General features: G+C 37.8%; 3 protein-coding genes across 5 annotated transcripts in view; 1 reads left to right on the top strand and 2 right to left on the bottom strand.

Moving 5' to 3' along the window:
- The window catches only part of scaf11 (SR-related CTD-associated factor 11), an 18,390-nt gene extending 14,509 nt beyond the window's left edge, over positions 1 to 3,881 (top strand). For both annotated transcript variants that reach the window (XM_084710847.1, XM_084710846.1), the window contains exons 11-15: positions 1 to 822; positions 1,229 to 1,557; positions 1,723 to 1,896; positions 2,008 to 2,127; positions 2,680 to 3,881. The exon at positions 1 to 822 is cut by the window's left edge and continues 1,467 nt beyond it. In XM_084710847.1, the coding sequence (XP_084566973.1) occupies positions 1 to 822; positions 1,229 to 1,557; positions 1,723 to 1,896; positions 2,008 to 2,127; positions 2,680 to 2,775 (1,541 nt within the window). In that variant the 3' untranslated portion in view covers positions 2,776 to 3,881. The remainder of the gene's footprint in view (positions 823 to 1,228; positions 1,558 to 1,722; positions 1,897 to 2,007; positions 2,128 to 2,679) is intronic.
- A 2,860-nt stretch (positions 3,882 to 6,741) lies between these two features.
- Positions 6,742 to 20,042, bottom strand: slc38a2 (solute carrier family 38 member 2). Its single transcript, XM_084710552.1, has 16 exons — positions 19,777 to 20,042; positions 18,451 to 18,570; positions 17,993 to 18,074; positions 17,795 to 17,910; positions 15,375 to 15,448; positions 15,176 to 15,268; positions 14,743 to 14,818; positions 12,283 to 12,365; positions 11,966 to 12,024; positions 11,346 to 11,507; positions 11,156 to 11,235; positions 10,928 to 11,028; positions 9,392 to 9,516; positions 9,151 to 9,295; positions 8,844 to 8,941; positions 6,742 to 8,731 (listed from the first exon to the last, which is right to left on the bottom strand). Exons 2-16 carry the CDS (start codon positions 18,567 to 18,569, stop codon positions 8,615 to 8,617), a joined length of 1,530 nt encoding a protein of 509 aa, XP_084566678.1. The 5' UTR covers position 18,570; positions 19,777 to 20,042; the 3' UTR covers positions 6,742 to 8,614.
- Positions 20,043 to 88,786: 68,744 nt separating this feature from the next.
- slc38a4 (solute carrier family 38 member 4) lies at positions 88,787 to 136,020 on the bottom strand. 2 transcript variants are annotated; one of them, XM_084710571.1, is made up of 16 exons: positions 135,883 to 136,020; positions 114,340 to 114,570; positions 112,400 to 112,496; positions 111,216 to 111,331; positions 109,079 to 109,152; positions 107,660 to 107,752; positions 107,355 to 107,436; positions 107,189 to 107,271; positions 106,300 to 106,358; positions 104,856 to 105,116; positions 103,691 to 103,770; positions 102,323 to 102,423; positions 101,839 to 101,963; positions 91,248 to 91,392; positions 89,157 to 89,254; positions 88,787 to 88,973 (listed from the first exon to the last, which is right to left on the bottom strand). In XM_084710571.1, the coding sequence occupies exons 2-16, from the start codon at positions 114,462 to 114,464 to the stop codon at positions 88,869 to 88,871; spliced, it is 1,644 nt and encodes a 547-aa protein (XP_084566697.1). In that variant the 5' UTR covers positions 114,465 to 114,570; positions 135,883 to 136,020; the 3' UTR covers positions 88,787 to 88,868. The 2 variants fall into 2 exon arrangements, with proteins under 2 accessions (XP_084566697.1, XP_084566696.1); XM_084710570.1 differs by lacking the exon at positions 135,883 to 136,020 and adding an exon at positions 119,854 to 119,980.
- Positions 136,021 to 144,179: the final 8,159 nt, after the last annotated feature.

Genomic DNA, 144,179 nt, shown 5'->3' with positions numbered 1-144,179 from the left:
GAGACCGGGACAGTGAGAGAGACCATTCTAGGAGGGAGCGTAGTCGTGAAAGGAGGAGACGCCGATCCAGGAGTCGCTCAAGATCCAGGTCACGATCTCGGTCCAGGTCACGATCTAGGACAAGGTCCTACAGACGAGGGCCCAGCCCTGAACGGGCACCCTCCAGAGAGCAGTCTCCCCAGAGGAAGGACCGTCGGGGTGGCTGGCGGTCTGGCCCGAGCGGCGGCTCTGGTGGTGAGGGACAGAGGTACCACGGAGGCGCTGGGCGCTTTGAAAATGGTGTACCTACAGAAAGTTCCCCTGATCGCCAGGGCTGGGCAGAGAATCCCGACTGGGTTAAAGAAAAGAGTCGCAGCGATGCTGACAGCAGGAGCCGGGACCCCAGTGGTGGCCCACGCTGGGAAGACCACCGCAACAGTGGTGGGAACAGAGGAGAGCCGCGGGGCCGGGGCGGGCGCGGAGGGTTTGAACGTGGTCGGGGCACTGGGCGAGGTGGCGGCAACCGTAGCTTCTACAACCAGCAGGAGGAACCAGCTGAGAACCGCTGGCAGCCCAGAAACAACTTCTCAGGTACAGGAAACAATTCAGGGAATGACGCGTACAGCCGCTTCAATGAAAACCGGGGTGGCGGTGGTGGCTGGAGGAAAGAGTCGGAGCAAGGAGAGTCTATGCTTGACCGGTCAGGCTGGTCATCGGCCTCCAGCTGGGCTGTCAGGAGGACACTTCCAGCAGATGTTCAGGACTATTACTCCAAGAGGGAGAGAGGAGGACCTGGAGGCTGGAACCGACAAGAAGAGGAGCAGCCGCCAGCAGCAGCAGCAGGTCAAACCTCTCCTCAGTTCTGCCACATGTCTGTACAGTTATTTATCACCACTCCAAATACACTAATACTGCTGCTTAAGAAAAAGCAAATGATTAAAAAAAGCAAAGAATAACTCCTTTCCCTCTGAAATAGCAGAAGCAGTTATGATGTCTGGGATTAACTGGCTGCAGAACCTCAACTGTGTTTTTGAGTCAAAGCTAATTGTTTGAGTTGTGCAGTTATTATGTAAACCAATAACACTTTTGGTGACGTATCTTAACACCCATGTCACTTATGAATTAATTAATACTGCTACACATAAATATACAATACTCTAAATCAACTACACATTTGTGACTGTTTTAGTTTTCATAATGGATGTTGAGTTCTTCTTGTCAGATTATTAATTTAGTTTTTCTTCTACAGATCCTCCCAAAAGCGAGCCTCCTCCCCAGGCGGTCCCGGGTAACGCTCCGGTGCCTGTGATGAACGTGATGCCTCCTCCTCCTCAGCTGAATGTTCTCCACCATCACTACCCCATGCAGGGCCCGCGAGGACCCCTGCCCGTCAGCTTGCAGCCCGCTGCACCGTACGCCATGCCACCTCCGGTCCCTGTGCATCTCCACCCTGCCGTACCACTGCTTCAGGTCCCCGCTGTCGGCGCTCAGGGCCTCCCACCACCTCCTCCACCGCCTCCACCCATGCAGCAAGGCAGCCAGACAGCAGCAGCTCAGCCTGATGGCTACCTGCCACAGGTATCGTTTACTATTATTATGGATGTGATGAGATTAAATTCCAAACTCTGTACATCCATTAGCCTTAAAACTGCTCAAGTTAAAAATAATAAGGTGATAAATACACAAATACTGTTCTTAAGCAAACCTTCCACAATGTTTTTTTCATTGTCTGGTTTGCCCTAGATGGCGAGTACAATGGTGAACTATGGGAAACCAGCCCTTCTTCCCACCCCAACCAAAGCTGGTATTGCTGCTGTGCCCCAGGCCCAGCTGGCGCCCAGTCAGGTGCTACCATCTTCTACAACTCAGCCAGGCCACCATAACAGGGCTCAGGCTGACAGCTCCAAAAAAGAAAAGGTAATCTGCTGCCACCACCACTCCATCTCAACCATCTTTCAAGACAGTGTTGTGTTTCTCTGTCAAGTTTTTTTTCTCCCAAAGCAATCTGATTCTTTCCCTCTGCTTTAGAAACAACAGATTCAAGAGAAAGCGATAAATGAAGTGAAGACAGCCATCAAACCCTTTTACCAAAGGAAGGAAATCACAAAAGAAGAGTACAAGGAGATTGTCCGCAAAGCGGTAGAGAAGGTAAACGCTTCACACTTTGGTCAACTTGTGCAAGAAATCCTTGTTCTCCCCTTTAGTTACGGTTGCAGCATTGTCATGCTTTTGTTTCTCAGCTAGAAAATGTGCACTTCAAATTCATAAGTGTCGCACAGTTGCCATAGAAATACTTAGTAACTTTTGGTGGTAGACAAAAGTGACAAAAGTTTCAGTTCTAGCCAGTTACCCTTGATTTTGTTGGCTGAAATGCCGCTATTAGATATTAGCAGCTGTAGTTGGCTAGCTAATTATGCATGAGTTTAGTTTAAATGTGGTCTCTAGTTCATGTAGCCATTCTAGGATAGATTTGAATCCATTACATCCTTGTCAACACCCACACACTTTGCATAAAAAGCTGATGTAAATTTCAGCGTTTACTAGTTGCACCTAATTTGTACTTTGAAGAAATTTGAGATGCGCAAGTAACCCTTTTTTTTAAAATAAGCCTTTTCCTCCACTGCCAGTTAAGTTGCCCACCAGTATTTGCTGTAAATACGAGTTTGTTTGACCTCAGCTTTATTTTTTTTTTTCACTCAGGTGTGTCACAGCAAGAGTGGTGAGGTGAACTCCAGTAAGGTGGCCAACCTGGTGAAGGCCTATGTGGACAAATACAAGCACGCTCGCAAGAAATGAGATCCCACCCTGCGGCGTGGCGATGCCCTCACAGACCCATTCAGCTGCTCAAGTGCAATTTCCTCTAGCTGGAATTTGGCCTCCGAACTGAAAGACAACGGAGAGCCAACGTTTTCTTTTTTGATATCTCTACCTTTTATTGAATGATGAAGATTTTTTTCTATAGATTTTCATATTTTGTTAGAAAAAAGAATTACCCAATCAGAAATTGTAATGCAAGAGCCCTTTATTTTGCATAGCTCATGTGACATGGGAACTACTGTAAGGAGCGCAGGGTAGCGTGGGGGGGGGGTGGGATGGTTGATACTAAAGATGCAACGCTCAGTGAACGACCACAGCTCACGTAGTGGAGAGCCTCTCCCAGGGTGCCGGCTGGTACGTTGAATTTCTCCTCTATGGCATCCTGATCGCATAGCTTATTAATTGAATATTGTTAATGTTCTTTTTTTAAGATATTATATAATATTTCAGATGAAAGCCTAGTTTAAAAAACAGTGCATTGCCTTTATTATTAATCTCTGTGGCCCAATGATGGGCCGGAATCTGAGTGTGATTGTAATCAGGGCCTTGATTGGTTGAGGAGACGCTAAGTTGGATAGCCAATCAGCAGTGAGTGTGTAATGTAAAGGCACAGGTCCCGGGGGGCTGGGGGTCGGGGTGGGGGGGGCAGATCAAGTGGAATGAACTCCGCCCCCTGCCTGAATGTGTAATAAATGTCAATGAGTGAACATGAACGTTGCAAAGTTTCCAGAGAGTAGTGAAATAAATTAGCTGCTTCCTGATCTGCTCTGTGTGTTTGTCAAGGAAACGCCATATTTTAGATTTTTTTTTTTTAGATTTTTAAAGATGGCAGTGTTTCATTTTCATCTCCATCTTTGTTGCTGTGGCATTTCTTTTCTGTACTTCCTAGAAATCACCTTTAAAATGATCTGGTTTTGCAAAGTTGTCTTTGTTTAAGCACAATGACTTGCCCCTACTTTTTCCAAGGAAAGAACTTCATCAACTAAGAAGAACTGGATGTACAGGAGGGTTGTGCACTGTTCACTGCATAATACTGCTCTTAGATACAGACAAGTAAAAAAATAAACCCACATCCACTATAGTCTTCTAAACATGTCATTTAGAGTCTTAGTAATTAAAAATAAGCATATAAAAAGTATTAGAAATCAGATTTAATCCACATTTTAAATAGTCTGTTTTTGTGCACAAAATGAGGTGTTTTTGAACCAGGTTTTCTAATAGACTCATTTATTTTCATTCAGGTCTTTGTGGATGCTTAATGTGAAACTAAACTTTGATATCATATATGCATTTTTACTGTTTCAAACCACGTTTCCAGAGGCTTCAAACCTGGAAAAACAAAAAAGTTAGAGTAGGTCATGAACATAATGACTCAATGTGTTTAAAGTTGATATAATGAACTTGTTAGCAAACAATTTCTTATTTACACACTCCTCAGTATCACTCATTTGGAGTCATTTTTCTGACCACCTAATGAAGGTAAGGGTGCTTTCACACTTCCCCTGTTTGATTCAGACTTTAATGTTTGAGCCAGATATTAACCTAAAGTAAAGTGGACTACGGTGCAGACCAAACACTCGGACCTTGGTCTGACGGAAAGATGTGATCTTGGTCTAGAACAACTTAAACCATGTTTCAGTTCATTTCTAGTGTGAAAATATATTTGTGTGTATCAGGAGAAACAGATGAGACTGAAGTAAACTGAAAAGCTTGCGTAAGTGATGTCAGCATGTAGGTGTATCGTATAGATTTTCATTGTACCCACACAATTGCAAAGTAAAACTAAAACTAACCAGATCAAACATAAACAATGTAATAAAAACTGTTTTTTATAACAATGTGAAAAAAAAAACTCTTCACAGGTCCAATATTCACTGGCTTTTAGCTCCGTTTTTGATCTCACCCAACTCCTGAAGGCTGCTGAATCCTCCACTCTATCAGGTAATCACTGCGTGTCAGTGGGATTTTTAAAACTTTCTCTGCTGAAAACCTTTACATGTGCAGCTAATAATGACTGTATAAGAGTGTGACAGTGATGCAAAGCAGTTAAGTTATGGACTGGACGGCTAAATGATTAGCTGAAACTCACTATAAAACAAAAATGTCAGCTGTGACTGCTTTCAATCTACATTTTCAAGAAACACTGTTAGTGAAGAATGCATTCATGTGTGAGTCACAGCAAACTGCTGACAGTGGTGATTAAAGGTTCTGCATGCAGGTGTTTTCAATTAATCTGACTAATTAGACCTCAGCTTCTGATGGTGGGTGAATTACATCATCAGCCTCAATGAACCAATAAGAATTAGCCCTTTTCACTGAAGACATCTTGACATGTCCTGTCAGAATTATAAAATGAATGATGCCATTTACCTGCTTCTATTTTAGCGTTCTAGTATTGTGTATGTTGGCAAAAATATATCAATATAAAATATGAATAAAAAAAAAATAGAGCCAAATTAAAAAGAATAACAGGTATGTTTAAAAAAAAAAGAAGCTTTGAATAAGATTATTTTGTCACCTGTTCTTATGAGGGTTAACTCTTAGGCCAATGTAGGCGAGAATTTCTTAAAATCAAAAGTGGACATTTGAACATACAGTTCTGTGCAAATAAAAGCTTTATGAAATTGACACGAAATAGTGACAATCTCCAGAACTGCTACTCAATTGATCGTGCGTTGAGAAACATTTGCCAGCTGTTGCCAAGGTCAGTCATGATTTTTTTAACTCAACAGACCTTTTCCATATCAGCCATATTGATATGAATTAATAAGGCAGACACATGTGTTACCAGTGATACTAATTAAGGTTCCGTTCCATTTAGTGCGATCGAGCCTTTCTAGTCTCTTTGGTACCACCTGTGATTACCCTTCTATTTCATGTTAGAATGGCTGGCATGAAAAAAGATCTGTCCTGGTGAGAAAAATGTCATCTCTATGGGACAGAAAGGGCAACATGTTCTTCTCTCCAGCTGTGGAGTGTCCTGTGTTGATCACTAGGGAGCAGTGTTGTCAAGAAAATGATGTTCATCTCAGAGGAAATCACTTCATTTGACTTCAACACTGCAGTCATGCTCGGTGGGATTCCCTGTCAGTGTGCACTTAATAATTATAGAATAGTTACAATCCCACAATTATTAAGGTGCCTTTGTTTTTGTGTGGAAGGCAGAGTAACTGCATGAATATTTGTTTTAAATACTCAGACAGAACAACCTAGAAGTTATTACTCTGAACAAAGAGAAAAGGGAGAAAAACATATTTTCTTAAACATTTAGCTTTTTGAACAGTACTGATGTTCCCCGATCAGTTTGTCTTTAGTCTATTAATATTGCTCACACTTGCTGTGATATTAGTTATTATTAAGGCCACCTAATGGCCCTGTTGAGATGGATTATTATTCTGAAATTCAGTGTTCTTGTTAACTGCATGATCATCAGTGGGACAAATCCAGATCAGTTTTAACTCCTTGTTCTCATAAACCACATGCTTGGACAAAAAAAAGAAGAGGAACTCTGATGCCATGTTGTAGTTTGATTTTAAGTGGACATGAATCATGTTTGGGGACCAGTAAAGAAATAAATAAGATTAGGTGTTGTATGATCAGAGTTTGTCCTCATCCTATGTGGGTTTTTTAAGGATTTTGTTATGTATGTGTTAAGTAAGAAATTACAAACTGCACAGAATACATGGGAAAGATGTGGTATTTTACTCTTCCCTATTCTTTGTGTAAGAAGAATTCAAAAGGATTTTCCACTAAAAACTTTTGAAAATAAAATTTGTTTGTCATTAAAAGGCCTCCTCGTGGCCTCTATTGTGGTCGACTGGCATGTCTGACCAGACATTCCCTTTTAACAAACTTCAGGACTCACAGACAAGTTTTAACTCCTTTGGTCCCCATAAACCAAAATAACAAACTATTCAGGACACAAATAAAACCCAACAGTCCATGTTATAGATTATCTTTGATTTTAATTGGACATTATGTACAGGATATACATAGTGTTTCATTGAAACAAGAGTGTAACACTGGCGGGCGTAGCCCTCTTTGCTCCTGAGGTCAAGAGATGGCTGACGTACTCTCCAACCAAGATGTGCGTAAAGAACGTTTTGCTGATCAAGGTTCGTGTTCAGGGGCGAAAAAGGAGACAAGACTGCTGCCGCTGTATCAGTGGCTTGCACATGTAACAGTTTCACAGAGTCAACACAGTAGGATAATTAAGTCAGTCTTAACAGAGATGAACAGCTGTAGCTCCAGTGTAGTGGAGCCAATTCAGTATCACAAATTCACCAGCTTGGGGTTTTTCGGTTTTGTAGTACAGCTCCAATGCATTATTGTAAAAAAAAAAAAGAAAAAAAAAAAAGTTCAAACAAAACAAAGCGTATATACACTTGAACTCAATAGATATATATACATATATATATACATACAATATTATATAAATATAGTAAAATAGATTAAATTACATTGATTTCACGGTCTTCCATAAATAGATGTTGGACAATAACAGTTTGGTGATGTGTTAAGTTAGTGTTGGAAGCACAGTGCACCGTCAGATGACAGGTTCACGACTCGGAGGGAAACAAGTCCGCACCGAGCTATCAAGTTCTTCATTGTGAAACAAAGCAGAAAACTGCGCAACCATACATAAAAACACTCAAAACGTTGTGACAGACGCTCTCCTTAGCTTTCTTTGTTCTTGCTTGGTTGTCTTTGTTTAAGAGCACACCTGACTCCTGACTGTTTCATCTTGTTTTTGCAAGTTTTACAGGTACATTACAACCACTGCATGTGGTCAAATTCAAAGTATTCTCCCATAAAGAAAAAAATTTTAAGTTTCCCCCCACCCCTGAGTGGGGAGGTGGAACTGGAGGCTCGGTGGCCTCCAGGTCTTGAAGCAGTAGTGTCGTCGCTGCACACGCTATTCCAACAAGATCTTCAGCAGGTTATAAGAGTAAATACAGTTTCGAAAGAGTCCTCATTTGAGGTACTCTGCAGCTCCCAGTGTTGGGCTTGAGAAGGCAGGTTCTGTTGACTTATACTATGTTTTACAAGGAAAAGCTGACACTATAAGCAAGGTCACAAAACCTTCATACGAATACTGAATAGTCGGTGTAGTAGGCCTCGCCTGTGAAAACTGACAAGTCTGTTTTTTTTTCTCCACAAGTGTGCTGAACAGTAAGTGCTTTTCAATATACAAAGATGCTTTACAAATACATTTTTTGGCAAAGTAAAAAAGGAAAAAAAAAAAAAAACGACAACAAATGTTGGAAGGAACTTAATCGTCCTTGAGAAGGATAAAACTTTCAAGTCTGTTGCCTCTTGTCAATCTTCGGGAGATTCACGTACTGTTCTCAGCAGGATTTGTTGATGCCGAGCACTGAGGTCACAGCCACACTCACACAGACATTAACACCGTACCTGAGTGTAAGCTGCAGTTTGAACTCTATGACTATTTCATCTTTGATTTGAGGCACCTTCAAATATTTGTTTTCAGCTGTACCATAACTACAAAAGAACATTAAAAAATAAAAACGAGCAAAAACGACAATGAAAAAAGTTGCAATAAAAAGAGAAAAAAAAAAGTAAAACACCATCTTTGTGGTCTATAACAGCATACTGTACAAAGTTCGGATACATTCTCTTGGAATGGCATGGTTTGTTGCTCAGGAAGTCAAAGCCGAGCATCACGTGAGTTCTTGTGTGTTTCGTTTTTTTTTTTTTTTACAATACATTTTGATCTTTGTTGGTTTGCGGAGTCGTGGCGATCCAGCGCTGAGAGCCTTTTCTCTCCCTGGCTGGACGCAGCAGGAGAGGCGAAGCTTTAGTGTCCGTCGGCGTGTGCGTCCGGGCTGGCTGAGGCGTTGTGGATCCAGTCCAGGATGATGAGGCTCATGCTGCCAATCATGACGATGAAGCCGCATATCAGGAAGGCGGTGGCCTGGAGAGGAGAATGGATTCACATTAACTTCGAGCAAGGAAGTAAATTATTTTTAAAACATGTTGATATTTTTAAAGTGATGTGCCTATAGATGTAACAACTAGCTCCTTACCCCGATCTTTTGCACAGACTTCATGGACTCCTTCTTGACCAGTTTGATGTAGAAAGCCGAGGGCAGGATGAAGATGAGCATGGCAGCAGCAGAAGCGCCTGTGAGCGAGGAAAATTTAGTCACATTTTCTGTTTGCGACGCTTTTTATGCAACTGTCAGATACATTAACACACACATAAACCAGTTTTCCATGAACTATATTGCACATTTTAACCAAATTTTGAGTAAATTGGCAAAAGAAAAGGACAAAACTTGTTCAGCTTTTTCTACACACAGACTTGATGAAAACGTGGCTATTGACACTCACCAATGAAGCCAAAAATGTCCCTGATGGTGGGGACAAAGATGACCAAGGCGTTGGTTCCGGCCAGCAGGGCCACAGTGATGACGGTGTGGCGGACCCAGCTGAAGTCCTTAGAGGCGCACAGGAGCTGGTTGACGGAGGTGCGGATCTACACAGAGGGAGACAAAAAACAGAGGTAAATCCGACAAGAACAACTTGTGACAGTAGTGTTCTAAGATTGGCTCTCCATCTCTATGACACTTACAGGGAAGAGCACCACGGGGACGGTGAGAGTGACGGCGGTCAGCACGGCCAGACGAACGATCAGCAGGATCACATCGGCCTTGTAGATCTTGGAGTAGGTGTGCAGCAGCTCAGGCTCCACATGCACTGTAAAGGAAGACAGCAGAGACCCTTTAGACCTGAAGACAGCTCAATTCACAAACACAACACTTCTAGCTAACATGGATGTTAGCTCTGCGCCACTGAAAGTCGAAAACTGATTGGTGGGTAAACAGGTGTTTTTCATTTCCTCTTGACGTTAGAACTTTTCATTGTGTCTATTATGAAAACAAAACATTTTTGCGAATCTGTTTGGTCTAAATATGTGAAAACACCGAAACTACTCAGACTAAGAACTTTTGTTTAGTGGTATCTGTGATATTTCCCTCTACGCATTTTTTGTTCTTATATTTGTTGCCTTTTAAACTTCTCTGTAGCGATGTACTTCACTCCCAAACCTCTGCTGCAGCAGAGAGCGAACCGTCTGTTTGCACCAAGCAGGTTAGAACAAACGTTGAGGATTTCTCAATCTGTACTGGCTGTGACTCAAACCGCGCACCACCCCACATCAGGTTTTGGCCGGTCCTGGCTGTTGAGGAAATACTGGCACGCTGTCATGCTCTTGTATAACCATTCTGATGCTCCGAGAAAAAAAAAGTTATTTGTGCACATCCGCTCAGATGTTCTTGCCATGACAAACAGAAACAGAAATTTAGTGGCACACTGGCCTCCAGCATCAGGTGGGTTTTTTCACAGTATTGCATAACAGGCCTTGAGCATTTTGTTCCAGCGATACGCACTATTTAATTTGGACTCACAAGTGTATTCCCTTAACTCTGAATGGTTGCTACAGTAGTCAAGGACAATGAACGCTTGTCAACCCAGACACACTCACTTTGATTAACTCTTTGTTGCTTATCATTTCCTGAGGAATTTTGGCACATTTTTAGATTCCATACAGGTTTGTGCTTCCCATAAAAAAATAAACTGCAATCAGGCCAGATTCCATTTGAAAAAATTTATAATTAGATTACAGTTACTTTGTCAAGGATTCCTTGATTAGAATTTTGATTAAATCTGGCAATTTTCAATTTATGCAACCAATGTTCATAAAAAATTAAATTAAATCTATTTATAATTAGAGTAAAATGTTCATAAAAGTCCATAAAAACTCATAAAAGCGCGTCTGATTCAGGAGTTTTTAGACAAAGGCTTCACAAAAAAAGAATCTGATTTAAAAAAAAATGCCTTTAATTTGCATTAAAATGTTTTGAGATGTTTTTAAAAAAAATGTTCATATAAGGTTAAATATTTTCAAAGTGATTTTGAAGTAATCTGAAAGTAATCCAAAGGTATTCAGATTAGATTACATTTTTGTAATCCAATAAATTTCTTTACTATTTACAAGAATCACCATGTAATTTGTATTCAGTTACTGATTACTGACTGAACTCTGTATAATGTTTATATGTGTGCACATTCAATGCTTTTGTTTTTTTTTCCTGTCAAAGAGACTCACCGTTGAAGGTCAGATATCCGAAGAGTGCAGCCAGCAGGTACATGATGAACATGGCCAGGAAGGACACATTGGCGACACCCTGCATCTTTCTGCGGGAGCGGCTGTTTGTGGAGGGAGAAGAGGTGAGGTTTCATTTAGACACCAGAGTACAGTTTCTTTTAAATGTAAATATGAGATAAACTCTTGACTTTAAAGCTGTGGTTTGAAATGAAAGCAGTGCACACTTACTCTTTGAGCTCCTCGTACATGGGCAGGATGGCGGGGTGGCACACGAAGGCGAAGGTCAGGATGGGAACGGCGTAGACAGTCTAGAAAACAGACCAAATTTTCAAAATCACACCATGAATATTACAGAATCTTTTTTTTTGATTCTGTACAAATTTAAACTCTCCACGTTTCGTCTTTTGAAGAGCTTTACCTGAGAGTTAAAGACAAAGTATTTCGGCGTGCAAGCGTCCTCGTAGTCCACAGCGGTGTTGTTCAGGTGGGACAAGGAGGTGTTCAGCACTTTAAGGGTTTCATTTATAGCGTTGATGTCCTCAGGTAAAGGGCACGGGATCTGGAACTTCTTGATGATCACCTGAAGGACAGGACAGCAGATTTTAGTTGAAATAGGCAAACATTTTGAGTTAATATTCAGTAAAGCTTTTTAAAAATGTGGTTTTCCTGGTTGAAAAGATTTTGAAAGTGTGTGTCACTCATTGTGAGAAACAAAAAACACCACTGACACCAGACTACTGTGAGAAAAACACAGTAAATATCTCAAAAAGACACCAAAGTTGCAGCCAACTTTCAGTTTCACTAGAATTTTATTATGTTCCAGTGTTTTATGACTTAGGCTTTTTGTATGTTCCAGTGAATAAATCCTGCTTTTCCACTGTGTGGGAAGCCACAGATTTCACGGAAAAACTGAAATTTGTTCTCTGACTAAGAGTCATCTGGCACAACAAGCTGCCTCGTGTGCCAAAAGGGGGTGTGTCGGAAATACGTGTGTGTGTGAGACAGTGGAATGAGGAAATGGGGTGGGTTTTTACTCACCACAATCAGAAAGAACACCATGCAGAGCAGGGACAGACCACTGGTGTAACCAAGGTAACCTGAGGAGGTGAGAAAAACACAAACATGAGCTCCTGTGTTTTTATGAAAGGGTTCTGTTTTAAAGTTGCGCAATGCCCCTTTTTATCACCTCACTCTGAGCTGTGAATATTTTAAGACTTGTTTTCAAGTCTTGCACACATGCGTCACTGACTCTTAACTGACCTGATATAGAAACACTTCCGATTGTACAACACACACACACACACACACACACACACACACACACACACACACACACACACACGCACAATGCTTACCCAAGTTCCTGAGCAGTGACAGAGGCAGGATGATGACAACTGTCACCAGCAGCACCAGGTAGTCACCGTTAGTGTACCATTCACTGAAACACAGCAACACAACAACGTTAATTAAACAATTTTAAACATCAGGTTCAATTCTGTACCAAACAATTTCTTGGAACAACTTCAAAATATCATTTTTATCCTGCATAGAAAGTAAAAGGCAGATATATATATATATATAAAATGCATTTATATTTAATTGTGGGTATTATCATCAGTTGAAGAAATTTTAACATTTGTTTTTTATTTAGATACTTTTTTTTTTATCTTTTTCAGGACATACTGATGTTTTTTATTTATATATTTAGTCTTTGAGGCTCAGATCAGCTTTTACAACATGTTTATATATCAAGGGTGTAGAAGTGTGAAGTGATGGTAGGGACATGTCGTCCCACTCAATTGTTCCAAGCAATAAGTAAACATTTAGTCTAACTGTTTCCAACATAATTACAAAACGTCTGTGCTAATTAAAGATGCAGAACAAAGCGTTTTCAAGTTTTTAAAGATGACTATAATTATCTGTTATTTTGTAATTAGCATGCTGTAATCTCAGTCAGCCGTCCTCTGGCAGCAGTGCAGTGTCTCTCAGTGTTTCTTCATAATTGTTTACATGTTTATTGTCCCTTATCTTTGATTAAACACGATTATCTTTCCAAAGGCTGCTGTACAACCAGCAGACTAATCAGCAGTGACTGCTGTGACAGAAGACATCACATTAAATCCACTGTGCGGTCAGAATTTTCTTGCACATGTCGTGATTATCTGCAGCAGATCAAACCCCTGCGCTGCCGCTAAGACACGTCTCGTCAAGTCCAGGCTTTGCAGACATCTGCATGTCAGCTGACGCAGGCCGGCCTGCGCAGAATGACTGCATCGCTCACACAAGTACATCGAACAAAGCCGCACTGAGGAGCCCCGAACCGCATCAATTTTTTAAAGTTGAGGCGAGGTCGGGGTGAGCTCATCCCCCCCGCGCTCTGTCTCGATGCGGCACCGGCTGCGTCTTCTAAAAGGGCTCTTTGAAGGGCCGCTCGGAGACACTGCGCACTGTCCGTCCCTTTCCAAGGTCCAGACCCCTCCTCCCCTCCACTCCACTCCACTCCCCCCCCGTCTCTCCTCCAACAGAAAGGCAAAGACGCAGCTTCCCCACTTCACCGACACTTGAAAAACAACCGGCAGCCATTTTGCTTGATGTGCCACTTCACCTCAAGTGCCTCTGCCTCTCTTTTACACCTCATTTCAAATTCCTTATTCTTTGGGAAATATTTTTTAGTACCAGAACACACCTGTCCGTCAATTACAATCACCAAAATCTCACATCATTAAATTCCCTGACCCTGCAAACATACTTTGTAAATATATTTACTCGTCTATATTGACATTTGCTTCACAGTTGCACAACTGCAAGTTTTAACTGGTTGTCAGATCTGAATTGCGACCAAAAATCTAATAAACTGCTTCTAGGCCAGACAGCGATCTGGTCAATCTCATCCATTTCTTGGAAATCTGGTCAGACGTGTTGACTTTGTCAGAACATCTATTTTACGCTCTACATCATTCATTCCCAGAGAGAGAGAGAGAGAGAGGCCGAGAGATTTTATTTGGCTCTTTGGTTCTATATTGTTTTCCTGGTGACAGTAAATGAAAAGAATTAGATGGCCTGTTAACGCCGCCTAAATGCATTTATAAAGTGGGTCCCCAGAAAAAAAGAAACACTCCTCTCAAAGCTGCAAAAGTTACATGTTTATATGCTTAGTACCTATTTCTGCCAACTTAAATACATAAGTATGAAATAGAAAACCAAAGAAACACCTAGCTTTGATTACTGCAACCTAAAAAGATAAAAAAAATTAAAGGGTCTTTCACCACTACTATGTAGCATTGTTTGTATATCTGTGTTGTAAATATAACGTTTGTTCATTTACAAGAAAAACTCAAAAGGGCACCTTTAAAGGGACAGTTCACCCCAAAATCAAAACTACAATTTTCTCTCCTGGCCGGACGTAGAGATGTCTGCTTTCTCTTCAAAATGATGGGACTAAATGGCACTCGGTTTGTGGTATTCAAAGCACAAAAAAAATATACATGTCTCTTCTCTTTCTTTCCTAGAAATCATGACCCGGTTACTCAAGATAACCCACAGACCTTGTTGTCAGCAGTTTCATGTAGGAACTATTTTCTTTCTAAAAGAAAGAAAGTAGTTTCGGTCGACTCTACTACATAAAACTGCTGATAACAAGGTCTGTGGCCAGGGGAAAAATCTGTATTTTTAATTCTGACTTGAAGTGTCCCTTTAAAGTCAAATCATCCACCACCAGTCAAGTTAAAGCTACTTTGACTGTTGGACGTGTGCAGAGACACCTCTGTTTCAACTTTTCAAAAGTTTGCAAGATAATAAAACGTGTGGTCACTCACCCGTTGCTGTGTCCCATAAAGGATTGAATGACGATGGGCAGCTCGTATTTGACGATGTAGAGGTAGCTTGACATGGCTGTGAAGACAAAAATTCCCAGTTATTAGTAGCCTGTATTTCCATAGAAATTAACCAAGTCATGTCCTAAAGGGAACTCCACTACAAAAATAGCCATGTCTAATATTTGTTGAGGGGCTGATGGAGGAAATAAAAAGCTGAACACATGCTTGTAAAATGACTCAGGTTTTTACTGGAAGCTTCCCACATTCCAAAACACACACTGCTTTCCATCTGCCAAGAGTCCTGTTTTCCTCCTTCTTTTTTTCCCCACCACACAGACACAGGCAGACAGTGTTTTAGCTTGTGGAATAAACACATGGTTGTGGAAGTTCAATTATAGTTGTGTAACTGTTATAAAAAGATGCTTTCTCTCACCTCCGATGTTCTGCATGGTGATGGAGCAGGAGGCGGCGAGTTTCCCCGGCAACCCGAAGGCTTTGTAACCCAGCTGCTCGTACACCAGCGCACCTGAGAGGAAGAAGAAATACACAAAGAAAAGAAGATTTTTAATGCTCAGAAGGACTTCAGGAAGCCATCAGGGGGGTTGGACACGGGACTCTTCTGATGGACTCACCTCCTTCGTTGGCCGTCTTCAGCAGCAAGTGGACAGAATACAACGAGAAGATGGCGACGGCTGCGAGGAGAATCCTGTAAACAGAGGAGACGAATCTTTAGCTGGATGTTCACTTGTGACCAAGACGGAAATTACAAAGAGAAACAGAGAAATCAGCCACACTGTCTATTGATTATGGGACCTTAAATGACAAATGTCTCATCTTGACTGCAGAAAACAAACACCCTGACTCACTTCTTCTGTCGTTTGGATGAAAGACAAGATGATTTCATACATTTCTACTTGTTTATTTTGAGCCTATTCATTCTTGAGACCTTAGAGTCTACAGATTTTCACTGTTGAGCAGGGCCGTGTCTAGCTTTTTGGTGGCCTTAACATTTAAATGCATCAATCTGTTATGAAATTCAAACATCTCATCTGTCAGTGGCTTTGGGGCCACTATGCATCTGCATAGTCTGCATATAGCAAGGAGCTGCCCTGCTTCTGAGTAATAAAACTTGTCAGATGTGACGAAAACCTGCACTTTCCTACATTTTGTCAGCCTTGTCAGCAAAGACCTTGAAGGCAGCATCGCTCTGCAGGTTCTTTCGAGTCACGGGCGGCATCAGCAGGGCTGCAAAGGACGAAAGGTTTCCCTGTGTGGGGATCCTCTTAGCACCCTTGGGCTGCTGCTGCTGCTGCAGAGCCGGCGTTATGTGCCTGCCTGGATATTAATAGTCCAGGTGAAAATTAATCTGCAGGACATTTGAGAGCTGTGCTGTAAGGGTGCAGCCGGCATGTGACCCTCTGGCTGCTTCTGACTGGCTGCTCTGCCTCTGACATCACAGTCATTCATATCTAATCGCCGCAGCTCACCAAATATATGGTTTGGACGACCTCTTATGGGGAGTCAGTTTGTTCTGCAGGAGATTAGTTGGCTTTTTGTACTGGTCATAGTGTCAAGACAGCCATATTGACATGGAATAGTAGGGTAAACACGGGTGTTACCAATGATAATTATGGTCCTGTTCCATTTAGTGTAGCAGTGAGCAGCACTCTGAATGGAACCGAACCTTAACTAGTATCCTTTGTACACAGCAACACCTTTGTTTACTCTACTATTTCATGTCAAAATGGCTGCCGTTAAAAAGGTCTATTACTGATGAGAAGACTTTCGAAATGCAAACAGACGCACACTGTAGTCGCTGTCAGGCTTTTGTAATCCCCTGCTCCTTCCTGCAGATGTAGGGCTGGGATTGGTCAGCGAGCAATGCTGTCTGTCTGCGTTCCATTCATGATCTCCCGCGAGCGTACGGTCGCTTTACGTAACTCAAATGGCCCAAATGCGGCGGGATTAGCTCAGCTAAGCTGCTTCTGCCTGCCACTCCCTGTGTTTGTAAACTGACATACAACTGCCGTTTAGTGGCACCCAGAGGATCCTGGAGCCTACAGTGAGTCATGTTCTTATAGTGTGACTTTACTGGTCTTTCTTTAGCTGGTTTCTGGCTCCTAAGGTGCCACCAGGTGTATCTTTCACATTAAAACAACAAAAGACGTTTGTTTAATGTTGTTTGATCACATCTGAAGTAGTGTGGATTCATGGGAGTTGCTGTCTTCATTATTAAAAAAAACACTATTGCCAAAAAAATCTATCTGAAATGTCTTTTCCCAAAAAACAGCAACTAGCAGCTGGAAGGAAAGACATTATTACCTTGAATAAACTGTGTATTTCTATGTGTTTGCCCGTTGTTGGAAACATTTGGGATAACGGACATACGTCTAACGTTTGTAGACATTTTCATGTGGAAATTTTATGTCATGTAAGGAACAAAAATGAAGAATTAAGGAATTCAGAGAACAACTGATGTAAAAATGGTTTAAAACTGTGAACATAAGCTAGAAAAGAGACACCAAAATTGAAGACACTGTGATCTGAAATTGCGCAGGATAACCAATCATTTTCCCTGAAGAAAACTTATCTTCTTTCCGTTTTTCCCACTGCCAGTGAACACTCTGTGGTTTTATCTACAGCAAACATGATAGCGAGTACTTCAACTGCAGCGATGAGCATTTGTAAACTTTCGACCTCGGTGTAATCTGTCGCTGCTCAGGGTCAAGCGGCTGCAGAGTGAACACGCACACACACTGCTGGCGGGAAAAAAAAAATCAACCCCAGTGAAGCTCAGAACATCCTGACCTCACGCTCTTCACAGACAAAACCACACCTGCCTCTGCTGAATTCAGTGTAATATTGTTTCACTGCAGCCTCGTTTGTTTCTTTTTCCACTGAACCTCACCCTCTTGTATGACATAAATGCCACATCAAGGTTCCTGAAGGTGCTTTGTGGGTTGTTTTTGCCTTGGCGTCACCACCGAAACATCACTTTCTACCTCTACAGACCTGCATTTTACTAAAATGCAACAATACTTAAAAAACTTACACAAACAGGGCGATGCCGGTGTTGGCCATGGCGTAGGACAGACCCAGGATGCCACTGCCCATGATGGCGTTGCCCAGGTTGAATACAGACATGCCGAAGGAGGCATTGCCCTGGTGCTGTGGAGAAACTAAAGGTTAGGAAAAAATACACAGGAGAATAAAAGAGATAAAAGAGGAAGAAGAGAAGAGAAGCTCTTACATATTCAGTCTCATACTTCTTCTTGCCCAGGTTGTGTTCAGGGAGGAAGTTTTGACTCTCTGCATCGATGTCAGAGTATTGACTAAAAGACAAAAAAGAAGAAATCAAAGAGATGTAGGTGTACATGATGAAAATCTAATCATTTTTTATCATCAATTAATCAATCATTCATTTTCTTGATTAATCAGTTATTGGTCTCCTCCATAAAATGTCAGAAAATAGTGAAAAATGTTGAATCACTGCTTCTCAAAGCCCAAAATGACGTCCTAAAATGTCTTGTTTTGTTCACAACCCAAAGATATTCAGTTTACTGTCATGAATTATGGATTTAAAAAAAAAAAAAAATATGGCTCAAAAAAGATGAATTGATAATCAAGAGAGCTGACTAGTAATTTAATAGTTAAAAAATAATTGATTAATCATTTCAGCACTTTATTTTAATATTTTGTTTGTCTCACCCGTTCAGTGGGACCTTCTTGTCCTGGTAGGTGTACTCATTGCTGTTGGAGCTGCTGCTGTCTTCTTCAGGAGAGATGTTGAAACGGCTCATCTCCGTTTTAGCAGTGGGCTGTTTCATACTGTAAAAAAAACACCACATTTATTCTCTAATGTCCACTTTTACGCATTCCTGCTGCGTGCGTCACGCCGTTTCTTTTTATTTCTAGCTGTGCGCGTTCACGTAGCGGTTAGAATAATCAATATTATAGGCGGCGCGCGCTTCTCCTCGTCACGTGACTTTTCGTTAGAAGGGGGAGGGGGGAGTGGGGTGACGCACCGGCAGTGGAAAAATACCAGACCTGGATGTTCGTCCACCCGACATCACCTCAGCCTCGCTGCTGCTGCTGTAGTCGCTGAATGACAAAAAAAAAAAAAGCCGCAGTACGCGGCGCTGACTTTTGCGCACATTTCCCTCCGAAATCACGACAAAAAAGGTTGAAAACAGGGCGTGTCACTGCCTTTTTCCTGACACGGAACATTTATTAGATAAATATCAACCAGAATGAAACGACATTAAGGCAAATCTTAATTTAGACATTCAGTGTTTTATTAAAATGTCATATTTATCTCTTGGCTGAACAGTGCGCACACGCAGATCCACACAGAGCGCAAAAGTCGCAGTCCTGGACGCTTTTAATTACATTAATTCCACAACCGGCACCGATGGAAACAATGGCACGTGTTGTGTCTTATATGGGCATGGCTCTCCATTTTGCGCAGAGGCTCTGCGCTCTGATTCATAGCCGGGTTATGATGGTTAGAGCCTCTTCAAATTACACACACAAAGACAGACACACGTTTACATTTCATCATTTTCACTCAGCCTGTCTTTATTTATCTGTGAGGCAGCAGTGGTGCCACATCCAGACACGAGTCCAGTCCGATCCAGCACTGCAGCATCACTGTCACACTGCTTTATTATTTATTTATTTGGACCAGGGCTGACCTGGTAAGAAATAAAGCGCCCTGGTTCCTCTTGGAAACGGCATCCTTCCCTTTTTCGAAGAAAATCTCCACAGCCAATAAGACAGGAAATACTCATAATAGTGACTAATTAACCCAAAAGAGCCCGTAAGACACCTACTTTTAATTACATGAGATTCTAAATACAAACTGACGAAATTATGAGGTGATTCTGTACAAAAAGAATCCAAAAAAAAATGTATGATGTTGGCATCTGAAAGCTTTAAAAGATTGATCTTTCATTAACTGCCGCCTACACCCGCTCATTTTCTGACAGCAGACAGTCGGTGCCTCTAATGGCGATAAGATACCGGCATTCTTACCTTGTGAAGATGTGGCAGGATGCGTGTAAAATCCTTTCAGTGAAAAACAGAAACAGCAAATGTCCGGACGATTTCTTCACAAAAGATGTCTGATTCCTTGAGTGTATTTAGGCTGAATATCAATGAATTGAAAGATGAATGAGGATAGGCCTAATTCACCAGACAGGATCTAATTCAAAAAACTGAAACAGTTCAAGTAAAGAAGAAATAAGAAAAAGATACTCTTAAGATAAACCGACGCGAAAAATCAAAAAGAATTTAATTTCTAATGCAATCAAATTCCCAGAGATGCGGTGCGCTCGGAGAGAAGACCCTGTTCTGCTGGAGGAGGGGTGGGGACTCACCCTTTATAAAGATGAGCATTGCATCAGCCCAGACCACAGGGAGGAAGAGGAGGGAGGAGGGAGAGGGGGGAGAGAGAGTGTAACAGCAGCAGGAGCAGGAGGGGTTTGGGTAGGAGGAAGGAGGTGGAGACTTTTTACGCACACCAGTGACGGCGGGTTTGTATACAAACACAGCACTGACCTAGAGACTCTCCTCAGGAAAGCCAGCCCAGGATTTCCAGTGTATTTTTACAATAGCTGTTATAATGAAGCACTATAAAAATACTATCATAATACCACAACCATTCATCATTACCACAGACAGTGAGACAGTTAATTCACTTCAGTTAATTCATAGTTTTGCAAATCCAGGTTTAAAATGAGTAAATCCAGATTCAAAATTAAGCAAGACTCTTGCACAGTTAAAAAAACAATATATGTGTTGTAAATTCAAGTTTATGTGAACCAAAATCAGTTTAATCAATCAATCAATCAAATTGGTGGATGTTGGGACTGTAGTACACTGCAGCTAACAAGCGTTAGGCGACTTTGTTTGTTGGCTACTCATAAAGTTAACAAAATGTCTTCTAGCTGAAAAGTTAACATATTTTGTTTGCTAACTAGTTAAATAGTTAACAAAATGTTACAAAGTTTTCTAGTTGGCTAAAAAGTTGACCCAACATTTTGTTTGCTAGTTACTTAAATAGTTAACACAATGCTGCATTGTTTGCTCGCATATGAAATAGTAGATTAAAATGCCTTGATTAAATCTTTGCCAACATGAGCCAACATGAACAATAGCTGCACTTTTACAGAACTCTATTATCATTGGTCACACCTTTGTTTTACTTTACTATTTTGTGTCAATATGGCTGCTCTGAAAAAAGTCACTACAGGATAATACTACCTAACAGTACAAGAGTTTTTCTATCATTTGAATAGATTTTCAGTTAATTAATTTATACAGAAAGTGATGAGTGTTACAGTGATGTTTTCTGTCTTTAACTCCACAGGAACACTGTACTGTAGAGCCACTCGAGACTGTTTGAAGGTGAAGTGCACTCAAAGTGTCCTGGACGTCTGTCGCTCCTCATCAGGGTGTAAGTGGAGCTTCAAAGCAGACCTCCACGTCTGAAGGAGATTACACACAAACGCTGTCATGTGACAGCAGTGGTCATCCTGATCCTCCTTCACACAGTTGGCCCTCCTCGCCGGGTCAGATGAGTGTGGGTGTGTGTGGTGGTGAAATATTCCACAGCTCCGGTTTCCAGTTTATTATTAATGCTGAGATGATTCAGTCTTGTACATCCTGTTACCTATTAGGCAGGTTTATAGACTGACCTTTGTCCTCATGCATAAATATCACACAGTCTAATATCACATAGTACTATTACTGTTATTACTTATTACCTTTAAGCAACACTGTAAAAAACTCAGAAGTTTAAGGCAACAGGCCGCAACAGACTTTTAAATTCTGAGCCCAAATCAAACTCAAGTTTTGAAATAAACTTTAAAAAGTTTTGCTGACCTATAATTTTAGTTGAGACAATACTTTTTTTCTTTAGATAAACTTGAATCCTTGAGTTTTAGAGATTAAAACAAACTTTTTCAAAAGTTGGTCAGTTTTAGTTTAGTTTATAGTTTTAGTTTAGTTTATTTGCACATTATATATATATACAAAGACAAAAAAATAACAAAAGATTAAAACATTGTGCAGGAGAGGTTGGAAGCCAAAAAGGCTTATTAAGATACCTCCCCTATATAATTAATATTGACAACTTCAAGGTGTCAAGACTAAATATATATAAAACGTTGTATGCTCCAGTGAGTTGCAAACTTGATTTGTCTTTTTTTAGTGTCTGAAAAATTAAATAGTTTTAATTGAAAAAAAAAAAAAAATTAACTTTCACATCAATGAATTTACTCATTTTTTAAAATACAATGTTTTGAGTCTATAAAGTTCAAAGCTTTAAGTTTAAGATAAGATAAGATAAGATAAGATGAACTTTATTGATCCCACACCGGGGAAATTCACTTGTCACAGCAGCTCAGCAGTACAGACAGAAAGTGACAATAAGTACTTAAAAATATTAAGATAAAAAAGAAGGAAGAAATGTATGTACATATCAGTTTAAAAATATAAAATCTAAGAAATATAAAATTTAAGTAATAAGTACAGGACTGTACACACAGACTATTTACAATATATACACCTTCCACAAGTTTATCTAAAGAAGAAAAATAAATTATCTCAACAAAAGATCAGTAGTTGGGAAAACTTTTTCAGAACTGAAGAATTTGAGTTGGGCTTAAAACTCAAAAATCTATTGTAGTCTGTTGATTTGAAATTTTGAGTTTTCTCAACTTTTTAATCTGTAGTGTATCAATTGAAATAACCCAGTACCAAGTAGGGCTGTTTATATGGTTTTGCTCGCAGCCAATCACAGCAAGTGTTCTTCATAAAGAAAAACCTTTAAAAAAAATATCGAATGAAGTACTCCACTGGTAACCGTATCACTGTCAGGGTACTGATATTGTAATTTTATATTAAAAAAAATATGCCACCTTAACTATTACTGATAAAATAGAGTTACTACTACTTGTACTGATACTAGCTACTATTGCAACAGTATTACTATATACTACCAATTCATTCAGTGTTCAAATTGTTAAACTTTATTGTTTTTGTAAATATACACTGAACAGAACATACTGGGTACACACAGGTTTTGGAGCGACACATGATGCCATCCATCCTGCTCACTTCAGCAAGACAATGCAAAGACACATTGTGTGTGTTACAACTGCATGGTTTTGTAGTTAAAAAGTTTGGGTCCTAGACTGCAGTCCAGACCTGCCTCCCATTGAAAACATGCAGCACATTATGAAACAAAATATGACAACAAAGACCAGATTGTTGTGTAACTTAAGTCCTGTATCAGAAACTTCTGAAAATGGAGGTCAGGGGTCAGAGGTACATAGTTCAGCTGCTCAGCATTCATGAACAAACCTGACTCACCTGAGTCCAGTCAGTCTGGAAGATAGTGTCACTTCAGGATGACAACAAAGCAAAAATTACCCATGATGCATATTCAAAACTAAAAGAGGAGCACAACATTCGCTGTGATGTGGAGCCAGAATTCTAATTATCAGCTAACCATTGAGAAATTTCTTCTCTGACACATTATGCAGCGTCATTATGTCGTTACGCCCTGAACTGCTCCACTCAATGTTCATGGCCTGACAGTCATTTTGACTTCATGATCTTGTGACACAAAGTTAATATTACACCCATTCCTCAGCAACTTTCCTTCATTACTGAGGAGGAAACAAACCACAACAGGAAAAGCGGGTTACTCTTCTTTGAAAGCCATGGTGCTATTGTCATATGTGTATTGTCATACACTTTTCTTTGTCTTGCTCTTGAAAGGTGCACACGATTTTCACTGCAGTAAATAAAATCAAAATTTTAGCCAAATACAAATAAGATGTTTACTTCGAATTACAATATTTTGAGACCATATTGCTCCATTAATTGGGCCAACAAGTTTTTTCTCAAAGGAGGAGAAATTAGAGCTTCTCTACCAAGTCATCATGTATACGCTAACTGTTTAGCTATCTACCAAATAATGAAAATGTCAACTTTCTAACAAGCTACCAAATAATGTAATGCTTTGTTAACTTTTTATTTAGCTAATAAAAAATATCTTTTACTTTCTAGCTAGTCACCAAACCTTTTTTAAACTTTCTTGCTAGCTATCAAACAATTTAACATTTAAATTTTTTCACTAGTGACCAAACAATAACATTTTTTAAAAAAACTATCTTGCTAGCTTGCCAACAGTGTCATGCTTTGTTAATTTTTTAAGCAAGCCACCAAACAAATTATGTTTTAAACTTTCTAGCTAGCTACCAACCAATGCAACATTTTAAAATTTTCACTAGCTACCAAAGGATGACATTTTTAAAACCGTTCTAGCTAAGAAGTGAAGAATGTCGTGCTTTGTTAACTTTTTAGAAAGCTACCAAACAAATACATTTTTAAACTTGCTAGCTAGCTACCAAACTGTATAAAGTTTGATAACATTTTAGCTTGCTTGCAAAATACTTACTATAACCTGACAGCTCTCAAATTTTTATTTATTTATTTTAATTTGGGTAAGCAAACACCTCTACACTGATTAAACCCTAATTTCATTTTACAGCAATGAACTTGGATTTGCTAAACTTCATTTGCTTTTAATTGTGCTGCTTAATTTTGAATCTGGATTTTTTTCTTTTTAAACCTAGCTTTGCCAAACTCTAATGTGACATGGCAACTAATCTTAGATTAAATGCATCCTTGTTGGTGTAACCCAGTCTATATATATCCAAACACACATGCATCTCATTTCATCCATGAACTCATGTCCATTCTCCCCAAGACAATGTGCAAGTCACTGCAGGTATCATTGATTCAGTTGTGTACACATGTGATCTGTGATCTAATGAGGGAAAAAGACACACACATAAACACACACACACACACGGGCACATGGACACACACAGATATCAACACTTGGCGTAAAGGAATGAATTGAAATGGCGACACGCTCATGAGTGAAAGGGCACTTCTGTTGATTCTCTCACTCACTATTCCTCATGATCTCACACACACACACACACACAAACACACACATTGTACATTCCTCTGCCCTCAGTCACACATGAGTAAGTTTGTGTGGCGCTCTCTGTGTACGAGCCTTTGTTTGGGGCTTTAGCTCGACCCAGCAGATCTAAGACGGATCAGGAAACTGGAGCGGGGGCAAGGGGTACATGAGGGGACACGGTCTGAACACTGGTGGCTTGTTGCCTGCACATGCAAAAATACGCGTATAGGTACAACATTTGCTGTGATGTGGGTGAAGCCAGTGGTTAGAAAGGTGAGAGAGGGCGTGTCTAAAGGTGGCAAACGGTCAATAGAAGCCAAAACTACTCCTCCTGCTCGTGCTACTGAACTCCCACTCCTTTCATTGTTACAACTGCACTTTCTATTAGGCCGAGTGTTGCTACTTATACTGCTACATATATGACTGCAACAGCTGCAGCTGCGGATAGTACCGACTTTGTCATGTGGTGGCTCACAAGTACATTGAGAGCCAATTCTGAGAAGTTTAAGAAACAAGGCTCTCACTGTAACAAAGTCTGTGCTGTAGCATTAATGAGCTGCCTCTGTCTGCAAGCTCACAACAATGCCGCTCAGCACACTTGTTTGGGTGTGTGCATGTGTGCGTAGAGAAGCTGGCATTCAAATCGATAAAAGCAGAATTTGTCTGCACACACCTTTGCAGAACATGTTTGAGTGAAGCGTGTAGATGTTGGGCCATATTCTCAGGCTTTTTTTTTTTTTTGGTTTCGTCTGTAGCAAATAAGACGCATCCTGTTCTATAAAAGGAAACCACAGAGATTGAATGAAATGCAAGATTAGAAGCGCTGTCACAGAACACACAGAACAGAAAAAACTACTCCTTTGCTTTTATACATTGAAATGTCCTTACTACATGGAGCAGTTGGTTGAGACGCTGGCTGTTTTTGTGTTCAAGTGAGAACAAAGTTATGTAAACTCCAGTGTCTGCCTCCAGATATCCTAACTGAAAGTCCAAGTCCTCTTCCATGAAATGCCCTATCCTTTCAGAAAAAGTGAAAAGGTCGCCTCACTCCAGGAAACAGCAAGCACAACAGGTTGGTCATAATGAGGACACAGATGATATTTCATAGCCATAATGTTTTGCAAAAGGAACTGAGGCTCAGAACTTGACAAGAGTTTGACATTTCCTTTACGAGAATAAGAGGAGGATTAGAAAGATTGACGCCACTCTCGTGACTATGTTATGAATAGGGAGCTAAAGCTGGGAGATGCCAATCATCATCCTAGGAGGGACGACTGGCAGCTACGGGTGTGGTTTTACATGTGAGAACAGTGAGAAGTGTCCATGGAAACAACTTGCCTCGAACAAACAATAGTGACTCTTGAAGAGTTTAGTGTAAATACTGTGATAGCACCAGTTATATCAGAACTGGTGAGTATGTCCTCAGTGAGAGAAGAGCAAAGAACGGCACTGAAGGCTTTTCTTGATGGAAAAAATGTTGTTGCTCTTCTCCTGGCTTCGGCAAGAGTTTGATCTGATCGGTTGAATTTAGCCCATGTTAGGTGTGACATGGTGGCTCATCCACTCACCTGCCAAGTGTTTTTTTTAACGTGCCTGCCCTTTTCTAAACAGTTTTTAAAGATGACGTCCCAGATGTTTCTGCGTAACAGACCATCTGTGTGTGTAATGTTTCCAACTTGCAACCTGGAACCTTAGGACATTATTCTTTTGATAACAGTGTTTGAGCTTCAAACCCTGAGCAGACTCATTTCACTGATAAAGTAAAAGTTTACATGTATCCATCGCATGCCACTTGTATCTTTGGACGTAACTTGCCTGCACCCACTCACCCCGACCCCAAAGCTAATAAACCTTCTCGGCAGCCATCCCATTTTCTTATGTAAATCCATTGCCCATTGACCAAATGAATACCTCTCAGGACATCATATTTAACTGTGCCAATCTCCCACCAAGCCCCCCGCCTGCGTCCGGACGAGATCGCTAACACTACTGCTCCCCACCTGCCCACCTCCCCCCTGCCCATACTTATTAACTTTTCATTTTTCCTGACTTTAGACCGGGGATTTTCTTCCTCCTCAACCCTACTCACCCCGTTCCCACTGTGAGTGTTCTTGGAACAGTTAACCTCTAAGGAGGATCTTTATTACAATATAGACGGACAACTTTTTGTTCCCCAAGGAGGAGATCTCATGATCAGCCATGCTTTATTAGGAAAATAAAGGTCATTGGGTTTTTCTCCCCTGGCTCTAGGTGTGAACAGAAAGTTAATGCAAAGATCTGTAGGGGTCAAATGTGTGAGGGGTAACTGGGTTATTTCCACTATGAGAGAAGAGTACAAGACACTGCTGGAGTCTGATTCACGATGAGCCACGAGAGAAGAAATTACATATTTTTCACATATTTTTGTACAGCCAAGTAGTGCTCCTTTTCAGTTGTTAGTTTACTATAATAAGAAAAAAAAATCAATTTCAAGTTGGATTTTGGCAAACGAAAATTCAGTTGGAAACAAGAAGATTCATGCTGTTACAGAAGACCTTGCGCTTTTTTCCCCAAAGGCTGTCGAATGTTCTTTGATTGCTGTCGCTTTCATCTTACATTGCCTGTGTTTGCACATGTCTCAGTGTGTGTGTGTCTTTTTGTGATGGGCATCGAGTGCGTGAATGCAACCGCCATTTGACGCTGGCGACACAAAGGAGGCTGGTGGCCATCAGACTGAAAAGAAAACAAGTCGCCAAAGAGGAAGTGAGTTATCTTTTGGAAACCTTGTCATGTCGCTCACACAGGCACACACTCACACAGAGGCATAGTTGATCCTGATCGGACGTGAGGCCTGCGACAGGATCAGGGACACTACGTAAACACTCCTTAGCTAAACACGACCCCCTGCCACAGTGGGAAAACCCACAGAGTCCAACATCCATCACTGGATTCTCTGCACAGTTTGGACTGAGCCTGAGCAGGTTTGCCTTAAATGTCACAACCACATATTTCCATCCCATCCCCTCCCAGTGTTAACTTAAATATTACTGCAAGCATATTCAGAAGAAAATGGTCACTAGGGTGGTTTTACTCTAATTTTTTCTTATCATAATCTCTGGTCATATGCACAAACCTGGTGCCATTTTCATTTTTAATATCCTGCTAAACTTTCGACTTGTGCATCAAAAACTAAACTCAAGAACTGATCAGAAAGTTCCCCCTCATGCACTGTTATTTTAATTTTCACACCATCTGAAGAACTGTGAAGTCCTTGTCTACAGTTTGGAGGGAATTCTGGGTCACCAATATCTGGTGCTGAAAGCTTCCCAATCATCTGAAAGCACTGCCTTGGGTGGTGACTTCGCAAACTAATAATTTTTGAATGACCAATGCACTTCCCCATGCCTCACTCTTCTTCCTGGTTTAGGGAGTTTTGATTTAATTAAAGTATCCATCACCTGACAAGCAAAATAAAGAGCAGACAAATGCTCACGATTGTGAAAAGCAGTTGTAAAACACTTCCCTGGCAGACACCAGACACCATGTGAAATTCTTGGCACAAGACGCAGTTTGTGCATTGTCATAGATACTAGGAGTACTTGATATAGCGTGGAGGCGGGCCTCCTTTCATTCCAATGAGAGCTACTCAGTGGCGAAGCCAACTTGCACGTATGATCTTCTGCATACATTTGTGTGGTGCGGCTCTTAAAGCAAGTGCACTAAAGACATCCTTCAGCTGAGCAGCTAACTTTCATTTTAGCCCTCCACTAGCTAACTCTAAATGTTTTTCTGCTGACTGGATCATATCCCGATATTGAGTCATTTTACGGCAGGTGTGGCACTCCACCATTTTTGGCCACTATGTCAAATTGAGTTCAAAGCCCAGTGCTTTATCCGAGGGTTTGTGCATTCCAGCAAACCCCTCCTAAGCCCCGCCTGTTTTTGCTCTGTGCTCCAATAACAGTTGAGTAAGCTCGGCAGACCTCTGGTCAACTTTCTCCTTTCCTGTTTCCTGTACTTTGATACGCTGTGCACTGGGCCCGCCTATGCGGATAGACTGACAGTGGCTAAAAGATTTTTCTGGGTGAGCTGTAAAAGTGACAACATTTTAAATGCTACCTAACTAGCTGGCTTATGTCTGATGTAGATGAGATAACTAGTTAGCTAGTGTTTGGCTACATAACAAAATCATAGCTAATGACTAATATTGATTATCTAGCTAGTTAGAACTGTTATTGGAGGAGTGGGACTTAGGAAGGCTGAATTGGCGGTGTTCACAAATGGCAAGTCATGTCCTTGTTACTGCACTAGTAACTCTTGCTAGTTGCTAGCAAGGCCAAAATCTTGATGGAATAATGAGGACTTATATATTTTACACCCTCTTGCCAGGTAAAAAGATATGACTGCCGACTCCATTTCCACTTTTCCATACTAGCTTAGCTTGATTTGGTTTTACTCAGCACATCAGCTCAGCAAACCACATGAAGGTGGATCGGTTGTGCAGCAGGTCTACACCAGAGATGGTTCATTTTGAGTGATCTTGAGTGACTTGGCACAGCTTTACATGTTATAAAAGGTAATGAAAATGCAAATCAACACAGTTTGGTTCTGTGTGGCCAAAAATGCCAATGTCAAAATACCAGAGCCACACATGTAGCTGTTAATATTAATATATGTTAATATATATTAATATAATATTAAGACCACAACTCAACTGACTGCGAGGCTGGAATCACTACCAATTTTAAATGTTTCCTTCCCTTTTGTTTGATTCAAAACCTACCTAGAAGACTAGCTAGCATCTCTAAGCCCAATTTCCAGGTAAGGCGCCCAGTCTGACCCACAGGCTAAAATCTCACTCCGGCTTTCTACATAAATTATTAAATTCAGCTTTCAACGTCTAGATGTGCCGGAGTATCTCTTGATTCAGGAGCATTACCTTAGTAATCCTCTTAGTGGTGGGAAAGTGGTTTAGCGAGCGCATTCTTTATGACAGGAGTACAAATGGGGGATCACGTTAGTCTTAGGGGCCCCGGAGGGGAGGGGAGGCCGCTCGTCTCGCTCTCCAAAAACTTTCCACCCAGGATGGACCTCGGTCAGTCCTGTGAACCCACTGACTCCCTGTTCGCCTCTGCTGGGCTGCTGTGGGATATGCGATGTGCACTCTTTCAAAAAAATGGGAGGCAAAGAATGAAAATCAGACAGATAAAGGGGAGGGAAGTGTGTCAGAGGTCATGCCGCAATGCTAACCATCATGCATATTTCTTTACTTGCCAGCAAAGAAATTCAATTTGGAGAATTTCCACAACATTGTAGACATAAAAATATAATTTTCTTTCATAAGTGGTGTGTATCTCACAAGTAATTGATAAGTTACACAAGTATTTCAATTTCAAAGCTGACATTTTTTAGAGGTCTTGATAACTTGATTTAAATTCCACTGCAATAACGACAGATCATAGTGTGCACCTGTTTATTAGTTGATAAATGCCTTGCAAGAATGTCTGGAGGTGTATGATTCAACTTTTTCCCATGTTCTAAAAAAGCAAACAGAAATCGTAATAAATCCTAATATTTTGAATCACAAAGTAGGACACTGAGGACGACTGTCAGAGAGAAAAGCTTGGGTCCATGTCCAGTCTGCGCACCCTGAGCTGGCCGAATCTGCTCTGAAAGTGTTGATGCTGTTTCCAACCACCTACAGCTGTGAAGTTGGATTTTCCATGCCAAACATTGTTTCACTAATGTCTCGGCACAAACAGCACCATTCCTCCTGTCAAGATGGTAACAGAGACAATGAGTGAGTAATAATTCTATTAATAAAGCTGTCATTAATAGACTGTAATTTATAGAGAGTTTGGTGGTCCAAGAGTTTATTTTTGAAGTAGTCATTTGTCTGAAAAAGTTTAAGAAACGCTGCTCCAAACCGATCACGATTCTCTCGGGAAGTGCTAAGCCCTTGACACAACAGTGGTGCCCCTGCAAAATAGTCTCAATATAGAACTTGTTTTTGTGGGACACTTGGAGGCGAGTCCTAGCATTAAAATATCTAAATACCTGCAGAGGAAAAGGCAGCAGCTGCTAGCTTGTTTATGCTCATACTATTAGCAACCCAGGTGCTAATTTGCCTGTTTTAGTGCGTAAGCTGCTAGCTTGGAGTTTGTTGTTGTTACCTGAGAACTTTGAAAATGCAGATCGTGGATGCTGCCTTAAAAAAGTGACCAATGTCAGGCAACAAATAAAGCCTAATTCGCTTTAGCTTATTTAGTACTAATCCTTTCTACCCATGTTTATTGTTCATAGCTCCTTAAGCATTATTGCAAAAAAAATAAAATAATAAATAACAATGTAGGCCTGTGTATCACAATCCCTCTTTTTCTGCTCCTGTAAAACAAAAATATTTTTCATGACTTATTTTCAACTTGAGGGTGTAATCATTCATTTATCTGATCTAATAGGATATAAAACCACAGTCAACCACAAGCTTGCAGTTTGTGGTATTAGACAGGACAGAGGAGGAGGAGGTGTGTGTTCGACTGTTAAATGGAAAAACCTTTGCTTACATTTCCAGAGAAATGTGGTTCAGGTGTAATTTATTTATTTTTTACTTGATTTATTGTGCAATTGCAGACTTGTTTGCAAGGCTGCTATTCTACAGAAAACTAAGTAACACCATCTGCGTCCTATGTAAACAGAACCACTACGAGTCTGCAACTGTCCATGTGTGTATCTGTTTGTGAGCGCATTCAGGTCTTTACAGGACTTTAGACACCAACACAGAAACCTGACAATTTCAGCTTTGTAATTTAAAAATAATGTAATAATAAGACAAAGACATTGATCTTTTATGTTAAATGAATTTTAATGAGTTCTGCTCCATTCCATTTATATTTCTACATGTTCTTGCGTTTACATTTGAACTGAAGCCTGGTTATTCCCTTGCAGAATCGTGAGTACTTTTGACCTGATAGGGGTAAAACTGTGAAGTTAGGAATCTCAGTTTCACTACTCACACGGCTCCAGCTGTTTGGCTTTGTGCGGCAGTGCGTGTGTGTTTGTGTATTTGTGAGTGATAGCGTAGCTCTTAAAACACCAATCGAGTCTGAACATTTCACACTACCAGCGGGGAGAACAAAAAAGAAAAAAAAAAGAAGAAACGAACAGAAAGGGCAGATGGAGGTAATTCGGTTCACAGTGCAGGGTAAAGTTAGGGCACCATTATGGCACAGGAATTAGTGGCGCTGCAGTGACTGAGAGGATTAGCAGGATATCCCTCCACACACACACACACACACACACACACACACACACTATATAGCTTCACTCCAGAGTGAGGGTCGTTTTTGTCTTCGTTTTGTCTTTGCAGACCAGAATCTGCAAGACTGATTTGTGACTGATGAAACAGGACTCCAGCGCATCTTCCAGCAGAATGCAGCTGAATCAAGGGCTTCTCAGTTCGAGGACAGCAAATCTGGGGGGAAAAAATAGACCGGAGCACACTGATTGATTTGCAGCCTTTAATAGTGCAAACAGCCTAATTTTTCGACACGGCTGCGTCTTCATCAGAGTCCAACTGGACAAAGACAAGAGGCAAAAACATGTAGCTTATACTCAACCGTGCAGGGGTGTACAATTTAATGGATTATCCATTGAAGAGGATTTTAAATCTATTGGAAAATGGATCCAAGGTTGGGAATTGCCATAATGTCCTATAATCACATCAGAAACAAAACACAGACATTGAGGCCTTTATTTAGACCAAAAGGCTCAACTGCAGTAGGTGTACCCGTTTTGAAGTATTCAATGGTATGATATATGAAAATTAGCACAGATATTCTGATAAAAGTTTTTCCTGACCAATACCAATACCTAATCTTTGTGTATCAGCTGTTACAGAGCACCGATACAATATCAGTGCTTTTAAAATATATACATTATTTTTTAACAGGTGTATAGAGAGGCAGAGTCAGTGGACCACCATGGGACAACCTTTTGAAAAAATATGAACAGTAGTCTAAGGCAAGAGACAAATTACTTTAGGTCCTGTTTGAATTGTGCCATCAATCACACATATGATGTTTGTTAATTTAAGTCAATAAAGATGCCGTTTGTCATAAAACTGTTAAAGACGTCGAAAATATGTAATTAGAAAGACCCCACACCTAAAAGTCACATACATGAAATCACTACATTCACCCTTCAAAAGCTAACATTAGCCGCTGATGCTATGCTAGCTGCTTGTGCGCATTTGAATTGTTTGTTTCTTGTCTCTGCTAGTTGATGACTAGTTTGTTGCTAGCTAGCAAACATTACTTGTCAGTGTTAGCCATGATTCCTGATGTTATCATTTCAAAATTTTGTCCCTGACTTGTGTGTCTGTCCCAATTTTGTGTCCCAGGGAGACATCAAATTTCTCTCTTGGATCTCAAGCTGAAAAAGTTGGGAACCCCTGGCTTAGATTTTGATATGAAACTTAAAAGATGCCCATCCAATCAGATCAGTGTACATCAGAGACGAAATTTAACCCTGATTAAAGTACTTGGTCTTACAAAAGACTGATTTCTAAGTATCTAAAGTTTCCACAGTGCTGAAGTCCTCAAACAAATACCACATTGTTGAAGATACACATTTCAAATAGTTGCTGAATGAAGAACAATCAGTCTGGTCAAGTCTTGATAACCTCTAAGCTGCTGTCTGGTCCGCATGTCTCTGCTTGCCTCAGTATGGTAATGTCCCCTCAACACAGGAAGCATAATGAAATGCCTTTGCAGTGACAGTTTCCCCTCTGCGTTGGAGGTGAACAGGATGTAAACAGAGGCCTGATGCCGGGAAGAGGCGGTACTGAAAGCCAGACTATATTTACTAATGTCAAAGCACCATGTCTTAGTTGTCTGCCACACATAACTGAAGACAAGCTGCTCTAATTTTTGAACTGTTACTGTCTGAAAAATCTTAAATTTTGGATGTGCTGCTGTTTTGGGTGGTATAAAATAAATTATTTTGAGGTTTAATAAAACAATGCTTAAAACTGCCTGGTTGCATTAGCTACTTAAGTTTTTAGATAAAGAAATAAAATAAGTCAAATATTTGCTGAGCCAGATTATACAGGAAGTTAATGATTAATTATAGATCCATTATTTTCCAATTAAAACTTTAACTGATTGATAATTAATCAGCAGTCTAGAAATGGCATTAATTGTGCCTCATTTGATATTGATTTGTCTGGCAGAGCCTTTCAAGGTATAAAGAAACTTAAAATTAAACTTTAAAAAAGGAAAAAGCAAACAAACAAACAAACAAAAAATGTAAATTTTATATCTTAATTATTAATGATTCATCAATTAATTAATCGTTAGGAAAATGCACAAAATGTATAACCCTAATAGGAAACACAATAACGTCTGATTAAATGTGCTGAAGAGGTGAAATGAAGACTGAAAATGCCTGAAAAGTCTTTGAATTTGATTTTGGAAAAGGTGCATGAACCCTGAAATTGTGATTTTAGTTGACATGTGCAAATCTGACCTCAGAACAGACAAAGTCTTGGGGACCCCCTGTGATTTCTGGCACCCCACCTAAGGAGGGCCTGGACCCTAGGTTGGGAACCAATGTAATAAAGGACAGCACTGATTCAGGTAGTCTGTATGGGAAATCTATATTTTACCACAAAAGTAAGAACAGAGAGGTATGACAGTAATTAAAAATGACTAGAAATAGGATCAGACATAAAGGCCTACTCCCAGTCCACTCATAAGTCTAAAATAAACATCACAGTCTTACCAGAGAAAATTGCACCCTGTTGTCACGAAAAGTTACTCAAGTTCCGGGGAGTTCATGATGAGCACAACACGCAAGTAAGACTAAGTAAGACTTCCCTGTAGAGGTGAAAAGGCTAACTGCTGTTGTTAAAGGGCTGCATCTGAAGAAATAAATTATTGAATGGTGTCACATCAAAACAGTGTGTTTGAGTCAGAGGTGACAGGATTCATGGACATGATAAATAAAAATGACAAGATGTATTCACGCACGTATTCATCAGGAAGTCGTTCTTATAAAACAACATGGACGTTACAAAGGGTTAGGGTTGTTGTTGCAGTTGTTGTTGTGATGAGTTGGCTGAGACCAGATTTCCAGTGAAAATTCATGTTGCTACATAAGTATGCTGAAACAGTTTGAGGTGATTTTGTCCTAGACTTGTTGCTGCACCTATACATTAACTAAAACCGCAGAAATATCGCTTTAACGACTTGTTAACGGATTAATGCTAATAAATAACTTTTCTAACAAATCTTGGTCACTGTGTGTGGACAGCAACTCATGTTTACAACCTAATACCATATTAGAAATTACACGTGTGCAAAAATGGATATACAAACGTGAAGTTGTCAACCAAACATCACTCAAGAATGAGTGAGAATGAGTACACAGTCATCTTCAGTGATCATCTGGTCATTTCTCAACTGGTCTGACCTGGTTTCAGTGTTTCATGTGTGCATAAACATCCTGTACCACTGATCCTCTGTGACTCATATCTGACATCCATGCCACTTATCAGACCCTTCTCACACTAACCAGAGACTCCCTCACAAATGAGGCCAGTGAGGTGTTGATACTGACCCTGACAATTGTGGTGATTTTGTGGCCTTTTCCCTAATGGGACAGCACAAAACCAACTTTACCTGTGCAGCCAGCCTTTACGCGAGTAAACCTCACATCACGTACTTAACTTGTGTCAGGTACATAAAATAATCTATTTAACAAACATAGTTAATGTAGCCTAAACCACAATCTATTCCTAAACCTAACCAAGTACCTCTCTTGCCTAAATCTAACCGATGATTACCATGACAACAGAGGTCACCTGAGTATTGTTACCACATCCAAAACTCATAAAACGCTCTGGACTAAAGGGCGTATTTAAATGCATAGTATGTAAGTTATGCCACTGTGGGGTCTCTCTCTCACATTAAACCAAAAACAAAAGATGTAGTTTTATGATAGTGTGAAATAGCGTGGAATTATGGGAGTTGTTGTCTTCACTATTAACAACCAGCAAAGCTGAAGAAAATTTATCCTTTATGACTCTGACAGAAATCATGTTCATAGATGAAGTAATGTATCAAAGATTATTCCTGTTACGTATCCAGCATATATCCCTGCAACTAGCTAGCAACAGTTAGCAGGAAATGTGTCGTTACCTTGAATAATTTTGGATTTAATTAGAGAATTAAGTTTCAGTTTAAAAAGATTATTGATGTCTTGAGATGTAACTCGGCTTCTGCAACAAACACCACATCACTTTGGTTTTGATGGCCCATACTTCTGAATAAGCTGTATTTTAATACAGTAGAGATATTCTTGGAAACGGCTCTCTAACCGTGGCGAGTCAACACGGTTTGTTGTGCATGTGTGTTACTATGAGTGCAGGTATTTGGCAGGCCGGTGTGACACCGTACATATGACTAATTGATTTCTAGTGTGCACGCTAACCTGTGCTCCTCCACCTACAGGAATACCATGTTGACTGACTGGAGACATGTTAGTTTAGCTGGATACTGGAATTATGTTATGTAATGTTGTTCACACAGTTTACAAAAAGGATCAGCTTTGAATGTGAGGGGATTCCCCACTCATTCAACGTAGGGGTGTTTTTCCAAAGCCCATCATTAAGTGACATCAAATGAACATTGCTGCTTAACAACAGCTCTCATTTATGACTTTTTTTTTTCAGATCACATGCTTCTTAAAAGACTTCTGAATCTGATTCTCAGCATGGATTCTTCCCAAATCCATTATCATACAGATCTAGTAATGCTAGCTGTTTGAACCTGCAATTATAGGCTCTGGTGCTCATATGCAGCTAAACAAAGACTTTAATGTTTTTGATCATATTCCCTTTTCCATTTTGGCAACTATAATGCACAGAAGAACACATTTCCCCTATCTAACTTCTCACTATTACACAGCTCCAAACAAACAGAGGAAGAACTGAGTTGTTAGCATGAGCGGTGATTGCTAATATGGCTGAACAACAAAGAAAAATCCATGATAATGTTATAGTATTAGTTTTGTCGTTTGATAGATGATCTCTGGGAAAGCTGGAGACAAAAAAAATCTTGGATTGTGTAACTAATCACCTCTCATCCAAGCGAGGACCAGTGCAGTTATATTTATACAATCGTCTTCAGTGTTCATCCGTCACTTCTCATCTGATCTGACCTGGTTTCAGCCAGGTGTGAATACACTGAGGGGGCCGCATTCGGCACCGCTGACCCTCTGTGACCCACATCTGACATCTGTGCAACTTATCAGACCCTTCTCAAAATAATCTGAGAATCCTTCACTGTTGAGGCCATTGAGGTGTTGATGTTGACCCAGGCAGTCGTGGTGATTTTGTGGCCTTTTGTGTAATTGCATAATTGTGTTGTGTACTGAGTAAGGCTATGGACATTATGGTTGGTTGGACATTATGTGCGCAGCCTAGGCTCATCAAACCCTTTTTTTGCTTCTTATATCTCATTTTATGCCATTTAGTCTGTACTAACGTATGCAGAGACAGCATGTCATTTTACGCACAAATGGAAGACCATGTGAGAGCATAGTTTGTGTCCCATGAACAAGTTAAAGTCAACATATGCCATGTACATGACGCATTTACGTAGGCCAACTTACATAATTAGCATACTTCTAAAGAAGCAAAGTCATGCCCCTTCCAATGTGTCACATGGGTCTTAACTCAGGAAAAACTATGACTGGTTGTCTACGGCAAGAGACAAATAATTCTTTGATCCTGTTTGAGCCATGCCATGAATTACACATATGATGTTTGTCAAATTAAAAGATTTTACAAGCCAAGAACATTGCAATTTTGTGGTAGGTTTGTCCTAGTCTAGTTAAGTTTTGTTTGTCTTGCACTGTTTACATCATCAGTGCAATTCCTCTTCCAGCCATGAAGAGAAAGAACGCATGAGGCCTGTTGCTGTGTGACTACACACTGATACGAAAACACACAGACATCGTAGTTTTAGTGGCCAGTGTTTCGGAGGGAGACAGTCATGATGTCACTCACGAGACATCTGGCTTTGTATCACACAACTCTATGTACACAACTCTACAAAATATATAGCATAAATAAATGTTTCATCATCAAAAGCATAAAATGAGTAGACATAACATGCAAAATGTCCTTAAAAGTGGCATGCTATTTATACTCCATCCAATTAAATCATATTGCTGCAGTTGTCATATTTTACCAAATCATGTTCTGAGTGAAAAACTCTTCTCTCTAGCATTTTTCATAAATGCTGTCTCAGTGTGACGGCAGTTCTACTAAATAGCAAACTGTTGCCAGACACTGCGCAGAAAACACTGTCCGACCATGACTGTGCATTACAGCAGGTGCATTCGCAGGTATGTTGCAATGGGAAGAAGAAAGCAAAAAAACAAACAATAACATGTTATGACACCGACACCTGCTGCAGATCTCACAGGACCAGTTTTGCCCAGATATCAGTTACTGTAACATGACAGACAAATGATTCGCTCTGCTGCAGACTTCCTCAGACTGCAGCTTGGTTTTGCTCTGGCCGTGTTACTGGATTTTAATTGGGGGAAAAAGTGTTGGTTTGACAGTTGATGTGAGTCTCTTGGGGAGTGAGAAAGCACAGTTGGGTTAGCAGCTGCTGAGGGGCTCTGCAGTCAGTACAGTTATGTAATGTACGATATGGGAGGGCCAGGTTAGGGAATCTGACACAAAGTCATCAAAACCAGGACCTACCTGATTTATCCATCAGTCTTTCCACGCAGACCTGTCAGCCTGTGGGTGAAAAACAGCTTTATCTTTATGTCCCAGACATTGATTTATATTCACTTAAGTCAGTTATCTTTAAAGTACATTTATGGGGCTTTTTATGCCTTTATTTGATAGATTATTTGTGAAAGTTGTTTTAAAATTCTTTTATCCTGTTTTATTTTTTAATTAGAATACTTTTGCATACTTCTCAATGCAATCAGTGCCTTCAGGTCTGCACTATGACACTTTCAGTGAAGTCAGCTGTGCAAGGGAGGATCTTAAGTAATACATTGTCCAGTCATTGTTGTTTTATTAATAACACTTCATTTGAATAAGTGTGCAGAAATCATTACAGTGTCATAACCATGTCATGACATGGTGGTGAAGATGGAGTCATCACTGTTGTCATTAAGTGTCATTTGGTTGATTATGTCATTCTTAAGGCAAAGTTGTCGCTTGAGGCGTCTTTGTTTTCTGACAACTTGACAAGGAATCAAGCCAGTAATGTCTTTGTTATGACAACTCGACTTTATCAGTCTTAAAGAAACTGGTTAGCTTTGTGTTTGAACATTATATTATACTGTTATATGTGGTTGGTTTTGACACTGACCATCATAAGACCTTTATAAGTGTGTCATGAGTTGATCTCAAGTAAAGTGGTACATTTTGGACTTGTCATAGGGATGTCATTAAATGTTATAAAGCCAGTTTGAAGAATACAGCAACAAGGTGATTTAGCTTACAGAGTTAGCTGATGGACAGCCTGCAAAAATAAATAAATACCACCTTAGTACTGTATTCCCTGTCAAACTACCATCAGTATCGGAGGCTGTGCTCGCTGGCTACGTTCACTGCAGTATCTCAGTCAGCTTGCTAGCCACATGCATATCTACATGGTGGGGCCTGGGGGCAAAAGTGCATCCCTGGTTATGACAGTCTTATGCATACACCAAAAACATACAGTTACCATTTGTACAAAGAACTGGGATGAAGGTCTGCAGGGCCTGAAACTTAGTTTGATGTTCTCTTTCATACTGTTTATAAGTGAGAACTGTTTGGGAATCAGCTTTTCTCTGGGACAGTTTATGCAACAGTCCTGTCTTCTAAGAACTAAATTTGTTGCTTGACTTCAGACATGGACCGTAAAGCATCAACAGTCACATGGCTACAACAGTAAAGCAGCCTGGTACATATCTTTTATGTAGTCTTCAGTCATACAGTGAGACGTAATATGAGACAAATTTGTCCCCCTTTGATTGACAGCTGTATTTATTGATAGAGCCAAAAGGTTATTGACTTTTTATGCCTTAAACTTGTGTGTGTTTAGTCAGGTATCTCCAAAGGTGTATTTCAATTCCAAACATTTCTTCTATTATCTTTATCTGTGTTGCGTTACTTCAGCTACCTCACTGTTGCATAACACTGAGCTAGAGGCACTGACCCTGCTGCTCCGGACCTCGACGGAACTTGTTAAATTCTTGATCTTGCAAAAGTCAGGAAAATAAAGACGAAATTTATCACATTTGATACCAATCAACAATAAACAGTAAATCCCATTCATTGTAGTGGAGTAAAAGAGCAGCACACACAGAAAGTTTTGCAGTAAGCCATGTTATGGTTTGTTATCTCATCTGTTCTTGTTTGTGTCACATTTCAAAGTTTATCACAGCACCTTCTCATTTTGTCACCTGATTATCTGCTTTTTTGAGAGTAATTGTCTTTGCACAGCAAGCAAAGTGTATGGAAACTGGCCTCCAGAGAAAAATGCAGCAACTGCTCAGAGGCTCATGGGTTTAAACATTCCTTTGTATACATAACCGCATTTACAGAATAAGTCAGATTCAAGAGAACGGCATTTTAATGAAAGATTAACATTTGACCCAGCATTTTAACTCCTCTGATCACCTAATGCCATTATTAAATTATGTATATATGCCGGTAGTCAGTGTTATTGTTGTTATACTCAGGTAAAAGTCCCCTTTTTTAAACTGAAAGAAGAGCTCTTCCTGTTCTGAGCACTAAAAACACATGACATCATGAAACCGGTCACAAAGATGTGCAGGGACAGGAAATGCAAATTTTTTTTTTTCCATTAACTCAAGGAAATGCCACAAATACATACCTAGACAGATCTCACAGCTGCACAATGGATAAAAGCAGTTTAAATGTCTTCCTTATTATTTTCATCAGTAATACTAACATGTCTGACATCTGCACTGTAAACCCCAATTCATCCATAATGTTAGTAGAGTCCACAAAAATTAAAGAAAACTTTTTGCCCCCCAGAAGAGGACATCACATTCAATCATTTACTTTGTACTATACTACAAATCATTTTCTTCCTTAACATAAAAAAACAGCAATTTCCTGTGTTTTTACAAAATTATTATTTTCTTGCACACAGTTTTGTACAAATGAGTCAGATGAGCATTCATTTTTAAAGTGCAGGTGCAGGATATTAGCAGACATCCCACCATGCATTGTGTGAGAGTTAAAACTCTCCTGAGACTTTTTTTTTGTGGCTGTTTGTTTTCATAATAAAACATCCCAAACCATTCATGTGAAAATTTAATTCAGCCCCTGTCCCCTTAAACTTGTTTATTCACTGGGAGCAGTTTACCTGTTTGTGCTGATGCTGGAATAAAGTAGCTTTATCAGGAGCAGCTATAATTTCTTGGGCACATACATCCTGCATTATTAAACCTCAATGGTACACATTATGATGCCAGTGAGGGAAAAAATGTTTGGAGTGTTTTTATGTCTCAAAATAGACTAAATAAACATAATCTGAAGAAATTTTATTTTTATTTTTATTTTTGGAAGTTTTTGGGGTTCGTTGCCTGTAGGCAACATTGTACCATAATGGTGCATAAGTGAAAAAGAACGTTCCTTTTCCAATTTGAACATTGTTTCTTTCATAAACATATACAAAAATATTCAATAACATCAAGAAGTCACAATTCATTTTAAATTTTAAATTAAAAAGAATTATGAAAAGAATTTAAATATATATGTATGTATGTATGTATGTATGGTCATATATATGTATGTATGTATGTATGTATGTATGTATGGTCATATGTATGTATGTATGTATGGTCATATGTATGTATGCATGGTCATATGTATGTATGTATGGTCATATGTATGTATGCATGGTCATATGTATGTATGTATGGTCATATGTATGTATGTATGTATGTATGTATGTATGTATGGTCATATATATGTATGTATGTATGTATGTATGGTCATATGTATGTATGTATGGTCATATGTATGTATGCATGGTCATATGTATGTATGTATGGTCATATGTATGAATGCATGGTCATATGTATGTATGTATTCTCATATGTATGTATGTATGTATGTATGTATGGTCACATGTATGTATGTATGCATGCTCATATGTATGTATGTATGTATGCTCATATGTATGTATGTATGTATATATGCATGGTCATATGTATGACCATATGTATGTATGTATGTCTGTTTGTATGTATGTATGGTTATATGAATGTATGCATGGTCATATGTATGTATGGTCATATGTATGTATGTATGTATGAATGTATGTATGTATGTATGTATGGTCATAAGTATGTATGTATGTATGTATGTATTTATGTATGTATGTATATATGTATGGTCATATGTATGTATGTATGCATTGTCATATGTATGTAAGGTCATATGTATGTATGTATGTATGTATGTATGTATGTATGTATGTATGTATGTATGGTCATATGTATGTATGTTTGTATGCATGGTCATATGTTTGGCCATATGTATGAATGTATGCTCATATGTATGTATGTATGTATGTATGCTCATATGTATGTATGTATGTATGTATGCTCATATGTATGTATGTATGTATGTATGTATGTATGTATGCATGCCTGTATGGTCATATGTATGTATGTATGTATTCTCATATGTATGTATGTATGTATGCATGGTCATATATATGTATGTATGGTCATATGTATGTATGTATATATGCTCATATGTATGTATGCTCATATGTATGTATGTATGTATGTATGTATGGTCACATGTATGTATGTATGCATGGTCATATGTATGTATGTATGCATGCATGTATGCTCATATGTATGTATGCATGGTCATATGTATGACCATATGTATGTATGTATGTGTATATGTATGTATGGTCATATGAATGTATGCATGGTCATATGTATATATGGTCATATGTATGCATGTATGGTCATAGGTATGTATGTATGTATGTATGTATGGTCATATGTATGTATGTATGTATGTATGGTCATATGTATGTATGCATGGTCACATGTATGTATGTATGTATGTATGTATGTATGTATGCGTGTATGGTCATGTGTATATATGTATGTATGTATGTATGTATGGTCATATGTATGTATGTATGTATGTATGTATGTATGTATGTATGTATGGTCATATGTATGTATGTCTGCTAATATGTATGTATGCATGGTTATATGTATGTATGTATGCTCATATGTATGTATGCATGGTCATATGTATGTATGTATTCTCATATGTATGTATGTATGTATGTATGTATGGTCATATGTGTGTATGTATTTATGCTCATATGTATGTATGCTCATATGTATGTATGTATGTATGTATGTATGTATGTATGGTCACATGTATGTATATATGCATGGTCATATGTAAGTATGTATGTATGTATGTATGTATGCATGTATGCATGGTCATATGTATGTATGTATGCATGATCATATGTATGACCATATGTATGTATGTATGTGTATATGTATGTATGGTCATATAAATGTATGCATGGTCATATGTATGTATGGTCATATGTACGTATGTATGCTCATATGTATGTACGCATGGTCATATGTATGTATGTATGGTCATATGTATGTATGCATGGTCATATGTATGTATGTATTCTCATATGTATGTATGCATGGTCATATGTATGTATGTATTCTCATATGTATGTATGTATGTATGCATGTATGTATGTATGTATGTATGTATGGTCATATATGTGTATGTATTTATTCTCATATGTATGTATGTATGTATGTATGTATGTATGTATGTATGTATGGTCACATGTATGTATGTATGCATGGTCATATGTATGTATGTATGTATGTATGTATACATGTATGCATGCTCATATGTATGTATGTATGCATGATCATATGTATGACCATATGTATGTATGTATGTGTATATGTATGTATGGTCATATAAATGTATGCATGTTCATATGTATGTATGTATGTATGTATGTATGTATGGTCATATGTATGTATGTATGTATGCATGTATGCTCATATGTATGTATGTATGTATGTATGTATGTATGTATGCATGGTCATATGTATGTGTATATGTATGTATGTATGTGTATATGTATGTATGGTCATATGAATGTATGCATGGTCATATGTATATATGGTCATATGTATGCATGTATGGTCATATGTATGTATGTTTGTATGCATGGTCATATGTTTGGCCATATGTATGAATGTATGCTCATATGTATGTATGTATGTATGTATGTATGCTCATATGTATGTATGTATGTATGTATGCTCATATGTATGTATGTATGTATGTATGTATGTATGTATGCAAGCATGTATGGTCATATGTATGTATGTATGTATACATGCCCATATGTATGTATGTATGCTCATATGTATGTATGTATGCATGGTCATATGTATGTATGTATGTATGTATGTATGTATGGTCACATGTATGTATGTATGTATGCATGGTCATATGTATGTATGTATGGTCATATGTATGTATGCATGGTCATATGTATGTATGTATGGTCATATGTATGTATGCATGGTCATATGTATGTATGTATTCTCATATGTATGTATGTATGTATGTATGTATGTATGTATGTATGTATGGTCATATGTATGTATGTATGGTCATATGTATGTATGCATGGTCATATGTATGTATGTATGGTCATATGTATGAATGCATGGTCATATGTATGTATGTATTCTCATATGTATGTATGTATGTATGTATGTATGGTCACATGTATGTATGTATGCATTCTCATATGTATGTATGTATGTATGTATGCTCATATGTATGTATGTATGTATATATGCATGGTCATATGTATGACCATATGTATGTATGTATGTGTGTTTGTATGTATGTATGGTTATATGAATGTATGCATGGTCATATGTATGTATGGTCATATGTATGTATGTATGTATGTATGTATGTATGTATGTATGTATGTATGTATGTATGGTCATAAGTATGTATGTATGTATGTATGTATGTATGTATATATGTATGGTCATATGTATGTATGTATGTATGTATGTATGTATGTATGTATGTATGTATGGTCATATGTATGTATGTTTGTATGCATGGTCATATGTTTGGCCATATGTATGAATGTATGCTCATATGTATGTATGTATGTATGTATGCTCATATGTATGTATGTATGTATGTATGCTCATATGTATGTATGTATGTATGTATGTATGTATGTATGTATGTATGTATGTATGTATGTATGTATGCATGCATGTATGGTCATATGTATGTATGTATGTATTCTCATATGTATATATGTATGTATGCATGGTCATATGTATGTATGTATGTATGTATGTATGTATGTATGGTCACATGTATGTATGTATGTATGCATGGTCATATATATGTATGTATGGTCATATGTATGTATGTATATATGCTCATATGTATGTATGCTCATATGTATGTATGTATGTATGTATGGTCACATGTATGTATGTATGCATGGTCATATGTATGTATGTATGCATGCATGTATGCTCATATGTATGTATGCATGGTCATATGTATGACCATATGTATGTATGTATGTGTATATGTATGTATGGTCATATGAATGTATGCATGGTCATATGTATATATGGTCATATGTATGCATGTATGGTCATAGGTATGTATGTATGTATGTATGTATGGTCACATGTATGTATGTATGGTCATATGTATGTATGTATGTATGTATGCTCATATGTATGTATGCATGGTCACATGTATGTATGTATGTATGTATGTATGTATGTATGTATGTATGTATGTATGTATGCGTGTATGGTCATGTGTATATATGTATGTATGTATGTATGTATGGTCATATGTATGTATGTATGTATGTATGTATGTATGGTCATATGTATGTATGTCTGCTAATATGTATGTATGCATGGTCATATGTATGTATGTATGCTCATATGTATGTATGCATGGTCATATGTATGTATGTATTCTCATATGTATGTATGTATGTATGTATGTATGTATGTATGTATGTATGTATGTATGGTCATATGTGTGTATGTATTTATGCTCATATGTATGTATGCTCATATGTATGTATGTATGTATGTATGTATGTATGGTCACATGTATGTATGTATGCATGGTCATATGTATGTATGTATGTATGTATGTATGCATGTATGCATGGTCATATGTATGTATGTATGCATGATCATATGTATGACCATATGTATGTATGTATGTGTATATGTATGTATGGTCATATAAATGTATGCATGGTCATATGTATGTATGGTCATATGTACGTATGTATGCTCATATGTATGTACGCATGGTCATATGTATGTATGTATGCTCATATGTATGTATGCATGGTCATATGTATGTATGTATTCTCATATGTATGTATGTATGTATGTATGTATGTATGTATGTATGTATGGTGATATGTATGTATGTATGTATGCATGTATGCTCATATGTATGTATGTATGTATGTATGTATGCATGGTCATATGTATGACCATATGTATGTATGTATGTGTATATGTATGTATGGTAATATGAATGTATGCATGGTCATATGTATATATGGTCATATGAATGCATGTATGGTCATAAGTATGTATGTATGCATGGTCATATGTATGTATGGTCATATGTATGTATGTATGGTCATATGTATGTATGCATGGTCACATGTATGTATGTATGTATGTATGTATGTATGCGTGTATGGTCATGTGTATATATGTATGTATGTATGTATGTATGGTCATATGTATGTATGTCTGCTCATATGTATGTATGCATGGTCATATGTATGTATGTATGCTCATATGTATGTATGCATGGTCATATGTATGTATGTATTCTCATATGTATGTATGTATGTATGCATGTATGTATGTATGTATGTATGTATGTATGGTCATATGTGTGTATGTATTTATGCTCATATGTATGTATGCTCATATGTATGTATGTATGTATGTATGTATGTATGGTCACATGTATGTATGTATGCATGGTCATATGTATGTATGTATGTATGTATGTATGTATGTATGTATGTATACATGTATGCATGCTCATATGTATGTATGTATGCATGATCATATGTATGACCATATGTATGTATGTATGTGTATATGTATGTATGGTCATATAAATGTATGCATGGTCATATGTATGTATGGTCATATGTACGTATGTATGCTCATATGTATGTACGCATGGTCATATGTATGTATGTATGTATGTATGTATGGTCATATGTATGTATGTATGTATGCATGTATGCTCATATGTATGTATGTATGTATGTATGTATGTATGTATGTATGCATGGTCATATGTATGTGTATATGTATGTATGTATGTGTATATGTATGTATGGTCATATGAATGTATGCATGGTCATATGTATATATGGTCATATGTATGCATGTATGGTCATATGTATGTATGTTTGTATGCATGGTCATATGTTTGGCCATATGTATGAATGTATGCTCATATGTATGTATGTATGTATGTATGCTCATATGTATGTATGTATGTATGTATGTATGTATGTATGTATGTATGCATGCATGTATGGTCATATGTATGTATGTATGTATTCTCATATGTATGTATGTATGTATACATGCCCATATGTATGTATGTATGCTCATATGTATGTATGTATGCATGGTCATATGTATGTATGTATGTATGTATGTATGTATGTATGTATGTATGTATGTATGTATGGTCACATGTATGTATGTATGTATGTATGCATGGTCATATGTATGTATGTATGGTCATATGTATGTATGTATATATGCTCATATGTATGTATGTTTGTATGTATGGTCACATGTATGTATGTATGCATGGTCATATGTATGTATGTATGCATGCATGTATGCTCATATGTATGTATGGTCATATGAATGTATGCATGGTCATATGTATATATGGTCATATGTATGCATGTATGGTCATAGGTATGTATGTATGTATGTATGTATGGTCATATGTATGTATGTATGCATGGTCATATGTATGTATGGTCATATGGTTGTATGTATGTATGCTCATATGTATGTATGTATGTATGTATGTATGTATGTATGTATGTATGTATGTATGTATGCTCATATGTATGTATGCATGGTCACATGTATGTATGTATGTATGCGTGTATGGTCATGTGTATATATGTATGTATGTATGTATGTATGTATGGTCATATGTATGTATGTATGTATGTATGTATAGTCATATGTATGTATGTCTGCTAATATGTATGTATGCATGGTCATATGTATGTATGTATGCTCATATGTATGTATGCATGGTCATATGTATGTATGTATTCTCATATGTATGTATGTATGTATGTATGTATGTATGTATGTATGTATGGTCATATGTGTGTATGTATTTATGCTCATATGTATGTATGCTCATATGTATGTATGTATGTATGTATGTATGGTCCCATGTATGTATGTATGCATGGTCATATGTATGTATGTATGTATGTATGTATGCATGTATGCATGCTGATATGTATGTATGTATGCATGATCATATGTATGACCATATGTATGTATGTATGTGTATATGTATGTATGGTCATATAAATGTATGCATGGTCATATGTATGTATGGTCATATGTACGTATGTATGCTCATATGTATGTACGCATGGTCATATGTATGTATGTATGCTCATATGTATGTATGCATGGTCATATGTATGTATGTATTCTCATATGTATGTATGTATGTATGTATGTATGGTTATATGTATGTATGTATGTATGCATGTATGCTCATATGTATGTATGTATGTATGTATGTATGTATGTATGTATGTATGTATGTATGTATGCATGGTCATATGTATGACCATATGTATGTATGTATGTGTATATGTATGTATGGTCATATGAATGTATGCATGGTCATATGTATATATGGTCATATGTATGCATGTATGGTCATAAGTATGTATGTATGTATGTATGTATGTATGTATGTATGTATGGTCATATGTATGTATGTATGCATGGTCATATGTATGTATGGTCATATGTTTGTATGTATGCTCATATGTATGTATGCATGGTCACATGTATGTATGTATGTATGTATGCATGTATGGTCATGTGTATATATGTATGTATGTATGTATATATGGTCATATGTATGTATGTATGTATGGTCATATGTATGTATGTATGGTCATATGTATGTATGCATGGTCATATGTATGTATGTATTCTCATATGTATGTATGTATGTATGTATGTATGTATGTATGTATGTATGTATGGTCATATGTGTGTATGTATTTATGCTCATATGTATGTATGCTCATATGTATGTATGTATGTATGTATGTATGGTCATATGTATGTATGTATGTATGTATGTATGCATGTATGCTCATATGTATGTATGTATGTGTATATGTATGTATGGTCCTATGAATGTATGCATGGTCATATGTATGTATGGTCATATGTATGCATGTACGATCACAAGTATGTATGTATGTATGTATGTATGGTCATATGTATGTATGTATGCATGGTCATATGTGTATATGGTCATATGTATGTATGTATGTATGGTCATATGTATGTATGTTTGTATGCATGGTCATATGTTTGGCCATATGTATGAATGTATGCTCATATGTATGTATGCTCATTTCAATCAGGAGAGACTAAAAGACAAATGGTTTATTGGCACATGCATGATATATGAAACATGAACAGTCTTTGGCGGTTAGACCCCAGTGAGGTGAAACAATATGTATATATAAATGGGGGTGATGAAGCTGTAGTGAAGAGAACCCCCCCGGGGTCTAGACACTGGTGGTGGTGGTGATGATGAGATGCAAAGCAGAGACTGGTGAGGTGAAGTGGCTCTGGACTCCTGCTGCCTGGACCTGAAGGCTGGAGGAGAGGGCGTCAGGGAGGATCGAGGTGAACATCTTCTGCTACCTGGGTCCAGTGACTGGAGGAGAGAGGGGTGGAGGAGGGTCGCGCGATTGACTGAATGACAACTGATGGAGCAAAGACAGAGGCGATTTAAAGATTTGGCAGCAGCAATTTGACTGGCTATCGTGACCGTGGCAAAATCTGAATGGATGGTAAAGACGAAGGTGAACGCCCACAAACAGCTGATTACAGGGAATAGGAGGAGAGAGGCGGAGTAAAGGAAAGTTCTGAATGAAGGCAGCGTAATAGAAGGTCTTCCTGATTGAACTTACGCTGAGCTACATATGTATGTACGTATGTATGTATGTATGCTCATATGTATGTACGCATGGTCATATGTATGTATGTATGCTCATATGTATGTACGCATGGTCATATGTATGTATGTATGCTCATATGTATGTATGCATGGTCATATGTATGTATGTATTCTCATATGTATGTATGCGTGGTCATATGTATGTATGTATTCTCATATGTATGTATGTATGTATGTATGTATGTATGTATGTATGGTCATATGTATGTATGTATATATGCTCATATGTATGTATGCTCATATGTATGTATGTATGTATTTATGCTCTTATGTATGTATGTATGTATGTATGTATGGTCATATGTATGTATGTCTGCTCATATGTATGTATGCATGGTCATATGTATGTATGTATGCTCATATGTATGTATGCATGGTCATATGTATGTATGTATTCTCATATGTATGTATGTATGTATGCATGTATGTATGTATGTATGTATGTATGTATGTATGGTCATATGTGTGTATGTATTTATGCTCATATGTATGTATGCTCATATGTATGTATGTATGTATGTATGTATGTATGGTCACATGTATGTATGTATGCATGGTCATATGTATGTATGTATGTATGTATGTATGTATACATGTATGCATGCTCATATGTATGTATGTATGCATGATCATATGTATGACCATATGTATGTATGTATGTGTATATGTATGTATGGTCATATAAATGTATGCATGGTCATATGTATGTATGGTCATATGTACGTATGTATGCTCATATGTATGTACGCATGGTCATATGTATGTATGTATGTATGTATGTATGTATGTATGTATGTATGGTCATATGTATGTATGTATGTATGCATGTATGCTCATATGTATGTATGTATGTATGTATGTATGTATGTATGCATGGTCATATGTATGTGTATATGTATGTATGTATGTGTATATGTATGTATGGTCATATGAATGTATGCATGGTCATATGTATATATGGTCATATGTATGCATGTATGGTCATATGTATGTATGTTTGTATGCATGGTCATATGTTTGGCCATATGTATGAATGTATGCTCATATGTATGTATGTATGTATGTATGTATGCTCATATGTATGTATGTATGTATGTATGCTCATATGTATGTATGTATGTATGTATGTATGTATGTATGCATGCATGTATGGTCATATGTATGTATGTATGTATTCTCATATGTATGTATGTATGTATACATGCCCATATGTATGTATGTATGCTCATATGTATGTATGTATGCATGGTCATATGTATGTATGTATGTATGTATGTATGTATGGTCACATGTATGTATGTATGTATGTATGTATGCATGGTCATATGTATGTATGTATGGTCATATGTATGTATGTATATATGCTCATATGTATGTATGTTTGTATGTATGGTCACATGTATGTATGTATGCATGGTCATATGTATGTATGTATGCATGCATGTATGCTCATATGTATGTATGGTCATATGAATGTATGCATGGTCATATGTATATATGGTCATATGTATGCATGTATGGTCATAGGTATGTATGTATGTATGTATGTATGGTCATATGTATGTATGTATGCATGGTCATATGTATGTATGGTCATATGGTTGTATGTATGTATGCTCATATGTATGTATGTATGTATGTATGTATGTATGTATGTATGTATGTATGTATGCTCATATGTATGTATGCATGGTCACATGTATGTATGTATGTATGCGTGTATGGTCATGTGTATATATGTATGTATGTATGTATGTATGTATGTATGGTCATATGTATGTATGTATGTATGTATGTATGTATGTATGGTCATATGTATGTATGTCTGCTAATATGTATGTATGCATGGTCATATGTATGTATGTATGCTCATATGTATGTATGCATGGTCATATGTATGTATGTATTCTCATATGTATGTATGTATGTATGTATGTATGTATGGTCATATGTGTGTATGTATTTATGCTCATATGTATGTATGCTCATATGTATGTATGTATGTATGTATGTATGGTCCCATGTATGTATGTATGCATGGTCATATGTATGTATGTATGTATGTATGTATGCATGTATGCATGCTGATATGTATGTATGTATGCATGATCATATGTATGACCATATGTATGTATGTATGTGTATATGTATGTATGGTCATATAAATGTATGCATGGTCATATGTATGTATGGTCATATGTACGTATGTATGCTCATATGTATGTACGCATGGTCATATGTATGTATGTATGCTCATATGTATGTATGCATGGTCATATGTATGTATGTATTCTCATATGTATGTATGTATGTATGTATGTATGGTTATATGTATGTATGTATGTATGCATGTATGCTCATATGTATATATGTATGTATGTATGTATGTATGTATGTATGTATGCATGGTCATATGTATGACCATATGTATGTATGTATGTGTATATGTATGTATGGTCATATGAATGTATGCATGGTCATATGTATATATGGTCATATGTATGCATGTATGGTCATAAGTATGTATGTATGTATGTATGTATGTATGTATGTATGTATGTATGTATGTATGGTCATATGTATGTATGTACGCATGGTCATATGTATGTATGTATGCTCATATGTATGTATGCATGGTCATATGTATGTATGTATTCTCATATGTATGTATGTATGTATGTATGTATGGTTATATGTATGTATGTATGTATGCATGTATGCTCATATGTATGTATGTATGTATGTATGTATGTATGTATGTATGTATGCATGCATGGTCATATGTATGACCATATGTATGTATGTATGTGTATATGTATGTATGGTCATATGAATGTATGCATGGTCATATGTATATATGGTCATATGTATGCATGTATGGTCATAAGTATGTATGTATGTATGTATGTATGTATGTATGTATGGTCATATGTATGTATGTATGCATGGTCATATGTATGTATGGTCATATGTTTGTATGTATGCTCATATGTATGTATGCATGGTCACATGTATGTATGTATGTATGTATGCATGTATGGTCATGTGTATATATGTATGTATGTATGTATATATGGTCATATGTATGTATGTATGTATGGTCATATGTATGTATGTATGGTCATATGTATGTATGCATGGTCATATGTATGTATGTATTCTCATATGTATGTATGTATGTATGTATGTATGTATGGTCATATGTGTGTATGTATTTATGCTCATATGTATGTATGCTCATATGTATGTATGTATGTATGTATGTATGGTCATATGTATGTATGTATGCATGTATGCTCATATGTATGTATGTATGTGTATATGTATGTATGGTCCTATGAATGTATGCATGGTCATATGTATGTATGGTCATATGTATGCATGTACGATCACAAGTATGTATGTATGTATGTATGTATGGTCATATGTATGTATGTATGCATGGTCATATGTATATATGGTCATATGTATGTATGTATGTATGGTCATATGTATGTATGTTTGTATGCATGGTCATATGTTTGGCCATATGTATGAATGTATGCTCATATGTATGTATGCTCATTTCAATCAGGAGAGACTAAAAGACAAATGGTTTATTGGCACATGCATGATATATGAAACATGAACAGTCTTTGGCGGTTAGACCCCAGTGAGGTGAAACAATATGTATATATAAATGGGGGTGATGAAGCTGTAGTGAAGAGAACCCCCCCGGGGTCTAGACACTGGTGGTGGTGGTGATGATGAGATGCAAAGCAGAGACTGGTGAGGTGAAGTGGCTCTGGACTCCTGCTGCCTGGACCTGAAGGCTGGAGGAGAGGGCGTCAGGGAGGATCGAGGTGAACATCTTCTGCTACCTGGGTCCAGTGACTGGAGGAGAGAGGGGTGGAGGAGGGTCGCGCGATTGACTGAATGACAACTGATGGAGCAAAGACAGAGGCGATTTAAAGATTTGGCAGCAGCAATTTGACTGGCTATCGTGACCGTGGCAAAATCTGAATGGATGGTAAAGACGAAGGTGAACGCCCACAAACAGCTGATTACAGGGAATAGGAGGAGAGAGGCGGAGTAAAGGAAAGTTCTGAATGAAGGCAGCGTAATAGAAGGTCTTCCTGATTGAACTTACGCTGAGCTACATATGTATGTACGTATGTATGTATGTATGCTCATATGTATGTACGCATGGTCATATGTATGTATGTATGCTCATATGTATGTACGCATGGTCATATGTATGTATGTATGCTCATATGTATGTATGCATGGTCATATGTATGTATGTATTCTCATATGTATGTATGCATGGTCATATGTATGTATGTATTCTCATATGTATGTATGTATGTATGTATGTATGTATGTATGTATGGTCATATGTATGTATGTATATATGCTCATATGTATGTATGGTCATATGTATGTATGTATGTATTTATGCTCTTATGTATGTATGTATGTATGTATGTATGGTCATATGTATGTATGTCTGCTCATATGTATGTATGCATGGTCATATGTATGTATGTATGCTCATATGTATGTATGCATGGTCATATGTATGTATGTATTCTCATATGTATGTATGTATGTATGCATGTATGTATGTATGTATGTATGTATGTATGTATGGTCATATGTGTGTATGTATTTATGCTCATATGTATGTATGCTCATATGTATGTATGTATGTATGTATGTATGTATGTATGGTCACATGTATGTATGTATGCATGGTCATATGTATGTATGTATGTATGTATGTATGTATGTATACATGTATGCATGCTCATATGTATGTATGTATGCATGATCATATGTATGACCATATGTATGTATGTATGTGTATATGTATGTATGGTCATATAAATGTATGCATGGTCATATGTATGTATGGTCATATGTACGTATGTATGCTCATATGTATGTACGCATGGTCATATGTATGTATGTATGTATGTATGTATGTATGTATGTATGTATGGTCATATGTATGTATGTATGTATGCATGTATGCTCATATGTATGTATGTATGTATGTATGTATGTATGTATGTATGCATGGTCATATGTATGTGTATATGTATGTATGTATGTGTATATGTATGTATGGTCATATGAATGTATGCATGGTCATATGTATATATGGTCATATGTATGCATGTATGGTCATATGTATGTATGTTTGTATGCATGGTCATATGTTTGGCCATATGTATGAATGTATGCTCATATGTATGTATGTATGTATGTATGTATGCTCATATGTATGTATGTATGTATGTATGCTCATATGTATGTATGTATGTATGTATGTATGTATGTATGCATGCATGTATGGTCATATGTATGTATGTATGTATTCTCATATGTATGTATGTATGTATACATGCCCATATGTATGTATGTATGCTCATATGTATGTATGTATGCATGGTCATATGTATGTATGTATGTATGTATGTATGTATGGTCACATGTATGTATGTATGTATGTATGCATGGTCATATGTATGTATGTATGATTATATGTATGTATGTATATATGCTCATATGTATGTATGTTTGTATGTATGGTCACATGTATGTATGTATGCATGGTCATATGTATGTATGTATGCATGCATGTATGCTCATATGTATGTATGGTCATATGAATGTATGCATGGTCATATGTATATATGGTCATATGTATGCATGTATGGTCATAGGTATGTATGTATGTATGTATGTATGGTCATATGTATGTATGTATGCATGGTCATATGTATGTATGGTCATATGGTTGTATGTATGTATGCTCATATGTATGTATGTATGTATGTATGTATGTATGTATGTATGTATGTATGTATGCTCATATGTGTGTATGCATGGTCACATGTATGTATGTATGTATGCGTGTATGGTCATGTGTATATATGTATGTATGTATGTATGTATGTATGTATGGTCATATGTATGTATGTATGTATGTATGTATGTATGTATGGTCATATGTATGTATGTCTGCTAATATGTATGTATGCATGGTCATATGTATGTATGTATGCTCATATGTATGTATGCATGGTCATATGTATGTATGTATTCTCATATGTATGTATGTATGTATGTATGTATGTATGTATGTATGTATGTATGGTCATATGTGTGTATGTATTTATGCTCATATGTATGTATGCTCATATGTATGTATGTATGTATGTATGTATGGTCCCATGTATGTATGTATGCATGGTCATATGTATGTATGTATGTATGTATGTATGCATGTATGCATGCTGATATGTATGTATGTATGCATGATCATATGTATGACCATATGTATGTATGTATGTGTATATGTATGTATGGTCATATAAATGTATGCATGGTCATATGTATGTATGGTCATATGTACGTATGTATGCTCATATGTATGTACGCATGGTCATATGTATGTATGTATGCTCATATGTATGTATGCATGGTCATATGTATGTATGTATTCTCATATGTATGTATGTATGTATGTATGTATGGTTATATGTATGTATGTATGTATGCATGTATGCTCATATGTATATATGTATGTATGTATGTATGTATGTATGTATGTATGCATGGTCATATGTATGACCATATGTATGTATGTATGTGTATATGTATGTATGGTCATATGAATGTATGCATGGTCATATGTATATATGGTCATATGTATGCATGTATGGTCATAAGTATGTATGTATGTATGTATGTATGTATGTATGTATGTATGTATGTATGGTCATATGTATGTATGTACGCATGGTCATATGTATGTATGTATGCTCATATGTATGTATGCATGGTCATATGTATGTATGTATTCTCATATGTATGTATGTATGTATGTATGTATGGTTATATGTATGTATGTATGTATGCATGTATGCTCATATGTATGTATGTATGTATGTATGTATGTATGTATGTATGTATGCATGCATGGTCATATGTATGACCATATGTATGTATGTATGTGTATATGTATGTATGGTCATATGAATGTATGCATGGTCATATGTATATATGGTCATATGTATGCATGTATGGTCATAAGTATGTATGTATGTATGTATGTATGTATGTATGTATGGTCATATGTATGTATGTATGCATGGTCATATGTATGTATGGTCATATGTTTGTATGTATGCTCATATGTATGTATGCATGGTCACATGTATGTATGTATGTATGTATGCATGTATGGTCATGTGTATATATGTATGTATGTATGTATATATGGTCATATGTATGTATGTATGTATGGTCATATGTATGTATGTATGGTCATATGTATGTATGCATGGTCATATGTATGTATGTATTCTCATATGTATGTATGTATGTATGTATGTATGTATGGTCATATGTGTGTATGTATTTATGCTCATATGTATGTATGCTCATATGTATGTATGTATGTATGTATGTATGGTCATATGTATGTATGTATGCATGTATGCTCATATGTATGTATGTATGTGTATATGTATGTATGGTCCTATGAATGTATGCATGGTCATATGTATGTATGGTCATATGTATGCATGTACGATCACAAGTATGTATGTATGTATGTATGTATGGTCATATGTATGTATGTATGCATGGTCATATGTATATATGGTCATATGTATGTATGTATGTATGGTCATATGTATGTATGTTTGTATGCATGGTCATATGTTTGGCCATATGTATGAATGTATGCTCATATGTATGTATGCTCATTTCAATCAGGAGACACTAAAAGACAAATGGTTTATTGGCACATGCATGATATATGAAACATGAACAGTCTTTGGCGGTTAGACCCCAGTGAGGTGAAACAATATGTATATATAAATGGGGGTGATGAAGCTGTAGTGAAGAGAACCCCCCCGGGGTCTAGACACTGGTGGTGGTGGTGATGATGAGATGCAAAGCAGAGACTGGTGAGGTGAAGTGGCTCTGGACTCCTGCTGCCTGGACCTGAAGGCTGGAGGAGAGGGCGTCAGGGAGGATCGAGGTGAACATCTTCTGCTACCTGGGTCCAGTGACTGGAGGAGAGAGGGGTGGAGGAGGGTCGCGCGATTGACTGAATGACAACTGATGGAGCAAAGACAGAGGCGATTTAAAGATTTGGCAGCAGCAATTTGACTGGCTATCGTGACCGTGGCAAAATCTGAATGGATGGTAAAGACGAAGGTGAACGCCCACAAACAGCTGATTACAGGGAATAGGAGGAGAGAGGCGGAGTAAAGGAAAGTTCTGAATGAAGGCAGCGTAATAGAAGGTCTTCCTGATTGAACTTACGCTGAGCTACATATGTATGTACGTATGTATGTATGTATGCTCATATGTATGTACGCATGGTCATATGTATGTATGTATGCTCATATGTATGTACGCATGGTCATATGTATGTATGTATGCTCATATGTATGTATGCATGGTCATATGTATGTATGTATTCTCATATGTATGTATGCATGGTCATATGTATGTATGTATTCTCATATGTATGTATGTATGTATGTATGTATGTATGTATGTATGGTCATATGTATGTATGTATATATGCTCATATGTATGTATGGTCATATGTATGTATGTATGTATTTATGCTCTTATGTATGTATGTATGTATGTATGTGTGCATGTATGGTCAAATGTATGTATGTATGTATGCTCATATGTATGTATGTATGTATGTATGTATGTGTATGTATGTACGGTCATATGTATGTATGTATGTATATATGTATGTATGTATGGTCATATCTCTCTATGGTACACATTATGATGCCAGTGAGGGAAATGTGTTTTTATGTCTCAAAATAGACTAAATAAACATAATCTGAAGAAATTTTATTTTTATTTTTATTTTTGGAAGTTTTTGGGGTTCGTTGCCTGTAGGCAACATTGTACCATAATGGTGCATAAGTGAAAAAGAACTTTCCTTTTCCAATTTGAACATTGTTTATTTCATAAACATATGCAAAAATATTCAATAACATCAAGAAGTCACAATTCATTTTAAATTTTAAATTAAAAAGAATTATAAAAAGAATTTATATATATATGTATGTATGTATGTATGTATGTATGTATGTATGTATGTATGTATGTATGTATGTATGGTCATATGTATGTATGTATATATGCTCATATGTATGTAGAAATTTTATTTTTATTTTTATTTTTGGAAGTTTTTGGGGTTCGTTGCCTGTAGGCAACATTGTACCATAATGGTGCATAAGTGAAAAAGAACGTTGTTTTTCCAATTTAAACATTGTTTATTTAATAAACATATGCAAAAATATTCAATAACATCAAGAAGTCACAATTCATTTTAAATTTTAAATTAAAAAGAATTATAAAAAGAATGTATATATGTATGTATGTATGTATGTATTTATGTATGTATGTATGTATGGTCATATATATGTATGTATGTATGTATGTATGGTCATATGTATGTATGTATGCTCATATGTATGTATGCATGGCCATATGTATGTATGTATTCTCATATGTATGTATGTATGTATGTATGTATGTATGTATGTATCTATGGTCATATGTATGTATGTATATATGCTCAAATGTATGTATGCTCATATGTATGTATGTATGTATGTATGTATGTATGGTCACATGTATGTATGGATGCATGCTCATATGTATGTATGTATGTATGTATGCATGTATGCTCATATGTATGTATGTATGTATGTATGTATGTGTGTATGTATGTATTTATGCATGGTCATATGTATAACCATATGTATGTATGTATGTGTGTATGTATGTATAGTCATATGAATGTATGCATGGTAATATGTATGTATGGTCATATGTATGCATGTATGGTCATAAGTATGTATGTATGTATGTATGTATGTATGGTCATATGTATGTATGTATGGTCATAAGTATGTATGTATGTATGTATGTATGTATGTTTGTATGCATGGTCATATGTTTGGCCATATGTATGAATGTATGCTCATATGTATGTATGCTCCTATGTATGTACGTATGTATGTATGTATGTATGCTCATATGTATGTATGTATGTATGCTCATATGTATGTATGTATGTATGTATGTATGTACGGTCATATGTATGTATGTATGTATGTATGTATATATGTATGTATGGTCATATCCCTCTATGGTACACATTATGATGCCAGTGGGGGAAATGTGTTTTTATGTCTCAAAATAGACTAAATAAACACAATCTGAAGAAATTTTATTTTTATTTTTATTTTTATTTTTGGAAGTTTTTGGGGTTCGTTGCCTGTAGGCAACATTGTACCATAATGGTGCATAAGTGAAAAAGAACGTTCCTTTTCCAATTTGAACATTGTTTATTTCATAAACATATGCAAAAATATTCAATAACATCAAGAAGTCACAATTCATTTTAAATTTTAAATTAAAAAGAATTATAAAAAGAATTTATATATATATGTATATATGTATGTATGTATGTATGTATGTATGGTCATATGTATGTATGTACGTATGTATGTATGTATGTATGCTCATATGTATGTATGCATGGTCATATGTATGTATGTATGCTCATATGTATGTATGTATGTATGTATGTATGCATGGTCATATGTTTCGCCATATGTATGAATGTATGCTCATATGTATATACGTATGTATGTATGTGTGTATGCTCATATGAATGTATGTATGTATTTATGCTCATATGTATGTATGTATGTATGCTCATATGTATGTATATATGTATGCTCATATGTATTCATGTATGTATGTATGTATGCATGTATGGTCATATGTATGTATGTATGTATGTATGTATGCTCATATGTATGTATGTGTATGTATGTATGTACGGTCATATGTATGTATGTATGTATGTATGTATGTATGGTCATATCCCTCTATGGTACACATTATGATGCCAGTGAGGGAAATGTGTTTTTATGTCTCAAAATAGACTAAATAAACATAATCTGACGAAATTTTATTTTTATTTTTATTTTTATTTTGATGTTTGGAAGTTTTTGGGGTTCGTTGCCTGTAGGCAACATTGTACCATAACGGTGCATAAGTGAAAAAGAATGTTCCTTTTCCAATTTGAACATTGTTTATTTCATAAACATATGCAAAAATATTCAATAACATCAAGAAGTCACAATTCATTTTAAATTTTAAATTAAAAAGAATTATAAAAAGAATTTATATATATATGTATGTATGTATGTATGTATGTATGTATGTATGTATGTATGGTCATATGTATGTATGTATGCTCATATGTATGGATGCATGGTCATATGTATGCATGTATTCTCATATGTATGTATGTATGTATGTATGTATGTATGTATGTATGGTCATATGTATGTATGTACATATGCTCATATGTATGTAGAAATTTTATTTTTATTTTTATTTTTGGAAGTTTTTGGGGTTCGTTGCCTGTAGGCAACATTGTACCATAATGGTGCATAAGTGAAAAAGAACGTTGTTTTTCCAATTTAAACATTGTTTATTTAATAAACATATGCAAAAATATTCAATAACATCAAGAAGTCAAAATTCATTTTAAATTTTAAATTTAAAAGAATTATAAAAAGAATGTATATATATATGTATGTATGTATGTATGTATGTATGTATGTATGTATGTATGTATGGTCATATATATGTATGTATGTATGTATGTATGGTCATATGTATGTATGTATGCTCATATGTATGTATGCATGGCCATATGTATGTATGTATTCTCATATGTATGTATGTATGTATGTATGTATCTATGGTCATATGTATGTATGTATATATGCTCAAATGTATGTATGCTCATATGTATGTATGTATGTATGTATGTATGGTCACATGTATGTATGGATGCATGCTCATATGTATGTATGTATGTATGCATGTATGCTCATATGTATGTATGTATGTATGGTCATATGTATGACCATATGTATGTATGTATGTGTGTATGTATGTATGGTCATATGAATGTATGCATGGTCATATGTATGTATGTATGCATGTATGGTCATAAGTATGTATGTATGTATGTATGTATGTATGTATGTATGGTCATATGTATGTATGTATGCATGTATGGTCATATCCCTCTATGGTACACATTATGATGCCAGTGAGGGAAATGTGTTTTTATGTCTCAAAATAGACTAAATAAACATAATCTGAAGAAATTTTATTTTTATTTTTATTTTTGGAAGTTTTTGGGGTTTGTTGCCTGTAGGCAACATTGTACCATAATGGTGCGTAAGTGAAAAAGAACCTTCCTTTTCCAATTTGAACATTGTTTATTTCATAAACATATGCAAAAATATTCAATAACATCAAGAAGTCACAATTCATTTTAAATTTTAAATTAAAAAGAATTATAAAAAGAATTTATATATATATGTATGTATGTATGTATGGTCATATATATGTATGTATGTATGGTCATATGTATGTATGCATGGTCATATGTATGTATGTATGCTCATATGTATGTATGTATTCTCATATGTATGTATGTATGTGTGTATGTATGTATGTATGTATGTATGTATGTATGCATGGTCATATGTATGTATGTATATATGCTCATATGTATGTATGCTCATATGTATGTATGTATGTATGCTCATATGTATGTATGTATGTATGTATGTACGTACGGTCATATGTATGTATGTATGTATATATGTATGTATGTATGGTCATATCTCTCTATGGTACACATTATGATGCCAGTGAGGGAAATGTGTTTTTATGTCTCAAAATAGACTAAATAAACATAATCTGAAGAAATTTTATTTTTATTTTTATTTTTGGAAGTTTTTGGGGTTCGTTGCCTGTAGGCAACATTGTACCATAATGGTGCATAAGTGAAAAAGAACGTTGTTTTTCCAATTTAAACATTGTTAATTTAATAAACATATGAAAAAATTTTCAATAACATCAAGAAGTCACAATTCATTTTAAATTTTAAATTAAAAAGAATTATAAAAAGAATGTATATATATATGTATGTATGTATGTATGTATGTATGGTCATATATATGTATGTATGTATGTATGTATGGTCATATGTATGTATGTATGCTCATATGTATGTATGCATGGCCATATGTATGTATGTATTCTCATATGTATGTATGTATGTATGTATCTATGGTCATATGTATGTATGTATATATGCTCAAATGTATGTATGCTCATATGTATGTATGTATGTATGTATGTATGGTCACATGTATGTATGGATGCATGCTCATATGTATGTATGTATGTATGCATGTATGCTCATATGTATGTATGTATGTATGTATGTATGTATGTATGTGTGTATGTATGTATTTATGCATGGTCATATGTATAACCATATGTATGTATGTATGTGTGTATGTATGTATAGTCATATGAATGTATGCATGGTAATATGTATGTATGGTCATATGTATGCATGTATGGTCATAAGTATGTATGTATGTATGTATGTATGTATGTATGTATGTATGGTCATATGTATGTATGTATGGTCATAAGTATGTATGTATGTATGTATGTATGTTTGTATGCATGGTCATATGTTTGGCCATATGTATGAATGTATGCTCATATGTATGTATGCTCCTATGTATGTACGTATGTATGTATGTATGTATGCTCATATGTATGTATGTATGTATGCTCATATGTATGTATGTATGTATGTATGTATGTATGCTCATATGTATGTATGTATGTATGTATGTATGTATGTATGTATGTATGTATGTATGTATGTGTATGTATGTATGTACGGTCATATGTATGTATGTATGTATGTATATATGTATGTATGGTCATATCCCTCTATGGTACACATTATGATGCCAGTGGGGGAAATGTGTTTTTATGTCTCAAAATAGACTAAATAAACACAATCTGAAGAAATTTTATTTTTATTTTTATTTTTATTTTTGGAAGTTTTTGGGGTTCTTTGCCTGTAGGCAACATTGTACCATAATGGTGCATAAGTGAAAAAGAACGTTCCTTTTCCAATTTGAACATTGTTTATTTCATAAACATATGCAAAAATATTCAATAACATCAAGAAGTCACAATTCATTTTAAATTTTAAATTAAAAAGAATTATAAAAAGAATTTATATATATATGTATATATGTATGTATGTATGTATGTATGGTCATATGTATGTATGTACGTATGTATGTATGTATGTATGCTCATATGTATGTATGCATGGTCATATGTATGTATGTATGCTCATATGTATGTATGTATGTATGTATGTATGTATGCATGGTCATATGTTTCGCCATATGTATGAATGTATGCTCATATGTATATACGTATGTATGTATGTGTGTATGCTCATATGAATGTATGTATGTATTTATGCTCATATGTATGTATGTATGTATGCATGTATGCTCATATGTATGTATGTATGTATGGTCATATGTATGACCATATGTATGTATGTATGTATGTATGCATGTATGGTCATATGTATGTATGTATGTATGTATGTATGTATGCTCATATGTATGTATGTGTATGTATGTATGTACGGTCATATGTATGTATGTATGTATGTATGTATGTATGATCATATCCCTCTATGGTACACATTATGATGCCAGTGAGGGAAATGTGTTTTTATGTCTCAAAATAGACTAAATAAACATAATCTGAAGAATTTTTATTTTTATTTTTATTTTTATTTTTGGAAGTTTTTGGGGTTCATTGCCTGTAGGCAACATTGTACCATAATGGTGCATAAGTGAAAAAGAACGTTCCTTTTCCAATTTGAACATTGTTTATTTCATAAACATATGCAAAAATATTCAATAACATCAAGAAGTCACAATTCATTTTAAATTTTAAATTAAAAAGAATCATTAAAAGAATGTATATATATATGTATGGTCATATATATGTATGTATGTATGTATGTATGTATGGTCATATATATGTATGTATGTATGTATGTATGGTCATATGTATGTATGTATGGTCATATGTATGTATGCATAGTCATATGTATGTATGTATACTCATATGTATGTATGTATGTATGCATGCATGTATTCTCATATGTATGTATGTATGTATGTATGTATGTATGTATGTATGTATGCATGCATGGTCATATGTATGTATGTATGTATGCATGGTCATATGTATGTATGTATGGTCATATGTATGTATGTATGGTCATATGTATGTATGTATATATGCTCATATGTATGTATGTATGTATGTATGCATGGTCATATGTATGTATGTATGTATGCATGTATGCTCATATGTATGTATGTATGTATGTATGTATGTATGCATGGTCATATGTATGACCATATGTATGTATGTATGTGTGTATGTATGTATGTTCATATGAATGTATGCATGGTCATATGTATGTATGGTCATATGTATGTATGTATGTATGGTCATATGTATGCATGTATGGTCATAAGTATGTATGTATGTATGTATGTATGTATGTATGTATGTATGGTCATATGTATGTATGTTTGTATGCTCATATGTATGTATGTATGCTCATATGTATGTATGCTCATATGTATGTATGTATGTATGTATTTATGCTCATATGTATGTATGTATGTATGTATGCTCATATGTATGTATGTATGTATGCTCATATGTATGTATGTATGTATGTATGTATGTATGCATGTATGGTCATATGTATGTATGTATGTATGCTCATATGTATGTATGTATGTATGTATGTATGTACGGTCATATGTATGTATGTATGTATGTATGTATGTATGTATGTATGTATGGTCATATCCCTCTATGGTACACATTATGATGCCAGTGAGGGAAATGTGTTTTTATGTCTCAAAATAGACTAAATAAACATAATCTGAAGAAATTTTATTTTTATTTTTATTGTTGGAAGTTTTTGGGGTTCGTTGCCTGTAGGCAACATTGTACCATAATGGTGCATAAGTGAAAAAGAACGTTCCTTTTCCAGTTTGAACATTGTTTATTTCATAAACATATGCAAAAATATTCAATAACATCAAGAAGTCACAATTCATTTTAAATTTTAAATTAAAAAGAATTTTAAAAAGAATTTAAAAAGTTTCTTGGCTAAATGTTGCCTGTAGGCAACATTGTACCATTTAGGAACAACCCATTGAAATAAATGTGTAAAGTATAAAACTTTAAACTACTTAAATCAACAAAGATAACCATTACCATAACCATTTGAAAAACAAAAACATCATCACTGCTTCATTTCAGTGCATGTTTTGTGTCAGTCCCCTGTGTCTTTCCTGACATGTGTTGCCATCACTTGTGGTGTTGCTGCTCAGTGCTTATGGAACTCCATGAAGCAGTTTTTTTCAGGAGTGAAGCACAGGCAGGTGACACATTTTGTGCACTGTGATTTCACTATACCCTTACATCCAGGGTATCTGCATCTGCCCTTTTTCTCCACCCAAATAGGCCAGTGGTCAGTGTTGTGTTTGCTATAGTGATTCCATAATGGTTCACTGTTGCAGGCAATATTGCAACTTTCCATGATGGCACATTGTTGCCTCAGGGCAACAGCTGCATTTTAACAAGTATCCACTATTAAATTAGTAAATAAGTTGCATGAAACTATCAAAACTTAAAGTTTACTCACCTATTAGTGTGAAGACATTTTTTTCCAGGTGGAAAAGGGACAAAAAATAACTTTTTGAGAGTCTTTTTTTTTTGCAGCAAGATAGCAGAGCTGTCTCCTTAGAAAAATCCCGCCAAGAAGGGTTTCAAAATCGCTTCCTGGAGGTCATGTGACAACTTAAAGCATTGTTAATGGTTCCCTATGGTTTTACCTCTTTTTTAAAGTATCGCATCATTTAAAGGGATGCATTGTGGAGATGTGACAGGGCAAAAATGGGTTTGTTGCTTGAGGGCAACATGGTACCATAGAGGGTTAACCAAAAAAGTGTTCTGTGATTATCTAAAACCTCAGATATTCCTCTACTTCGACTATAATGACAATTCATAGACCACCCTTTTGGAGGGCATTCAAAACCTTTTGTGGTTGTGTTATTTCATTTTAAGCATCTAGAAGACAGAACGATAAGGAAGAAGGAATATAGGATCAAATGAATCTACTAGACAAAGAGAACTCCCAAAATATCTTCTAATGAACTACATAAAATATCATCCCTTAAACAAAAAAAGATACTCTCAGCAAAAGTCAGTGAAGCACTTTTCCACATCAGACTTTCGCAACATACTACAAGCTAAATATCAGAGAAAAACTGGGACAAGCTCCAGGCTACTTGAGTTCACAAATGGTTAGATGACAAGACAATGAGTGGACCAGGTTATGGTAGAAGGTACGTTATATTTTTTCCTAATAATAACCAAAGGCCATATACAGTTCATGTCCCGTGTAGATTGCTCACTGGTGTGTTTCAGGTTAAATATTTGCATAAGACTAAATGCAAATAGGCTTCCTGGGAAATATGGCAGGATCATGTGACATTTCCTGTTCACAAGAATAGCCTGAACCCGCCGTTACACAATATTCTTGCACACAGTGAATTACGGGATACTGAAGGGTGTTTTGTGTCCTCAGAATTCGGGGGAAAGACTTGTAGCATTTCCCAGCTGCATTTGAAGCAGCCTTTGAAATTGGACTTTGTGTTCCATTTTGATGGAAACCACATGGTTATAGCAGTGGGGGAGTTTCCAGAGGTGGGACCAAGTCATCACAAGTGTCAGGTCTTTGCACTCAAGTCCCAAGTCAAGACAGGCGAGTCCTGAGTCAAGCCCCAAGTCAAGACAAACAAGTCCTGAATCAAGTCCCAAGTCAAGACTGACAACTTTAGAATCATGTCTTAAGTCAAGGAAGACAAGTCCCGAGTCAAGTCCCAAGTAAAGACTGACAAGTCCTGAGTCAAGTCCCAAGTCAAGGCTGACAGTTACTAAGGTCAAGTCTGAAGACTTGACTTGGGACTTGACTTGGAACTTGCCTGTCTTGACCTGGGACTTAACTCCAGACATGCCTGTCTTGACTTAGGACCACCTTGTCTTGACTCGGGACTTGACAGAGGATTTTCTTGTCTTGACTTGGGACTTGCATATCTTGACTTTGGGACTAGCTTTTCTTGACTTGGGACTTCACTTGGAACTTGCCTGTCTTGACTTGGGGCTTGACTCCAGACATGGTTGTCTTAACTTAGGACCAGTTTTTCTTAACTCAGGTCTTGACACAGGACTTTCTTGTCTTGACCTGTCAGTCTTGAAGAACTATGAACTCTATTCTTGGTCTAGTCCTCCCTGGTGGCCAGTTCTTCTTGTTTATTCCAAAATATGAAACATGATACACATCTCCTCCCCTGCAGCAGAGGATTTCACCAGAAAGTTAAAGCTAACAGAGAAGCTTTTCATTAACTGGATAAAAAAACCCAAAACAAAACAAAACAGAAAAATACCTTTCTTTATTTGCTGTTGAAGCACCTAACTTGTATAACAAAATGTGACACAGACACCAAATAAGCAGCATGAAGACTTAGAAGATAATTTTCACCTGTTGCAGTTTTGCTGTGTCACCATGCCTTATCATCTGTATGGGTGTGTACTGTAACACTGGTGATGAATGGAAATATCAATGAATATGAGCTGCTTTCCATCTACTTATCAGCCAGAAACTACCAGATGTGTGGACATGAGTCATATGACTAGGACTTCAGTTAGACTTGAGTCAGAAATTTGATGACTTTAGACTTCACAATTTGAACTTTAACATCAAGCCATAACATTGAAAAGTATGGCATTAAACAATGTGCCACAAATCAATTCATTACCTGAATCATTTTCAAGCATTTATACTATTCATTCTCAGCAAGTCGACATTTAAAGTCTGTGTAAAGCAACAATAAATGTGTGTTCTGAGTTTGTCACATGGCAGAAACGTGTTATTAAGCACTCAGCCAAATTTCAATAATAAAAAAAATAGCCAAGTACATAAAATTATGTCTCAAAAGCATGAAATGCTCTGAAATGGCAAGTCCAAAACATGTAAGTTCCAAGTCAAATCCCAAATCAAGACTGAACACTCTAGAGTCATGTCCCAAGTCAAGACAAGAAAGTCCATAGTTAAGACTGACAAGTCTAGAGTAAAATTCCAAGTAAAGACTGACGAGTCCAGAGTGCTTCAACATATCAAATAAAGAAAGGTATTTTTCTGTTCTTTGTTTTTTCACTTTTAAACCAGTTAATGAAAAGCTTCTCTGTTAGCCGTAATGAAATAGTGAAACCCTCTGCTGTAGAGGAGGAGGTGCATATCACGTTTCATATTTTGGAATAAACAGAAGAAAAGCTGGCCGCCATAAACGACTAGATAAAGAATAGAGTCCACAGTTTTTCTTAGCTTGACTGACAAGTGATATCTGGGAAGTGCAGTGCAGAAATGCTACAGCAAAGAACACCAAGTACAGAATGTGTCACCAAAATAAAAACACATTATGAAACATGAATACGGCATTGTTCTCCAGTCTCCACCTTCTGATCTTTTTCTCACGTCGTCTCTTAAACAGCGTTTCCAGCAAATTGTGCCAAGTCATGGCAGGTTTTGAGAGGATGAAGGATATACAGCACCTGAACAGGAACGTCCAAAAAGACGCGCAGGGTGAGAACAGTCAACAGCAGCTGTGCCTGGACAAACACAACTTCAGACACAGCTGTATTACTGAGCCGAGCTCCTTTTTGTTTTAATAAAGTACCATCACATGCTTGGTCACTCTGTGGATTTACATTATGAATTCCATACTGACCCTGTCTGAGTCTCCTGACCCTGCTCGTACAATAACTTACATATTTCCTTCCGGCTGTGACTGTCTCTTTCATGGAAATAACATGACTAAGCCTCTTAAAATGACAACTGTACATTCTAGGAAAATCTCCCCTCTACCTTGGAATTTTAAAAGATATTGTTTTTTTGCATCAAAGGGACTTAATATTGTCTCTTTTCTCTTGCTGCCACACATTTCTAAGTTATTCAGCAATGTCTGGTGGAAGAAATTCACTGTCCTTCACATGTGGCATACTTACTGAGCTCAGTCTGGGTGTCTGGAGCGACAGATATCTTGGGCCCTGGATAAATTCCTTACAGCTTTGTTAATATTAAATAAGAGAAAAACGACATTGACTGAGAGTTACTAATATTGTCTTGTGTCCTCCTCTCTGGTGCCGTGATGATACGTGATTCTGCATGATGTGAGAGATAGCTACTGTATAAAACTGAGCAAATTTAATGTTACTTTGTGCTTTTGGTATGAACTGTTCCCATGTGAAGCGTCTAGCGTACTAAGTTTTCATTATTGTGCAATATCATGTACAGCTACAAGAGAAACCATTATACCAGTATATTTACTTAAATGCACAATGTGTATATTCTGCTGCTGGGATTCTCTTTCACATTAAAACAATGACTACAGTTTTGACAATGTCGTGAAGTAGCATGGGATCATGGGAGATGTTGGAAACATTTGGGATGATGTCTCCAACAATGGTCAAGCCCAGATAAATCTGCAGTTTATTTAAGATAACTACATTTCCCATTGTCCACAAGTTGCTATAACTTCCATATAGCAACTAGTAGCTAATGAACTTTATTATGTTACACAGACTGTGAAGATAACAACTGCCATGATCCCAGCTACATCGTGATGTCATCAAATTGCCTAAGAAATCATGTTCATTGACTGAATGAGTAACTAGCTAGCAGTTGCTAACAGGACATGCACCATTACCTTGAATAGATTACAAATTTCTCTGCATTTGAACATTGTTGGAAACATTAAGGATTATATAAGTACACAACTGAGCAAAAAAAAAACAAAAAAAAAAACATGTACAGCATTTTGAGACATTTTAATGTTCAAATGTTACATATTATAGTTTTAAAAGACCTGGATTGTATGAATTGTTGTGTTTTTGTTATCTTAGCAGTGTCCTTTAGGGAGTGGGAGTGGGCTCTTGTCCACAGAATCCGCCATGTTGCACTGCCATGTTCCTATAGTAGCCCAGAATGGAAAAACCATACGCTGGCTCTAGGTACGGCCTTTCAATTTTTTGGGGGGAGTTTTGCAGCCACCGTATTCAGCTACTTTTGTCAGCTTTGAACTACTTTTTGTCAGTGGAATTGACAGCAAAATATCTGAGTTTACCCAGAAGTTAGCAACCAGCAACTAGCTAGCAATGGCTAACAGTAAACACACCATTACCTTAATTAAATTATGGATTTCCCTGCATTTGAACATTTAAGAGCACAACTTAACAACATATACATCATATTTCTAGCATTTTTAGTCATTTTAATTCAGAAATGTTACATTTTATAGCTTCATGAACAGTAATTAATTGACTTTAGATTTTCCTTTTTAAATGAAAGTGTTTGACAGCAGTAACACAGTGTACTGGTAAAAGGTTTGTGTTTCAGACATTTGCATGTACTGTGTAGTGTATGTTGTAACTCTGTCTAGACTGGGTAGTGTTGCCACATTGGGCATCAGGTGGAGAATTAGGTTAAAAATGTGCCTGACACCATCTGAACCAACCTTAACTCCACCCAGTTACACATAGGCCTACATATACTAAAACCGAGAAATGTTTAAACACCCTCGCCACCCTTTGAATTTCAGCATTTGACACGCATATCTAGACACAACCCATGATAAACTATAAATGCAAATCATTCATAACGTTTGGCTGAGCCTGCCTTACATGTGTTTACATGTTCATGGACTGCGGCCATGAAGATTGTGAAACGTTCAGGGTTGGTGTGAAATTAGACCGTCTGTTTACAGTAAATTCTTCATCTGATCTGCAGCTTTGGGAAAAATTCCGCAGTAAACTGTTATCTTAGATACATCTTATTTTGTTGAGCACGTACACTTCAGTTAACTGTGTTCTTTGTGTAAATTCAGTCATAAGAAAAAAAACAAAACATGAGCATCCCAAAAAACAAGAAACATCCCATGAAATACGACATACAACGTGTACAGTAAAAAAAAAAAAAAGTTTATTTCTAAATAAAGAACGTGATTTTTCAAAAGAACATGTATAATTATGTATATTGCCACATTTATACTGGGATGTCTGGTATTTGTTAATATTGTCCAACAATTAAATCTTCCATTAACCTTTGAACTGAACTGTTTGTTCGGACATTTCCATCACAAGATGACTTATCATTGTTTGGTATGTCATTGTGGATTGTAAACTTTATGTCCAAAACACAGTGAGTCACAAACCTTTTGATCTTATCCTCTCCACAGGAAGTAATCACAGGGATGTCATCACTCTTAACAGTTAACCTTTAGATAACAGTCATTGTTGTTCAAAGTGAGTTTGTAGTTTCATAATGTGGGGAGAGGAGTAAACCAATATAGATAACATAGTAGTAGTAGGAGGTATTTGTTGTGATGTTCCAGCCTTGAATCATCCAGGAGTTGTTTCCTGATCTATTTGTGGTGCAATAGTCTTATTACATGCACTGACCAAAGACCTAATAATTGTTGTCTACATTTCCGCCCTTGTATGTCTGGGCATGCATGTAGGTCAACAAGATTAAAAAGAAGTTTAGACAACCAATTGTCTAAATTGTGTGGCGCAAGTGCATTTAAGCTGCTTCAAACTCCACTTTGCTATTTATATGAAGCATAGTCTGGGAGAAAAGTAAGGCACAAAGGTGTTGTCTCTTAGGCTCTTCATTAATCATAGGTGTGTTGTGGGTGTAACATGAATTAAACCATGGCATGTCATCTCCCATTCCCATTAAGAGACACGTGCGCCTATAAACTTGACAGAAAAGAAGAAACTCTCCAGAGAAAATTACTTTTAGACAGCTATGATGGAAGTCTGGATTTCTATGGCTGCTTTATGCTCAACAGTTTGAACTTCAGCTGTGCATGAGACCATTTGGATGTGTAGAAGAACGCAGAATGTGAGATAACATTAGATCATGAGCAATCCTGTTGGATTTTGGCTGCTGTGCTGATGTAAATGTATAAATCCTCATTAAACTGGAGAAGACATCTAGCACTTAACATCCTCAAAGTAAGCTTTAAATCTTTACGGGCAACCAAACTACTAAGTAACATTGACAGGAAGGTATAATTATATATCTTCTGCTCAGAGATGGAAAATTTAAACTATATATACTAATTATGTGACCAAAGAGAAACCTCTAAATGAAGAAAAGAAGACCAAGACTTGATCCCTGAGGTACACCACAAATAAGTTAAACTGCTGAAAAAAAAAAATAAAGCTATTAAGCTGTACAGAGAATTCCTTGAGATTTTATTTGATCACTCAATAACCTAACTGACATGAAATGAGAATTTTAAATGCTTTTATTAAAAGTTTCCCTGCATAAGATTTGTCAATTTAATACTTTTTATCTTCAAGACAATCGAGGGTAGGTGTTGAAGTGGATGCCACTCTTTCATGTGAAGACAGAGGAACAGGAGGCGCCCATAATGGGATGGTCCCACCATACTGCATACTGAACCACACTAAGTATGTTTCACACGGACATATGAAACTGCAGGGTTGGAGTTCAGTGTTTGCAAACATAGCAAACGTTCGGCATTTTCTTGGAAAGGGTGTGATGTGCTCAGAGGGGGGAAGCAAAACAACCTGAGTAGTGAGGTGAGAGGCAAGCATTGAAAACCTTCAGCGCGACAACTCTGCCCGCTGGTGAGAAATTAATGGATGAGCTTTTGATCATTAATTTAATATTTTATAAAACACCACGCAGGAAAAAAGTACATGACGTCCACAAAAGCTCCTCAGGTATTACTCTTTTACCTTTTTACCCTCCGTGCAAATAAAATAGGTTTATTTTCAAACACAGTGGGAGAAGAACACCGAGCTGATGGAGGCAGGGAAGGTCTTTAGTTGGATTTGATCCCAGGACAGCTTGTCTGCAGCAGTATTTCCACAGCCTGAGAGACTTAAATGCAACACTACCTCTGCATTTACAATTAAAAAAATCAGAATGATAGAATATGTTATGTAAAGTACACATTTATTGACATACTTTGCATTTTTTGATTTTCAGTTTGCTTTCAAATAACAAATAATGGTGACATTTTATCCCCTTCCTGTCCTTTCTCTCTTTTTGTTTATTTTCTCATCAACCTTATCTCCATCTCTTTATTTATTCTGCCATTTCTGGTGAGAGCTTTTAATAAACTAGAAGTGTTAGGTTTGAGGAATGTTAGAGATTTGTATTTCTGACCTGCTGCACTGTTGCACTCTTTTAATATCTGCCCGGTTGTCCCAGAGACCCCTCGGAGGTCAGAATCAAGACCATGCTCTTTATGCTGTGTGTGTTTGGGTGTGTGTCCTCGGCTGGCACGGCTGCCCTCTCACACCATAACGTGGTTTCTCTCACCGTGTCGCCATCTTTGCCACTGCGAGCCTGTCACGCAGCACCCTCCAGTAAGACACACCAAATCAAACAGCCGACTCTGATCTCTGACACTTGGAGAGGCTGTTGAGCTGCCATGTACCTGAGAGGAGGTGAATCCCACCTCATACTGAATGTATTGCATAAGAAATCAGAAATGTCCTCCAAGTTGGTATGAATAGTCTGTATAGAAATTTCTTGAAGTACGAGAAAGCTGTGGACTGCAGAAAGACCTGATCATGTACTCATAAAAAACAAATATACCATATTTTGTCTTAATACATTATCCACATTGAATTAGGGCTGATGCAATAACCACAAATTTGAAATACTGTGCTACTGATAAACCAAACACAGGGGATCACGAGCAACCACAAAAACTGCTATGTTTTTCTTTTTTCGTGGCTTTAATGCATAATTAGTACTTAAAAAAAAAAAAAATCAACGAAGGCAATTCTAGGGCTAGTAACTGCTCAAGCTCAATGGCTGATTGGTTCTGGCTGTCTGATGTTTTAGTGTTTATTTTCTAAGGTATACTATTGAAATTGGCATTAGCATGTTACATGGCTAATATAGCTGTTCCCATAGGCTGGACTAATGTTGTAATATTGAGGGACAGTCAAGAGAAACCATGTGAACTTTAAGCCTCATTTGAAGCCGACTAAATAACAAGAGTAGTAGTTTGGATGTTTTTACATCTTGCTTTTTGTTGAAGTTTAGATTGCAGCGTTAGCTCGGCTAGCATTAACTTTGTTATTGTGTGGAAGCCAGACAGTTTTGCTCTGTGATTTGCATGGCCAGTGTGTTTGTGTTTTATGTAGATTTAGTGTTACTTTGATCAACATGCCCTAAAGGTAACAATATAACCACATGTGAAAAGGAAATAATGAAACTGGAATTTATTTGCAACTATAAGTAGCATCCAGCAACTAGCTTGCTCAGACAATACAGTTATCCACTGAGCGGTGAGATGCACCTAGCTTCACCGCACCACCACTTTATTCTCAAACTTATTTAAATATATGAACATGACAAACACAGAAAAGTTTTTTGTTTTTTTTTACAAGTGTGAATTAATAAAATTACATGCTTTATAAAGTATACTTTACGTACAAACAAGCAATGTTTTTACAAAGAAGATCAAAAAGATATGTTTAAGTTCTACTAGTATATACAGACAGATGACTAGAACAAAGTTTAGTCATTGATATAAATTGATAGACCGCAACATTAAAAAGAAAAATAGTATTATTGTCAATAGAGCCCGCTCTAAGAAATAGAACTGTACAAATGACTATAAAAATATAAAGTTATCTCAGAAATGAGAAACAGTTATGCTTCAATACCCTGAATCAAAACAAATCAAAACTGAATCAAAACACTTATCTTAAAGTTTATCTCTTATATACTGTATGAAATGTACAGACTGCTAAATGCTTGAACAAACAAGGATCCAATATCCTTTAAACAAGTGACGATTTGTAAAAGTTATTCCACTGTTTTAAAATTTCCCCTCTGTCAGTGATTGATAATGACTGTTACCTGAAGGGCTTTGTGTTTTTTTCCCATTGTTTACATCCTCTTCCATCCTCTGTGCCTGACGCTGATTGCTGTGTGACGTCCATCTGCTGTGTGTGTGTGTGTGTGGCAGTGGTGGGGTGTGGCGTGTGTGCTGACAGCTGATAGGATCCTGTAAGTCACATGATCAGAACATCTCACACCCTGTCCTTACAGGCACACTGAAACCTGTGTTTACTGTAACAACACCGTATGTTTTATGCGTCTGCGTTAACTGAACGTGTGTGCTGTTGTGTCTTTGGGCGCGCCTCAGTGCGTGTGATGTGATTGCGTGTGTGATGTCTGCTGCATGTGACCCTTTTACTGTATTAATGGATGCAGGATGCTGCTCTCAGAGGAGCCATGAGCACCAGCCTGCAGCAGCAGCCTGAGCTTATGTAATATAGAACCAGACACAAAGACACAACACCAGACACACGACACACACGAGGAAAAAAGTCCAATATATTCTATGTTCTGCAAAATCGTAAAGCTGTGGTGACATTTATGAGCATCTGGCTGATGCTGTCAGTCAGACAGAACACGGCTGTCTTTGTCACCGCTCAGCTGTTATGGAAATTGAATCCATGTTATATAACAGCACATTAACCTACACCTACACCAGTGGGTGCAGGCATCCGCCCAGGATGTCCTTCATCACCTACACAGTCATGATTTTCAAGGAGAATTTCAGGAGAGTATTCCCTGTGACGACCTTGCAAAGGCATATCTACCTTTATCATAATTTAGGCTACAGTCATTTCATAGTCTAAAGAAAACCCCTAACATTTTAAAAGGACAGTCTGTTTCGAGTGCAGGGCAGATGATCCAAATGTCTTTTTTGACAGATGGAGATTGAACATTTTTTTTTATCTTGCAAGACAACTGGATTTGCAAGATCATGTGAGAATCCATCTTGCCAGGCAAGTTATCCATTGATGAAAAGAAACATGGCGCCATTGTCTCCCCAACACTATATAAACCCCACGAACCAACACAGGAGTGGTACCGCCTACACCCTCTCTGACAGTCAGTTACAAACACACCCTCAGTGACTCCCTCAGTCCAAATCATCAGCAGTTCACTTCAGCTCACTTCAGTTCCAACAACCTGACACAGAAGAAAAAAGAATAGCATCCTGTCACCGTCCTCTGGCTGTCATGTGAAACAGCAGACACGCTCCAAGTGTTTCAAATCAGAGACAACTGCTAATTTGAAGGAGTTGGAGTTGAAGGTAACAAAATCTGACTGCCAGTACCTCTACAGCTCACTTATGAAAGCATTATATCTGATTTGTTTAATCCGTACAAAAACGAAAAGCCGTCACGTTGTGGCTTTATGGAGGGTTGTGTGCTTTGCAAAAACTGTTCCTTTAAAGGAATTCCAAACAAATGAGGCGGACAACACACTTCAAACAGATTTTATTCTGTGATAAGTCAGTGCGGATGTGCTTTGCAGCTGTGGTTTGAAAGCGAGGATCATCACTTACCACATGCATGTGTGTACATCTACTCTGGATTACTTTTACCTCCACTTAGAAAATGACTGTTGAGGGTATACTCAGAAAATTCTGGAGGTTGGCCTCAGATGTCAGGATTAAGATCCTTTAGGGAAGGTTGGGGGATGTGAAAAGGCTACTGCGGACTCTCTGCTTATTCTGCTGACCTGGATTTGGGCTATTGCCTGAAAATTGATCAGTAATGGAGGATCCTGCCTGACTATTAGAGTGGGGATCATTTAAAGCTGCTATAATCAATATTTTTATATTAACAATGAATGAAATGTCTGTGTGTATGTGAAAAGTGTCCCTTGTAGTGGTAAATCCACAGGGAATAATCACTCAACACTGTAATTCCTGTCCACTTTTGCTTATTGTTGATGTGTTTCACAATGGCTGACAGATTTAGCTACTAGCTAGTCAAAAAGCAACTAGCTGGTGAACATAGTGGAAGATTTAGAAGCTAAAGAGCCAAATATTTCCCCTATAAGCTGTAGGATGATGAAAACAGAGTGAAAATGAGGATGAATATTAGACTCATTATAAACTACATACTTTCTAGTTGTGTAACAGAGGTATGGACTTACTTCACATGACTTGGACTTTTGTCACAAATCTGACTTAAAACTCGAAAAATTAAGATAAGACTTGCAACTCGACTTGGACTTTAACACCAGTGAGTTGTGACTTCACTTGGATTTGAGCCTTTTGACTTGAAATTATTTGATATCTCCCCTCAAGACCAAAGACGATTTAATTTATTTAGAAATTGTGACATGAATCAATTCATTTTTCTCAATTTCCTGAATCAACTAATGTTAACGCTATTCCTTCTTAGCAAGTCAGCATGTCACTTTGTCTGCACCAATCCAGCACCACCGGGGAGAACCATAGAGAACTAATGTTAAGTAAAAAATGAGACCAAAGATAATTGTTTGTATACAAAAAGTACAACGTTATCAAAAACAAAACAAACAAACAAACAAAAAACTGCTGTAAACTTCCAGTGTTGTTCGATATTTGAAGTTGCACAAAGAATGGTAAGTCAGTGCTAATATTAACGTAGTTAGTGAGCTTATGCTTAGCTAACATTAGCTTAATAGCTAAATAATTTTATAAATCAATAGGCTGCGACTGACTGTTACATTATGACTTGTTTGGGTCTTGAATCTCAAAGTTTAGGACTTGCATGTAAGTGCGAAGACTTGCAAAATAATGACTTTATCGCACAGTTGTGTAAATAGGCTAATGTTTGCTAACACATTAGCCATATCCATTTTGAAGCTTGAGGCTTTTTGTGCTGCTGCCAAGTAGCCAAACACTGGATAAATGCAGGTTTAAGGTTCAGAAATCATAAGAATCAAGCCCTAAGAGATTGGATGGGCATATTTTTACCCCCAAACTGCAGTTTTAACAGCTTTAGCCCATTTTTACTGCATGGTTTTCTTGTCATCATTCCCATCCTGTAAGGAAAATCAGGCTAATCTAAGCTCTCTTAAGACGTTTTTCGGTGAATACTATGTGACCCACGACTGGCTAGTCTGACTCAAAATCTCTGCAGGTTAGTGAAGCATTTTCCCACACAGATAGTAGGTTATTAACGGTGACCGTATTCCTGGAATTCACCCCACTGTACAGAACAGTACAGTTAATCCTCATAAAAAGAAGATAGAGCAGGGAAAAAATGCAGGGAGAGATCAGGGTTGGGGTGGGGGGTGAGTTGCACATTTGCAGAGGCAAAGAGGGAAGACGAGGGAAGTGAAGAGTGTCCGGCGGGGAAGAAAATAGCAGAGAAGCGGGGAATCATGAAAAATTGAAACACAGGAAGAACAGAGCAAGCAGGAGTCAAGGTGGGTTGTAAAGGATTTGTACAGAACAAAATGTCTTCTTTCAGCCAAACTCACAAAGAACCTTGGTTGTCATGTTCATAGGAAGGTGAAGGCTTTTGATTCAATCTCCTTTGGATTTTTAAGTGATTACATTACTGAATTATGTTCTGCACCAGTCTTTGTAGCAGCTTTATTTTTGATACTCAGAAATCAGCTTAAGTAGAGGGGGTGAGTTGGGCCAGTTTGTACTTTAAAGTGAGAGCATTACAGTAATATCTCCAACCAATATATGTACATGTCAGGGTGTGGTGTGTGAATAATCATCCTGGATGTAAAATAATTTATTTTTTAATATGACATTTAAAACAAAAAGTGGTTTAGGATAAGCTGAGCCACATGGGTGCTTCGCTATAGGCTAGCTACAAGGTGATGGTGGGCATTTCCTGGGAAAATAATTATTAATATTCCCTGTTTTTTTTAATATAAATGCACACTTCAACTTAGCCCATTGCACTTATATCACATAATTTCAGCAATGAAATGAAAGAATGCATTGTAGATTACAGTAATTACTGTTAATTAATGCTTAAATAATAATCATTATTGGGGATGATGTTATCCACTGGTTCAACCTCCTCCCTCTTTTTGGCTCAAATTACCCTCCACCTTATTTTAACAAACCTGTATCATTCAGTAGATTAGAGCTAACATCATGCTAACAGTATAGTCTCATATTGTAACTTCAAATTGTTCAGACATGAGAATCAAGACTCATTTGAACTGCAAAATATATATACATATATATTTTTTTACTTAAATGTGCTTACAACTTATTCCACAAGCATCTCTCCATTACAGGGTGAGTAAACTGGATGACTTTTAAAAAATGTGTGGCCAATTTTGTCTACGGTTGCCTAGAAACAAAGGGTGGCTCAACTTGCCCCCACTGGCTCATATCACCCCGCTCTCCCCTACTGCCGGTTTACCCTGTGTCAAACTGTGGGACAGCCCATTGTTCTTGTGGAATGATTAATTCCAAATAGCTGCACTGACAGTGAGTCACACTTGGGTTGAGCACTTTTCTGCAGCCTGTGTTTTGCTTGTCAAGGTGGCAGATGAATGTAGTTTTCAAATCAATTAATCAATCATGCACCAAAACCCTCCCATCTGCTACCACACACTGGGTAAATCAACGGCTAACAACACAGTGGACTCCTGGGAAATGAAAGCATTTATTTAACGTCACCACACGCCGACTGTAGCCATGCAAACTGAATGGATAAGAGACTGTTAGCACAATTCTAAAAATATGTGAGGATAGAGTGATGGACTTACACTAAACCGAACATGCATGCGTCAACACAGGAGCAAGAGCGCAGAGGGTTGAATGTAAATGTGTGAAAGAAGTCCTGATCATGAAGGAGAGCGCTGACAGCACAGCGAGGTGAACGGAGGATACGGCAGGTTATCATTCAGAGGTCAAAGCTCAAAGTGTTGTGTAACCAGATTTACAACAAAATCGTGTGGTGGAATGTGACCTGCATCCTGATCTGACTGCGTACAGTACACTCGCTCTCTGCGTCCTTCTCTATTGCAAACACACACACACACACACATCAATAATGCACATACACCTGCAGCCTCCACCATTCAAACATGTCTATCTGACCTCTGTTACACAACATACCTTTGCATGGAGGGACTTTTCGTCCGCGTTAATGAAAAGTTAAAACCTGAGTCAAACCTAATAGGAGCTGTGAAAACTGTGCTAAAGCAGCTTTAACAGTCATCATGAGTTATGTTAGCTGAACATTACCGTAGAAACCAGAGGTGGGAAGTAACTAAGTACAAATTAGACTTGCACCGATTAATCGGCAATGCTCGGAATCGGGCCGGTTTTCACGTGACTGGCCTTGACCGGTGACCGGCTGGTCAGCGTCACAAATCCGGTTCCGTGCCCGTCATTGTCACACACATGTTCTGCACGATGGTCACGTCATGCGCGCAGCAGACAAACTGACCGTGACTTCAACACAGCGCTGATAACAGCTACACACTCTGACACACGTCTGCTTGAAGATGGTGTCAGAGACAGATTCCAAGAACAGGATAAAGAGAAGACAGACAGTCTACAACGAGACAGAGGAGCTGACAATGTCGAAAAACAGCCGTAAACTCTCTCGCACTTCAGGCTAATGCTTGCAAGCTAGCAGCAGACTGCTGTTCACAGAGGGACAGTTAAAATCTCACCTCCTGTTCTGGCTGAAGAATAAACAACCTGTGTTGATGCGTGTCCTCAAACATTTTCTCATCCAGACTCCTTTAACTTCTGTGTTTGTTTTTCTCACGGTAAAGTTTTAACTGTTGCACCGCGTTAGTCTCCGGTTTGTTTACATCCACTTCGACAAAAGATCACGTGAAATTGCGTCCCACGAAATCCCGCGAGATGATATCGCGAGATCACGTTCACCCAATTGATAATCTTAATATAAAATTATAATAAGGCCTGGTTGTAATCTGGATGATTTTGGAGAAAGTATTAAATGAATATTTAATAGTCAGTGTCTTATTATGAACATATTTACAAGAAAAGTTGCAAAAATGTTTGTGAATGCTGTCAATTAAAGTTCTTAGAAAGACTGAAAATCGGAACCGGCCAAAATCGGAATCAGTAGGTCAGACCCATCAAAAATCGGAAATCGGAATCGGCTAAGAAAGTTGAAATCGGTGCAAGTCTAGTACAAATACTTTGTTATTGTACTTAAGTAGATTTTTCATGTGATGACCTTGACCATGACCATGGGACACTAACATAATTATAGAAAAGATGGTGTATCCATCAGTGCATAGTGTATCAAACAGATATATAACAAAACGAGAAAGGTAACTTTTGTACAGAATGTGTGGATTTTTGACACCTCTGGAACACACAGTACAAGTACTCATTCTATTAAAGAAAAGGTGGAAACACTTTGAAGAAATAGTTTTAACTTTTTCCAACTGATATGATTGTTTGAGTTGGATACAAATCTTACTCGGGTTGCTGGTGTCCAGAACATGAGAGCCAGATGAGATGTTGCCAAACATTTTCTCAGTGGGCAGTGTGCATGACCTCAGAAAGCCTCGACTTAAAAGTTAACGACCCAGATGACCATGACCTTAGCTGTTTGCACACCACTTATCTCAAAAGATTGCTTTTTTAAATTTCTGAACAAAAATTTGTAAAATTTAACTTTCTGTTAAACACATCACATTTACTATTATGTGTTGTAAACTTTAAAGGTCCAGTGTGTAAGATTTGTTTGTTTGTTTGTTTTCATTAGTGTATAATCATCTGAAAATAAGAATGGTTGTTTTTGTTATCTTAGAACATATACAATACAATTCTATGGTGCGTTACAGAAGTACGATGTCCATAAACTACATGTCCCAGAATTCATTCAGATTTGTTATCCACACACTACACTAATTAGCATCTCAATATCATCTTACAGTTTCCAGCAGTGGCATGTTAGCCAAGTGGTTGTAGCTGTATAGTAGCATTAATAATAGCAGCCTAACAAAATTCTGTCATTTTATTTTTCAGAGAATATACAACCATAATGCTGATGTGGCCTGGGACAAAAGTGAGTTTGACAGAAGGCATTGGTCCTCTTCCATAGAGTTGGCCATGTTTTTACAGTAACCCAGAACAAACTAGAACACTGGTTCTAGACATGGTCTTTCGCGTTTTATGCAAATCTCACAGCCACCATAGGGGGGTCATGGCTCTGGCACGTGTTTCAGGTCTGCCCAAAGAAATCCAAATGTTCTAACATGTATAATGTGTTCAGATGAAAAATTCCCTTTTTTCTCTACACAGACTTGGCATTATTCATACACCATTTGGTGGTACAAGGCTGGTTACGAATGTAGTGAAATTCTAGAATTTCTTCAGAAAAATGTAAAGTCTACATAAAAAAATACTCAAGTAAAGTACTACTTGTAGCCTACTTAAAAATCAAGGATTAACGGGTTTTGTTACACCTCAGGAAATGACCCAAATCCTCAGAAAGAAGAGTTGTACCAAGAATAAAAAGATGCAGTGACGACAGTGTTCTTAGTGCTCGAGGTTTCTGCCTCTTCAAAGGTTTTTCCTCGGCACAGTCGTCCTAGTGCTTGCTCTTGGTGGAAAATGTTGGGTCTCTGTAAATAATATTATAATGAGCACAGTCTAGACCTCCTCTATATGAAAAGTGCATTGAGATACCTTCTGTTCAGCGCAATATAAATAAAATTTACTTAATATTAATTGTGTAAATTGTCGCCTGAGATATAAATAAAAACAACAGGATATTAACACACACTTTCATATGTTGTCACCGACCAACAACCCGTTTGCTTCTTTAACTTTGGCCAGAGTTTTGTACCGCTCATATCCACTTTGAAAGGAGATAACATCTTCTACCAGTAGGAGCACCAGATCAAAAGATCCAGATCATTGTTGGAGGCAAAAATAACAATCAGCTTCCATAAATTGATGTTGGAGAACTTGATGCTTTGGTTCTTTAGCATTTTTTTTTTTCCACAAATTGATTTCTAACCACTGTCATGGCTCTCTTGGTCCTCCATATGTTTGTCCAGCTTGATTTCAGAGCTGAGGTAATGTATCTGGAAAGAAATGGAGAGGTTACCTAACTCATTTCCCCCACCTCTCGTTTTGATCGTCTTGGGAACATTACAAGCTAGTGTTACATGTCAGCAGTAGATGCTAGCTAGACAGGAACAGGAGAATCTATTTTATTCCTGACCCAATATCATTTTATCTTTATGCCAAAAATATGGCTTTGGCTGTTACATCCTAAGGCGCCAGTTCGGACAGACGTTATGTAAGCCTTGGTGTGACAAAAAGGGATTTCTTTTTACAGTGTTTGACTATAGCACGTTAAAAATTAGACTTATATAATAGTAAGCCAATGCTTCTACTTTTTTTTTTTTTTTTTAGCTTAATTGGACTTGAAAATGTAATTAATATCAATAATCAATCCTGGGTTTCTTTAAAGTGCAACCACTTCAAAATAAAGGGAAAAAATGTACAATTTTTTTTTTTCATTTCACATTTTTATTGTTCATCATAATGAAACAGCATCACTGATACAAAAAACATCCCCTTTGTTTGGGTAAAATTACAAATCTGAATGTTCAGCCTGATCCACAGGAAGAAGAAACACTGTGAACAGCAGAAACATCGAGCATGTGCTGCTCCACGGCTGAGGGCCATACAAAAATAAGGCAGGTGATTCTGCACAACTCCTTTCTAAAACACTGTCAAAATTAGCTGGGAACTTGTCTGCTTTTTACAAATCCACAAGACACCTTCTCATTTTGGCCAGCATTGTACAGCTTGGCTCAATCATGCAAAGGGTGAAGAGGTTAGCCAAAAGTGAGAAGAAAAATTCATACAGACCGAATACCTGAGATCCTAAAGAGGGTAGAGGTGTTGGTGTTGGGAGCATTCAGTAGAAAACCTGCTGCCTCTCGTAGTTTTCTGTAAAAAGAGCTATTTAAAAAGACAAAACCCAACCTGAGGAAGCGATGAAACTGTTGCATGAATGAGCAGAATAACCCACTGACAGCAGAAGGCTACAACCAAACATTCATCAATAAATTTAGAGAAAGGTATCCAAATTTTCAACTTGACAACAATCCATTGTTGAACATTCATAGTGAGTACTGAAGAGGCCGTGTGGACCCTTCGTACGTGAAGCTCGCTGACTTTATCAGGCCGTGGAAAGCTTCTGTTCAAGTAATGTCATGGAAATAAAACCTCAACAAAACTGGGTTTGAAATGGCTTTGTTATGACAACAGTGATATAAATGATAAGCCACAGTAAGGTATGAACTGCAACTGTGCACGATTGTCCTGGTAGAGCTTCAGAGCTGGCAAATACATAAGGTTGTGCATTTTGTACAGCTACATGTTAGCATAAGTGTTCATCTACATGTTAGCATAGGTGTATAGCTTCATGTAAGCATAGGTGTACAGCTACATGTTAGCATAGGTGTACAGCTCAAGTGAGCTTAGGTGTACAGCTGCACATTAGCATAAGTGATATGCTATGCGATACACAGCGAAAAAAATTATTAAGGTGTTCTGTAACAAACGTCCTGTAGTGTGTGGTCGTGAAATACTTCAGGTGATCTCGTCTTACTTCCGCTAAGTGTTACAGCACTTTTTCTTGAAAACACATTCAACATCGATACTGCTTACTTGTGGCTTAAATTTCCACCCAGTGTTGGTCAGCAGGAGCCAATAAGCTACAGAAATGTATTACATTGTTTCTGAGATTTCTGGGAAAACCGTAATATGAAGTAGGCCGTTGATTGATTCATCCTGATATGACACGATAACATTAAAACATGAAAATGGATATATAGAGACCAAAATTTCTACAAATATACAAGCTTCAAATAAAGGAAAAAAAAAACTACTGTCATACAGCAAGAAAAAAAGGTCTAATACATGTTATATATATTTATATATATACTAAAACAAACACTGGATTGCAGAAGACTTGTAAGGCAGAATCCCCTAACAACCCACTCACAGACAATGAGTGTCAGTGTACCATAAAATAAAGATTATTTACAGAGCATATACAATTGTCCAAAAAGACCATGTTTGTAATCCAAAAACATGCACATAATACACTATTTCATTTGAAATATCTATTTGTTTCACATACATAGATCTGCAAAAGATCTATTAATGTTGTCGACTTTGGCTGGATGTGTTCGTGACACGCGATGGAATTGGAGAAGAGGTGAGTTGAGGTTATGATGTTGTCGTATTCTACCAAAGGCACCAGTATTAAAAGCCAATTATATTGAGAACAATTCAAAAGGCACAATTCTGAATTTGATTTTTGATTTTGGTGTTAAATGACAGAGTGAATACTTATATTATGTAACTACGTAATTAAGAATTCACTGAGATAACTGACCTTGATTTGACAATAAACCAGAGGAAGTGGACCATGTGTGTTGCTAAAACATATCCAATTTGAATTTGCCTTTTCCATTTAAAGGCAGAAAATTTAGGATTTTAGTTATAAGTTACATAATAAGCACGGCTTTTTTAGCTTGTACTTTAAAAATGAGTCACACCCTCTGTATGTTAACTGTAGCTGGTTCATGCTAGCTAGCTTGGTGATTCTTCCAAATAACCAAATTTTAAAGGAATACTTTTTGGACATTAAAGGGGAAAAAGCTTATTCAATTTCTTGCTGAGATTTATATCAAAAGATTGATACAACTATCATTTCTGTAAGGTAAATATGAAACTAGCACCTGGAAATGCTTAGCTAACCTGGCATTAAGACTGAAAGCGGGGGAAACAGCTAGCCCTGCTTGGTCAAAGTTAGTCTACACATTTAAACTTGGTGATTGAAACATTATTTATAATTAGCTAAATTATACAACAACTTAAAAAATAAACAATAACAATGTAAACATAGTGTAAATACATTAAGTTGTGGCTTTTAGGTAGTTAGCTAGCTCTTTCCCTGCACTTCTAGTCTTTATGCCGAGCTAACTGCTTACTGGCTGTAACCTTAGCTTCATATTTTGGGTTAGAGATTGCCAACCTTTTTATCGAACGCTCGGCAAGAAAGCAATAAAGCACATTTCCCAAAATATCAAACTAAAAGAAGTCTTCTTTAATTGGTTTCCAAGATTTAGATGAGAGGGTTGGTACCACTCTCGTCCGTGTACTAAAAATGAAGCTAGCACCGGGAGACGGTTGACTAAGTCTAGCTTTAAGAATGAAAGCGCGGGAAACAGCTAGCCCTGCTCAGACAAAGTTAATCATCCTCTTAATATTTTACCTAATTAGTTGAATCTGTAGGACAACTGATATAACACTGACAATGTAAATGATCTAAAAACATTAATTTGTGGAATTGTGGCTCTTTTCCTACGCTTCCAGTCTTTATACCAAGCTAATCGCCTGCTAACGGTAATTTTATCTTCATATTTGACCTAGAGACAATCTTCTTGTCTAATGCTCAGCAAGAAAGTGCATAAGCATATTTCCCAGAAAATCAAACTATAATCACATTCCTACAGTACATTTAAATGTTATTTTGGAGAGAGTGAAGGCTTACATTTTGGCAGTGATTGGCACAAGTTGAAAAATGTTATTACAAACTTGGCATTTTGAATTTAAATACAGATTTCAAAATGAGTTCTTTCATGTTTGGCTCTATTAGCTAAATTTAAATTAGTTTTGAATTGTCCAGTTGTATTTTTGTTAGCTTTTAAATGTTTTTGTACATATTTTGGCCAATTATTTATAAAAATAAAAACCTATGGTTTTATATACCTAGCAGTCCAGCCCTATGGTGCCTAATAAATTATTCCAGCAGGTGTAAAGGCTGTACTGTATGTTAGAAATAATCCTTTAATGTCATACAACCCCAGCAGCCATATGAGGCCAAGTAAGATATTATGTACAGCACTTTTTTTTCAGTAGACACACTTAATTATGTACATTGATACCTTGCAGATCCTGGGGTGACAGTAATACTGAAAGCGTCTCCTCGGTGAGGATGCTTTAGCATGAACCCGGTCGACTAAAACTGTATGTGCATGTAGACTTTGGCAAAGCTTCTGATTGTTAACGTGAAGCAGAGCAGCAAAATATAACAAACTTTCCTTCGTGGAGAAAAATTTGTGATGGATGTTACAGATTGAGATGAGCTGACTGCTTGATAAATTTCAGAAATTCTTGCGTAGATAGTTGCTCGAAAACACAGGTGTAGATGTGTTTTACCATGTCGGTATGTGTGTGTTAGCTCTATGTAACATAATGCTAGAAGTGCCCCTTGTTTTACAGAGGACAACACAGTCCACCTCGAAATGTCTCCTTCAAGTGCAGAGAGGACTGAGGGACTCGCATTGTCTTTCCAGCCCAGCGTGTGTTTGTTCTGTCTCTTTATAGCTGGAAATGATGATGATGAAGACTGATGGGGAAGATTTCAGGCTGTCTTGGTGGCATGTTAACCCCCTCTCCGGGTTTTCAATCTCTTGTTTGTGTTGTGTCACATCCAGAACATTACAGCAACAAAAAAAAAGACAAAAAGTGAAACAGCAAAAAGTCTCCCTCCAGTGATATTCTCTGAGGGAAAAAACTGAAGATGTCTTAACTCGGTGCAGCACATTATGTCCGTACATTGTAGTTTTATGAGCAATGTTTGAGATCTGATGAAGGGAGATGCTGATAAACCCCCTTCTCAGACTGAGGGAGAAGTGGGGGCTTAGTGACCGTCGCTGGAGCCTGGAGGGTTGTGGATCCAGTCAAGGACGATGAGTGACAAGCTGCCAGTCATGAAGATGATTCCCACGACTAAGAAGATGGCCGCCTGAGGAGAGAGAAGACAGAGGTGGGATTGAATGTAGTTGTATGTGCGATGATGCTCAGCGGGGGTCTGTGGAAATTTCTGACGAGTCACGTTTTGAAAATGTTATCCGGCCCTCAGGGGGTAGAGTGGGAAAAATGATACAGTGAGAAAGACATTAGAGCGTGTGTGTTCTTGCACACTTACCCCTATCTTCTGCGGGGAGCGGAACGGCACTGATTTTACCAGGCGGAGGTAAAAGGCAGCAGGTAGAATAAAGATGAGCATAGTGGCTGCAGACGAACCTGTAATAAAAACCGGGAGGAAGATTCATCAGACATCAGCTTTTTAACACTTAAAGCAACATAACTATCTTTTATTATTTTAGTGCAATGATTAAAAGTTCATCATTCAAGACAATTATTTCTTTCAGAATCAGAATCAGAAAGCTTAATCCCCAGGAGGAGACTGTTCATGTTACAGATGAACACTTTGCCTGACTGTAAGTACCTGCCCTTTTCCAAATTAACTTTCTAAGGCCAACTTGCCAAATGGTTCTGTTTGATCAAATAATCTAGCCTGTTAGGCTATTCTACCAGACCCTGAATCTCAACTTTATACAACACCCGCAAAGTAAAAATTGTAGTGAGGAATTGTAGATATTAAGACAGTTGCATTTTTAAATATTAAATAGAGGTAAATAAAACAGGTATTGGGTTGTTTTGATAAGATATCTCAGTTTTTAATTTTCATAAATCATGTTTTTTTGTGCTCTCAGGGGAATATTATCAAAACTGGTGTTGGTTTATTCATTTTCAGAATCAGATTAATCTTTGTTGGCCACCTACGAGGAATATCTGTTGCATCTGTTATTGCTCTTAATGTTCTTCAGTAGATTTTAAGTATTAGCTCTCAATCGGGGATAGAACAGACATAACAGCTAAGAACAAGGTAGAAGGAAAGAATGAATCTGGGAATGACCTGAGGTGACTACAAAAACCTTGTTTGTTTTTTTTTTGTTTTTTTTTGTTTTTTTACAAATGCCATATACTCTATTTTGAATCACAAAAAACATTTTCTTGCCAAATAGCATTTTTTTTTTTAACTTTATTTTGACCAATAATCTTCTCTCTTTCCACAGAATGTTTAGTCTGATCTCTTGAAATCTCCTAACAGTTGAAAACAGCTCCTGAGATTGCCTAAATATTAACCTAGATAAGAATATTGCTTGAGTTAGAAAAGTTGATTAAATGTTTTTACTCATGTGCATAAATGTAGGACCAAAAACGCATCACTCTAAGAATAACTGGCCAGTTTGAACTACTTTTTGCTCCTCTGACACTTGATAAATTGACCCTTTGTTTCATCTGGTGTGGTCAGGAAGTAGGACACTTGTGATTTTCAAGGTAAGAGGAAAAGCCTTTACCCATTTCCCTTTTTGATTTGTCAAGAGAATTGATTATTTTTAGCTTTGAGTTGTGACATGTCTACATGTTTGTATTTTTCAGTGTTTCTGAGTGTTGGCAGTGACAACGTGAGTGTTTGGATCCAACGGTCACAAACGGCTCACGCGACTGCACAGCTGACTCGACCCGACACTTTAAGCTTCTGTACTTCCAGCGTGTTTACTTAATAAAGCGACCCCTGAACTGAAGGTGCTAATCAGGCCTCGACTACTGCTCACCCTATTTTATTAACTCATATCTCTCCATGTGGTGGGTTTTTCACTGTAAAAAATAAGAAATTAATAAAAAAAAAAATAAGAAGTTGATAAAACAACTACCTTCAGTAGATTTTAAAGTTTTTAATCAAACTCAACTTTTGAAACAAATAAAAGAAAGTTTTGCTAACCTGTAATCTTCTGTTGAGATAATTTTCTTTGCGTCTTTGGATAAACTTGAATCTTTGAGTTTGAGAAATCCCCCAAAAATGCAACTGCTTTTTCAAAATTGTTAACAGTGAGCTGTGAACATGATTTCTCATTGTGTGGGTGCTTGCAAATTAAGTGGCTGCATTTGAAAATATTAAATTAGCAACCATTATTGACTTTCACTTCAGTGGCTTTAGTCAATAGTTTCTGAAATACATTTTTTGAGGGTTTGTAAAACTCAAAGATTCAAGTTTATTTAAAGAGGAAAAGTAAATTATCTCAACAAAACATTATTAGTTGATAAAACTTTTTCAAAACTTAAGAATTTGAGTTGAGCTCAGTTTTCAGTGTTCACACTCCACAATTTTACTTTCTGTAAACCAAACCTGACTCACCACACTAACAATTTTTAACAATTCAGGACTCACCGATGAAGCCAAAGATGTCTCTGATGGTGGGAACGAAGATGACTAACATGTTGTTGAAGGCCAGGATGGCGGCAGCGATGAGCATGTGGCGAGTCCAGCTGAATTCTCGGCCACTGAACAGCAGTGTGGTAATGGAGGAGCGGATCTAAAGAAAAAAAAAAAACTTTAAAAATTATTCCTATTAAGACATTCAGTATAATTTTTCAATGCAAATGTAATCTTTAAGGTTTTATACACATGAAAAATATGTAATTTATGAAATGTTTTGGTTTGCTTTAATTTTTTCTCTGTGCCAGAAAACACCTTTGTCCCAAACAGGAATTTTCAACTTCAAACAATTTAAAAATGTGTTTAAGCCTTTAAAATCTAAAACTAACAATACCTACTGATTACATAGGTAGGCAAATGTGCTGGTCCTTCAAAGTTGTGTCCCATATTTCCTTCAACTCTATCAGATTTGTGCAAAAACATGATTTTATCGGGTATAAAAAGGGTTAGCATTACAAGGTTTAATAGCCAAGAGTTTCATCTTTTAAAATATATTTTCCAGCATAATTGAAAGGTAGAAATTTAAAAAACCCTTAAAATATGCTTTTGATCAGATTCTCAAGAACGAATGCTTAATCACACAGATTGAGACAAATTTACAAATTAATATTCTAACAAAGTTGCATAAAGTTTACCATCCACTGACTGTGTAACATCCAAAGCATTTTTACTGTAGTCAACTTCAAAAAGTTGTATTCAACCTGCTGGACACTGGACTGTCATGAAACACGTGTCACTGTTGATACTTGAATGCATCTGTCTCAAACAACAACAAACAGCCTGCGTGTCTGCTGGCCTGCGCCTCAGGCTGATTCCTACACTTGGCCACTGACTGAACTGTGTCAAGAGGCTACTGTGTGCGTTTGTGAGACCGTGTGTGTGTGAAAGAGAGAGAACCATGAGATCCCAGCCAGCTAAGGCGCCTGGTGCTGCTGAGCCACAGTCCGCCTGCTCAAGCCTCCACTGGGTGAAAGGTCGCGAGGATCAGGTGAAACCTGAGGCGGCGTCAGTTCGCAGGCCATACGGGGAAAGGTTATAAGGGGTGGGGCTAACAGCGCCCATTCAAAAAGGCATGGGATTATCTCCCGCAGCGCAATGGAACCAAGGGATTGCATCAGCCGTAGTGAGAGGAAGGCGGGCTGCCTACAGGGGGGGAGGTGTATCTTTTTAACACAACACTGTTGTCACTTCAGTTGAATTTTTTTTCCTGCCAGCCTGTTCCTGTCTGTGTTACTTACTAGTCCAACATTAAGGCAGACAACCAGTCATCATGACAACACATTTAATTACAGATACTTCAAACTGATGTGGAGAATGAAATATGAGATGCAAGTTTCAGAGAAAGTCACTTATAACCTGAAAAATATGAGACATGTGCAATATGTTCCTTTTTTCAGTACCACTGCTGGTACACTCTTAAAAAAAGGGTTCCAAAACTGTTCTTCTTGAAGGGCTGAAGTAACCAGAACCATCTGCTTCTGAAGAACCCTTTTTTGAAGAAATGGTTTGTCAAAGATTCTTTGTAACATTACACTAAAAAAACTTTTTAGAAGTCAGAGTTCTCAAAGATTTGGGTATTAAAATAAGTTTTCTCAATCTTAAAAATAATTGTAACATAGATTGATAATTGTTGATTATCTCTTCATCATGGCACCTGTTAGTGGGTGGGATATATCAGGCAGCAAGTGAACATTTCGTCCTCAAAGTTGATGTGTTAGAAGCAGGAAAAATGGGCAAGCGTAAGGATTTGAACGAGTATGACAAGGGCCAGATTGTGATGGCTAGACGACTGGGTCAGAGCATCTCCAAAACTGCAGCTCTTGTGGCATGTTCCTGGTCTGCAGTGGTCAGTATCTATCAAAAGTGGTCCAAGGAAGGAACAGTGGTGAACCGGGGACTCGGTCATGGGTGGCCAAGGCTCATTGATGCACGTGGGGAGCGAAGGCTGACCTGTGTGGTCTGATCCAACAGGATGCACACACCAGGACACCAGGATGCATTATGGGAAGAAGGAAAGCCAACGGAGGCAATGTTCTGCTGGGAAACCTTGAGTCCTGCCATCCATGTGGATGTTACTTTGACATGTCCCACGTACCTAAGCATTGTTGCAGACCATGTACTCCCTTTCATGGAAACGGTATTCCCTGATGGCTGTGGCCTCTTTCAACAGGATTATGCACCGTGCCACAAAGCAAAAATGATTCAGGAATGGTTTGAGGAGCACAACAACAAGTTAGAGGTGTTGACTTGGCCTCCAAATTCCCCAGATCTGTGTCCAGTTCAACATCTGTGGGATGTGCTGACAAACAAGTCCGATCCATGGAGGCCTCACCTCGCAATTTACAGGACTGCTGCTAACATCTTGGTCCCAGATACCACAGCACACCTTCAGGGGTCTAGTGGAGTCCATGCCTTGACGGGTCAGGGCTGTTTTTGCAGCAAACCAACACCATATTAGGCAGGTGGTCATAATGTCATGCCTGATCGGTGTATGATCTATGGGATTCAATCATTCAATCAAGGTTCTGCAAAGAACCCCACAACAGTTCCAGTCCTGCTAGAACCAAAAAATAGTACTTTGTGGTGGGTGAGCAGAGTGGGCCAGTCATATTCCAGTTTATAGCATATTGTGCAGCACCCTCTGTTAATGACATTCTTGCTTACAATGGTTCCATTAAAACTTGTTGAAATTTGGGCTGAATCTTATTCTGACCCAGTTTAAGACCCAGAACTTATTTGGTGCAAAAGGGCCCCCAGGGATGGTTCTGGGTGGAACCATTATATCAGAAGTTGGCTCACAGCTGGAACCAAAAAATAGCAAGTTTTCTTTGGAAACCAAAGTGGATGTGTCATAATATACAGATCATGATGCCTTGTGCAACATTCTTTGTTGCAAAACATCCTTTATTACAGTGGTTCTGCTCAAAACTGGTTCAAGGATGAGCCACTTCATTAGATAGCACAAAGACTCTAAGAATCTTGAGCGTAACCAGTTAAACAGCCAGAGCTAATTTAGTGGAAAAGGACACTTATGGAGGTTCTTGGTAGAACCATTCAAAAAAATAGTGGTAGGTATGACCCTCTGATAGGGTTCCAAGTTGAACCTTTATAAAAAGGTTCTGCCAGGAACCAGAAAGGGTTCTCTTATAGGGACAAGCTGAAGAACCCTGGCTTTCTTTGTACCAGATTTATGTCCAGTTAGCATAGCAGAGTGGGAAAAAAAATCACATTAAGTGGATTTTCTGTGCTGACAGACTGAACCAAGTGACCTCCATCACGACTGTCAGGAGGCACCAGGATGATGCCTGCGCTTCACCGTCCACAGCCAAGCAAGTGTCACAACTAAACCAAAATTGTGAGCGATAATGACAATAATTTAAGTCCATCCCTCCTAAAATTCTACAAGCGTGTCCCCACCCCCACTTCCCACCAGCTGTTGCATAATTAGGCCAGCTTGGAAAACTAGAGCCTGGACGCGGCATTTCTCTCCAAGGCTCCAAGCTATTCAGCACCCGACTGTTACCTGGCACAAAGCCTTTGGAGTTCACCGTGTGATATTTGCACACTTTTTACTCTTCAGTCTTTAGCTGTCAGAGGCCTGCCCTGCAACACACACACACACACACACACTGTATACACACACATACAGAATGTGGATGGACGAGTTATAGGCAGCCGGATTGGTCCAGCCACATCTGGGTTCAGCCAGTTAGCAACAAACCTGGGTCTCAGCTAGTTCTGGAAAGTTTGTCCAGATTAGAAGTAGATAAAAACAAAATCATGTACGCTTGAGCCCATTTAGTGCAAAAAGAGCTGTGTTTTCTAGAGCTGCTAATTAATTATTAAACCAAAAAAAGACAAAATTCTCTGATTCCAGCCTCTTAATCATAAATATTTTCTGCTTTCTTTACTACTCTCTGACAGTAAACTGAATATATCTGGGTTGTGGGCAAAAGAAGACATCTGATGATGTCATTTTGGCCTTTGGGAACAATGATCAACATTTTTCACAGTTTTTCACAGCAAACTTATTATTTGCTTATTAATACTTATTAATTGACTATGAAAACAATTGTTAGTTGCAGCCCTGGTGTTTAATGTCAAGAAGTATAAAGCTCGAGACAAAGCAGCAGACACTAACTGTTGACCTGTTCATTTCTATTTACAGCCTCTGGCTTTTTCACAGCCACACATTTGAATTTGCACAGATGCAGAAAGTGAAGTGAAACCATGTACTGAAGGGCAAGAGACCTTCTCAAATAAACTTAAACTAAACTTAAACAGGAGAACCTTATCAGAGTTGGCAGGCACTGAAGAATTACTTAAAACTAGACGGCCAAACTAGACAAAAGAAGAGACAAGTTTCACAAAATGTACTTTACTGCAACCAAAACAAACTCTAGAGCACAGGGAGAGCAAAAACATGATGCCATGACTGTAGACATGAGCTCTCTAGTGGTAACATTGACGCTCTGCAGCATTTCAACTCCTCTCAAGGCTAACATCCACACTATGGCTCAGTGAAAGCCACACAGACTGTGCCACTGTTTCAAACATTTGCCTATAAATTCTTCTTCTGTACATTAATGAGAATATCTTAAGGGTAGGTGAAAAATCTCAGGCTGGTGTTACTCCTACTAGCATAACACTTTAAATATCATTTGAGTACTTCAGAGAACCACTAAAAAGGCCTGTCTGTCCTCTAAGCAAAAGAGCTACAGTGCATCTGGACAGAAGTAAATTAATAAATAATTTATTGAACATTTAAGATGGCAGACTAGTTAGAAAGTGTCCTTTATTTACTGTTTTATTAATATTTAATTTCAGAATTGAACATATTAAGAAATATACCCATCAAACCTTATTAATGAGCACTAGAAAGAACAGCATGAACTGGATTGCTGTTATACAACCTGGCAACCCACAATTTGTCTTCCTCAATGGCAGCGATTTTTGTGCTCCTTTGCGTATACAAAGAATTAGTGAATGTTATATTAACAATTAATAAAAAGTTGACCAAAATGTAAAAGGGAGCGTTCAACAGTGTCTTTGGAAGGCAAAACCACAGCAAAAACTGTTCGGAATCAAGCACCTAGACATGAAAGTTATGTGTTTTGCACACTGATAAAATTTGTCCAAATATCACTCCCAAGTTTAAGCTAACTAAGGACACTTAAGCTAACAAAAAGATATGATACTCATACATTTTTCTAACTACGGACATTTAAACTAACAAAAAGATATGATAGTCACATGGTTAAGCTAATTACGGATACTTTAGCAAGCAAATAAATATGACTGTCACAAGTTAGGCTAACTATAGATGTTTAAGCTTACATATATGACAAAGTATACAATAGGCAGAATAATGCTGCTATAGCACATAAGGTGATTTTACTTGGTAACAGCAAACTAGCTAAGAGTCCAATATTTTTATTTTAAACTGAAACAAATACATTCAAAGTAGACAAATAAAACTACAATTTCACCAACCACACAGAAAATGGTTAGCATGTTTAACTAAGTGCAAATATTCATCACTTGTGATTTTGCCTTTGTAATAGTTAAAAACCGACTTAAACACATTTTAAGGAAAGGAGAAGCCAACAGCAAACATATGAGGCTCAAGAGACACTAACTCAGACTAGCATTACCCAATCAAAGGTCCGAATTAGGGGTGAAATTTTGCTACATGATGGTAAGACATAAAGGTGACATTGGTGCTGTTAATCAGCTCTACTGCAGCCCTCTCCCATGGTTTCAATCTCCAGCTGGAGCCTGAGAACTGGGGCATGTTTGCCTCTACATAAAGCCCTTTCATTATGTACTGGATCCTGGCAAAGCCCTGTGTGATCTGGCCCCTGTTAGCATCTATCCTTCACGTGACTGCACACACACAGACACACTTTCACACACATGTATGCCTAAACACACGTCTCCAAACCTACACCGCCACACCTAACATTGTCTCCTCCCGTGTAGTACTTCCCCACTGGAGCCAAGGACAGTTGGACAGACAAAGCTAACGTTAATCTCTAGCTGAAGGTCAGCGGCATTTCCCTGCAAAATTAAGGTCAGGAGGATTCAAGGCAGGATTCTCAAATGTCAAGTGGAAACTTGGCAGAGCAGTGCGTCTAAGTAGTTCTTTTGATCTGATGCCTCACATGCATCCAAGTTCGTCAATCTTTCGACAGTGTCACAGCAACAACGCCTAATTTACAGCAAGAATGGTAATTAGTTAATTAAACATTCCCAAATGCACAGTTTTGATTATAGAAATTCATGCACAAGTCAACCTTTTTCCATCAGCCATTGAGTTTACATTACTGGCTCAACAACTAGTACTGAATTTTGCTAAGCAGGCTATGACTCATGTCTTTTCAGGAGTATCTATGCAGGTATTCACAGGCTAAAACCAGTTTTTAACACAACCCCCAAGAAGGAATTTGCTTGGCATTTTTAAAAGCATCATAGCACATAGGTTTCCATTGCACATGGCTGCAGTGGAATTTGAACCCCTAACCCTGTCTGTGTTACTGCCTTGCTCTTTTCACAAAGCAACAATTCACCACAGCTGCCCTGCAGCATCCCATTTCAGTCTTGTGTTTCTCTGTCCTTATCAAATTTTTATGTCCTGTTATCTCAGTCTTCCTCCCCTCTCACTTTCTCACTTGTTTTTTACAGGCTTACCCTTCTCTATGTCAGTTTAATTTAAAATATGCTAACTGAGAGTCAAACAAATTGTTGGATATCGATGATTCTCATGCGTGACTAAGAAGTGTATGCCAGATGACAAAAAGGGAGAAAACATACATACAGCATGCTGCATATCCGAAGGTAATCACTCTACGACCTGTTTGTCCTATTTTCTGATACACTATCATCCAGGATAGCTTTCCCTAGACTTTTTAGGCTTATTATTTTACGCTCCAAAATACATAACATGAAAAAGTGTAAACACTGCACTCTGCCTTTAAAAGAGTGAAAGTACAGTGTTCACAAACGAAACTTGACCTTTGTGCTTTCTTGTCCAGTTTTACTAGTTTGTTTAAGAAAACATTAGCATTAAAAAAATCAAGACAACAAACGCAATTCAGCGTTAACGTGTAATTTAAAGGTTTCTGCACCATCCAAAACTGCATGAATTACACTACAGTCAAAAGTTGAGGTGGCACTGCCATGTTGCAAAACTCATTTTTTTGGTATCTGGATTTAGCTGCTGCCTCACTTAGTCATAGGAAATAACTAACTAACTCACCAGGTAACTTTCACCCTTTATGGCATTCTTGTTTGAGCTGTCTAGTTGACTGATGCAGTAACAGAGTCACCTTGCTTTGGTTTTTAACTTCATTTTGTAGTTATTACAAATTTAACATGATGTTTTCACAGCATTATACATTTTTACGGCAAAGTCAGATTCTGGCCCTAGTTTTGGCCAGATATGCAGTTCTTGCCTTTTGGCTTACACGCCACACCATTAATAATATTTAAAAATTTGGTTTATGGTTTATCTAAAATATCTTTTGTTAGTTTCCAAATTCTTGCAGTTGTTGTCTATGACATATGTCTCTTGAACAGATTGTGAAAAATTAATTAGCTTATAGCTTACTACTAGATACCACTAAATCCTGGTCCTTTAAATGCTGTATTGTTTATAATAAAATAGTTAATTTTCTTGTTTATATATGCATGTCATGCAATATTGCTATTGTTGGTTGCCAAATTCCTGCAGCTGTGGCCTATTTAGCAAAGAAAATGTAACCAAAATTTACATTCACACACACATGCGAAAATGTGGCAAATCCTGCAGTATTTGATATATTTGCACCTCCTGATGACACTAAACCAACATTAAAACAAGATTAAAGGGATGCACAGTGGAATTTGACTCCCTTTAACAATCTTATTTCTTTACATCTTTACATTTTTTGTATTTTTTTTAGTGTCCTTGTATACTACTCATGTTTATTTTATATTTTAGTAGTTTGTTCTTGCATATACTTTCTATATTGTGTATTTTCAGACATTCTACTGATATTTATCTTGAATATATAGTATGCCAGCGATTTCTTAATTTTTCTCTTTCAGTGGTTGCAGTGTCTTAACTGTATACTTAGTATTCACATGCTATCTATCCATCAGGTATTTTCCCGTGGCCACCATTAGCCGATTCATTAGATTGGTTTCTTGGTATCTTTGATGCATATCCAGATGCAGATTTCTAACCATTTTCTATCAGGTTTGTGTTTCTGTCTCGCTCCCCTGCCAGTCCACCCCCTTGTCTCCCTGGCTCCGCCTCTCTATCTCCCTGATGGTAGCGGTCAGGGTGAGGGTTTTTCCACTGTCCACTCTGTGGCTGTAAACTTCCACTGCGGAGAGGGGGATCCTCTCTCACATTCCCTTCAACAGAAAAAAAAAACCCAGCAGTGTCTGCTGAGAGCGGGAGTGTGTGTGTGTGTGTGTGTGTGTGTGTGTGTGTGTGTGTGTGTGTGTGTGTGTGTGTGTGTGTGTTTGTACATGCATTACTCATGTTGTGGGGACATAAATCTGTTTATATACTCATATCATGGGGACATGCCTTCCTTATGGGGACATACAGTCCCTGTAACATAAATCATTAAATTTAAGGGTGAAGACTTCGATTAGGGTTAAGGTATGGTTAGGTTTAGTTTAAGGTTAGGTTAAGGTTAGGGTTGGGCCAGTAGTGGTTATGTGTAGTGTTAGGATAATGAATGTAAGTCAATGCAATGTCCTCTGAAGTGATGGAAAACATCTCAGTGTGTGTATATGTGTGTGTTAGAGGGATGTGGGTGAGAAAATCCAGTGAGAGAATGCAAGCATCAGCTAAATGGTGAAAATGCAACAAAATGTGATGATGCTTAAAAATGTGTGTACATATGAGTCAGTGAATATACAGTATGACAGTACAGTTATGTTTATATTCTGTAACTGCATATGAATGTGTGAGTGTGTCTGCTGTGTCAGTGTGTGTCGATCCATGGCATGCAGTCATTGCTGCATCATTCTCTGTCAGCACTTTCCTCTCACTGAATATTAGCAAATCTGCTGCCGCCTGGTGGCTGCCTGCTGTAACTGCAGCCACTTCAGAAGTTCTTCTCACATTAGCAGCTGCTGGTGTTTCCATAAAATCCAGTTTGTGTGTGTGAGTGCGTGTGTGCATGTAAGCTAAAACAGGGCATGGAAGTTTCTCTGGCCAGCAGCCATTTTTGTTCTCTGTGTGTCAGACAAGGGCCAAGCTAAAATTAGTCCATGAACATATATGGAGTGGCAAGGCAGAGGAGTGCGTATACGTATGTGTGAATGAATGTGACTGAGGGGATATGTGTTGGTAACTGGACATCACACACAAGCTAACCTTTGACCCCATCTTGAGAGAAAGAGGGGAGACAGACACAAAGTTTAATAATAAAGACTTTTCTTTGAGGATATAAAGTAACTGTAAGCGTGTGTGTATTAGTGGAATTAAGAGGCGTGGCCGTTTACAACCTCAGCTTGTGTGCTTTGGGATTTGTGATGACGACACCAGCAGGTTGCCAAACCGAACAGTGTGTTCTTTTTCACCAAACTGCCAGGAAAGAAACAGCTGCATCCAGAAAACGACAAAAAAAGTCTGACTCTGCACCAAACACAAAACACAGTCTGTGCACAGGCTGACACAGAGAGGCAGTAATGTGTTACTGAATGCGTGGTTTTACAAGTAGCTGGGTGGCAGCCAGATATTTTAAATTACAAGGGTGGTGTATGTTTGTGTGTGCCTGAAGAACATGTTTGCACGCTCTGACGTGAATAGGAGCTTAAGTGAGGTTAAATTTAATGACGCTGAAAGAGATGACAGAGGAAAAAGACGGCAGTGAACAAGAGCCTTTGTAATTACATTTTACAATGAGGAAATATTTTCTGCTCTCCAAAATTAAAAGGATAGTTTGAATTATTTGAAGTGGGGTTATATGAGGTACTTATTGATAATCAGTGTTTTAGCTATAGCAGATGCGAGTCGACATGCTACCAGTTTGGAGAAGCAGAGAGGAGTACCAGCACGGAAGCTGAGCCATTTATTGCTGTGGCCAAAGCAAAGCAGCAACAAAGGGTATTTTAGCCACTTAAAAAAGGTCCACCAAAAAAACAAGGTCAATATCAGTTCAAGTGTACCCTATATTTAGAATATTTTTACCGCTTTACCTTGCTGTTAGACGGCCTTTTATGATGGAAAACTGCTGTTTTATAAGGCAAATATTGCTCTCTCTAAACCAACCAAACTCTATAGACTAAATCAATAATTTTACCTCGTAGAACATTGGAGTTGGTTGTTTATAATTTGTTTGTGTTATTGTCTAACATACTATAGCTAATATACTGACTATTGATAAGTACCTCATACAACACCATATCTAATAATCAACACTATCCCTTTAAACTTCTGCTATATGTGCCCCTTTCTTGTTCTCAGGGAAGAAGAAAAACATATTTATGCTTTTTCAGAGACAACACACAGACGGTGTGTTTATGTATATGATATACTTACAGGAAACAGCACAATGGGGACAGTCAGGGTGACGGCAGTGAGGACAGCCAAACGCACCAGCAGCAGCATGGTGTCAAACTTATAAACCTTGGTGAAGGTGTGGAGCAACTCTGCCTCCACATTGTCTGTGGTGGAAGAGAAACAACGGAGAAATATGTGACCAAATTGTAACACAAAGGGTGACACACACACACAAGTTTGGCACAGCAAAGAAGGGAAGTGTTCAAATACAAGTGTCAATGTCAAATTCCCATAATTTAGATGTGGATTCTGCTGGTCGATTTAACAGTGTTGGTTAGTGTTTTTCCTGCGATTTCGGATCTCTAAAAGTGTTCCCTTACAACTAAAGTCTGGGAAAAGGGACTGATACCCCTTAAATGTCTTGTTTGTCTCAGGCAGAAAAACAATACTTTTAAGGCTATTTATGGTCTATGATCACAGTCGACTGTTATTGCATTTGTCATTTTTGTGTTGCAGTTCTTACCATAAAAGGTGAGGTAGCCAAACAGCGCTGACAGCATGTACATGACGAGCATAGTTAAGATGGACAGGTTGGAGACGTTCTGCATCTTTTTCCGGGTGCGACTAGAAAACAACATACAGGTACACATTCACTTTTAGAGAGGTTCCATCGCTTTTTAAAAGTCTAGGGTCATGCTGGAGACTTACTTTACTCATCTTGGATAAATATATAAAGACAGAGACAAAAAGAATCATGTATTTGAATGCATTTGAATTCTTTTCCAAAGACTCATCTCAACTGGACAAAAACACAACTATTTATTTTATATTCCTTTGAATGAGACGTCCTGTTGCCATTTTTTTACTGCACAGTTTAGTGATACATTTCCTAATCCTTTCCCCTCTTTGTCACATTTCTAAAGAGCACTCTTGTTAAACTACGTCACGGACCATTTTCACTGCATATTGGAAAACAAAGGAAATACTTAAAACACTTTGTCAAACAAGAAATTGTATTCATCCTGCAATGCCCTGAGCACTGCCCAGTGCCACAAGAGACTTACTGGATTGTCCTGAACTTGGCTCCTATTACAGTGGCATTACTAAATAAGCAGTTATGTAATAAGTAAACATAAATTTCAACGGATCCTCAAATTTATACAGGATCCAAGATTGATTTATTTATCATTATACAACAGGGTTGTATAGCGAGATTTAAATGTAGTTCCCTCGTTGCAATTCATAAAAACTTTTAAATGATATATGATATTTGAGGCTGAATTAAGCAGTCTCACAGCGTGAGGGATGAAGCTGCTCTTTAGTCTGGTGGTATGGCAGCAGATACTACTGTATCTCCTGCCAGATGGCAGCAGGGTGAACAGACTGTGGCTGGAGTGGGTTTTTTCCTTTAGTATCCTTTGGGCTTTGCACAGGCACCTCAACGCCTTGGGGACTGTATATGAGAACTACTATTAGTAGACCCAGTAAAAACTATTCATAGAAAAGCCGGTATACATTCCATTTCTGCAAGAGTCTGTGTGCTGCAAATTTAATAATCAGAGAGTGTTTTCATAACCTCTGTTCAGAAATCTATCCCCAATGTGTTGTGGGCATGTGGAATTGTCTGAAACTTGTCCAGATGGTGTGAGGTGGAGGGGGTGACCAGGACACTGTCTCTTTTTTTCTGAGCTTTGAGTAGTGCAAAAAAAAAAGAAAAGATCTGTTCACCTATATGTGTTGGAATGGCAGCACAAGCTTTTGAAGACTGTTATCTCCAAACCTTGGCACATAAAAGACTATCTGCATGACTCCATAGTTAAAAAATGACTTTCTCTTGGGTGAACTGATCCTTAAAGTTTATTTCAGAAGGTGGTTAAAGAGGGACACTTACTCTTTCAGCTCACTGTAGATAGGCAGGACCTCAGGATGGCAGACAAAGGCAAAGGCCAGAATGGGCACAGTGTATGCAGTCTGGGGGATAGAAGTAAAGAAATGTGGCTTTAGATAATCTTCAAGTGTGCAGCTGCTGGACAGAAAAATCACCCACATTTTCACAAGAGATTGCCCTATTTAAGAGAAAATGGAAATTAAGCACAGAAGAAACTTGACCTTGCTTTTTAAGGCGTTGACACACCAAGTTGACAATTGGCCATGAAACATGTTAGGACACTGAGATTGACATTAGCTCACAGTTATTGGTCTGAGTCCAGCAGTTATGTCTTGAGATGCAACTGCTGGCATGCATTCCTGCTCAACCAGCAAGTACAATAGATTGGCGCTAATATAAAGTGTTTGATTAGTCAGAACTCATTCTTCTTTAAGGTTGGCTTGGTGTGTCACTGCCTTGAGGGATTCAACAAACTCTGACTGCAAATGTCACTTAGATACTTCTAGTTTTTTCACTCACTTAAACACTTCGTTGATCAAAACAATCTTCCCTAGTTCCTTAATTCCTCTAACTGCAACTGACAAGTTGTTACAAGTCCACAGTAGTAAATAAAGAATCAGGTAGAATCTAGTGGACAAAGAGGGTAATCCTAACTAAACCTGCTGTGTCCCAGTGTGAATACAACGCTTCGTGTCAAATCATTAGTTTGATTTACGACCTATAGGCCCAGACACAAATCCGTGAACACACAAATACCAAAACACACCCTCTGAATCCCACCTTCATTAAACATGTCTTAGCAAATACCTGGCATTCTTCTGTTGTAGAGTATAAGATGCATTCCCACAGTCTCATACAAATGTACTATGTTCATTCACAAAGATGAATATGGTGTTTGCATCATCCTCATTTGACAATATACCTTAGCAATGTGATATGTTATCCTGGTCTTGCAGTTATTGATTCAAATGCTAAACTCAACCAGTGGTCTAGATTTGCATTTCAAAAGTCCCACCCTTAAACCTTTATCAATAAGACTTAAACATGAATTATTTTTCACATAACACTGAGCATTGCAAGTTGGACACATTTGGAGACTGAAAGCTAATCAGCATCACAAGTGTACCAGCATTACGAGCTAACCTGTAGGCTACCAACCCCATTGTACCTGTGAGTTGAAGACAAAGTACTTGGGTGTGCACATCTCCTTATCGTCAGGGTGAGGCTCGAAGTGGACACCGGTGGAGTGATGGGCATCGTGGCTGCCGAGGACTGCGGGGGAAACATCAGCACGGGAGAAATCCATGTGTGCTGAGCTGTTCAGTGGCGGGTACAACCCTGGCATGACTGAGGCGTTCATACTGAGGTTGGATGAGTGGTGGTAAAAGAAAGGAAGAGGGCAAGTCAGCTGGGTCTTCTTGTAGATCACCTGGAAAAGAACAATACAAAGAACCATATGAAGTCATGTTACAGTATAGTATAGTGCTTTCAAGTGGTGGCCTTCATAATAAATGAAACTGGAGAACAGAGTTGGCATTGTGGCAGTTCTCCACTTTTGTCCTTTTATTTGCCAACACGCATGTGCTAAATCTACATTTTCCAGATTATGTAATGCTCTAAATAGGGCACTAAGTGTAATACACCCTGTGGTGGCCATATTGGACTCTCAGGCAACAGGAGAACAGAGTCAAACATCATGCTAGTAGTCAGCTAATTAGCAAGTTAACATCACTGTTAAGTAACCCAAACTGCATTAACAGATTTTTGACAACTTGAAGGCAGCAGAAACAAGTTGTAAACACAATATTTACATATTATCACCTTTGTGATAGTTGATTTGATCTTGTCATATCTGCCTCTTTAGCTGCTAAATGTTACTAGCTAGCTGCTAACACTGCCTTCTGCCATTTGGTGCCAGAGACAAACTTAACGGCTGTCTGATGTGCCGACAAATTTGGTTGTCGAGAGTGGTGAGGGTGAAGCTGCAGGCTATATAACTTTAACTCTGTATCGTGATGTATTTCTATATGAAACATAATAGGCAAGCAGAGCATAAAGTTGGAAGGAATTTGATTTGAACATTCACAAGTGGCCCTTTTATAATACGACATACAATGCTTTTGCTAGCTAACTAAATGCTGAATCTTAATTCTGTGCAGCTAAAAGTTGTCATGGTGTTAATGGTTGAAATTGATTAGCAAAAGCCTACATAATGTTTGTCATGTTTCATGTTTTGTTTTACAGGAAGAACAAATGTTTTTATTTTGATGTAACAATACAAATGTTTTTTTTTGCATATATTGCTAAATTGGTGCAAAATATGACTGGGGATGTGATCTAAAATGGTTGAGAAGGCATTTATCATCTCAACTTTAAAAAGCTAAAAAAAAACTAAAAAAAAGCTAAGGGGAGCTGCAGAGTTGACAATAATGCTAATGCTAATGAGCAACCTCTTTAATATACACCATATTCAAAATAAAAATATCAATTATAGTACCTTTAACAAATCTTTTAGCAAACATAGACAAATTCCTGGTGTGCCTTTAAAGTAGCTCTTATGATGCCATTTTGTATGCACACATTTGCTTTGGTTTTTAGAAAGCTGAACTTACCACACCCAGGAAGAAGACCATGCAGGACAGGGAGAAGCCACTGGTGTAGCCGAGGTAGCCTAAAGAGGAGAAAACATAAGTGATTGAAAAAAGAAAACCACAAACTACTGCAATGATACAAGTAGCAGATATTGCTATGATACTTTTCTATATATTTCTATTCTTTCTCTGCATCTCTGCACTCTGTTCAGTCTTTTTAACATTGCTTTCAATTCAAACTGGTGTCTATTCTCAGATGCGGGTCACATCTCGCTCTAGGTTGTGACCTATATCCTGAAATAGACTCACAAAAATCTGATATAAGCAGCAGCTCAAATTTGAGATGCAGCGTGAATGAAGCCTTAAAGGTACAGATGGAGTAATGATCAAATCTAATACCAAGAACACAAAACTACTGCCTGCGAACGCCAAAATTATGACTGCTGTTGTCATGTATTAAATAAAATTTAGACATATAGCTTTGATCTTATCTGCTCCTCTATGTCTAACTGTCTTAATTACATAATCTGGGCTGTGGGCTCAGTGTGCACCCTTTGGGAGCTGAGCCAGCTGAGGCGAGTCTGACTCTTGCATTCATAAATTACATTTGAGTGGCGGAGCTGACTGCAGGCTTAATAGCAGTGTTATTTTACAGTAACACCTAATTGCCAGAGCTGACTAAGGGTTCGACTAGTGTTACAGTACTTCTGGTTTGGTGGATTACAGACAGCTGCAAGCACATGGAAGTGAAACACTGAGACGAAACTGGCTCCAGACCACCGGAAGTGACTTAGATGGTGCCTCTTAAAAGTCAGCAGCGGTATCAGAGGTATCTGAATAACAGTTTGCGGCGCCTGTGCTAAACAATTAGCAATAAAATGGCAAAAAAAACATTTTAGTGAGTCCTTACCCAGATTTTTGAGGAGAGACAAGGGTAGAATGACTCCAATTGACACAAACACCACCAGGTAGTTCCCGTTCAGGTACCATTCACTGCAGAGAGGTTAAAGTGAGGTCAGAGCTCATGCTGTGTCGACTGTACACACACAAACACATTTATCTCCAATAGGACTCACCCAGAGTTTTCTTCTAAAGCCAGGAAGGCTCGGATAACTTCAGGCAGCTCGTACTTCACGATGAAGAGATAGCTGGACATAGCTATAGGACAGGGAGGACAGAGACTGTTTATGATTCCATCCCATTTAAAACTTTACATGCACATATAGTTTTAGCATACACAAACATTTGAGATGTTCCGATACAATACAAAACACTCATACATCACCCGATCCAGCATTTTAGATCGTATTGGAGGCTTCTCCGATACTCCTAGTAGTATCAGAACAACCTTAACACAAATACACATGAAGTCATGGCTTACCTCCAATATTCTGCATTATAATAGATCCGAATGCTGCCATTTTCCCTGGCCAGCCAAATGCTCTCTCTCCCAGCTTTTCATAGATGAGCGATCCTGCCAGGACAGACAAGTTGATGCAGGATTAGTCACAGAGAGCAATTCAGGCAATCCAACAAAAACAGAGTCATACGAGAGTAAATAAGGTAAAAGCATCAGGTGTATTTTATATTGTTACCTTTTCTTTTCTTGCTAGTTTCCCCTAAATGCAATGTAATTAATGTTTTAAGTAATGCCCCCAGGTTAGTGTGTGAACACTTAGTAATCAAAACCTGAAATTAAACAGGATACCTTGTGATTGGAATTGTGGACAATTAAATAAAATGTGACAGTCCTTAATCATCACATAACACCCTAAAAATGAAGCAGCATTTCCTTGTGACCCAATGTCACAGACTGCATGTCTATAAGTTTTGAGCAGTTCAGTCAAATTCATTGTTTGATTTGATTAACTTTTAGAAGCACAACCATATTTGCATATATATGTGTATGAATTTATCCTTTGTTCTAAATTGCAGTCTTTGATGTACCAAACACTTGGGATACAATGCAGAGCTCTTTATTTTAGATTTGTTTATTTTTATTGATTTGTTTTCTTTTTTTCTATAATTTCTTTCTCTTTTGTTTTTCGTATTATTCTTTGTACTTCTTTGATCTTGTGTGATTTAAAAAAAATCACACAAGGTTTGGAGAAAAGTCTGAAAAGTCTGAAAACTTAACAAGGTTTAATGTAGGCTACATCCACGATAATATGTTTTCAATTTAAAAAACAAAAATTTTGCCACATTTACAGGTAGCGTCCGTACTCCTGCATTTTCCAACTTCTAAAACTGGGCCTTCTGGAAACACTGCTGGCACCAATTTAGTTTGAAACTTTTGAAAACATGGACGCAGGCATCCACATTAAATTCCTGACTGGGTCTTATCAGACATGACTCATCTTTCCCTGGTTGGGTAGCCTTGACTATCAGAGGCTAATTCAACATGAATAACAGACTGCAAAGAAATCCAATTGGTCCAAGCAAAGAATTCAATACTTTTCAACATTGCTCAGCAACTTTAAAAAAGATAAAGTATTATAGTGAACATATTCCTAAAACTGAGGTAGGCTGTTTATTTTTGTCCTCACTGGGAAACAATTACATAATAACCTTTCAGTGTATTGTAATTCAAGTAGCCTGAGAGAAAAATAGACAAGATAGAATCTTGGCTCTATTTTCAGGCACCACAGGTCAGTAAGACAGTTCATTGTGGAGTCATATTCCCTGGTTGGCAGCTACCAACCTAAAATGTCAGCATTTGACAACCTGGGAATGAGACTCAAAAATTATATGCCTTCCCCTGAATTGGTTACTGCATCTTTAAGTTAACTTAGATACCAACCTCCTTCTTTAGCCGTCACGAGGAGCAGATGTACAGAATATAATGAGAGAATGGCCACACCGACAAGAAGAACTCTGCACAGAGAGAGGGAAAACAGAGGTCAAAAGGTCAGTGCGAAATTGAGACATGACACACGTGTTATCAGTGGTAAAAACAAACCCTGTGTATGAAAAAAATAAGATCAGTGTCTGGATTGATGTGATATTAGAGGCCATTCACACTTTCAAAAACATCTAACTTTGATATGGCCACTTTGGCACAATTGTGGCAGGTGAACACTTTTTTTTAATTTTATATTTTTCTTTTATAAAAAAGATCATGAACATCAAAGTAGCTGTGACATACTGCAGCTGCTGGGGGGCTTGTCTCAGGAGCTGTGGCGTGCTTTCATGACTTTTACATGTGTCCACCATGACGAGTGCGATGTCACGTCAATGCTACGTCAATGCATCCATCCGTTGCATTCTTCAGATGGCAAACGGGGTCAACAGTTTGACACTGGAAGAACTAGGATGGGGTGTGACTTTTACGGCTTCCTGCAGTTAGAGAAGGTTTTTGTAATGGTGGTGCTTCAGAATAAGTGTATGTTACCTTTTCTGACAGGAGATGGCAGGAGTTCGTTACTGTTCCCTTTCTGCTATCATTTTACAGTTGCTATTGCCATGTTTCTCTATCGCATTGACACGTGTTTCAGAGACGCGATCTTCGTCTGTAGCGTCGCCAGCTCATGAGGAGGCCACGCAGCAGGGGGCATCAAGTAAAGTGGACAAGGGGGAGGGAAAGGGGGTCAGGGTGGCTGCCTGGGTGAGATTGAGGGGTGTAGGGTGACAGTGGGGTGTCAGATGTTCATGGAAGTCACTTGTGAATGCTGATAATGCACATGCACAGGGCTGGGTGAAAGACGGCAGAGGAACTGAGGGCGCAGGGTGCAGGAATTTAAACATTCTTGTTCGGTGAGCTGCTCCATATTCCAGATGGTAATGTGATTACAATTCAAATTTTCATTCTTTCCCACTGGCCAGTCAGCACCTGTGTATTGTAATGACTTTGGTGATCCCCTGACAGCTGGTTGTCATTTGCATTTTTCAGTGAAATGTCTTAACAAGTATTGATTAATGTAGCACCATCATCAGCTCAACATTTTCATCTGTCTAATACTTCGGTATAAGACCAATTATTACTGAAAAACTAATGACATTCAAATCAGCATCAGCTGTACTCGGTGCTGTTTCTGCTAAGTATAAGCATGGACGGGATCATGTGTTTGGTGTGAGTATGTACATTTGTCCCTCTGTCATAGTGGACTCTGTTTTGAAAGATTCTGGTATCATATGAAACTAAAGGAGCTGAGACGTCCATTGGTACCAACCATGTCATGCTAACTTCTTGGGAAGGGAGCTAGATAATGCTCCAAAATTAGGCTAAACTTAAGTGCAGGAACTTAAGTGATTATGACTACTGTGATTATGTTAGCATGCTGATGTTAGCATTTAACATAAAGCATATTTGTGTCTACGACTGACTACAACCTCACCCAGCTGCTAGTATAGTGATAGAATATTCTTTCTTGTCATTTTATCATGTTCTGTTAAATGTTAACAAAACCTAAGGTAATAGTTATAGCTTGTTAACATTTCATAACAGTGAAATGTCCAATTTACAGTTAAAATATGGTGTCATGGTGCTAATAAATTATTAGAGCTGCAGAGAAAGACAGTTTTGCTAATTGAAAGCAATTCACATTGTAGGCTTCATGTGGTCTATAACTACATTCTTACACATTGCAACATTCTTCAGGTTCCACCCGGCACCCAGTTGGAACGCCTTGTACTGGTCTCTTTATTGTAAAGCATGTCAGGTCAGCTTGCTCCATAATTAAATTCAATCTTGGAAGACATGACTGTGTAACTGAAACCAGTTTTAGTCAACTATGACTGCGAATCATTCTATTCAGGATTTTGAGAAGAGCTCACAGTGCCAACAATGTGGAGACATAATGAGCCAATCCATATCCACAAAACTTTGATCTCTGTAATTGTAATGTTATTTATATTCTAATTAACCTGCCTGCCCTGCATTGCTGTTTCTCGCACACACACCATGGCTTGCTTCCTTGTTTTGTCTCGGAAGTACTTACGTGAAGAGCACAATGCCAGTGTTCGCCATGGCGAAGGACAAGCCCAGGATACCGCTGCCCATGATGGCGTTGCTCAAGTTGAAGACGGACATCCCGAAGGAGGTGTGACCAGGATGCTGCTCAAAAAGAAAACAAAAAGAAGAGAGATCATATTTAAAACTGTCCGTAATATGATCGTTAAAATACTAACCCTGCATTGCAACAAAAAAGAAAGCAAACATTTGACAATGTGCAGCAAACCACACAAGACGTTAATGACATTAGTTAAGACTTTATCCCCCATAAGTTGCATTTAAAAGAAAAAACCCTCAGCACTGTTAGATATCAATTGTTAAGTCTGTTGCCAGTACTTATTAAGTTTTATTGACTGGACCAATTCACCCTCAACTACTGGTTCCACTCGTAACTGCCAACATTTCCCAGAACATGGCTGGTGGTACCTGTGCTGGGAAAGTTCGTGTCCAGAAATACAGTAAGTGATGAGTGTGGTATCGTAGTATGTGACTGGTTGAGCAAATATATTTTGAGTACTGTTGTACCGTCTTCATGGCTGCCTTTAAACACACACACTTGTAACTGCAAGAAGTAAACTACTGCAGCGTTTGTGTGCAGCACCATACTTGAGAGAAGAAAGTGTCATGTCTAAAGATAAAATTTAACAAATCTTGTAGCTGCATTGCATCCTGGTCCATTTCCTGCTGCTGAATAGATAGAATTTGGCCCCTCTGCCTCCTCCAAAATGGATTTTTCCTGGTGTGATTATTGAACATTGGTATGAAATGGCCGTTCTAGTAAGAGCGCCTGCCTCAAAACCAGTCACACTGAAATGATGGAATCTGAATATACTGAAAATATGATTAATGATAAATTCTATTTTTTCTCAACAGTTTGGACTTTTCATGGTGGGCGTTTTGTTGAAAACTGTATTGAAACATTAGAGCAGGGGTTCCCAAACCTTTCCAGCTCGAAACCCAAAAGAGAAATTTGGTGCGTCCCACAGAAAGCAAACAGGTCCTAAAGTCAGGGACGGAAAGTCGTAATGTTCATCTTGGCTAGCAATTTCATTAACTGCTGCAAACGCTGACAGTTGTTTTTGGTATTAATGTGCCGAACAGAATATTTGATTCTACCATTGACTGACAGACGCTGACTACATTAGCACTGTGACGTTTAAATCCACTTACATATTCTTCATGGTATTCCTCATATTTCTTCTTCTTCATCATCCCATTTGACAGGAACTTCTGGCTTTCTGCGTCATCATTGTCATCCAGAAACTGACTGCAAAGACCAAAGAAAAAAGGGCAAAAATTAACACTTGTACACATACATGCACAGTAGACAATTCATCTTGAATAATATCAACTTTTCTTATGTAAAAATCATGGCAGTCATGTAACAGTGCAGGTAATTTAAGGTCAGGTCAGTGTGTGACGCAGCGCTTAATTTACCAGTCACCACATCCTTGTCAATCAAACCTGTAATATTGCCCTAATAAGTTAACAGATTAAATTAATTACTGAGTTGCCGCCCTGTAGTTGATAAGTAACCTGACTTTGTCTAAATTAATGTTTGACAGCTCCAAAGACATATCACTGACAGATTAAAACATATTAATGCCGGAGAACCTGGAGGGCTTTTCACATCCTAACTAAAACTATGTTTCCGTGCACATAATTAACCAGGTGTCTTGGCAAAGTATTAAATGGAATCGCCAAAATAATTAACAAATGCCATAATCAGAGCAGCTTAACATGCAACATAATGCTGAGTGAGATGTTGAGCAGATCTTGATCCATTATCAAGCTGGCAAAAAAAAAATGGCAGCCTGATCACAAATGAATTACAACAAATTGCTGCAAACATAATGGAATCGCGTGTCATATTTGAACAGCTTCCAAAATTAAATAAAAAAGACCCAGGATGGGTGGAAGTCTGTCTGATCAGAAGGGTCACTAGACGTATCTGTCAGAGCAAATGAAACCATGAGCTTGAAGATTCATCTGGTTCCCAGGCTGGGAAAAGTCAGATGGAGGAAGGAATTTGCAGAATGTGAGTACTTACTTTGCACTAATCTGATGTAAGTAAAACCCAAGTCTGAAATGAGATTTGTACCCTAGACTTTCTGACAAATCAGACTTTTACTGCAGAAACCCAGCTGGATTAATTAGGTTTCTCTTATGCCATTCATGGAAAGATCACTCCTAGTTTGCAGGATGTTTAAGAATGAATATTGCATTCACGTTCGTCAGAGAGCATAAATTCTGTATTTGCACAACGCAGTGTGATGTATATTTGTTTTACCAGCGGCATGTATGTTTACTTCCTGTCAATGCTATAGTAATGTTACCTTAGTACATATTCTAATATTATTTACTGTTTGTTTTGTTTATATCATTTGAGTATTTTGATAATCACCTCAGTGTCTTAGACAACCATTAGCAAGCCCTAGCCCAGCTAGCTAACATTGCCACCTTCGTTTACACTCCACAGAAACAAAATGAAACTAAACCAAAACATCTTGGCTCATCTTTCCACTGCTCCAATATTCACCAACTCTTGTTTGGTCAAAATAAGCGCATAATTCATGGTGCAAGATGTGAAAATATTCCGAGGGAGGAGTGAGAGGGAGGTCGGATGTCAGATAAACACAATAATGACAATATTTCCACATCTTATGTGGTGAATTAAGTGTTTCAAGCAAACCAGAGCTAGTGATTTTTGGAACAGTGGAAAGATGAGCCAAGACGTTTTTAATGAGTTTTATTCTGTCTCTGTTGAGTTTGAATGAAGATGTTGATGCTAGTTAGCTAGCTGACAGTGCTAACGGTTATACACACTACCATATATACCAAAATGAACGTTAAATACTATTAAGAAAATGTACCACACTAACTGAAAAGTTAAGAATCTTAGTAATGATGGAAAATCAATCAAGCTATACTTGAAGACAACTTAACTATAACACTGACAGAAAGTAAATAGACATGCAGTTTGTAAAACTTCACACTACACTGTACAAGTAGAGAATTAGAGTGTTAAACAGAGTCACCAAAAAAAGCTTCAATGTCACACTGGAAGGCAATAGTAAACTTGACATTAACTTGACATCATGGTTGCTGACCTGTCGATGGTGGCCTTCTCAGAGTCAATGGGCTCTGGGTAGTGGTCGTCCAGGCTTTCGGTGCTGTCGTCATCAGCCTCTGTGGAGACTTTCCTCAGCTCCATACGATCCACGACTCCTGGCATAGTGGCGCACAGCAGGACAAGGAAGGCAGAGAAGTTCGGATTTCAGGGTTTCAAGCTCACAAGGCGGGGATGTGCTTCTTCCTCAATTTTGGCTCGATCTTGTTTCCTATAAGAAAAAACATGAGGAGCAGAGTTTCGTTAACTAAGTCAACTTTGAAGGTGTATGTTCACAGTTTCTGTTAGACAATAACCATCAGAGATCCAGTCTAAATTTTAGTTTAATCTAGAATTACTCAGAGGAAGAAACAGCTTTTATAAGATTAGAAACACATTATTTTAACTTTAATAACAACAAATTTCCACCTGGAATCATCATGAAAAATACTCATAGCCTATGGGAAAAGGCTTCAAACAAATACAAAAATAAAACCAAAAAAAGTTGGAAACATTGCTATTTGTAATAAGTAAGGGTACTTGGTTTCACATTTTGAGAACTTTAACACAAAAATTCAGTGAGATATAGGTGCAAAAAATGTTCAAACCATCCCTGGTTTCCCCTACTTTATTTTTAAGGCAAATTAATAAATTTGTCATTTGTAATGTTGGGAAATTAGAAATCGAGAACATTTGCTGAGATTTACTGAGACAATGATAGCTGCAAAGCAACCAAGATGCCTCTGCGTGCAAAAAGGAACAATATAAAAGCGGCAACATGACCAACCATGGCTGAAATAGGTAAAAATTATCACATTTTCTTTGTCTTTTGTCTAATTCATAAATATATATATATAAAAAAAAAATACAGACAATTAAAGGAAAAGTCAGGCACCAGCAGCATTGTATTTTTCAGTTCAACAAAGTTATTGCTCAAAGAAATTTGAAAATGGTCAAAACGACCACCTTGGCTGTTCAAGTGTTAAAGATTCAGTACCACCATGTGAATGCCAACTATCAGCTGCCAGGCCTGCAGACGCACGTATTGTCTCGCCTTTATCGGCCTCGACGGAGCCCTTTGGCCTTGATGAAGAACACTTCAGAGTGAAATGGGGCCCTCTGCCCTGCAAACCAGTCCACCCCTCTTCCTAGAACTGAGGGACTGTTTGTTATGTTACCTTGAGGAGGAAAGCCTGGAGATGATGCAACCTTGGCGCCTCATATAGCTTCAACACTGGCAGGGCTGCAGTCCTGTTAGCTTTACTTATAGTTCCATTTCACACCAGCTTGACTTGTGGTATTAATAACTATATTTTGTTCATAATTGCTGTTAAAAAATACAGTTTATGATAAAATGCACTCTTCTATCTTTAGGATCATGTTACCAGCTAGTGATGACGTCCACAGAGATTGCTGGCTGGCTTAAGTCAACAAACCCTCAAACCAGGTCAAGGATGCAATGAGTTCATGAGGCCGCCTGACCGCCACCATCAACAGGCCTCCTTGTTCATGTACGAGCTGGTTTATTCAGCCTCACCCACTACCATTAAGGAAAAAAGCCGACAGCGCTGCACGGGGAACACACTTTCCATCTGTGGCATTCATCATTAAATTATGTAAGGAGGGCATCAAAGACAGACAACAAAGCCTGTATGATTATAAATGCTACTGCCAAATTATTTACAGTGCTGTTTGTCACTCTCACAAAGAGCTCTTTGATAGAGTGGAAGGACAGATCCCAAGTGCCACTGACTGACAAACAACGCAGGAAAAACACTAACCACTTCAACAAGTACACAACGACAAAAACACACGACGAGGAACACAAAAGAGAAGTGTCACTCTAAAATTCTCTTTTGTTTGAAAGTAATTACAGCAGCAATTAGGTGGTTGAAATTCTGTGAAATGCAGCCAGAACACAATTTTATGTTTCAGTGCAAAGTTAAAGGAGCAGTTCCAAATTTTGGGATTCATGCTTATTCACTTCCTGGCCAGTACTTAAGAGAAGACGGATACTGGTCTCATATCTGTCCATTCAGCATGAAGCTGAGGACTGGAAACAGCTAGCTCAGCTCTGTCCAAAGGTATAGACAGAACCAGTCTTTATGCTACGCTAAGCGACTGTGGCATTACATTTAACATCCTCTCATCTTATCTCTGGCAAAATATTCCTTTAAAGTAGTCATGAGATCAAACAGTCAACAGTAATGTGACATTTTCTGCTTCTGTAGATGGGGTTCATGTCCTTATAGATGACATCATCATATTAGCATGATAAGAGGCTAACATTTATCATGTTAATATGACAGTATGAACTGAGTGATGAGTGATGAACAGCTGAGACTTGTGAGATGAGTCTTTAAACCTGAAATAAATTTTTGAATAAATAAAAAAGAAAAGAAACTAGAAATAAACTATCGTTTGGCTCTTGTCCATTGCACGGTGTGCCAAGTGAGACATAAGTTAAGCTAACTGGTCTGGATGAAGGTCACTGTCTAACAGAAAACAAAGTATCACGGGACTTGTTTTCTTCATTGGTAAACACCCATTATTGCAGATGTAACTCTGATCTAACAGGATGTCGTGTTCATGGGTGAGGCAATGCATTTAGGTTTTTATTCACGTTATGTTCAGGTACATTTTGAGACTCGCTTCCTCACTCTCTGATGTATCATCTTGTGTTTCCCCACAAGTTTTTTGCAACTAAAGGAGTTAAAGGGGATATGACACCATTGGCAGGTGATGAAATGAATTGAACTGTTACCTTGAATAAAAGTACATATTTCTCTGGGTTTGAACATAGTTGGGAACATTTGAGATAATAAGTACACAACTTACCAAAATGTATAACATAGTTCAAATTGTTTTTAGACATTTTAAAGGGACAGTTTTTTAAAGGGCACTGGTTTTTAATTTTTCAAATATATTTTTTTGGTGCTTTGAGCACCACAAACCAAATTAGTCCCATTATAATGTAGAGAAGTCAGACATCTCTGCGGCCGATTTCTCCAAAACTCTATAACTCACATCAGAACTATCTAGATGGATAAATAGCACCACAGAACAGGGGCAAAACATGTCATTTTGATTTTGAGATGAACCGTCCCTTTAAAGCGGAAATGTTAAAGCTATTTAGTTGAGTAAACTGAATTAACCAGGAAGTATCTCACATTTTTCTTATTGTAGTAAAATAATGCTGGTAAATAAACACCAAAGGAAGCCTGTTGAGCAACAGTTTAAGCAACAGCGGTTTTGCAGCAAGATCTTTGCATCACAGCAATGTGTGTAAAGAGTGTTTACAGTCATCATGCCACTATAGAGCCACAGAAAGTTTTCTATTTTGCAACAAAGTAGTCTGCTGAGCACAATGTCAGAGGTGTTAAAACTCTCCACTCTGTGCCTACCTGGCTAATGCAGTTTAACCCTCTGCACAAAACTATCGTTTCAATAATGTTTTAGTCATTGATAGGTCTTTGCTTTCCCTGTGATCTCGCTCTTCGGAAGTTGGCTGCTTTAAAAACCTGATATCTTTGAGCCGACGGAGATTAAGTGGCTACATTACCGTTAACAACCGCATCACACACACCAGTACACCTAATCTCTCAGTGTCGCTCTCCGCTGTGTGGCGAGAAAGAAACGGAGAGCACTTTTCATTTTTCATTGCCAAGGGGATTAACCTGTCTAACTTAGTTAACTTCACACGTTACAGAGTTTAATGCCGCCGTTGTTGCAACCACAACATTATAGGAGCTTGCGCTTGGCAGTGTGCCATGCATCAGGCTCAGACGTGGTAACTGCCTTACACAGCTGGAACCGGCTACAGTTCACACCTACAGTTAACACAATGTGAGTAAAATGCATCTTGAGTGTCCAGAAAGTGGTGGCTGGAACTTGTTTTCCTGCATACATCAACTTTAAATCTCCCTAACAAAAGAAACACATTTGCACATGGCCACTCAGCTGTACAAGAGGACTGCTGAGGCCATTTGCATGATGGTAAAAACCAACAAAAACTCAAAATGCTACTGAAATAGCTTGAGACCAATGGGACTAAATGGCACTCAGCTTGTGGTATTCAAACTTAAGAAAAATTCAAAACAAGCATCTCTTTTCAAAAACCATGACATGGTTACTCAAGATAATCCACACATATTGTTGTGAGCCGTTTCATGCAGGAACTACTTTCCGTCAAATAAAAAAATTCTGGTAAATTCTAAAGTAGCTCCGGTAGATTCTACCACAGATAAAAGTAGTTCCTGCTCACAAGGTATGTGGATTATCCTGAGTAACCTGGTCATGATTTCTGGAAAGAGACATTGCTGTTGAGTGTTTTGAGCACCACAGGACTAGTGTCACCTCATGCTATTATACTGAATAAATAGCAATACAGGCCAGAAGAAAAACATTATTTTTTAAATTTTGAGGTGAACTGTTCTTTTAAAATGCTAATGCTGTATGTAGACTAATGCATGCCAGAACACTTGTGAAAGTGGCCTGGGCGTTTATCTCTCTTTGTGTCCTTGCGGTGTCCTGAGATGCCTTCACACTTGTGTCTACAGCTGTTCATTTTAATGCTAAGTGTGAGCCAGACCACACACTGACCAACACACACCACTGAGCTTCTGTAGCTTTTTTTCCCGATTGCGCAAATTCATCCAACCTGGCTCTTCCATCATTTGTTTCGCAGCATAACTTTAAAGATTACCAGTGAAAAATCATGCATCTGTCAGTCAAGCGTGTTGGTGACTTTAAAGCAGAAGCAAGCATGCAAATACATACACAGTGACGACTTCTGAAATAAGAAAACAGGAAAAGGCAGGCAAATCAAACTTATCAGTAATCTCACTTGCAGTCCCTGCTATCTGCAGCTTCACAGACTAATCGAAAACATTAAAGAGAAGCAAGCGCAAGCTACCGAATTTCATCTTGAGTCAAGAAGTTTAGAGCCATAGGATTGCACAAATTTGGTTTGAATTAGAGAATGGAGCCTTGTATGCATCTTTTTAGGTTAATTTGATTTTCAGAACAACCTATAGGCCATGTTTCTGTGAGGACAGATTATTCATTGTAAAATCAAGCAGAAACGACTGAAAAAACACTGGTTTACTCTCAGTCTCTAAGCTTTTGCATAGTTTGAAACAAAAAAAAAAAACACTCTGAAACATTCCTTAAAAAGAAATATCAATTTAAAATCTCACATATCCACTCTGAAACACTTTTACTACCTCACACATCCTCCACCCAAACAAACTCTTGCATCAGCCACTACCGAGCATAAATTCCTTCCAGCAAGGCGCACTGCAGAAACTCTGGTCTACTTGGCAGAGAAATTGACAGTAAGAGAAAGTGTGCATAACTCAAACACACCCTGTTGCAGCTTCAAGAGTAAAGTCATGACTTTTGCTCTAAAAAAAAATTAAGTTTTGAGAGGAATTTTCATTCTTTCCTTCACAAAACCCCCACTGGCATATTGCTTATTTTCATGCATCTTATAAACCAAAATATTCATACTCACTTAATCAAAAGTTCCTCAGAGAAGTTCCAGGATTGTTCTTTTAATTTCTTTTTAAGTAGATGTTTTTTTAGACAGATGACAGACAAGTGAATGGGTGAGGAGCTGCAGCTCTTTTGTAACTCAGGTGAGAAAGCAGGCTTTTAAAAGGGAGGAGGGAGGACCTCTGGCAGCCAATGAGGACAGACAGTGTTCACTAAGACCCCTCCTTCTCTGAGCACGGTGGTTAAACGCCCTTGTAACTCCCCCAATACACACACACACCCGTGCACACACACGCCTGCTTCACTAGAAATGAACAAGAAGGCCAAAACAGGGTGGAGAAGAATAATTTGGTACATATTTCTATTTTCAAATCTAAACTCTTACTGTGAAAGAGTACAAAAGAAAACATATGGACAGATAGATTGATAAATAAAAGGTTAATACAAATGAATGGGGGGAAAACAGGCAACTTAACAGCCGCTATCAGACTGAAGACACCAGAGTGCACCAACGCTATTAAATACCCGCGGTCTCTTCAAGATGTGATCACATGATCTGCCACATGACCTTCCACTTTTCTACTAGTGCAGAATCATGCAGGTGGACAGATGTTCGGCTGAGGTCACGCAGAGCCGTCAAGTAACCATGGGTGGACTGGTGCGCTGATCACACACACACACCTACCATGCTTAAAACAACTGATTCATAGTACTGCCTCTTCTGTACCAACAAAGACACACACACGCGCACACACACAATTGTTTGCACATGCAGCTGCACACACACGCAGATGCCCAGGAGCACTGTGGGCAACTCTGAGTGGGTAGGCTGTGCCGCTGGATGACCAATCAGAGGGCAGCATCGGGGATGTCGCTGCGCCCAAGGTCATGATCATGTCAGGGATGAGCTTTTATCTCTGTCTGCTTTGTGATGCTGTCCAAACGGAGCAGCCCGCACATGGCATGTGAGGAACAAACACCGTCTTTTTCCTCAAATTAGCTACAGAAAAGTTTTGCACACTGAGCAGCTTTGAAACTTTAACTTTTTTTATCTACTTGGTTCTCAAAAAGTTTCAATGAAACTTGAAGTTTTTCCACAATTCGCAGAGAAACGATCCTTCAACTGGCATGAAAAACCAATACATGAAGCTGAATTAAAAGTATGTGTGTTGCCTGTGACCAAAATTAGACTTCCTCTCTGACGACCACAAACCAAAACAGACAACAGAAACACTATTGTTAAAAGTGTTCCTTCCTTCGAGTTTGTCACAGCAAATGCGACTGTATCAAACTAGTCAATGTTGACAAAATTCAGTATTTTTGACTGTACAACAACATCAAGAGGTGATTATCTACTGTACATAAAAACTTTTTCATGGATCACTGATGTGAACATGACAAACAAAACAGGCATTCAACTGTTAGGATAAGTTCAGAATATAGTTTGAGTTCACTGTAATCACTGTAATTATTTGTATTCAGTAGTAACTTAATTTGTTTAGAGGTTCTTCTAACTTAAAAATGTTAAGTGCCTGTACAATATTCTTTCTTTTGTATTTATAAACTAAACTTTAAACTAATTAAAACAATATTTTAAGAAGAAAATATTATATTGAGTTCACTGAACGTGAAATAATGGGCTTATATACTTACTATATTATACTAATATACTATATACTGTACTATACTAATTTACTCAGTTCTATTAACTTACTGCAATCAGAGGGGTAAATAAAAATTCTGAGTTGCATATACTGAAAATATTCAAGTTGGCTTAATCAATAATTTTAATTTAGTTGTAATCAAAGCATACATGTGACACTGACTTTAAATATTTAAGCTCTGATAGCCTCTAATGTTTGAGTTTATGAACTCAAGAAAGTTGTGGCAACTGCTAACATATTTGGGTTTACATATGTAACTATGTAACTGCCACTGTGCCAGAAGTGACAACTGAGGGTTAATGCTAAATGTTAAGTCATACTTTAGCAGTAACACAAATGGCAAACAGAAATAAAGTCAGTGAACTCAGAAATGATAACACAGCAATATTTCTTGTTAGCTAATATTAGCTACTAACGCTACTGGCTATACTAGACAAAGAAAGGCTGGAGGAGCAAACTGAGCAATTAGCAAGTATTTTCTGGCTTATGAATTCAATTTTTCATTTCTAAGAGGAAAAATGTGTGATTTCATCTTTTAAAAGTGACATGGTCTCACTTGAAGTCCAGGTAAAGTCAACATCTAAGCTAGGCTATATCACAATTCAATCAATATCTAATTGTTTAACAACTATGCTAACTGACAAAACACTAAGTTTTTTTTACTGTAATTCTCGATATCAATAAAGTGACAATAATTCCTTTAAGAAGATCAAATTAATTGTGATTAATAAGGACCAAACAGGCAGAAACTGTTGATTTAAAAGCTACCAGCAGCACAAATAGATATCAGTCAAAAGTCAGTGACCTGACTCAGTAATGTCAGTTATATAATAAGACAGTCTTCACCTCAAGTTTGCTAACATGCTTATTAATTAGTAAGAGGAAGAACAGGATATTTCAGTTACAAAGTCAATCTCAAGTCAAGGTAAACTGACCAGCTATCATCTGCTCTATCAAAACATCTAAAGCTAAATTTGCTAGCAAACATGGAAGTAGAGCAGCCACCACCAAAATAAACACTAGCCTGTTCCTTGTTTCCACTGCAGGAACTAGGAATCTTTGGAGAAACTCAGAGCGCTTCCACTGCAGGGACCAGTCTGCAAATTAAGTTTGGGGGATGTAATTTTGCCCCCCAAAAAGCCACAGCTTGGGGGGTAGTTCTTTTCAAAGCACAGGAACTTTGGGGGTGGGGCTGAACATTATTTCAGTCAGTCTGTGAATATTCTCATTCATCCAGGTCATGGTATTCATATCAAGGTTTGATATGACTTGATAGAGTTCTTGAAGACGTTTCGCCTCTTATCCAAGAGGCTTCTTCAGTTCATGAAGTTCTAGAAAATGTAGTTTATGCCGTCCAGTGTAGTGAGGAGTGCACAGACCTGTACATTGGGAGTCATGAGTCACATGCCCCCCTAGAGTCACATGCCCCCCTAGGTGCTAACGAACCCATTAGGTTTAATACCTGAACTCCCAAACCAGTCAGGCAGAACTGAAGAAGCCTCTTGGATGAGAGGCCAAACGTCTTCAAGAACTCTATCAAGTCCAGTTGCCTACTACAAACCATGATATGGATTATTTCAGTCACCATTTTTAAAAATGTGCAGTGTTTTCTTCATTGTGCTTTGAGGGCTGAAGGAACCTTTTAGTTCCATGAAAAGTAGTTCCTGGGACTAAAAGTTCAGGGTACTTTAGGTGGAAATGTGGCTGTAACTGACTTGAAGCCCATCCCCCCCTAAGAGGAAATCCAAGTTTTCTTTGAGTCTAGTGACATGAGCACTGGTAGTTTAGGTGAAAAGCGAAGCCACGAGAAAGCCGACACTTTGTATATACAGCAATCACTACAGAAAACAACACAGCCTTGTGAGTGGCAGTGAAAGTCAAATTCCCCACAAACAAAAACCTTGTCACTATGATCCTTCCTGCAGCTGAAGGGACATTCCTTAAATGGCATCACTAGTCCTTGAAGTGTGTGGGGGGCTTCACACACATACTCGGCCAATCACCTATGACTATAAAGCTGTCCCAATCCCACAACATACCAAACAAGGACGGGGGTTGGTTTGAGGGGTCGGGGGGTTGCAAGATCACAGACTTCAGAGTGGAGCATTAGCCAGCTATAGACGTGCCTGAGCTCTGTCTTTGAGGTCAGAGATATCAAATCACACACTGGAAAACTAAAAGACTTTTAAGTGTCCAGAGGCGGCAAACACATCTGACATCTCCATTACATATTAATTAAATTCCTTAACCCCGTTGAAACAGGAATAATATCATTCAAAGATATGCAATGATTTATAACAATGGCAAAGATAGTGATGTAATGTAAAAAAGACCGTTTCTATTTTCTGTATAGCAAAATCTTAAAGGGACAATCCACCAGTTTGACACATGAATATCTGTTTATTCATCAGAAAAAGTGCTATTCAGCCATGTGACAACTTTAATACAAAGTAGGGACGTAGAGTTTGGCTTTTAACAAGCAGAGACAATCGAAAGAAAGATTGTGAGTGGCATTATGGGAAGTGTAGGATCTTGGACATTTGAGGCTTCACCCATGTTGTGACAAATCAACCTGTTTTTTTTAAATCTTCCCCTCACAAATCCCCCTACTTCATGTTGGTGCAATGTAAAATATCTAGATTGCCAGTTCGTGAAATTATGAGGCTTCTGTTTTCATTCCTCTTGTACACTGTGATACCATGAATCTGATATTTTCACCATTCTTTAGCAAACTAGACAGGGAACTTTTCTAATTTACTGAGAGATCTGTCTGAGACATGCTGGTCCAACATTGACACTAGACATGTTTTTAAGGTCTCTTACTACTCTTTCAGTTCTGTTCTGAGTCTTTCCAGTAAAAGTTGATCATCTTTTCCCCTGTGTCCACCTCTGTCTGCCACATGCATGAACCAAACCATGAATCTTATAATAAGTATGTTGGTAAAACCTGGTCATCTCAATAACAGTGTCCACCTCCTGCCAAGACATCTTTGTTCACTTGACGCTTAGCTCCATTTTCCACAGTATGTTTCTGGGTGATGAGGTGTCTTTTTGGTTTTGTTTTGACACATTTGGTTTGGTAAAGCCATTGCTTCATCAGGCAACAGAGATGAAGTAACACTGTAAAAAAAAAAACAGGAATTTAGTGGCACCAGCTCATCTTTTCTCACATACAACTTTATTTATTCAGTATTCAAGAATAAACTTAAACTCTCTAAAATTATTTATTTTCTTAACATGAGTTCTTCTAACTTCAAGTTGAAGAAATTAAAATGACGAGTTTGGTGAATGAACTGTACAGAGATCAATCAACTCATTTAAGTTTTAAAAGTTAAAACTTTCCAGACAGCCTTCATTTTCAGTTTAAAGAAAACTAGTACGAAGAAAACTTGCTGAGTGTCTCTAATACACTTAAACATAAGTCACGATTGCTTGTTTTCACAATAATGAAAAAACTATGAACTTGTTTTCCCAAGTACAACTAAATTAATATCAAGTTTATTTAACTCAAAAAGTTTATTACCTCAACTCACGTCAGGAGATTATCTTAGCTTAGCATAATTACTTGAAACAGGGAAAAACAGGTAGCCTAACACTGTCCAAAGTTATAGAAATGCGCCAACTAATGCCTCTAAAGCTCACTAATTAACACTGAATGAATTGTTTTTCATCCATAGTTCAGATAAAACATAAAATTTGAAGGAAGCCTAGAAACTAATTTTTTTCTCTACAGATCACAGTGTATATTTTGTTTGTTTAACTCATACAAAACCAAAAATGTTTAACAACATTTCTTAACCAGCATTACTGCAACTTGTCTTTTCAAATTCAGTCAACTTAGACACTAAGTTTTTTAAGTTAAAACAAATAGTTTTTTACAGTGCACTGTTTGGTTATTCAAATCAGTGCACAGCTGCTGGTCTAATAGGTAGCCGGTTCATTGCCCTGTTTGACCTCTGTGTCCATTTGTTTTAACATGAAAGCCTAAGACCTCATAAACATCCCGGCGCTGAAAACGTTCCGTACAACTGAACGCTATAAAAACTGACGTGGATGTGAGGATGTGATCATCTCCGTCAAAGGAGAATAACATCAGCAGGTTAACATGAGGCCACGGAGGACGGTCCCGTCACGGATCAAGGGGTTATTAACCTCCTCTTTTCTGACCAAAACATCTCTCACGTGACACCATGGACTACAACTTGTACCCCTGATTATTTGAATGGGCAGAGCAGTCCCCAGCACAAACAAAAATACTTCCATCCGAAACGATATCAGTCTGCATCTTTGTTGTGCAGTCAGTCGCCCCAACAACTCTGTCAGTGGTCATTATGAGCTGGAACTTGAAGGCCTCTAAATTAAGCCTATACCTCTCAACCTCATGTGACTGGCTGCAAATACCACACACAGTCTGCTGGTGAATCACTGGCCAGATGACACCCAATATCTGCTAAAATATAAAGTTAAGACAAATTTTCTGTGGTCTATCCAAAAAGAGTAAGACATGGTGAAAAGTTAAAACAACTAATAATCAAAATAATGTTATATACCTAATGAAAGTAAGGCAGCTTCTTTAAGAATTTCACGGGTCCAAGCCAGGAGATATTTCTGTCCCTTGCGTGTAAAATCTGTCAGCTCTACTCACTTGTTTTGCAAGGAGACGACAGTTATAAGTTGGGACATTCACATCATATGACACTCAGTCATTGTTATTAGTAGAAATGTGTCCAACCCTTGTTTTTCCTCCATTAAAGAGGAGCCTCAGGACATTTGCGCAAAGACTGAGTTCATTTTAAACACACCACACCTCTGATACATCTGATTCGCATCAAACAAACTAAATTAACATTTTAATTTTTATTTAAATCGTATTTGCAACTGATGTTCATTTATCAGTGTTGTGAAAGTTAGTGGAAAATTATCAGGGCGTTCTTGCTTCACACTTGCTCAGTTACACAAATTAGCAAACGTCACAGGAGCTGCAAACTGCAACCACAGAGAAAAAGTAATGAAGACATTTATATAGTTGTTAAGCGGAAATGGATGTCTGGTGATTCATTCTTGACATAATCAGCCTGATTCTCTGACCAATAGGCACTAATTATAAAAATAACGTGGAACTTTCATTTAGAAATGACCACATTGTACTTCCCGAATTGGCTTCAGCTGCATAAGAATCACCAGTAAAGTTATGTCTGTAAAATGACTGCTGCTCTGTCCTGACAGGACGATCACTGGGATAAATGGAATGAGTGGCTAAAAACCACTCACTCTTTGATGTTCAGGACACATGCTAAACCTAAAATCCTCATATCCCTGAGGTCTACTGGAGGTTAACTCTGAGGTCAAGTTAAAGCAATAATTCCACACTCTGTGAAATACTTACATTCACTTTCTTACCAAGAGTTAGATGAGAAGATTGATACCATACGTGTATGCAATGTATGATAACCAGCAGCTGATTAGCTTAGCTTAGCATAATGACTGAAAACAGGGGGAAACAGCTAGCCTAATTTTTCAAAGGTAACAGAATGCACCAACCAGCACCTCTAAAGCTTGTTTGTTTCATTTGAAAAGAACAAACTGGTAAAAGGGTTAGGGTTGACAAGTTGAGGTTCCTGGGCTGTGTATTATTTCTTGGGCAGGAGCAATGACTTCCTGTAAAGTTGCCAAACAACCTGCATATTCTCCAGGAAACAGTTTAGCACTGTTTGGACAATGCCAGACTAGATGTTCCCTTGCTTCCAGTGTTTATGCTAAGCTAAGCTAGCAGTCTTCAGGCTGTAGCCTCATTTTTAGCCTACATATACAAGTGCCATCAATCTTCCCAGCTCATCTTCTTGAAAAGAAAGAGAATAACCAAAACCCTGTAATTAGAGTGGCAACAAACAGAAACTTACAGCTGCAAAATGCAAAGTGTGTGAGCCAGCTGAGGCTGCGACTCTCATGTAAGTGGTTCAACCCTACACGACGAATCAAGGCTTCTAATAAAGTGTGTCATGTAGGACAGATTTATATCTGATGGTTACTGTCAGTGTCGTGACTTAGCTCGATTCTCTTCTTAGTCAAAACATACAGCACTTGAGTCTTTGAGTGGCAAATGGCGGAGTTATAAATACAACCACATCATACAGAGCTGAGAGCCACGCACATCTGTGTTGAACTGAGTGCACATGCTCCTCCAGATGATCCAGCTCGTGCTTCCACTTGGAAGGAATATATCATTGTTGACACGTTGAGACAACTCCCTCCTCCGTTCTTTAGCCTAAATGTGGATTATTATTCCAAGATCCACAATAAACATCTGGTTCTAAGAAATCAACGTTTATTGTACTTTGGCTGAAACTGAATTGGTTAAAAACAAAAACATGTAGTAGACTTCCATTTAAAATCATTATGTTTTATTTTTCACTATTTTGACCTGGAATCCTCCCATCGAGGAACTTACCAGCTCTGATACAACAGTGGCCCCCTGATATTTTTAGAAGATGCTCTGATGTCTAGTATTGGCTGATATTCAGCTGCATATTTCTGGTTCTCCAGCTGAACATTTGATTCCGAAGCCTGCACACGTGGCCCGTATGCAGCCAAAGCTATCCTTTATCACCTGACAAGTACTGTAGGCCTGTTTCAAAGTCAGACCAACACCTGATACATCAGTTTATGTTGCTATATTGCATTCACAGTTTGCGGCCTATAGTAAATTAAACTGCAAAACAGCTCTACAATATTCTTTACAACTACTTCTAATTCACTTCTACATCCCTATATGCTCGATTTATCGAGATATATCTATATTTGCAATTGAATGAGCTCTGTACAAGACATGTCTGTCTCGTGGACTCAGAACACAGAACATTTCCTATTTGACGCAAGAACAGTCAACAAAGTCAGTAGATTTCAATTACTTCATCTAAACGTTGCTGAGAAATTTCAATCTGGACCAAAGACCAAATTTCAAAAGGCAATGCACTGATGAATAATTTGTGTGCAAACCCACATACCAAGTAGAATGTTTTGTGCCATTGTGCTAATTTAATTATTTTACTCTTGTAATGACTTATTCTGACCACCAGAATTCTGACCAGTCGGATCATTTGAACCACTGTCCCAAAAGTAGGGATGGACAATATTACACAACATTTTCTTCAGTTGTGGTTTTAGGTGTGACGACAGTGAAACGAAGCGACTCCTCTCGAACAAACAATGCCGGCTCCTGATGTTTCTTCACTGAAGGAAGAGCAAAGAACGACAGACAGCAAAGAGTTTAAAGAGTTTTGTAAGAGTTTGAAGTTAGCCTGAGTTAGACGTGATAGACAGATGGGTCATCCTATCACCTGCCAAGTGTTTTTTTGAAAGTGCCTGCCCTTTTCCAAACAGTTTCCAAAGACAAATTCCCAGATGGTTTTCTGTAACAAACTGGCATGTCAGCTTAATAAAGCAGTGCCGGCTGCTTCTTTGTGTCCTTTCATTGACCTAACCTATGAGCCAACTAATCGGTTTTCTATACTGAAAATTCTTTGTAGAATTCTTGAAAAGCTGGCAGGAAATCACAAACATTCGCAATGGTCTGAATCAGGACTTATAATTGATTTATGGCACTGAAACTTCAAAAGGCAAATGGAAATTCTACGGAAATCACACTGTAGTCACAGCAAACAAAAAAACATATTGATGAAAACTCAGACCTCTGTGATGCCATGTGACATTAAAGGTCAGGTGGCCTTTAGTAAACACCTTTTGTACATAGGCATGGTGTGTCCTAACCTTGTTTGTGAGCTCTATGAGCCCAGACCCTCGCTCCGTTCAGCTTATCAGTTGGTATTGATCAACCTGCTTGTGTTGTAATGATGAAGTCGGCATCTTGCTTTGTGACAACATCTAAATCTTTTCAAACTCAAGGTTTTGACCTTGATGTTAGCAGGAAGAGGACAAGGACTAAAAGTCTACTGGTCCTAAGAGGGTTTTTATGATTTTGTTCCAAAAGATCAGATTTAGATTGGTTTCAGTTTAGTCAAACAGAAACTGAATCAAGACATGGAAAGTTCAGTCTGTGCTATTTTTCCCACTACGCAAACACCACCCTAAGTGTAATTTGAGAGCATACAGGCGTTGCTTTTGTCAAAATATCTGAGTCACCTGTACAAAGATGTCATTGGCCATCCAGCATGTGGGACAGACTGCTCATTCAGCAGGATGCCACATTTACAGAATGATCTTCTAATTTTCTTGTTTCCCCGCTTTGCCCCATGTTGAACACTGGCCAACTTAAACAGACCATGACAAACACTCCGTACAGAACACTCTCGGCTACGTTTTCAAGTTTCTCAGTGAAGCACAAAATAGGGTAAGACGGAGAACTAATCTGACTGCCTTTTTAAAAGCAATCAGATGACTGTCATGATGACCTAACTATGGGTCATGAGAAGACACTGTGCTTTGACGCATTTCAATGTCCTCTGTGTGTCCATGTACAAGACAGTGCTGGACTCTTCAGTTAGTCTAAAACTTGTTTTCTGATGCATCAGTGACCAGGAACCTGGCATACTCTGATTTAGGGGCCTAAGAGCCTGTCATGACATGCCACCCCCCTCAATCGCTTCATAGGATTTGATCTTGTTTAGATTTTATAGATTGCAGTTCTACTTGTCAGCTCTATTTCTTATTGAATTCTGTTTTTTGTTTGTTTGCTTGGTTAAAATAAAGTAAAGAAAGGATATAAATGTGTGTACATGCACAGGTTCAATGTTTTTTGCTTTTTAGCTTTACTGGACACACTAACACTAGCTTCTCAGCCTTTGGCAAAACACAGCCTTCTTAAAGGAAGAGTTTGATATTTTGATAAATCTGCTTTTTTGCCAAGAGTTAGGTTAAGAGCTCAACACCACCTTCTATGTGTGTTACATATGAAGCTATCTTCAGCAGCTTACTAGCTTAGCACAGCATAAAGACTGGAAACAAAATGGCCAGGCTTGACCTGTGTGAACCTAACACTGCAGTCCAACACTATGCAAACTATTACTTGCTCTAAAATATAAAGCTTTATAAAGCTATAAGCTATAAAGCTTTCTTCATAATTTGCTAGCTTAGCTGGCTAGGAAAAGACTTGAAACTGGAGAATGACTAGCCTGGATCTGTCTGAAGTTTGTTTAATCTGTACCAAAAGAAGTGTAAAGGCGTTCCTGACAGATGGATCTGCTCAAAGATTTTCAAAGTTTTTCCTCTCCAGTGTCAGCAAGTGCTTGCTCATGGTGGGGTTGCTGGGTTTCTGTAAATAAATTTTCTGGAAAAACAAGTCAAACTGCTGAAAATTTAATGGATTTGTAATTAAAATGCTTCAGATTTTTTTTAACGATTGGATATCTGAAGGTTAGTATGATAGCAAGAAATTGTAGTAGCAAATTGTGAGAAGTTTTTTTTTTATATATATATATATATAGTGAACCAAGTGCTAAAGCAGCTGTGTCGACAAATATTCTTCCATGTTTGGAGGATCTTCAGCAAGACACTGAACCCCTGTAGCTGACCTCCGACCTCCCTGTGGAAGGCGAGAAAAAAAGGGAATTTCCCTTAGAGGATCAACAACTTTTCACATTGAAAAAAAGCTGCGATGCACGTGGCAGCTTTGCCTTTGCCAACATCGCAAGAGTCATCAATGTGCATTCCAGGTTACTGAATTATGCAATCATGCAGGTATTAATAGGCAGCTCCTTACATTGTACAGTGTACCACCTTCTCACATTTCAACTAAATGTGTTGACAGCGGATTGGAAAACCGCCAAGTGGTTTGCCCCTTTGTGGAACTGCCTCACTGTGTCTTTGTGTTAATGATACCCCTCCTTTGAAACTGACTCTACATCTGGCTCATTTGCTCATTCGCACTCCAAGTTACATCAGAGCTTCAACCCCCCCGCAGCTGCCCAACAGGATCTGACCTACATGTGTCATTCAGGGTCTCCTAACAGCCAATGAGGAGCAAGAATCCACTGCCAAGCTCTCCTGACAGGTGTTGGTATCCCACCCCCCCCCCCCCCACCTGCACCCTGGCAAACTTACTGAGGAGTCTTTTGTTGTTATTTGTTTTTAACAAAATGTTTTAGAGTCTACAGGTATAACATAAAAGGGCCACTCCACCAATTTTACACATTTAGTTTACCCTGGAGTACAACTCAGTGTGGAAACAGTTGCATAATATCTTCTGTGGCAATGGAGGTAATTTTTTGAAGTTGTTTAAATGTTTTATCATCTAGACTCAAGTAAGTGGCTGAACAAAAGCAAAATGGTCATTTCTGAAGCATTCTTAGTTGTTATTAGAGTTTAAAATTTCTTGGAAAATGATTCAATGACATATCGTGTACTAGGGGATGAATACAAAATTTGCATTGAATGTTTCTGGGAGATGGGCCTTAATGTACAAAGACAACTTTATAACTTTATATACCATTTAGGAGAAACTGGATCATTATTTTCTGGGTTTCCAGCTTCTTGGTTATTTAATTACGGCGTTTCCTGATGGATAGATACAGCTTTAGCTTACTTGTTGCTAAAGTAGCTAAATGCAACTGTTAGCTGCCATTAGCCGGCAATGGATCTGTGTTCAGGAGCCTCCCAGTGAACACAGTTGGAAAAAACACAGCCTCTGAGACCGACAGGGAGGACAGTACTGAGGTCATGTACCAAGTTTCATGTTGGAAAGATAGCTTTACTTGTTGCTAAATTAGCTAACTGCTTACTTCCGTTAGCTTGGTTAGGCGTGACTCAGCCCTGGAATGCCAGGAGCTAAACCCAGCAAACCTCGGTGCTATAACCTATTCCCTGTTTTCAAACTGGCCTCTGTTGGTCTCGTAGGACGCTTCTGGGTTCACTGGTAGCTCTCAGCTATTGGGTTGCACTGTGGGAAATGTAGTATCCAGCATTTTTAGAGTTTGAAGGGAATATAAGTCATGATATCTCTGCCTCTACTGCTTAAATCTTGACCGTTCTTGTAAAAAAAAATTGCCTCTTTAAAGTTCACAAACTTTATAGTAGTGCAATACTAAACTGGCAGAGTGCCCCTTTAGACTAGAGGTGTTTAAAATTCAATCTTTCAGCTGACCATTTAGACTTTAATCAACTCAGTTACACCTTATCTAATCTGTAATGTTTTTAAAAATGAGCAGATGCAGCCAAGCAGTCTGACAGACACTGTGAGGTGTCTGTGCCAAAAATAACTTTTCCTTACTTTACTGTTCTCTGGCTTTCATTTCTATTTAACCACATTTCTTGCAGAAAGTCTAAGGGAACTTGTATGCACTAAAGCACCATGCATGCGCACCACAAAGTTTTAACACGACCCTAATCAACATAAAACGCACACACTTGTGTGTTATTACAACTCCTACTTAAAAAGTCATCAGACAAGGAGCGGGGGGGGGGCTTCGTTAAGGGTAGACATTACTTGTTCTCAGTCTTATGTAAGTGAGGTGCGTATAGAAGAGAGGGGGTTCGAAAGTAGACGTGCACAGTCACTGTGTGGCAACTGGTTATTTATAGCAGTCAGAAGAGCGATGATAGAAACTGAACTCACCACTTAAATATGTCTAAGCCTATATTCTCCTGTCTGAATCCAGTCTTTGTTTTCAGTCGTGAGCCGTGACTCTGCTGTGTAAGGCTGGGATTAGGGTGTGTTGCTTCAAATGCTTAACTTAACTAGTGTCTTAAAACGAGGATGAACATTAAGTATCACTGCAGAGAAAGTGACAACTGTGCACATCTGTGAAAAGCATCAACGCATGGACCCGTTTTGGAAAATCCCCTTTAAGACCTAAAGATACTGTTCCGTCTCACTGTCAAATCCACCAGATTTTCTTTGTCAGAGTGATATATACCAAGGATTTACAGATAAGGTTGCAGCTAATGATTATTTTCATTGTTTCTCAATTATTTGATTTAATGTTTGGTATTTAAAATTACAGTGAAAACAGTGAAAAATCTCAAACCCAATTTACCAAAGTCCGAGGTGAAGTCTTAAAATGTCTTGTTTTGTCAGTCTAAGTCCAAAAGATTCAGACACAGTTTCATATGATATAAAACAGAGAAAAGCAGGAAATCTTCATATTTCGGAGGCTGAAAACAGCATTTTATATCACTTTTGCATGAGAAATGACTTTAACCATTAATCAATGATGAATAAAACAGTCGGCAATTATTTTACTTTGAACTGATTTATCAGTTAGCCAGGTTGGACAATATAGCTTATCAATAATATCTCAATATTTTTAGGCTATTCCACAATACACAATATTTATCTTGATATGCATTTTGTCTAAAATAACATGCTGCCAATTCTCAAGTAGGCCAGTTGTCATGACATTACCTTAATATCAGTATTGCAATAATATTGTAGGTATGACAGTTTGCTTTCACAAAGAGAGATTTTTGATATAATCAGTCATTAGTAATGTTAACATATTGACTGAGTGAGTTAAGGCAAACAACAGACCAGTCTGGTAAGTTCAGAAAATGACATTACTTTACTGTTATGCAGCTTTTAAAACCAGAAAAAGACAGCATTTATGCCAGACCATGATATAATGAATCTAAGACAATATCTAGTCTTCTATCATGATAATCAATATAATATCGATACATAGTCCAACCCATAATATGTATCATGATACAGGGTTTATGATTCAATATATTGCGATATATTGCAACATTACAATGAAAGCAAGATGATAGATTGCTATTTTTAAATCTAATTTTAGGAAAATGTCATAGTATAAACAAAACACCACCATATGTATAAAATCAAAATGAAAAAAGTTGATTTGTTTAATGACAAATAAAAACACCACAAATCTTTGCATATATTGTGATACCACAATACAATGTTTTTGAGAATCAAAACAATATAACAAAGCATAACGTTGCAATACTAAAGTGTATATGCCAGACCGATATATTGATTGGCCGATACTATTGGCCTGATATCAGCCTATTACAGCTATATCAGTCTATCAGTATCGACAAATATGTTGTCTAAAATACAGCAATTTGAAAACTTTTTTGACAGAACAGTCTAAAGACTTTTATTTATTTATTAGGTCTATAGGGAGCCTTTTTATGTATTTTACATTTAATTTTAATATATAGGCATTTTTGGTTTTATTTGTGTTTATTTTACACTTACAGTTATTTATAATTATCAGAATGCCAGTGAAACAGGGTACCTGTTGTCATTTTGGACATTAAAGTTTATTGTTAAACTGTAAAATATCCTACCTTTGTTGCAATTGTTTGGTAACCGCATTGAAATTTCGGCAGATATATCATTATCAGACTTTTTTTTTTATCTTAAGCACTGTAACTGGCATCTGCCCAAAATCCAGTACCAGTCATACTCTATCGATTAGTTGACTTATTACTGCAGCTCTATTTTTCGAGTCAAAGATTAAACAACATTAAATAAGAGAATGGTCAGAGAGGCAGAAGCCTGTTTCTGTGGAGATACAGAGGAAAGCACAGCAGCTTCAACATCAAATAAAGCTCAAGTTCATCCAGCAAATTTGTACCATGTTTCCAACCAGAGCTTGGCAACAGTTTGAGCCTGTGATTGCAGTCATAACATATTTATTAGTCGTCAGTGAGCCCCTGCAGGCCACTCTCAGCATGCTACTGTCTGCTGTTACATAAACCCATGATTCATATTATACTTTTAGTCATATTACTCCTCTTCAAAATAAAATAAAGAATTCAAAATAAAAGAATTGGATTTGCTTCTATGGTTTGTTGTTGCACGCGCGCCGGGAGCAGACATAAAGCAGCCTGAATGATGCAAACAGGAAAAAAAAAAATTAAAGTCGCCTTTGTGTTTTCTTCCTCAGTGAACGCGGAAAGGCAGCAGCAGGCATGCACAACACAACATGTGAAAGTGTACTTTCACCAAGTGGAAAGTGGAATTTTGCACCAAATTACGGCCACAAAATCAGGGCGGTGCGTGCACCAGATTAAAGCGTAAAGTGTTGTATAAATAAAGACGCGTGTTTGGCGCTTAACGCTGCTTTATATTGACTCCAGGCAACACCCTGCAGGAAGCGCTCCACACACAGCTACTGTTGCTCTTTATATTAAACAGGTTAGTTTGTCAATGTTAATTTAAAAAAATGAAGAAACTAAGCATAAAGTCATTTAAAAGCAGTAAACTCACGCACGAGTATGCATTGCTTATTTTCTTACATTTTTTTTTTCTCTAATTAGGCTCCGAGCCGCTTTATTCTAATTAAATGAATAATGAGAATTAAACTACCCGCTTCCTGTCCGCCAAGTCAGAATTTAGGAAATCACATGCAGGTAATAAAATAAAGTAAAAGTAATGAATCTGTATGTAAATGTTGGGGTCTTACCTAATGTCTCAGAGAGGAGGACAGCTGTAGCAGGCGGAGGAGGAGGCGGACTAGTGGAGACAAGAGTTGGAGACCCTTCCCATTTAACAAGCAAGGAGTCTGAGTGGAAATTTCCATCTGCCATGTGATGATGGCAACTCCTGAAGCGTCATGTTACACCGCCAGGCGCTGCTGGGGGGGTCCCGGACCTCTCAATCACCCCCCCCCCCCCCCCCCTCCCCCTTCCTCCCCCTCACTCATCTGACAAGACGCCTAAAAACACGAGCGGGGTAAATGAACGCATCAGACCGCTCTGATCGTTCCGGTTTCTTCATCTTAAACATGTTACCTGGAGATGTAATAATCATTATGCATATTTATACTGGCTGAATGGTGTGTTTGCGACGTTTCAGATAAAATAAAAGGTTTGTTTAATGATTGTGGCCGTTTACTGACTGGGATCCTTTGTTTACATTCCGCCTGGCCACGTTGTAGGGAAAGAAAGGAACTCCACACTCCTCCTCATCCACTGCAATTATGGTTTAAAGGGGAAGTAGGGAGGAAAAAAGCAGTGGTGAAGGAAGTATTCACATCCTTTAATTTAATTTTAATTTAGTACCTTAAAGATACTTTGAGCACAGGTAATAGCCCTACATTCAAAAGTACTATAAGAAAAATGTACTCAAAGGCAACACTTTCTTAAAAAAGAAAAGTGGAACACTGTAGATTACAGCCCCCAATGCACTGCAGAATTTTTACAGTGTAATTAAAAAAAAAAAAAAATGCTGCACCAGCACAGTACCGATACATGCATAGTTACTTGGTAACAAGATGGAATAAAGCACCAATTCCTGATTTTACAAAGAATTAAACTTAGTATTTTTTTTAACTACTGGTAACCTATTCTAAAATTGCAAGAATGATGTATTGAGAAATTATTGAGAAGTTTGTAATGAATTAAAAAAAAATGTATAATGTTGTTAACTAGGTTCCTGTTCTATTATTACAGGGTTAGAATGATCTTCTGAGTAATTATCTGGATGTTTGTTATGAATTTGGAGACAATTTATACTGTAGTTATTTTTTAACTACTGGTTAGTATTATGTTATTACAGGGTAAGTATGACACTTTAGATTAAAGCCCACATCTCCTGTAGCTGCTATTGCAAATGTCCAGATAATTGCTCAGTATTTATGCTGTTTTTGTCTTATTTGGTCTTTTTCATTTGGTTGTCTCCTTTACATCTTGTTTGTCCTGTTACATTGTTTTCATTTTGTTACTTCTTGTTATGTCTTTTGTTACATCTCTTAGTTTTCTTGTCTTGTTGCATCTTTTCATCTTCTTATGTGTTGTTACATCTTGTTACATTATTTCCGTCTTGTTATGTCTTTTACATCTTTTTCATTTTTTCCCATCTTGTTACTTTGTCTTTTGTCGTTGTTTCTGTCTTGTTACGTCTTTTAGATTGTTTTATTGCATCCATTATTTTTGATATGCGTTGATGCACACACAATTATACATCTTTTCTATGTCTTTGGTCTTGGTGTTGGGATGGTGGCATGCAATAATGCAAAATAAAAATAACCAACAATTCCCCTCAAGTAACGAGTCATAACATTACATAGTGACAAGATATTTGTGTTAAAATGTAGGTAGTACAAAAGTAACAAGTTGTCTGAAAAATAAATAAACCAGGAAAGTACAGATACATGAAAAAAACAACTAAATTTGTACTTAGTTACTTTCCATCTCTGACCAAGATTCATTGCATGTGAGCTTCTAACGCCCATGTTGCTGTGTATAAACACCCTACTTATAGATATTACAGTCCATTTACCAGCATCAGCAGTGACTTCTCTGAGAACTGACAGGCTCCCTACCTGGTTAATGGACCAAAGGAGATCCTAGATGATGCAATAAATATTATTGAGAGGTGTGTTATACAGGTTGTCACATCTGGTTGAAGACACTGCCACCGGATGCAGTTCTGCTACCACCAACTAACCAATCCCACCGTAAGCCGATTTGTTGTGGCTACAAGAATGGTTGCAGAAATTGCTGAAACCAAGATGGCTGCATGTCAGTCCACAGACCTCTTTGTGCCACCTGACTCTAATGCCCCTTTCGACGTAATGCTTTTTCAGTGGTGGTGCTAGTTCAACTTATGAACCATCTGAGTACTGGCTTGCTTTTCCACAGGCTAGAGAGCAAAGTTATTACGAACTGCATTCACCTCCGGTTTCCTAGCAACACTAACTTCAAGCAGTTCACACTCCAACACAGTAGGGGGCGGTAATGTGCTGTAATGCTTGTTGCCACTCACAATAAAAAGGAAGAAAAAGAAGCACAACAACTTCTAGATTCTTTTTAACTATTACTAACTACCACTGCTCACTGAATGAATGATTACCTCTTCCATCACCAGCACACTGATCACAATGAAGTGCGTTCAAGCAAGACATGACCTTATCATCACTGAATGCTGTGTTCTCAACCGGTGTTACATTATATTTGGTAACACATTAGATTATGTGACCTGGGTGTAAGATCTCTCAGTAATTCAAGTGCCATGCCATAGCAAATGCTCTATGCTAGTATCTGCCATGACCTAATGTCCAAATTTGTCTAAATATATTAAGCTATATATGTGCGAAATTTGATGCTTTATCACAAAACGAACAGGTTAGCTATGTTGCGCCACTAGCATAATTATATGTGTGTTACTTATGCACCTCTGTACTTTTTTAAATTAAAAATCATTATTATTTCTGTTTCATTAAGACGGCACATCGATGGCACACTCTTCCATCTTGGAATTTCACTTTGTGTCTAATGTTCTCTGCTATTTCCTCCTCCTGTATGTACAGGGTGGAAAGAGGAAGCTGGCGTTAACTTGTCAACATCCTCCCACAGTTTTCACCTCTCTCAATGCCAACAGGCTTGTGATGTGACACACATCATTTCCTGTAGGATGTTCAAATACATGATTAACAGTTCACTCCCCTTCCGACCTACATGTTCTTAGATGAGCTGTGCTGTGTTCTCAGTGTACTTAAACAGACTAAAATCACACTCTGCTCATCCAGTTTTTATTCCCATGTTGGATTATAGGCTGGAGCAAACATCAATTAAATAGGGAACAGTTATCTTAAGATATGATATTAAGGGGATAGTTCAGATTATTTGAAGTGAGGTTGTTTGAGGTACTTATCAATAGACAGTGTATTACCCAGAGGTGGGGTCATCTCATGTCTTTGCACTCAAACCCCAAGACAAGAAAGTCCTGAGTCAAGACAAGTCCTAAACTTTGAGTTTCAAGTCCAAAACATGTCATAATGTAACAGTGAGTTTCCAGCCTCATTAATTTACCAAGTTACTTAACTGTTAAGATAACCTTAGCTAAGCATTAGCTTGGTTAACATGTTAATACTAGCCTCAACTTAGTGTTCTCTGTGTCCTATAGCTTGTTTTTTGTTGATGACCTCGTAGTCATTGCATGTGAACAAAGTCATCTTTGGTGTGATGTTTTTTCCAGCTGGCTCTCAGTTACATAACGTTAGTTCTTTGCGGTTCTCTACTGCAACTTGATTGGATGCTGTTGGGTTGGTTCAAAGAAAGTGGATCTGGGGAATTAAGTGTTGACTTGCTACAAAAGAATAGCATTTTACGTTAGTTGATTCAAAAAATTAATTTAAGGGAATCACACTTTTTAAATAACAAGTTTGCGAGATTAGTGATAAATCCAAGTTAGTTTGGATTGACTGAAGTTACACAATAACACAATGTGTGAAGTCATCTTCAAAGACTTGGGATCCTCTGCAGGAGTTTCTGACAGTCACGGTAGCTAAACGTCAATGTGTTTATTGAGCAGTCAGGAAAATACATTCGTCATAGCCTTTGAAGTCTCATATTCAGTAGAAGTTTTCAGAGAAAAGCACATGTAATAGTGCTGCACTGATCAGGAACAGTTTGTCATCAATTCTGATGTTTTTCTCTTGTAATTTTCATCATTGCAGCGAGTCAATATTCAGCTTAAGATTCCTCTCACATGTTTATTTTTTTTGAAAAGTCAAGGTAATCTTGAACACTACACACATTGGGGTTTTTATGCATTCTTCTGTGACCAGCTTTATTCCTAATTGTAAAACTTTATATGAATTAGATCTGATGGTGTCCCTGAGATTAGGTGTTTGATTGTCCATCATAATTAGAAACCAATTAAGCTATGAATGTGAGTCACATCATCAGAAAGGTTAAACAGGTGTGTTTTGGAGCAGCAGCTGGAGACTCAGAGGGAACTTCGTCCCGCTGATCCAAACAGACATGCGTAGGTGGGAGTGAAGAGTGAAACAGCTGTGAACATTGAGTGTGCATCATATCATATTCCAACACTGTTTGACACACATGCCTGTGTAGTGAAAAGCTGACATATGATGGTGTTTTTGTTTTTTGTTTTTTTTTTTAAGATTTTTGGGGGCTTTTATTGTCTTTATTAGATAGGCACAGCCAATGAGAGACAGGATAGGGATGAGAGAATGAGCGAACTACATGCAGCAAAGTGCCACAGGCTGGAATCGAGGAGAGCTACTTGGGTGCCTTGGGATATGATTTTATTTTACTTTTTCCAGTTATGGGTTATTACGGTGTTACACAGGTCCTGCATTATCCAGATTTCTATGACACATAATGTGGACAGGGTCCTGTGTCCCCCAGTTCTACATATGTGCTCTCCCAGCATCCTACGTTTCCAGCATCCTATGTTCCATGGGTCTTATGTTCCCAGCATCCCATTTTCCAAGGGTCATAACTTTGATGGATCCTGTGTTCTGAGGGTCTTATGTTCCCAGCGTCCTGTGTTCCATGGGTCCTATGTTTCCAGTGTTCTTTGTTTCACAGGTCATATGTTCCCACGGTTCTGTGCTCTCAGCATCTATTTTTCCAGCATCCTATGTTCCAAAGGCTGTATAATCCAAAGGTCCTATGTTCCCAGTGTCCTGTGTTCCAAGGGTCCTGTGTTTCCACAGTCTTATGTTCCCAGCGTTCTATGTTCCCAGAGTCCTGTGTTCCTAGGTTCTTATGTTTCCAGCATCCTATGCCCCAAGAGTCCTATGTCCCCAGCGTCCTATGTTCCAAGGGTCCCATGTTTTCACGGTTCCATGTTCCGAGCATCATATGTTCCCAGGATCCTATGTTCCAAGGGTCTTATTTTCCCAAGGTCCTCTGTTCCAGCATCCTATGTTGGGTTCCTAGGGTTTAGCATAGAATATAGGACCATGTGAGCATAGGACCTTGGAAACTTAGGACCCTGGGAGCAGAGAACCCTGTCAACGTATATACAGTCCCAACCTTCACTGCATATAAAGCATGCTGGGATGGAAAGTAAAACATCATCTGTGTGTTTCTAGAAATTATGGGATGACATTGTATCATCTGATGGAAAAGACAAAAGAAGGATATGACTGAACCTGTTAAAGAACCTGTGAAACCTGCCACTGAGTTTCAGCACCCGGTTGCTCCATCAACACACTCTTTAATGAGTCTCCACAATACAAAAAAATACACAAGTTGGATGTTTCGGGGAGTTGTCTCGTGTTCTGAATCACAGAAATCACAGAAACTCAGTAAAGCATCTCACATGAGAGGAGGCTTCCTTCAGCTGACAATGATTAAATACTCCAACACTGTAAGTAATCAGGTTTAGATTCAGTCGCCAGGTCGCCAGAAGGAGTATATCACTAATTATGAGTGGTCATCATCTGTCCATCCATCATAGGTCTTCCATACATACTCTATGTAACCAAATAGCTCTCCTTGTGTTTGTGCATCTATGTCATCTTCCTTTAAATGTTTTTTGTCATTCTAGCTTGTGGCATGATGTTCAGTTTCTGTGTAGCAACAAGTTAATAGTGTGGACTGTTATTGCATGTTAGCTGATGTTCCACGAGCTGCATATCTGAGGCTGAGATACTGAACTGTGTGTGCGAACTAGGTGAAACTTGGCTCACAAAGCCGGGTGACCTAGTTAGCTAAAATAGAAAATGCCTTGAGAGGTGAGAGGCTTGAAGGTGGTGATGACATGGTGGCACCACACTTTATTGATTATTTTCAGATTCAGTATATGATGTCTTTGGAGGGAAAAGCTGTTCACGAAGTTTTGCAAAGAAATGCAGCAGAAAAGTTGAAGTGAACAAGTTGAATTTTAACACTAAGTTTGGTTGTAAATCTTTGGAAGATCATGATGAGATTCAGGCATTTTAATTTTAAAGATGGCTGCCCACATATACTATTGATGCGTTGCATTAACCTCGAAAGTTGGAGCTGGGAATAGCGTGACACCCGAGTTGGTGGTGTTCCAGTTAACATGTCAGAAAAAAAAAAAACAGTAAACAAGTGTGAAAACGAAGATGGATGCCACCAGCCACCATTGTTACGCTAACCAGCTTATGATCAAAAACTAGCAAGACAGCAACTTTGCTGCCTTATAATCTTGTCCTCCTGGCAGTTCAAAGCTTCTGTGCTAATGATGTAAACACCAAAACTCTCAAGTCCATACATAGTTAGCTAGCTGCACAGCTAACTAAGCTAACTAGGTTATGGCAGATATTGTTGTTTGCAGTACCTGCTGGTAACAACACATTTTACACATTCATACAAACACGCCTGCAACATGGCAACAGAAGGAACTTGGACTGCACTGTTTGTATGACTGATTTAATGAGACAAATAAAGACATCAGCCATCTTGGATTTTGCGGTCAGGGTTGGTGAGGTTCATCCAACTTTCCGACTTGGAAATCCAACTTCAGGGGCGATGCAGTTGAAATTTGCGACTTCAAACTTGAAAATTCCGACTTTCCAGTACAAATGTAATGCAACATGTGCCCGTTTGTTTGTAAAGAAAAAGAGGAAATTCTGAATGCCTGTAACATTGTTTTTTATTAACAATAAATCAAGTGTTTAGCCTATGTTTAGTAATAATAAAACATTGTATTTATGTGTAATTGTAATGTAACTTGGGTTGAAGGGTACAATTGTAACATAATGTGATTTTGGTGAAACTGGATCATATTTTATGGAAAAAGTGTCATCTGCTTTTCCTGATGGACAGATAGCTTTATTGGTTGCTATAGTACTATAGAAGTAACTGCTGCTAACTATATCTGCTGCAACCTAGTTAGCTTAGTTAGCTGTGCCTCAAGCTAACTGTGTGGAAATGGGAGCGTTGGTGTTGACATCACTAGCACTGGATCTTTAGACTGCCAGGAAGAGGAGGTTTAAATAAATTACCATTTCCAGCACTTTCGTACATAAATCAGATATAATTTATATGCTTTTATAATGTTGCACTCAATACTTACAGTATACAGTAAGATAAGATTGTATAAATGATGTTGTATGATGTATGCAATTTTAATAATACTAAAGTTACAAAGTTTTAGTATTAATGAATAATAATAAAATTATTAGCATGTTTACTGTTTGTCTTAACAGTGAAATGACCTGAAGGTCATAAGGTAATAACCTGAAAAGTCCTCACGTGCATGAACATGTGTTTCTTCCAGAGTCAGTCACTGTGTTTTAGCCCTTTAACCTCTCACAATAAAGATAATCAGGAATCAGTGACCTCACATGAGCTCTTTACCAAAATTACATTTGACCTACATGATTAAAGAAGCAATCAAGGTGCTTCTGGCCATGTGATTGTGGATTATATAGATTTTTTTTTTGTCACTTTTGCCTTTGTATTACAAACTTTGTCTTGCTGCTGTTGGTAATTCATTTGATTTAATCTTCAGTTGCATATCCAATTGCAGTGGAGAAGGTCTTTTCTGCTCCACAAAACTTCACTTTTCACCAAGCATGTGAACTTCACGAGACATCGTAAAATCTTGTCATCTTGGACATCATGTAGTCTGTGGCTCACTAACTATATTAAAGACTGAGTCACACAGTTTTTAACGTCAGCACGTCCACAATTAAACAATAAACTGCAGTTTAGTCAACATAACTAGGCGGAATTTAAATACTTACAACTAATACTAAGTTTAACAACTGGAAAACATCCATCAGCTGTGCAAGGATGCTGTGAGGGCACAACAGTCTCTGGTTTGTGTGGGAGACAGGTCTGGACTGCAGGCAGGACAGTCTTGTACTTCAACTCTTTTACTATGAAGCCACACTGTTATAACACCTGCAGAACGTGTCTTGGCATCGTCTTCCTGAATTAAGCAGAACATTTCTGAAAATCGCGTCGTCTGAATGGGAGCATATGTTGCTCCAAAACATTTGTGAACCTTTCAGCATTAATGGGGCCACAG

The sequence above is a fragment of the Lutjanus erythropterus genome, chromosome 22 (genome assembly GCF_056507025.1).
Source record: "Lutjanus erythropterus isolate fLutEry1 chromosome 22, fLutEry1.hap2, whole genome shotgun sequence".
NCBI classification, from domain to species: Eukaryota; Metazoa; Chordata; class Actinopteri; order Lutjaniformes; family Lutjanidae; genus Lutjanus; species Lutjanus erythropterus.
This window is presented reverse-complemented; position numbering and strand designations above follow the sequence as displayed.

Bases quoted from the DNA above. Each gene is read 5' to 3' on its own strand.
- slc38a4 (XM_084710571.1), bottom strand. From the start codon at position 114,464: ATGCCAGGAGTCGTGGATCGTATGGAGCTGAGGAAAGTCTCCACAGAG. The intron at 107,753-109,078 runs GTTGGTATCTAA...CTGTCCTGGCAG, and splicing joins CGTGACGGCTAAAGAAGGAG to GATCGCTCATCTATGAAAAG. The intron at 107,437-107,659 runs GTAAGCCATGAC...CCTGTCCTATAG, and splicing joins TATAATGCAGAATATTGGAG to CTATGTCCAGCTATCTCTTC.
- slc38a2 (XM_084710552.1), bottom strand. From the start codon at position 18,569: ATGAAACAGCCCACTGCTAAAACGGAGATGAGCCGTTTCAACATCTCT. The intron at 17,911-17,992 runs GTAAGAGCTTCT...GTTTCTCCACAG, and splicing joins AGAAGTATGAGACTGAATAT to CACCAGGGCAATGCCTCCTT. The intron at 11,236-11,345 runs GTAAAGCTCTTC...TCTGTTTTCTAG, and splicing joins ACTTTGTCTTTAACTCTCAG to ACTGTCTACGCCGTTCCCAT.